The sequence below is a fragment of the Mixophyes fleayi genome, chromosome 1 (assembly GCF_038048845.1).
Source record: "Mixophyes fleayi isolate aMixFle1 chromosome 1, aMixFle1.hap1, whole genome shotgun sequence".
NCBI lineage: Eukaryota > Metazoa > Chordata > Amphibia > Anura > Limnodynastidae > Mixophyes > Mixophyes fleayi.
Window position 1 is genome coordinate 439,085,357 of NC_134402.1, and position 144,179 is coordinate 439,229,535.

Consider the following 144,179-nt stretch of genomic DNA (forward strand, 5'->3'; position numbering starts at 1 on the left):
CCATTTATTTATATAGTACCACTAATTCTGCAGCGCTGTACAGAGAACTCACTCACATCAGTCCCTGCCCCATTGGGGGTTACAGTCTAAATTCCTTAATATAGACACTCACAGACTGAGAGAGACTAAGGGCAGCCGATTAACCTACCAGTATGTTTTTGGAGTGTGGGAGGATACCGGAGCACCTGAAGGAAACCCACGCAAACACGGGGAGAACATACAAACTCCACACAGATAAGGCCATGGTCGGGAATTGAACTCATGACCCTAGTGCTGTGAGGCAGAAGTGCTAACCACTAAGCCACCGTGCTGCCCATGCAGAATGTAATTTAGATATAATATGCCCCTCCATAACTATCATCCCATTAGCAAACATACTGTATATCTAACATTGATGCTCTGCACTCATGAAATACACAATTAATGCTGTTCTAACTTCTTTCCTGTATTAAAAACAGGGAATGTTTGTTCCACATATTGCAGCATATGGTGAGCTGACCAACTCATGCCAAAAGCCTATGCTTTCTGGCCAGTCCTACACCAAATATAACCGTGTTTTTATTTTATTTTTAAATATGTTTTTATTTAAATGTTTTACAATAATAATTCGTAAAAATAAGTCAGGATGGTATATAATATACAAACAGCTATAAATACGTGACTAGATAGGATTGGATAGATACTTAGGGTTGCATTATTGAGATAATCAAAAAGAAGACCAGGAAGGGAGGGGGTGTTAGTGGAGGGGTGAGGGGTGGAAAGGAAAGGGGGGGAGGGGTGTTAAGAGCAAGTTGGAAGCATCATTCTCGGGATACGGAAGAAGAAGGAGCAGTAAAAGATAGAATAAAAAAAACAAATCATTAAGAGTCAATGGGACTGAGTCATTAAGGAGAGCAAAGCATAAAAATGAGTAACTTTGTACCTGGGCAAAACCATGTTGCATTGGAGGGAAGGTAAATTTAAAATATAGGGACAGATTTATAGTTGGGGTAGGGCATGTCCTAGATCAAGTCTAAATTTCAGTTTAAAAATAAAGCTATGAAGTATTTGTGTGCTAGATGAAAAGACAGCCAGCATTTTACTTTTGTGCAAAGTAATAAACAAATTTGCACCCCTTGCATTGTAACATGGTTTTGTCCAGGAGAAAACTTACTCATTTTTTTGCCTTACTGTCCTTAATGAATCAGACTCAAATAACTTAGTCCAAGCATTCCAAACAGATAGAAAGTGGATGACCCTATCACAAACCAGGATAAAGAGTTTAAACATCTGCCAAACACAATTGATGAGGTCTGCAATTATAGGGGGGGGGGGGAAGGGTCCAGTTCTGGATGCTCAGACATCTAACTGCTATGCTTTTTTACCCCATACAAACTGGGGTGCAAGAGGGGCGAGCCCACATTGTATATAAAAAACATATAAATATATATTGTGTTCACCCCTACTTTCCTTTACATTGTAGTTTTTCTGCTTTCTGCCAAGTGTCTTGGACAGTGCAATGTTATTAATGTGATGAAAAGCAAGATATTTTTATACAAGTGGACATATACTTGGTACATTAGAGTCACAATCTTGGCTAGACTGAAATCGGAGGGATTGCATTGTCTCAGAAGAATGCTCCCTTACCTGTTCAAGTAGAAATCTTCTCTTCATCTTCTGTAACCAAGACTGAGTCTGTATAACTTGTTTGTGTCAGTGTAACCACCTACTTCCATCCAATCACTGACACAGTCATTTCAGCCACGATGGACACACCTTCTACTGTAGACAGGACTTTATTTTATTCTTAGCTTTTGACGCCTGAAGACACACCAGGTAAGAGATCGTGGAATCAGATGTTTATGGTGGAATAGCAGACAGTAATGGGATGGAAGAAGGGACTATCTCAGGGGAAGTGTTTGTGGATGAGTGGATAGAATAAGAATGAGTACTCAGCTCATTAGACAATATAACCAGAGGCACCCAGATGTGATAAGAGTCAGATCAAAGTGGTTTAACTCGGGAGATAATATGTTGTGTTCTAATGTTACTAGAGATTGTCTTGTGTTCTGCAAAACAGTCAGGCAAGTTCAGGAGTCAACTTGTCACTTTAATGAGACAGGAAAGAGAGCACCTTGATCTCTGTCAAACCTATAAAATTGCAGACATAATTCATAGTTTATCCCATTAAAATGCTGCTGCTAATCTGAAAATTAACAGGAGAGATCCTATGAAATTACAGATAAAGTTATATAAATGGATTATGAACGCTGTATATATATATATATATATATATATATATATATATATATATATATATATATATACACATATATACACACACACATGTATATATATATATATATATATATATATATATATATATATATATATATATATATATATAGATATATAAATATATATATATACATACACATATATATAAATACATATGCATACACATATGTGTATATATATATATATATATATATATATATATATTCTCAAACCTTAATTTGTAAGTGAAAAAAGAAATGCTACCCAAAAAACTAATGCTGGGCGGATATTTATATTTAACGATTAAAGACAATGGGGACAAACGAGGTGCAGGACCTGTGTCTCTGTGATTTCTGGCACGAATGAAACCCTGATTTTCCTAATCAACGTTGACTATGAAGGTCCGGTTCCTGTGCCTTCCTGGCTGTAGTAGCCCAGCAGTCCTTGGTCAATCATTATACCGGATGCCTTTACTGCTTGGTTTATATATAGATTATAAGGCAATCAGCTATAGTACACCTGACTGTGTTTGTTTTCCTGTGTACAGTTAGTACACATTGATCTGCTAAGAAGCTGTATTCTTCTTCTCCTTGAGACATTTCTCTAGATGACTGTGTAAAAAGCAGAAAGGAGCGACAAGGGATCTGCACATAGGGGGTTACAACGTGCAAGAAAATGACAAAAATACAAAAGTGAAAAAATTAAATGAATGCAAACAACCAATTTACTTTATTAAAATTTAAACCTGCAAAATTACATAATTACATAAGGCAGCCACTAGAGAGGACCCTGCTTCTTAGAGCGTACAGTCCCTTTCAGTCATTGGCTTAAAGCTACATTTGCAATGACACTTTTTAAACCACTAGAATGTTTGCTGAATTTGTCTCCTCGCATTCTGCAAATTAAGGGAAACACATGTACCCCGTCTTAGAACTGCTTATCAACCTACAACTAAGGGGATTCGTTTTTGTTTTTCTTTTACCCGGTTACAAATTGATTACTACATGGCATGACCATTTTATTGCAAGACCCAACCCTCTTCCACTAGACTGTGTCTCTCTTGACAAAAATTGGGGGTTTTGAAATAAATTTTCCAAATTAAAGTATGCTTGTTGTCTACAATGTTCATGGGAATATTTATTCACCAGGGACTGAGGCACCTAATGACCAGGATTCACGAGGCTCTGATTCCGGGTCTATTGATAGATCTTCTTTTCATCAAAAGAGCTGCAGCTCTTAAAATAGCCGCCTCCGACCTTGTGCAGATGACGTGTTCAGTTCACAACTAATGTGACTCCTTAATGTCTGTATCATTATACTGCAGTAAAGAGACACAGTCAGTATGTAATCTAATAAATTATCTAATGAATTAGGCAGAATACAGAATTGTTTGCATTTAATGGGGCTCATGCCTAACCAACCAGTGATAAAAGTTTTAGGGGAAATTTAGGCGGATAAAACCACATTCCAGCATATGAAATATTACTACCAGAATAACAACTGTCATTGTAAGATCTATTTTTATTCACAATGGAAAAGTGACACATCTTAGAAAATCCTCTGTGCGGTTGTTTGTTTTGGATCAGTTTGAAATAACAAATGTCTATCTAAAACGTCAGCTATGTAGTTACATTCATTCACCGCATTCAGAGAAGCACTTGACCTTTACAGATGTAATTAAAAATCTATTTATTGAAGCAATATTAGGAGTATGATTCACATATGCCATGCTATATCACTACACTATATCACCATACTTGCCAACTTTTTGGATGTCCTCTTTGGGGGATCCCGGGGGTCAGGTCCAAGGAACAAGTACAGGGGTGTGTGACAATGTGATTTGCATAATCATGGCGGCCTGCTCCCTACTGCACAACAAAGCCTTTCACGTCAAAATGTTCCGCTCCTTTCAGAAGAAAGGGAAATGGTATCTAGGAGAGTCTAAGCTCCAGCCTAATTGAAAAACAAAAATATATGGTTATTGTAAAAAAGTCTAATACACTATGAACATTGGGAATGTTTTGCTTTTTATAACCACTAACCAGCTCAAGACAGCGCTGGATTAAGACCACAAGGGACCCTGGGTAAAATACTGGTTCTGCCCCCTCCTCCGATACGACCACAGACAAAGTTATACAGAGACAGATGCACAGTAATCATTGGGTATGACTACCATTGACCATTATGAGCTTACAGGTAAAATCGCCCAATGTTGCTATTTTCAGCGTAAGTGCTGACAGAGACCACCTAGGGGGAAGTGTATCAAGCTTCGGTTTTGAGAAATCAGGCGATATTTTGTGGTGGTTTGAAAAACCACCCATGTGAATGGGCGAACTGATACAAAACTGCATGAAAAGGGACAGTTCCACCAATACTTACAAATCAGACACTATCACCAACAGGTCAAGGCTCAGTTATCTGCTAGACCCCTCACTGTGTTTGAGAACTTATGCCTATCGGGACCATCCTCAAAAGGTCTGATCTCAACGCTATACAATGCCCTACTTCCTACCTCCACGGAGGCCAAGGACCGTTTTCAGACACAGTGGGAGGCAGATTTGGGAACATCCCTAGATCCAGAAGAATGGTCGGACATCTATGAGTGGACAGCACGTTGTTCCATAAATGTCCGTATCAAAGAAAACACTAATAAATTGCTGCATAGATGGTATTACGTCCCCTCTAGGCTCCATATTATATACCCTCAAACAAGCCCAGCGTGCTGGCCACTTTATGCACACTTGGTGGGACTGTCCCAAACTGCGCCCGTTCTGGACAGAAGTTCTCGCACTAGCAACAGCTATTCTCGATACTCCCGTACCCTCCAACCCTAAGCATGTATTACTGCCTCTACCTCTCCCAGACCTTCCAACACACACCCATAAGCTTCTTCGGCATATAATCAGTGCAGCTACCTGCCAAATAGCTGCTCACTGGAAGAACCCCGTTCCTCCAACGCTCCAAATGGTCTGTGGTCGAGTCTATCAGATGGAGCACATCACCAGCGTGCTTAGGGGCTCCTCCGTGTCCTTCAACAAAGTCTGGTCTCCATGGGCTTCATATTACAACCAACCCCTGCTTCAATTCTAGTCATTTCCGATTTGTTGCTTGAAACCCCAGATTACCCTCTGCAAAAAACATAAAAGCGTGAATTCCATCCCCCTTCCCCTAACCTTTCCAATCTGTTCTTTCCCCTCCCCCATTTTGCCCTATACCCCCCCTTCATCTTTTTCCTTTTATTTGCATAATTTATAACAAAATAATATTGTCATGTTATCATGCTCATATGAAGCTGAATTTGTTTTGTAAAATCACTGTGAGAGAGTGTCATATGCATTGTTAAATTTGTATCTGCATTTATCATCTCACTAATGTACCTTTCAAGAGTTTTATATTTTGTAATGCTGTTCAAGATCAGATGTTATTAATAAAACGTATTTAAAAAAAAAAAAAAATGCATGAAAAGGGACGTTTTCAAATCGCCATCCCGATAAGAATGCAGAGCGTTAGATGTATCAAGCTGGGAATCAGCTGAAAAAAACCACAAGAATAATGAGGTGTTTCTGCGCGGTGAAATTGCTCATACTGCCACTATTTGGGTTATCTTGCTTATTTATTAATTAAAAGGAAAAAATGAATTGATATTTAACTTATGGGGGAAGATTTAGTTTATCATTATATTAAGGGGCAAAATTATCAATCATTATATTAATAGGAAAATATTATTTAATTGCTAATGGGAGCAATAATTATTTATGCCACAATTGGGCAGTATATCTGATAACCCCCATCATTAAATAACAAGTGTCTCCCCATCATAAATAATATTGCCCCTTAATGTAATGAACAATAATTTTGCTGCCTAATATGATTATAAATCAATTTTACCCCAAAAGGTAGCTAAAAATTTATTTCCCCCCCTTAATAAGTAATTATTACCCCCATAATTCACAAGTCACTGGTGGCTCCTCTACTGTTTTGAATGGCAAGATTGCTCAATAAGCATTCTGTTTAATGGGGTGTAGTACCTATTAACGGTACTGACTACCCTGACACATAACAGAACAACATGAGGATTCCGAATAAATAGTACATCGACCTGTGAAAAAACCTACATATCGGAATGCAGATGACTTCAGAAAATGACGTCATCAGCAACCGCGACTTGGGTTAAAGCGGCGATGAACGGACCCGCCTGCCATTTATGTAATGTAAGTACTCTTTTAGGGGTTAGGGGTGTTAGGGATATTGGGGTTAGGAGTTAGGGTTAACTCTAATCCTAAACCTAACACTAACCTTAACCCCTAAAATAGTACTTACATTACATAAATGACAGGCGGGTCCGTCCATCGCCGCTTTAAGGCAAGTCGCGGTTGCTGATGACGTCACATTCTCCAGCTGGCAACACAGGGAGTCGTGATGTGAAGTCATCTGCATCATCCGGTAAGTAGGTTTTTTCACAGGTCGGTGTACGATTCATTCGGAATCCTCAAGTCGTTCTGTTCTGTGTCGGGGTAGTCAGTACCGTGAAACTAACTACCAGCGGTTTAATCAATGTCTCAGAACCACCGCTATTTTTTGGGCGTTTTTCCCAGGACATGCTTTGTATTGTTACCATGGCTATAAGTTTGGATGGCGATTCGGAATTTGGCGCTTTTGGCAATGGTGCATGAAGCAGGTCTAAAAAAAAAAAGCTGCCTTCTTTTCTGGCAGTTTTTCTGCCAAATGTGTCTAAACTGCCAACAGTTTAGTTGTTGTGAAACTGCCGCACATTGCCGACGAATTGAGTTTTGACCCTCCAGACCCCTGGATAATACATCCGGCAGTGTGGAGGTGAATACAATGGTTTAAAAATTTCTCCCAAAAAATCACAGCTTGATATATTGCCCCTTCCGTGCCTCTGAGGGAGATGCCGGGCTGCATAAGACTGCGCTTGTCTTATTCACTTATTGACCCCCGACACTCAATCAGTACACACTCGGTTTCATCTGGGCCAATCAGGACCAGCAGAGTCTGGGTTGCCTAATGGGTGATCTAGGTTTGGTTCATAAATATTAAGCAATCATTTTATTTAAGAGCAAAAGGATTGAACATTACTCTGACATAAGATATTTTGTATCATTGTTGCTAAAGCTTAAGTTTCATGTTTGATTATCTGCTGGAACTAAACATGTTATGGTACATTTATGTGGTTTTATAGCTGAAAACCCATTATTTGGAATGTTCTGATAAGCAAAAAGGCTAAAAAGTAAAAGTTGCTGAAGTCATACGCACATGTACGGACACCGAAAAAATTCTCCCACAGTCACTACGAGGCGCACTGCTAAAAATTTGTTGCATATTCTGCGTGAAAGAAAATGATTTGAAATGTGATGACAGAATTAGCCCTAGTATGTGCGTGTATGTCTGTGTATGTTAGGGAATTTAGACTGTAAGCTCCAATGGGGCTGGAACTGATGTGAGTGACAAATATTCTCCGTACAACGCTGCAGAATTGTTGGCGCTACATAAATAAATGATGATCATGGTGATATATAAACAGGTAAAAAAAAATAAAAAAATACAATAATCACTAGTATCTATTGATGTCACATTTTCCACAGTTAGACAAGTTACCACATTGTGCGGTAAACTTTTATGATAGTTTGTCACTATGACTTAAAATGCTGCAATAGCCTTTAGTCAATTTTAATAACCAGTATTTCTCGTTTTGCCTGTAAAGGCTGTGAGCAAAGTTCATTTTCTATAGATCTTGTGCAAAAATAACAAGTGTCTCAACCTGAAGTGCAAATAATGTGACAAATTATGACTCTGAATGTACGTACTAAGCAAACAATTCAGCTGTGGTTGGCTCACTTTGTTCCCAACATGGGCTATATACATATTATGTACTAGTACTGGATGCCTGCAGACATCTCCTCTCCGACTCACACCTGAGTACCAAGGTATTAATATTTGTTCACATCAGATCATTCCTCTGCAGAATGTGACGGCGATGGTCATGGTCTTTATTCAATAAAGGGTAAAGTACTTGGAAATCCCAACACAATATAGAAGACAGACCTTTACTGAATCTTGTAATAAAGTATCCATACTGGAATGTCGAGAACAGGACTTGTCGTAGAGTTCTAGAATTACATGGATACCTGTCCGCGTTATGGAATAACCATTTATCACTGAATGGTTAGATAGGAGTGATTTTTTAATGCGTATTGTGCATAACACAAGCAGGGTGTTTTCTTCAATGCTACCTAATTTAACATTCTCTGGTACTGAGTGGGTTTGGGCACCACCTTGATAGCAATGGATGTGCCCTCTTTGAAGGCATGTTCATACCGGTGACTTTTCATGGACTTGTAAACCTCACAGCTATTTTAGGGTCTGTATTGTAAAGCCAACTGATATATGGGGTCGAGTTGGGAGATATTTTGAGACTAGTGACTAGATGTAGGTTGGTGGTTATTAACAGTCTTGTATGTTAGTAGAAGTATTCTATATTGGATTTCATTAAATACGGTCCACCAATATGGGGAACGACAGAGCGAAGCAGAAGTAGAAGAACATTTGTAAGGAAAATTCGTCTAAGCGCTGCATTCCAATAGATCGTGGTGAATTGCTATAGTCAAGGCAGTAGATAATGAGTGAATGAATTAAAGATTTTGCAGTGTCTTGAGTAATATACAAAGTTCAGAGATGTCCCTTAGGTATATGTAACAGCACTGGGGTCATGAGTTCGATTCCCGACCATGGCCTTATGTGTGTGGAGTTTGTATGTTCTCCCTGTGTTTGCGCGGGTTTCCTCCAGGTGCTCTGGTTTCCTCCCACACTCCAAAAACATACTAGTAGGTTAATTGGCTGCTATCAAAAAAATTCACCCTAGTCTCTCCCTCTCTGTCTGTCTCCCTCTCTGTCTCTCTGTGTCTGTGTGAGTGTGTGTCTATATTAGGGAATATAGACTGTAAGCTCCAATGAGGCAAGTACTGGTGTGAATGAGTTCTCTGTACAGCGCTGTGGAACTAGTAGCGCTATATAAATAAATGATGATGATGATGATAGGGAACAAAGGACAGATCTAAGTCGAGAAAGACACCTCAGCAGAGCGTTTGAGGGGTAGATCTTATTGTTGTGTTGCCAACAGAAATTGAGATGTCTGGACTGAAGGAGCACTTTGATAAGTAGGATGAGAACCAGAATAGGACAACGTCCTAAAGACCTAGGGACTGAGTTGTTTGTACGAGAAGCGAGTGGTCCACAAGGGCAAATACAGCCGAGAGGTCAAGGAGAATTAGAAGTGAGTAGGAGTGTTGGGAACAATAGCCTAACTTACATATGTAAGGCAAGTGGGACGTTAAGTGATGGGGGGGTAATCTGAATGGGTTTTTCAGAATAGGAATAATACTGCAATTTTACTAAACTGCGGCTTTGAAAAAGTGGAGATGTTGTCTATAGCAACCAATCAAATTTAAGCTGTCATTTTGTAGAATGTACATGGGGTCTTCCCCAAGCAGCGACCTGCTCAATTACTGTTTCATATCAGATCTTGTGAGTCATATCAGATCTTGTGAGTCCTCTCCTGGAAGTAGACAGCAAGTTACTGGCCAGTACTGGTGGTCAGGGGGGTTCGTGTGGGAGGGTTTGAGAAGATATTTAAATGTATTAAATTGTTGTTCGGAGTTAAAGATCTGAGTAGAAAGGAGAGATTGGAAATATATTTGTTTGGCAGTGTCGACAGCATTTTAGTAGCAGCGCTATGTAATAGTATATGTGACTAAGTCATCAGAAATACGAGACTTTCACCAATGACGTTCTATATTACAGTTTTGGAAAGCAGTGTGTATTCTTTGTGTGTTGACCTGCAGTCGACACTGAGAAGAAACAGTATCTGGAACCTCTCGATCAAAGATTGTTGCTAGATTGTGATTAAGGTGTGGAGCTACCAGTCCAGGTTAGGTGAATTGGGCAGAGAAGATGTTGCCAAAAGGTGGGAAATAGATGGAAATTAACAGAACTGAGATTTCTGTGGCTATGAGGAGACTTGGTAGAGTAAGAGGGCAAAGAGTTGGCAGGTGATTCAATGATGGTTGGAGAGAGCGAAAGAAGTGTTAAAGAAATCTCTGCATGACAAAAATAATTTTCTTTTTCAAATTCACTCTAAAGGATTTTGATAAACACCTACAATATTTTCTTTTGCAAACTGTCAGCATGGCTAATACCTGGCCAGCATCAAATGAGGACGCAGAGAGGCCCAACGACGAGGAGCTGCCGTACGGGGATGACGAGACCGATGATGATCTGGACAGTTCTCAGTCTGACCCCGAAGAAGATGGAATTGACAACAGGGCAGAACCGCAGGTCCCCAAAGGTATTTGCAAACAGATATTTACATATAATTTTAATTAAATATGGGGCACTAAGAAAGGTAACGGTAAAAGGTGTACCCTGGACAAAATTGAAGCTAACTTTAATATATTGCAGTAGTTAGTTAATTATTTACAGAATAGCGTTATGATTATATTCAGTATATGATCAGTTTAGCGTAGCTCTAAAGATGTTTTTGTTATTTTACTGTAACTTTAAAGCATTTCCCTAAAATGCAACTGAATTTCTTGTATTCTACTTTTAGACTGCAACTGGCAAGTGAAAGCAAACGATCCGAATTTCTACAATCAGCAACAATTCATGAAGAAATCATATTTCTGTTTTAAGAAAAGCAAATATGCTGTATGTATTTTGTTTGTTCTTCCATAGAAAAAGCAATAGCCTTTCTTTTACAATCCCATTATAGATAGCACACGGGTAATAGTAGGAAAAAGTTACCTCCCTAAAATAGAAATTGCCACTGTGTGTGATCAGAAGAATAAATGGTTTATAAACTGCAAAGAGGGTCTATATATAATCTAATGAAACCAAAGAACAAAAGACTGTCGCTAGATAGATGTACTCAGAAATAAAACCTGCAAAACCCCAAACAAAATTGAGAATACAAAGCCAACGAAAAGCCGCTATCAGTCACTGTTACAAATAAATGAAAAGTCAATTAATTATAATTCACATTAAATAATAATTCGCCAATAGAATATTAATTCAGTGAGACACACAAGGTTCCTTCTAATATTCAAACCCTACAGGCGGGTGTTGCTTGATCTCTTATAGATAACTTATTGTCTAAATTTATTTCAATTAATGGTGCAGTGCGCCAATGTATATAATTGTCAATGTAACGGAAATGTATATATTTCTGATTCTGTATGCAATGTAGGAGGAAATTTGTTTTTGTAACTGAAGAAGGCAGGAAATGCCAATCCCGAGTCTTTTCATCAAGTTACCAAGACTTTTTTTAGCCTGATTACACAGCAGGGGGTCATTATCTGTTATCCTGTCTTGTTAAAAAGATAGACGAACTACGTGAATAATGTAACCAGTAAGTAATTTAGGAATTTTTGCTAAATATCTGAAGTAATATCTCAGACTTATGGTGCCAGCTAGGAAGGGGGCTGGGTTACCTCCTGCCAGGTTATGTGTCCAAAACTGTATAAAAAGAGCCCTGTTTGACCAGGGTATTGTACCATCTGAGCTTCTGGATTACTAGTGCCTCAAATTAGTGTGTAACTGTCCTTATTAGGACACTTGAGCTAATAAACTTCACTGCTTCAAGATCCTGCTTTGACGCCTATAGCTGCTGTAATTCCTGTGACCTACAGATTAGACCAATCTAATCCATTATCCAGCTGTTCTGAGTTTAGGATCCAACGTCTAATAACAACACTCTGCCCACTACCCTGCAGCTGTGGCCAATGTGATAGTCCAGGGGGTACCATCCACAGCAACCCTGATCTGAAGGGTTGCTCTGGATGGTACCAGCCTAGGTGCCCAGCAATGGGGTGCACTAGTAGCGAGAGTTACCTAGAAGGAAGTGGCTCTAGGTGCCGGTAAAGGAGCCTAGTGGTGGCAGCAGCAAGCCCTTCCCACTGCATTTAGAGGGGCGTAATTGGGATAACGAAAGGGGCAGTGGCAAGGCAAGCCCAGCCGGTCCCCAGCAACATGGTCAGGGTGGCATAGGAGGTCCATCCTGTCACAGCGGGCTTAAATAATTATGTTGTTTATAAAACATACTTCGTAGACATAATGCATGTGGAACTAGCAAGTACCCTTCTTTGCCTCCCAACTTAAATATCCCCGTGATAGTCCATTTAACAAAGTGGATATGCCAGTCGGCAATTTGAATGTTATAGTCAAACAATAACAAGGAATCACGTTTTTTTCCCTTAAGATGAAGCTGGAGTAAATAACTCAAGTTGAAACTTTCACAAGACACCCAATATGTTTGCAAAAACTACAGTAAATCGCAATACATTAACTATTGCTGCAGAATTATTCAAGGTACAATACAGAACACCATTGAAGATTTTGGCATAAGATGTTATATGTTGATGTGATGGACAAAGAAATAAAAATAAGTAGAACAAAACTGAAGATACTAGGAAACCACCGATTTGGATATCATAGAAGAATAGGAAGAAATTGTGAGTTAGAGGCATACATCGGTACATCCCCATTGTCATTAAGGGGGGTCCTAAAGTTGGCGTATGCAGGAGTTTGAAAGAAAATGTAGATGTAGGATGATTTTCTGGAGACAATTGCACAAATAGAAATGTTAGGACGCATTTCTCAAATTTGTAAAATACCTTTATTTTTAATTGGACTGTAAAATGCGTTGTTACCATTGGCCAAGCAAGTAGCATGTCAAATCTTATTCAAGTTCATAAATACATATAGATAGAGATTTGTGGTTGCAAAATTACTTCCAATTAATACATTCTCTTTTACGCCTATATATTACTAGTCGGTAGTGGAACATTATTACAAACCACCACTTTTATTACAGACATGTTTTGTTTAACTTTATACAGAAAAATGAAATCAAGACCTCCAAGTATAATGTGATTACCTTTCTACCTCTAAACTTATGGGAGCAATTTAGGAGAATTGCAAATGCCTACTTCCTGTTCCTGCTTATCATCCAGGTAAGAAACAAAATCTAAAGTTGTTGGCCAGGATCAAATAAATTTCCTGCCACAATGTAATTGCGCAAAATATTCAACGCATTTCACTTCAAAGACAATGTTCTTGTTTCTGTTTAATAAGGCGATCTTGGGTTCACTTGCAATCACAACTTGTTTGATCACTTCTAACAATTATTATATTTGATATTGTCTCCTTCCAGACAATCCCTGCTATATCCACGGTCTCATGGTACACCACCTTAATACCGCTGGTGATTGTTCTGGGCATCACTGCGATCAAAGACCTTGCGGATGACATTGTAAGATTTTTTTTTTTTTTTTTTTTTTAAAGGCAATTTTGAGTTGTAGGAATCATCTTGGCTGACGTTCAATGTGTTTTATTAATTTATTGTGTCATTTGTTTCATCAGAAGAGTATATTGCAAGAGTGAAAACTGGTCAAATGATACATAGCAATTTGCAACGTATGAAAACCAAGAAAATAACTAATTATTTAAATCACTGTTCTGCACTTAACTCCGCCCACTTCACGGTATTACTATGCCTTGGTCTTGAGAACAGGTCCTCTGTTTAGTAATCCGGTATGACAGATAACCCAAAACAATAGGTGGCAAGGACGGAGAGAGGGTCCAATTTTACTTTCTATATTCAGAGAGTGTTTACAAAGGTTTTCCTTAATTGAATATATACTTTTTTATTGATTTCAGTAAGCAGATCCTCTTCTTTTCCCATAAGATATGGTTAACAGAGGTCGTGGAAACTTGGTAACCTGCTCATGCCATGTTGATCACATGGCTAATATTGCCCTCTCCTCAATCACGCAGAACCCTGCCACTAGCGTTATATTGCAGACCTGCTTGTTACGAGCCGCGGTGGTGCCTCTAGCCGCCGAGACTAGCTGTACCCATCTGTTTGCATACCCTCCGTCTCCTTAACAACTGGGATGTCACTTCCGGTTTCGCCCCGGCCATTGACAGGGCAATAGTCAGGACGCTCAGCTCCTCAATCGCTGCATCCCGGCAGAAGGGGCAGCCGGGCAAGTGAGCAAATAGATTAAATTAATAATTTTTCTCCTAGGGCTGATTTCTCCCTGCTGAGATTCCTACTCTTTGATTGGCTCTTCCATGTATTTAAGGCAGGGAGGGCTTAGCCTCCCTGTCGGTTATAGCGATCACTGCCTGTGTAGATGTTGACCTGCTCTGTCTTCTGACTTTTTGATTGATCTCCTGTTGTGACCCTGTCTGAACCTTTGGACCTTTCCTGGTTGCCTGTGGCCCCGACCTTTTGCCTGAATATTGGACTTTGCCATTTTTGCTTGTGACCCTGACCTTTGCTAAGGTTCTGGACCTGCTTGTTTGCTGCCTACCCCGACCTCTGACCTGTATCCTGACCTTCCTGTTGCTACAGACCTGTGACCTAGACAAGTCTCTTGTTTCCCGCCACCAGTCTTCCAGTTTCTCTACCCGGTGCAGTGGTTAATCTGATAAGCCTCTACTACCATAGAAATAAGTCCTGGGGGCATCTGAGTACCTGCGAACATATAGTGTTCTATGAGAAAGGCGGCTGCTAAAGGTGAAGACCTCTACTAGTCCGGTTCTAAAGGCTTCTCAAAAACCGTGGTCCTAACACTGTTAATTGTATGGGAATTGTTACAATACTAACTTTGTTAGTGGGAATGTGGAGAAAGGGATGTTTTGACAATCTGAAACATTGAAAATGAACTAATTTTTAGAAACGAGGGACCAGTGACATCAATATATAGACAGTGGGCACAATTTAATGTTAATAGGATCTTTTACAATAACAAAGTATCAAATATACAAAGTAACAAAAATATGAGAGGTGTAACCCTAAAATCGGAAATCAAAACATATTTCTACATAATTTTAAAGTATTTGAAAATAACTGTATTTATAAACCACAATGATTCCCTTTTTCTTTTTCTAGTCCCGTCATAAAATGGACAATGAGATAAATAACCGGTCTTGTGAAGTTATAAGAGATGGAAGGTAATAATACATATTTTAATTGTTTTTCAGCTATAGATTTGGGATCTGTTATGAAATTATTATTGCTGCTCAGTGGTGTCAAACACTGAACATTATCACCCAGCATCTCCTAGAGTCCCTCAGAGGAGCACTGCTAGCAGAATACAAGTGGTAGCACATGGGAAGTGAAAGGTATTTTTTAAAATACCCTTCACTATATTTTAGGGTGCTCTAAATTATGGGGGGAGCACACTTGGAAACCCGAAGTTCATTATACAAAATAGAACCCTTACCATATTTTGCCAATATTTGTTAAACAAAGTATCAACATTACAAAAAGGAATTATTATAAAAAAAAAATAGTCCGGTGCTTTAAAGCAAACTATAAATCACTATGTGTCAGCATATACATAAGTAGGAGAATTTTGTGCACAACATAGCTATATTGGAATAAGCTCTCCTGCCAACATCAAGGCATCTCCTGAAGTAAGCTCACCTGTCAACGTCAAGACATCTCGTGGAATAAGCTCATCTGTCAACGTCAAGGCATCTCCTGGAATAAGCTCATCTGCCAACGTCATGGCATCTCCTGGAATAAGCTCACCTGCCAATGTCAAGGCATCTCCTGGAATAAGCTCACCTGCCAACGTCATGGCATCTCCTGGAATAAGCTCACCTGCCAACGTCAAGGCATCTCCTGTAATAAGCTCACCTACCAACGTCAAGGCATCTCCTGGAATAAGCTCATCTGCCAACGTCATGGCATCTCCTGGAATAAGCTCACCTGCCAATGTCAAGGCATCTCCTGGAATAAGCTCACCTGCCAACGTCATGGCATCTCCTGGAATAAGCTCACCTGCCAATGTCAAGGCATCTCCTGGAATAAGCTCACCTGCCAACGTCAAGGCATCTCTTGAGCTAAGCTCACCTGCCAACGTCAAGGCATCTCCTGTAATAAGCTCACCTACCAACATCAAGGCGCCTCCTGGGATAAGCTCACCACAGGGAACGTTTTAATTGTGACAACCTTAATATACAATATATTTGTTTCACATGCTAAGGACTCACCTACAGGAGGTGCCTCCATGTTGGCAGGTGAGCTTATCCCAATATAGCTATGTTGTGCTTTTTATATATTGCTTAATTTAGAACACCAGACTATCTTTTCGTTTGTTCTCATATACACAGTGGTCTTAATTGCCCTGGCTGCACTTTCTCAAATGATTTTATTCACTTTACACATTCCATTAATTTAAAGAAGCGCACCTTGGTTCCAGTAATTATTCAGAAATACACACTAGAAATGTTGTGATAAAATTGCAAAGATATTTTTTAAAAAAATGTATGTAACGCGTTTTATGGTGTTACTGAATTTCCCTAATTACTATGGGTGGGCAAAGTTGCTCATGTTTACAATGGGTTAGCACACCATCTCTATCCCCAATGTATATAACTGGTCCTAAATGATATTAGACACATGTTTTCATATGCGCATCTAGACTTGTGATCATTCTATCTCTTAACAAGTGCAATCACATGGCTTAACCCAGGGACCAATTGGAATGGTTCATGGCCACATGATCTCTGTGCCAGCCCTTCCAAAGTGATCACAACTCTTATCATTTATGGTTCCCCCCCCCCTAATATGAATCCCCATTCTCTCCCCATCCTCTATGCACAGCACAGCCAGATATTAGATGTACAGACAGACAACTTCACACCTTTACATTTTATGAAGCTGTTTAACTCAGATGAGGGTTGAGGCTCAGTTGTAGGGTAAACAATTTTTTAATATCAGCTGTTTATAGGTAAGAATCCCACATCCAGCAATGCAAATACCTATTTTGGGGGCTCAGAGCTCAAATATTGTTTTAGCAGTATTTACACTACATTAATCTGTCATTGCCATATATTCTGCAGTCGTGGCCAGGACAATACATGGACTGTTAATCATCGTTAGCAGCTATTTATTTAGCACCACTAATTCTGCAGCGCTGTACTCATTGACATTGGTTCCTACCCCAATGGAGCTTACAGTCTAAATTCCTTAACATACTGTCACAATTCAAAGTAAATCACAGCTATGGAGTCCAGGATGTGATGAAGCATAAGGTGTTTATTGCTAGAACATACAAATAAATAGTACGATCCATATATATAGTTGAAGCTGCACAGGGATTTCTGATAAAGCTGAATTCCGGTGGCAAGGAATACTGCAGACACAGGTAGCAAGGTAAGTGGAGAGAGATCTGAAGATGTGGCGTTAGCAGCAAAATGTGAGGGTCCGCAGGCATAGGAGAGGCACACTTAGGCTGGACAGCACTGGGAGAAGCCTCGGACCGGACAGCACTGGGAGAAGCCTTGGACCGGACAGAACTGGGAGAAGCTTCGGACCGGACAGCACTGGGAGAAGCCTCGGACAGGACAGCACTGGGAGAAGTCTCGGACCGGACAGCACCAAGTAATAACTTGGGCAGGACCATGTCAAGTGGCGACTTGGGCTGCACTGCCTTGAATGGCGACTCGGGCTGCACCACCTTGAATGGCGCCTCGGGATGCACCGCCTTGAAGGACGACTCAGGCTGTACGGCCATATATGACAACTCGGGCTCAACCGTATTGACAGGCAACTCGGGCTGAACCGTAATGACAGGCAACTCTGGCAGGACCATATTGACTGGCAACTCGGACTAGACTGTAATGACTGAAGCAGATTTGTGGGGCAGCGGAGACACGGCTGATGACTCAGATACGGAGACATCGGCTGACGACTCAGATACGGAGACAGCGGCTGGCAACTCGGAACCGGAGACAGTGGCTGGCTACTCAGATACGGAGACAGCGGCTGGCAACTCGGAACCGGAGACAGTGGCTGGCTACTCAGATACGGAGACAGCGGCTGGCAACTTGGAACCGGAGACAGCAGCTGGTGACTTGGAACCAGAGACAGAGGCTGACGACTCGGGACCGGAGACAGAGGCTGAGCACCTCCGTACAGGCGGCTGGATCTGGCATCCCTGGACTGGCAGTAGAGAATGGCAACTCAAGACAGGCGGCTGGAACTGGTGCCTCAGGACAGGCGGTTGGAACTGACGAGCTAGGCCTCATCCCAGGAAGCAGAACAGGCTGTAATGTAGGAACGGGAAGTGAAGTGCAAACAAATCCAGAATAAAGAGGGGAATAAACAGAAGACGGTTCTGAAGGCTGTCGTGGTCTGCGGAGAGGAGTCTTCATCATCATCTATTTATTTATATAGCACCACTAATTCTGCAGCGCTGTACAGAAAATTTACTCACATCAGTCCCTGCCCCATTGGAGCTTGCAATCTAAATCCCCTAACATACACACACAGACCGATAGAGACTAAGGGCAATTTAATAGCAGCCAATTAACCTACCAGTATGTTTTTGGAGTGTGGGAGGAAACCGGAGCACTCCGAGGAAACCCACGCAAACACGGGGAGAACATACAAACTTCACACAGATAAGGCCATGGTCGGGAATCAAACTCATGACCCCAGTGCTGTGAGGCAGAAGTGCTAGCCACTAAGCCAACGTGCTGCCCCAGTCTTGTAAAATTTGTATATTACTGGCACAGTAGATACATAATTTATTAGTTCTTCTGCACCGCCGCTCCTCTTCAGTCAGATGGGGGCATGGGCCACATGGGAACCTAGAGTTTGTTACACCATAATTCTTGGTAAACAGTAAATTTGTAGTAGCACTATTAAGAGATGATGTATGTACTGAGTCAGCAGCAGAGATGGTTGGATGAGACAAATAAACAGCATCAGAACTGGGATAGACAAAATCTGACAATCTCCGGAGTGGGTCCATAAGACTGGGAGCGTAGCAAAATTATGTCTGCTTGTAGAGTCTGTAACAATGTAACAATGTAACAATGTAACAATGGTAGTTCAGTAATTTGTAAGCCAGATATGTTGCAAGAGGAAACGAATGTAAAACAATTGCAAAAAGAGTTCCACGGGAAAATCTGAAACATGATCTTCACATGGCTCCAAAGCTGTCTTTTTGGCTGGTCAAACTGTCAGGCTTCAAAATTAATCACAGCTATGGAGTCCAAGATGTGATGAAGATTAAGGTGTTTATTGCTAGAAAATACAAATAAATAGTACGAACCAATATAGTTGAACCTGCAGAGGGATTTCTGATAAGGCTGAATTCTGGTTGCAAAGAATACTGCAGACACAGGTAGCAAGGTAAGTGGGGAGAAATCTGGAGAAGTGGTGTTAGCAGCAAAATCTAAGAGTCTGAGGGCACAGGAGCAGCAGGAGAACAAAACCATAGGAACTATGGGCAACATAACAACAATGACAAGCACAGGAGAGGGAGAGAGGCAGGTATAAGTAGGGAACACCCAGGTGCAGGAGATAATTAGTGACACAGGTTAACCCCTAGTACTAACAAATGAAAAGCACAAAAGCAGCACCTCTGGTGGATTAGAAGTACTGCCATAATATATATAATGAACACAATAATAAAGTCCAATAGTCCTGGAGGCAGGAGCTGCCAATACAAAGCAGCAAGCAGATCGTGACACAATACACAAATACCAATATAGACTAAGATCAATTTGATAGCAGCCAATTAACCTACTAGTATGTTTTTGCTGTGTGGGAGGAAACCCACGTAAAGACGGGAGAACATAAAAACTCCATACAGATAAGGCTATGGTTAGGCATTGAACTCATGAACCCAGTGCTAACCACTGAGCCACCGTGCTGCTCAGACTGTTAACGCTTTATTTGCCCACCAATAAGTAACCAATGACGTGACTGCCTATATGAACCTAGATCCCTTCTGCCAAATTTACAGGGATTTACACTTCCTCAAATATATCTCAGTTGCTGAATCTGTCATTTATATTATTCTCTGTAATAATCATAATCATTTTAGTTATAGAAACCTTAAGCCTGAAATGAAGTTAGTCCATGAAATAAATTTTGCATAACTAAGTGTCATTTGGCATTTTCATTGTTTTTCAGTTTTCTATCAATTATCACCTCTTTCCTCTCACAGATTGAGTTTATTCATACACAAACATTATACATTGTAAACACTTTATTCTAGTGATAGAAAGTCTCTCTGCTGTCCTCTTGCTTGTCAAAAAAGATGATACAATGTTTCCATGTACAAACCCAACCTAAGACTCATTATTTTCTTTTATATGAAGGTTTAAGAAAAGCAGATGGAAAAACATTTGTGTTGGGGATGTCGTACGAATTAACAGGGATGAATTTGTTCCGGTTAGTACAATTTAATTGTTGTAATAGAAATAAATATGAAACATCCATTGTTGTACACAACGTTGACATTTACTATTAACCTTTTACTCGTATCTGGTCTACAAGTACCATAACCTTGTGCAATCATGGAAAACAATTCAAACATATTATGATTAACAAAACAGTAATTAAGAAACAGAAGGGGACAGGAAACACAAACAATTCTCTCAATGGCCCATCCAGTTTTATTTTTAACCACAACTGTTCAGGGTGTATTTGGAGACCATAGTGTCATTTATATTGGCATGGTCATGATGTAACATCAATGTGGATCTCTTGATGCATGACCAAAATGCTTTTCCTTCTCTTGGAGCATCTAGAACTCTACGGAAAAAAAAATCCAGTCTTGTATAATCTTCAGAAATCACCAAGATGGGGTTTTTTTTTGTCAAAACACATAAAACCTAAAAATACTATCTTTATAGGGTACCCAAAATAGACATTTTGTGGTGGATTCAATTCAGCGCGAGGTGCTGATATACATTGCCTCGATGTTCAGCTGCGCCTATAGCCGGCATTTTTCTGCGCACCTCTATGGGTTGCGGGAGAAAACGAGCGGAGATTCCTGCCATAACATTGGCACGATGTGTCTGCACGGACGTTCCGGAGACACCTCGCGCCAAATTGAATCCTTTGAGTGGGTCTAGAAGTGTATGGGAGATTGAATAATGGTGTTTGACTCATTTTGGATCCTCATTCTCGATTCAGCGCAGCCGACACATTAGAGATAAATGTTCATGTGGGCACAAGCTAAGGGTCCATGCCTCCGGTATTGTGCCCAATGCTGCGCTTACCAGGGTTCAACAGTCCTCAAAGTAGTTATATATTTAGCTACTGTTACAATATCGCATTTAAATGCTAGACAACCCATAGACATATTAGGCTTTTATTTTCCTTTTTAAAATGAGAACCATAAGTACTGACAATGCCCTCCTCATACTGGTCATACTGGTCAATAGATCATTATTTTGAGGATCGCTATAGAGCATTCTCCTCTGGCACAAGGTAACTTGCCATCACATGACAGCGACTGGATGATACACTTTTTCAGAATTCCGATGGAACATAGCTGGATAAACACTGAGCTCATGTGTAGAAGGATTTTTAGAACAACGTACCAGTTGTCTGATGGGTTTTATGTCCTACCATGTTTCAGGCGGATGTCCTGCTGCTATCTACTTCTGAACCAAACAGCCTGTGCTACGTGGAAACAGCGGAACTCGATGGGTACGACTTGTCATTGTAATGTTTTATTATTAACCTTGCTAACACATTCTATTGTCTGCTAGAAAGCAAGCAAAGCCTGTAAACTAAAGCTAATATAAGCACCGTGCCTAGTCATAAAGAATGTGCTGCTATCATAAGACGTATGAAACATTTTCATATGTTACAGTGGTAAGAAGAGCCCACTTAGTGTAACTAATCACTAATATATATCAGAAGAAGATTCTATGGACAACAAATTGCGGCTGGATAAGCAACTTGCTTAGGACTTCGTCAAAATGATAAATGTGAATATCTCCTCTTTTAGAATCTATTTAAAACCTATTGTGCACCGTATGTCTAAACCTAATCATTCTTTTTTGAACTAAAAAAGTAAACAATAAATAAATAGATAGAAAGAGTATAATACAATTACTAGTAATATCCAAAAGAGCTAATTAGCAGATTAAATTGAGTCAAAACATCTGCTGTTAGGGGCTGTGTGAGCCACTTTATTGGTGCAGGAACAAAAGAAGAAAAAAACAGCGCTGAAGATGGCTCAAAATATAGATAAATACCAACACAGTGAGCTCAAGATCAACAAAACAATACAATTTATTAATACATATACCTAAAATATACTATATATAAAAGCAAGTCATACTAAAACCGAGGCATATAGATGGTAATAAAATTATACAAAATTGCAAATGTTTACTTGGGAACTATCATATGTCTCAGTGGGATTTTCAGACAGCCACTGAGGATTAATGTATCACTAGAATCATGCATGTGATAAGATTCCACTGGATTAATTCCAATGTCTTGACTTAGCATTTGGAGTCAAATGTTTAAATGAATGGCTCATAAATAAGCATCCAATATATTTGCAGCGAATTCCGCTTTAAACTAAACGTGAGAACGAATGAGCCAATATATGATGCGATGGAACTTGAAACAACAGTGTTTGAATGCTAGCTGTTGAACTTCCTGGATAAAACTTAATATGTTTGGCAGACATACAGTTCAATGTTTAGCTGTCATGCAAGAACCCGTCAAACCTCAGATCATGGCAAGCAGGGTTCAAGTGTGCTGACCGCAGATGGCAAGAAAATTACGACTGTCTGCCTGGATCCAGAGAGTCCTCCTGATATAATATCACCATGTGGGCTCATGAGGCTCCATAATGTTCTCACATAGGGGTCTATTTATGACCCTTCGTTTTTTTTCACTTGATACTTTTCAATCCTTATCTCCATGATAAGTACATTAACATTATTGAAAAGTTTCACTGCCGGCAGCTCTGCTCCGAAGAGCAGAGCTGGACAGCGCATGTGTGTAGGGATCATGTGATCCCACCCTATCACATGACTCACCTTCTTGAAGTCCAGGATGTTAGTGCGCATGCCCGAGGTTTTCAGTCTGCGCATGCGCACTAACAAAAAAAAAGAGGAGAAGTTCAGCGCAGCCTTCTTCGGCTGAGAAGAGTCTGCGTTGAAGAGGTGAGTCACTTCTCAGGGACAGCAGGTTATCGGCACTGCTGTCCCTGAGATCTTTTTTGATACATTGCTGGAAACTTTCAATCCTTATCAAGGAGATAAGGATTGAAAAGTTTCAACCAAAAAAACTGAAGCATGATAAATAGACCCCCTAGACGTAAAATTTGCATTTTTGTATGGTCAGACTGTTGAAGATCTGTACAAGGATGGACTACCAGGGTGTATAAGTGCAGACAATTAATACATACTTTAGCTATGCCCCTTGAGATGTGGCTGTATTTTTAGTGTCCACGTATCTTCAAAAACTGTACTTAGGAAGAAAAGTTCTGCACTTGCACAAGACGGGTGCAAAGTATGCTACTTGCAATTTTGCTGGGTGCATATATTTAAGGTTGCATGCATTATGTAGTGTGTATTACTAACTAACTAACTAACTAACTAACCCAAATTGTGTAAGAAAAACAAGGGTTTGTAAAGTTGTGTATTAAACACGCTGACATGAAGTACGACCTCTTGAAGCACTTACATGTCACAGGCATATTGATCTGCAATACTGTCCATCTGGGCCTATGACTGCGGATACATTTATCATCTAGGGGACTATTTATCATGCTTCGGTTTTTTGGGTTGAAACTTTTGAATCCTTATCTCCTTGATAAGGATCTCAGGGACAGCGCTGCCAATAACCTTCTGTCCCTGAGAAGTGACTCACCTCTTCATCGCAGTCTCTTCTCGTCCTCTTCTACTCCGAAGAAAGCTGAGCTGAACTTCTCCTTTTTTTGCTAGTGCGCATGCGCACTAACATCCTGGATGGCAAGAAGGTGAGTCATGTGACAGGGAGGGATCACATGATCCCTCACCACATGCGCTGCCCCAGCTCTGCTCTTCGGAGCAGAGCTGACAGAAGAGAAAGTTTTCAGTTAGGTAAATGTACGCAAGCTTGAGCTTTTATTATTATAGTATCGTTCCCATTCCTACTTCTTGTCTAATCATCTATCCATAGATACACATTGCTATTTGAGGTTCTTTCACTCTATCATAATTTGTGCCACCTACATTACTTTTACATCTATTGTTACATTCATTTGACTCTTCCTCTCCGTTTGTAGTCTAAAGGCAGATACGACTTTCACAGCCTGTATTTTCCATATCTCTAGTGTGTGACCTGCACTAGCTAAATCTTTGTTCAATACATCTCAAAAAGCACTTGGTGGTCACCTCCCGTCACCATAGCAGTATCGCCTCCACCTCTCTGGTCTAACTTTACTTTTCCCTTTATATCCATCTGATCTGCCTCTAAACTAATCTCTTCTCCTCTTTACCATGTTCATCAGGAGCAGTGTATAAGGCAGGGATAAGTTAGGGTGGGAGAGTTTGTCTTGTGTTTATGTGTTGGAGTCATGTCCACAACGCTTGTCTATGAAACCAGACTTTCCTGTCCCTGTTTAGTATTATGAATTTTTCAATTCTTTACTAGTACATTGTAAAACTATTCCATTGTTAAATATCTGGCACAGTTCAGGAATTGGAATGATTCCAGGTGACCACATTTAAGAGGTCCCCTTTCTGGCATTTAGGTGCTCATTTATTACTACTCACCTTCCTTACAAAGCCCTCAGTAACACCACCCCTGCATACATCTCAAATGTCACCTCAAATTACTCTACCTCCTGCCCTCTTAGATCTACCTCTGACGTGCGCCTTGTCTCGGCTCTGATAACCACGTCTCACTCATGCCTACAAGACTTCTCCTGTGCTGCTCCCCACTTGTGGAATTCCTTACCATGCCTAATCAGACTCTCCCACAGCCTTCAAATCTTTAGACGGCATCTGCAAACCCATCTCTTTATTGGAGATTATCTTATCCCCGGTGATACTACTCACACTAATACACCCTCACATGTCCCAAGCTACACTCTGAGCCACACTCGCTCTTCTTGTTTCAGCTGCGCCCTCTTCCAAATAGAATGTAAGCTCTCTCATGAGCAGGGCCTTTGTTTTCATGTCTGCATTTATATTGTCTACCTTAAGTGTCCCTGTTTTATGTATGTCCTGTTTTCCCCACTGTCCGGCACTGCGGAGAGCTGTGGCACCTTACAAATCTATGAAGATAATAATAATAATAATAATGATAATAATATGCAGGAAACGTTTTTGCCAATATCTCTGGACTTAGCATTTCCCCATGTTTTGGAAGGCAGCAGAGCCCTCCCATCTCCACCTCTGTCTCGACATGGGAGCCCTTTCCCTCTGTAGTAAGAAGACAGACAAGACGTCTGCTAGAGACCTTTTATCGGCATCTGTGACTATATCTATGTTCCAGCACTTTACCAGTTCTGTCCTGCATTTTACATAGGTGCTAAATTCTTTCTAACGTCATGAGCATTTTATGTTAACACTGATGTTTATTGTATTATTTTGTTTCAGTGAAACAAACTTGAAGTTCAAAATGTCCCTTGAAATAACTGACAAGTATCTGAAAGAAGAACAGGAGCTCTCAGAATTTGATGGTGAGATTGTTTTCCTTTCCTGAAAGAGACTAGTGACTCAGAATAATGAAGACAAAGAGGTAACTTTTGTTAGACAGAATGAGGCTAAGAAGGTAATTAGTTGTGCAACGGCACAGGCTGAAGAGACAATGGCCCAGTCAGTAGGTAAGGGGGGCAAAACTCTTTTAGGTATATAAGTTAAAGGAGAAAAACAAAAGGAGGAATAATAAGTGTGACAGACCCAGGCCTTACATTGAGATTATCGTGCCAGCCCGGTCTGTCATCTGTGGGCCAAATGAACAAACATGGCCCACTCTGCCCGGTGGCCAGATCTGCTATTGCTGTGGTGTCCGGAGAGAGAGGGGGGAGGCAGCTCACAGGAAATGTGAAACAGCTGTGTAACCTCTGACATCAAAAAAGAGTGGAAGGGGTTAAAAACAGGAGGGTCAGGACTCTATCTAAAATCAGGAGGTGGACTCTGTATGTTTGCTAACTATTGTTCCAGCAACTCTTCAACTCAGTCTGAATGGCACCAATCACAGCAGGTGGAAGACCACTGATGTCATGCTATACCTCCACTCTTATTACCTCCCAAACTCTTCACACACCAAACACAAGGGGATAATGAGTGGGGGGTTGACCCAGGGAGGGGGCCAGGATTGGGTATCTTGTGAGAATGGACAAAAAGGGATGCCTGGGGAGAGAGAGGGGTTGGAGAATCTTGGAAGAGCAAGGACTTGGACTGATTGAGAGTAACCGTATTCTCTCAGGGCCAGAAAGTATTGATATAGCAGGAGTTTCTTATGTCACCACTCCATTGGAAGACATTCACAGATTCTGAGGAATTAATGAGCCTACATCGGTAGGGAGACTAATACCCAGGGTCCCGCCAAGCTGGGCAGAGTTGGCCGAGCGGCTGGGATCCTCAAGTTACACGGACCTACCTACAGACCAGAACCTCTGGCTCACTTGGACTATCTTCTGTGGACTGTTATTGCCGAGACTTTGTGCTTGCTAGGACTGAGAATAGGACGAGACATGGGGATAGATTTATCAAACCACCTGAAAAGGAAAAGTGGAGGTGTTGCCCATAGCAACCAATCAGATTCTACCTATTATTTATCTAGTACATTCTAGAAAATGATAGCTAGCATTGGTTGCTATGGACCACACATCCAGTGTTCCTTTTTAGAAGGTTTGATAAATTTACCTCTTAATCTCTGCCAGCTTTGAGCTGATACATAATTCATGTCCTTTTGCAGAGGTGGAATTTTCATGGCCAGCAAAAGATGCACCTAAAAATGTCCCCACTCCTTCCCACACTACAATAATGTCGCTCCACAAAATGAAACCTTGTTTCTGCACTGTTCCACACACAGGCTCCTACCCTGCACCCCGCCAGGAACGCCTTCTCTACACTCAAATCCTCCGCCATGCTCCTCCACAAACCTATGCACTCTGGTGGAAATTTATTTATTACTATATTTGTGCTGTTCTAGATGACTTCCTCTTTTATCATAAATAACATATTTCACATAATCATTCATTATAGCATTACATTTTGTGTGTTTAATATGTAAATTACATACAGGCTGCCATTTCTTTTTACGGAGTTAAAACTCTTATATTTTGTTTTTTTCCAGGACTGATTGAATGCGAGGAACCTAATAATCGTTTGGATAAGTTTGTGGGCACATTATTCTGGAGAGGATCAAGCTCCGGGGTGGACAATGATAAAATCTTGCTCCGTGGCTGCACAATCCGCAATACGCTCTACTGCCACGGGATGGTCCTTTACGCAGGTAACAAAATGAAGCATTTTGGTTTTGATTAGAAAAAGAGATAATGTAAATGTACGTAAGAAGACACAGTGAAACGTTAAAGCAGAAGAATCAGTTTTCACGTGAGTTCCAACAGAGGTAGAACTCGCGAGCCATGGTGCAGGGAAGAGGGGAGGAGGGAATTGGGGGCCCATAGCTCACTAGTTATTCATGCTGCGGGCCCCATTATCTCCATCGGTATTTTTTGATTGAAAAGGTATTTCTATTTTGTATAAAGGTACAAAAGATATACAATACATTACATTCAAGTGTACTGCGTCGCAGCGCAGCTGTAAGGGCAATACACTGTGAAACATAATCATAATCATTCATACTTTTTAGTACAATACATGACACAAGGTACAAGATATGACATTCAAGGATGAAGGCTACGTCATTACACAAGGGTGTCACATTATCGCAAAAGGAAATGTCACTTCAAACTGCAAAGTGCAAAGAAGCGGTTAACAATACAAAGCAGGAGCAGGATACTGTATGAACTGCATCCATATGTCACATCAACGACTAAGGCATAGGAACCCCAAAACATCTGTAGAAGTGGAAGTACAGATATATAATCAATAATGCAGGGTATTCTAGAGAGGGGAAAGGAAAATAAGAGGTCCAGGAGGGGTAGGCGGGAAGTAAGAAAATAGGGGGGCAAAAAAGCCCATATTTAGTGTACTAGAGTTAGGATTTTCCCAGAATTCAGCAGTTGTGGAAGCTGAACCGAGCATCCCAAGTCCTATAGAACACAGGCAGTGTAATGTTGAGTAAACCGGTAATGTATTATATGTAGGAAATGTGCCAGAGTATTGCTGATCCTAGGATCTCTCTTCCAAGCCTCCTTCGTGGGATTCCCGTAGATTAGGTGTCCAAATTGAATGTTATATAATGGAAATTACAGCCAACAGATTAGATGCATTGTCTTTCAAAGGGAATGTGAGCGTGTTTGAGATTGAATGAATCTGCACATTTGTAGATACTGAAGGTGATGGGAGAGAGGGAAGTGACATTTTTTTGTGGATGTCATGGTAAGAGGTCTTAGCAAATTCTATTCATTGTGTAAGAATCTATCAAAGTTTGTACTTCTCCAATGGTCAGCTATTCTATCGAGATATCCTGGTGGGAATAGTATGTGTTTCCATAATAGGGACAGGGGTGGTCGCTTTGTCCCATAGGGTAAGAGTACAGTCATGGGCAAAAGTTTTGAGAATGACACAAGGATTGGTTTTCATAAAATTTGCTGCTTCAGTGTTTTTAGACCTTTTTGTCAGATGTTGCTATGGTATACTGAAGTAAACTTAGAAGCATTTCATAAGTGTCAAAGGCTTTTATTGACAATTACAGTAAGTTTATGCAAAGAGTCAATATTTGCAGTGTTGACCCTTCTTTTTAAAGACCTCTGCAATTCGCCCTGGCATGCTGTCAATCAACTTCCGGGCCACATACTGACTGATGGCCGCCCATTCTTGCCTAATCAATGCTTGGAGTTTGTCAGAATTTGTGGGTTTTTGTTTGTCCACCCGCCTCTTGAGGATTGACCACAAGTTCTCAATAGGATTAAGGCCTGGGGAGTTTCCTGGCCATGAACCCAAAATTTCTATGTTTTGATCCCCAAACCACATAGTTATATATTTTGCCTTATGGCAAGGTAATCCATCATGCTAGAAAAGGCATTGTTCGTCACCAAACTGTTCTTGGATGGTTGGGAGAAGTTGCTCTTGGAGGATGTTTTGGTACCATTCTTTATTCATGGCTGTGTTATTAGGCAAATTTGCGAGTGAGCTCACTCCCTTGGCTGAGAATCAACCCCACACATGAATGGTCTCAGAATGCTTTACTGTTGGCATGACACAGGACTGATGGAAGTGCTCACCTTTCCTTCACCGGCCAAGCGTTTTTCCAGATGCCCCAAACAATCTGAAAGGGGATTCATCAGAGAAAATTACCTTACCCCAGTCCTCAACAGTCCAATCCCTGTACCTTTTGCAGAATATCAGTCTGTCCCTGATGTTTTTCCTGGAGAGAAGTGGCTTCTTTACTGACCTTCTTGACACCAGGAAATCTTCCAAAAGTCTTCGCCTCACTGTGCGTGCAGATGCACCCACACCTGTCTGCTGCCATTCCTGAGCAAGCTCTGCACTGGTGGTGCCCCGATTCTGCAGCTGAATCAACTTTAGGAGATGGTCCTGGCGCTTGCTGGACGTTCTTGGGCGCCCTGAAGCCTTTTTCACAACTATTGAACCTCTCTCCTTGAAGTTCTTAATGATCCAATAAATGGTTGATGTAGGTGCAATTTTACTAGCAGCAATATCCTTGCCTGTGAAGCCCTTTTTGAGCAAAGCAATGATGACTGCATGTGTTTTCTTGCAGATAACTGTGGTTAACAGAGGAAGAACAATGGTTTCAAGCACCGCCCTCCTTTTAAACCTTCCAGTCTGTTATTCTAACTCAATCAGCATGACAGAGTGATCTCCAGCCTTGTCCTTGTCAACACTCTCACCAGTGTTAATGAGAGAATCATTTATCTGATGTCAGCTGGTCATTTTGTGGCAGGGCTGAAATGAAGTGGAAATGTTATTTGGGGGAAAAAGTTCATTGTCATGGCAAAGAGGGACTTTGAAATTAAGTGCAATTCATCTGATCACTCTTCATGACATTCTGGAGTATATGCAAATTGCCATCATAAAAACTGAGTCGGCAGACTTTGTGAATAATAATATTTGTGTCATTCTCAAAACTTTTGGCCATACAAGCGGCATGAAATCGGCCTCTGCATTCAACCCTATTTTACCCTACGGGCAGGGGCATAGGAATGAAAATTTTCATGGGGGGACAAAAGGCCAATTACTACTATAGGGCTTGGAGCTCCTTTTCTCATGTTTGATATCTCATTTTACGACAGCTGTAACAAAAACTGTAGATATAAAAGGACTCCAAATCCTATGTTAATATTTGTCAGGGTTTCAGGGGTTGGCCAAAATTGTATTTATATGTTAATACATATTATGATTATTATTATTATTATTATTATTATTATTAATAATAATAATAATAATAATAATAATAATAATAATAATTACCACTCAGTACAATAGTTGTTAGAAAGATAAATTCAATTGTTCAGCTTAAAATTTACAATTTTTATTCAGATTTCATTGACAGCCTAATCTCATTTGATTGGGAGTATTTTTAAATGTATAGTTACTACCTCACTGGTTATGGTCTGTGCTATAAATTTAAATTGCTATATCTCATGTTTGTTACTGGACGCACCGCACGAACTTCAGAGTAAAAGTAAAGTGAATAGTTGTTCATCATCAATACAGGTTATTTATTAAATGTTTATGAATGGAACACTTGGAGTTTTTTAAATAAACAAATCAAACAATCTGTATTAAATCTATACTAAAGCAATCTATATAAAAGAACATTTGGTAGTTCTAATAAGACAATCTATCATGTAAAAAAAGTTTGGAATCGATACCATGACTTCAGAAAGTAGCATGAAGGCTTTTGTGTTGAAGTTCATGGGGGGGGGGGGGGGGGGCACGGTCTTTGGCCACCCAATAGAAATATAGAAATCATGGTGGGGCAAACACCCACTCTACTGTCCCCCCCCCCCCCCCCCCCCCGGTTCCTACAACCCAGATTTATCAAACCTTTGAAAAAGAAAAGGTGGAGGTGTTGCACATACCATCCAGTCAGATTCTAGCTCTCATTTATCTAGTACAATAGCTAGAATCTGATTGGTTGCTGGGGGCGATGCTGTCACCAGACCAAACTAATCAGTTAGTAGACATAACTCCGCCCCAGCCTTATTACTAGAACATTATGAGGAATAGATACTTATCCTGTATCTACAAAGCTCCAAATTTCCATGTCATTGTCTTTCCTAGGTGCTGACACTAAAATTATGAGAAACAGTGGAAAAACTACATTGAAAAGAACAACAATTGATTATCTCATGAACAACATGGTGTATCTGGTAAATAGCTGTCTATAATAGAGAACGCGTTCAAATGTCAATCTAATTATTGGATCAAATGATTTTTATCTGTTAGAGAAACACCACAAATTCCAAATGTTTACTTGTTGCCCTCCAGATCTTTCTCCTGCTGATTCTATCCGCAACCGGTCTTGCCATCGGACAGACTTTTTGGGAAAGCAATACAAACAGCGCTAATACATCTTGGTATCTTTACGATGGGAAGGATTATACACCAAACTATCGAGGCTTCCTTGGCTTTTGGGGTTATATAATTGTTCTGAACACTATGGTGCCAATATCTCTCTACGTAAGGTAATATATATATATTTATGTACTATATTATTATAGGAAAAACTTTATTTGTGGTGTCATTATTTCTGTAAACCATTATCAAAGCTTTTTGGCCCTCTTTATTAGCTAACTGACAAAGAGTCTTAAGTAGTCTTTTACATTTGCAGTTTAAATCTATTCAATTAGCCGATAAAGATTATGCCTTTAAAATGACACAAACCTCATCTTTATTTCTTATTCGTGTTGTGTGCAGCAAAATAAATGTGAAAATATGGTATGTTTGGAAAAAAACATTGTGGGGGGACAGCGAGTCCTACTAACAACGTTAATATGTTATTCATAGTGTTGAAATGATTCGTTTGGGACAAAGTTACCTTATTGACTGGGATTTACACATGTATTATCCCAAGAAAGACACAGCGGCCAAAGCCAGAACAACATCACTGAACGAGCAGCTGGGACAAATCGAATATATATTCACCGACAAGACCGGAACATTGACACAGAATATAATGACGTTTAAGAAGTGTACTATCACTGGGAAGACCTATGGTAAGTAGATATTATCATTCCTTTACAAAACATCAGACATATAGGGATGATTTGGACCACAATTTGGTGCCTAATAATCTGTCTTTAGTTGTGCACATATGCTCTCGACGAGAGGTAATGTGAGTTTGGGTTGAAGGGCTCGTATGTTCAAATGAACTTTGGGAATTTGTTGTGCTGTGTATATTAATAGATTTGGGCTTATTGTGCGTGATAAAGAAAATTTAAGCTCAAAAGTGGCCCAGAGTGGTTATTAAATGATTATGAGACCTTTGTTGTATTATGAGCCAAGAAAAAACACACATAGGTGCACATAGGTCTGTTAGTTGAACACCACTCTGAGCTGCAGGAAGTTTTAATATACAATGAGGTACAATTGACTCTGGGTGCAGGCTTAAATGTTTTGATCAAAATATGAACCAATACCTCATGTTTTCATTTTGCTAGATACACACAGATATCCAGTGTTAAGAATAAACGCTGACAGCAATTGTCTTTTAGGTTTATTATAAAAATGCACATAAGATGGACTGACGATTTGTTTTCTAAATGTATTTGGTACAGTTACTGATTTTATTCATCATTCATTTAAAATATCTATGAGTTTTTCAACTTGTGGTTTTTTTCTATTGCTGGTTTTGGACGAAGGATAATTTTTACTGTTATTGGGATCAAAATTGATAAACCAATACTAATGAGCCCTTGTACATGGACATAACCAGGCACAGTTGTTATAACAGGTGAACATTCTCATGTCATAGTTAATGGGCATCTGATTATGCAAAGTAATGTTACATTCACATGACCTAGTAAACGTAGGATTTGGGCACTTGCTATTTCGGATTGAAAGAATGTGCAATGCGTTTTAAGTATGAGTGTTAGCCAATCACACCTACTGTACTTGTATTTCTAACACCAAATATAGGCAAAAAACCACTTTTTGTATGTGGGTGTGAATGAGCCCTAACATCACGCCGTGGAAACCGCCCTTTGGTAACCCACTGTCTATTGTAAACTGAGGGAATTTGTACACTAGATAGAAAATATAGAAACATATCTCTCCCGCTATATAAGAGATCCCCCATATATTTAGCTTTTCTGTTAAAATATTTGCCTTTTGCTTTTTTATCACTTTATACTACTTTCATGTACAGAACAAAGTTACCTGACAAATAGTATAGACAGTGGAGTTTAAAAGGTCAGAACCATCATTGCCCATATATATATATATATATATATATATATATATATATATATATATATATATATATATATATATATATATATATATATTTATAGTCAGTGTCTTGTGGTTTGGTGCACCCAGCAAACTCCGAGTTTGAACATGAAGTTGCTTTCTAATAGAGAGTCTGAAATTAACAAGCATCTAGCCCCCATTCTGGATACTACCTCACTGATTGGCTTTTCTCTGACCTGTGGGGCCACTTATCACTTTCCTTAGTGGCAGCACACAGGGACACAAAGTTTATTGGTTAGTTCTTGATTCCCTCCAGAGTCAGTCACTGTAGTCTCTCTATTTCTGTAGGGCAGTATTCTCCTTAGTCAACTACATAAACTAATTAATAAAGCGCTCTATAAAGTCTATTGTATTAGTAAAACACATAGGGCAGAAAAAGGAAACCAATACAAATATTCTCAATCAAAAAAATATTTAATATATTAAGTCATAAAATTCCACTTTTTTAAAAAAAACATCATCTTAAACATATGCATATACAAAATATATTTTGGGTGCCTAAAATTATGTTTACAAAAAAGTACCACTTTGCACTCTTCAGATAGCTGCGTAGTTTGTATAACCACATAAACAGTTTTGAAAGTTCTTTCCACATTCAGATTTTTTTCCCAATCGCCTGAAACTCGGGATATTATCTCCAGCTAAGATGATTAAGTTCAGCTATCCATGAGTAGTAGCATCCTCCTGCATAGAACAAACACTCTCTTTATCACCAAAGGTATATGCGTTCTCCTATATGAATCAATCACTTTTTAATATACCGGAGTATATAACAGGGTGTGTATTCATCACATAGTATAAAACAGTTTTCTGGTCAAATGAAATCATCAACTGCTCACTCATTACCCAAGTCCTGGGACGACAGTCTCAAAATGAAGCAGCAATCCCCCATTTTAAGGGGTGGATGCAGTACGTTATTTTTTATCTCAGGACACTGGAGTCTCGGAGGGGCTACACAAATTTATATTGGATTCTATTATATTTATGTTGACTCACAATTATTGTTTGTTTGACACTTGCTAATGCTAGGGACGGCCATCGGCACTAGGTTTGCCCCGATATTCGCCAATTTATACATAGGCTTATTCGAGGAAGGGTTCATTTGGAATGGTCCATTCGGGGCGAATCTGGTGCTGTATGGCCTTTATACAATAATCTGTTTATTGTTTGCCATGGGGACTCACTTTCAGCTCAGGAGGTTGTTTCTTTTCTAGTCAATAATAATTATAATTTGAAGTTTACTCACAAATATAATATTTTTGGTGTTAATTTTCTGGATCTCAGGGCACTGAGATAATATCTAAGAATTATAATACACTCATCACTAAGCCTATATGTGGTCCAGTCTACTGGGACAGCTCTCCTGTCTGTCTCCAGCTAGTCCCTTCAGCTTTCCTGCAGATCACACAGCCTATACTGAGCTCTCTAAGCTGCAGACAGGTGTGGTCACACAGTGTGTTAATCATGTACGGGAGGAGCCGAAACTCCAGGGTCTGAGCAGGGTCAAGGCGCTGTATTATACCCACCAATGATTGTATTATTTAATGCATAAGTTTTTCTCTGTCGCATAAGAGATAAAATGCTGAAATGATTCTTCCAGGTGATCAAAAGAAACCGACTGGAAAGCAACTTAGTGAGGTCAGTATGCTGTTGACTTAAATGTGAAGTTACTAGACATTAGATGATAATCAAAGTTTTACAGAAATATAAGAAAATTATGATTGCTTTCATAACTGCTCACTGTGTGTTGTAGTACAGTGGGAATGTATTAGCAGAAAAATGTGTGTTTTTCTAGCAATAGGGTTTTTTTTACACTTTACCCTATATATGAACGAGAATACGAGCGGCAATAACTCTGCCAATATTAATTATTGCTGGTAAAGTCTTCCCCCTTACTTCTGAACAAGGAGGTATTTGTACAGCAGCGATGCCTGACCTGTTAAATACAACTCAGAACATTGTTAAGTGGATAAAAATAATTGAATAAATACATTTTTTTTCCAGCGCAGGTCTATTTGAAATGGATCAGATTATTTCCCTACCTTCCAGAAAATACATTTTATTTTCTTGTGGTGGTTGATATTATTTAACTTATATATTATATTTTTATGAGATTTTCTATAAAGTAGTTTTTGTTTTTTAATGTAATGGTACTGGAACTGAAACATGTGCTAAGCAGCTGCTTGGAGAGCCATGCTGCAGGACTTCCTGGTATAGTGTGACCAGCCCAGGCCTGGCATAGTGGAGGCACCCAAGCGAACTAGAACAAAGCAGAACTTAATGCCTGAGATTTACGACTAACCCTAAATTAGGGCCACATAGATTATAATAACTGACAGGACTGTGTGCTGCTAACCGGCTGTACTGCTCTTATCCTACTGGCTGTAATTTATTGATTGACGCCGCCCACACACACATAGGTAGAGCCAATCATGTGGCCTAATTGCCCGACAGCTAGATCTGCGCCAGCTCAACCACAAGCTCAGGTGGCTAAATTGTATGAATCAGGTGGTTTGGTTTTCACGCTGGACAGCTGGATTACATGGGGGTCCAATTACTGCTGTCAACTAATGAAACACTTGCACACCGATTGCGGTTGTTGTCCAATCAGATTTTTCAGCCAGACCAAAATCAGTCTTGGTCATTTGTCCAATAACCCCATTTACTGCTACATGATTTGTATGTATGTGGCCCATAGTGCCTGGAAACCCCCCTCCAAGCCTGGGGCACTGTGTAATTGAGGTGGCTGGACCCTGCCCCCGCTTCTCACGGCTCTGCTTGAAATGGGAGAGCTGCGTGCACCTAACAGTAGTGCATGCATCATTGCCCATGTATATTATGGGGATAGGAAGAATTGGAGTCCAGCCAAGCACTGTCTAAAATTATAGCCATAACCCCATGCATGCTGGTCACGCCCACTGGGGGCATGGCGTGGAAACCCCCCTCTACAAATCCTGCATTTGCCCCTGTGGCCTGTTCATCAAGCTTCTGAGTTAATGACTATAAAATGAAAAACAGAATGGTCACTCTCTTATCAGACAAGGGATGAGGATATTTTATGTTTTAAAACATATTTTTGGGTGCGATTGTTGTTGAGTTTATCTTTTCGTTGTCTGATTTCTTATTTTCAGCAAGTGAACTTCAGCTGGAACCCTTTGGCTGACCCGAACTTTACCTACAATGACAAGAACTTGATTGAACAAGTCCGGTCTGGAATTGATCCAAATGTTCGCCAGTTTTTTAAGTTAATCGCTCTGTGCCACACTGTGATGGTGGATAAGACAGAGGGTAAGTACTATGGAGCATCTTGGTATTTATACATAAAATATCAAGATACAAGCTGCTTAAGCATGGGATGAATTTAAAGGATAATCCCAGAAAGGGATGATCGGGATGATACTGTGTATTTAAGCATTTCATAACAGGGTGCGGGGCCAAAAAGACGCAATTCATCGAGTCCCCCTCCAGCCCAACGTTTCCCCCAGAGCTCCTGGACACCAACTTCAAAAAGTTGGCAAGTAAGTAATATCCATATCATTTACAGCATGAAGTACATTATCCCATATATATTTAAATATACACGAGGAGTCTGTGTATGTCTGTTCCAGGCATATTATAATAAAGGAGTATATCTAACCTTATCTGTTTATATAACATTTCTTAGGGTATAATATTACACTGTAGTCATGTGAGGATACCGGGTTTATCTGGCCCAAATCTACACCCTTCACTCTGGCTGGCCACCCACAGGTGCCTTCCTATGTCAGGGAAGTCTACCCAGTACCTTATAAGGTTCGCATAATATTATACACATGCAGTAAGTAAATGTCAGGCATGTTTACCACATCATCAGTCCCTTACCCCACTAGCTTAAGGAGTTACAGTCACCTGGCTGTCCTGAATTGAAGACCCATGGATCTGCAGATATGTAGTCCACTGGTAAATAACGGCAACTCCAAACTAGCCACCCTGCAGCTTCCAGTTATCAATCCTGAGAATGAACACCACCTCCCCCCCTGCAGTCGCTCCTTATATCTAGGGTCAAATTTCCACAGTGTTTTCCCATCCCTGGGAAAACCCCTGGGTCTATTCTTCTTAAACATTGGTGAGTGCTGGACTAGGGAGTTGGAGGAGAAGTGGAGATGAGCCGTACTTCCACAGAAGCTTCCCTGCTGGGTTCCAGACAAAATGTCTGGACTAGTCCTGTAGAAAACAATGGATACTAATTAGCCTTCCCCCACCTGTATCTTGCATCCTGATTCTTACGCATAACTCACCTGGCTTCACTTTAAGGACAATGAATAACAGCTTCACTGCTATATCAAAAATATACAATAAACAATATACAATGTTCCCTTAGCCACATGTAATTATACACTGCTGTCAGACGCCGTCCCTGCGCCTCCTCCTCGAGCAGGGACGGACGTCTGTCTCCAGAGCGCCTCTTCCGGCGACGAGGTGCGCAGGCGCGCCCGTCGCCATAGCAACGGGACGCGTCTCTCTAGTTCCTAGATTCCCTGCCCACCAATGAGGAAGCTTCACTTCCTATTTAAAGCCTGCTCTGACACCATTAGGGTGCCAGAGCAACTGGTTTACTTAGTCTCCAGCATTCCTGTATAGTTACATCTGGTTTCCTGTGTTTTGACCCGGCTTCCTGACCTCGCTTTCGGATTCTCCATTTGTTCCATCCTGATATTCTGGTTTGACCTCGGCCTGCTGACCATTCTCTGTCTTCTGATTCGGTACCTCATCTGCCCGGTTGGTTCCTGACTCTGCCTGTTTCACTACGTCTTTCTCTATATCTCGCAAGTAGCTACCTGGGAGGGCCGCGACCTGCACGTCGTTGCCGCTAAGTCCAAACTTCCTTGCGGGGGTCCCTGGTGAACACCAGCGGCGTGTTAGACTCCGCGCCTCCTGGTGTAGTAGTGCCAATACTTGCAGGTACTAAGGTCACGTCTGTGACAGTTTGCTCTGGCCATGTCAACCGACTCAGCTAATGAACCCTCTGCACGTGACCTTCTACTCCACTTGGCTCATAGGGTGGAGAAGCAAGAAGCAGAGCAGGCACAGTTACTTCACTGTATCCAAGGAGTCGCAACTCGTCTTGAGACCCTCCAGGTCTCCATGGCTTCTGCTCAAAATGTTCCCGTGACTACCGCGGTAGTCGCCGCCACCTCCTCCTCTCCTGCAGTGGTTTCCTCTACAGCCCTGAGACTCTCTCCACCGGACAAGTTTGATGGCGAGCCTAAAAGATGCAGAGGATTCCTTAATCAGTGTCTGATCCACTTCGAGTGTAGTCCTGCATCTTTTCCCTCTGAACGCATTAAGGTGGCATTTATTATGTCCTTATTATCCGGACAGGCCCTTGCTTGGGCCTCCCCCCTGTGGGAGCGAGATGACCCTATGCTGTCCAACATCACCACCTTCATTGAAACCTTCCGCAAGGTTTTTGATGAGCCCGGACGCATCTCCTCGGCTGCCTCCAGTCTCCTGAACCTCCGCCAGGGATCCCTGACCGTCGGGCAGTATGCTATACAATTCCGCACGCTGTCCTCTGAGCTCAGTTGGAATAATGAAGCTTTGGTAGCAACCTTTTGGCAAGGACTCTCAGACCGAATTAAGGATGAGTTAACTTCCCGTGAGCTTCCCGCTGATTTGGATTCCCTGATTTCTTTATGCAATCGCATTGATCTACGTTTCCGTGAGCGGACTCAGGAACGTGCCACTTCCAGACGGTCCTCTACTCGCCTTGCTCCCATGTTTCAAAACCCGGTCCTTCCTGAAGAACCGATGCAAATCGGCCGTTCCCGGCTGTCCGCCGAGGAACGTCAACGTCGCTTCTAGCAAAACCTATGTTTGATTGTGGAGATCCTGGTCATACCATCTCATCTTGTACCAAGAGACCGGGAAACGCCCCCTCCTAATCGGTGGAAGGGAGGCCGATTTAGGAGTTGGAGTTATTACTCCCTACACCATTGCTAGCAACGACTGCCTCATGCCCATCTCCTTGCATACCTCTGTCGGCCCCTTTGAGACCTTAGCCTTTGTGGATTCCGGCTCTGCCGGAAATTTCATCTCTGCCACTCTGGCATCGCAACTCCAATTAACTACTATCAAATTGCCTCAGCCGTTATTCCTCACCGCGGTAGATGGGAATCGGATCTCCAACGGGTCTGTTTCTCACGCCTGCGCCCCAGTTCGGCTGACGGTAGGGGTGCTACATTCTGAAGTCATCGAGTTCCTGGTTCTTCCTCGTTCTGTCAACACCGTCATTCTAGGATTACCTTGGCTCAAGCTTCATTCACCCCAATTTGATTGGAATCGTGCGATGGTTACTTCTTGGGGCCCACAATGTTTTAAGTCCTGTTTGTCTGGTCTAAAACCCAGCCAGACCTCTCTTCCTTGTCTTCTGATATCTCCACACGTTGAACTGCCACTTCCATATATTGCTTATCAGGATGTGTTTTGCAAAGCTGCGGCCGAGGTCCTGCCCCCCCCATCGGCCCTGGGACTGCTCCATCGAATTACTACCTGATAAACCTCTTCCTAAGGGCAGAATCTATCCCCTATCTCTCCCTGAGAATACTGCTATGACCACCTATATTTCTGAGAATCTTCAACGTGGCTTTATCAGGAAATCTTCCTCTCCCGCGGGCGCGGGATTTTTCTTCGTCAAGAAGAAAGACGGTTCCCTACGGCCGTGTATTGACTACCGGCGATTGAACGCCATCACTATAAAGAACAGATACCCGTTACCTCTCATCTCTGAGCTCTTTGATAGAATCGCGGGATCCAAGGTCTTTACTAAGCTAGACCTGCGGGGGGCGTATAACCTCATCCGTATACGCTCAGGAGACGAGTGGAAGACTGCATTCTGCACTAAAGAAGGCCACTTCGAATACCTAGTCATGCCCTTCGGGTTGTGCAATGCCCCCGCTGTTTTCCAATCTTTTATTAATGAGATTTTCCAAGACCTTCTCTACATCTCCGTAGTAGCTTATCTGGATGACATCTTAATCTTTTCTTCAGACTTGACCAGCCATCGTGTTCATGTAAGAGAGGTCCTGTCTCGTCTACGAGCCAATAAGTTGTATTGTAAGCTGGAGAAATGTGTATTTGAGAAGCCACAGATTCCCTTCCTGGGCTACATCGTGTCAGGCTCCGGTCTACAGATGGATCCAGTCAAGCTATCTGCCATCCTCAAATGGCCTAGACCTATGGGTCTGAAAGCTACCCAGAGATTCATTGGCTTCGCCAACTATTACCGGCAGTTCATTCCACGGTTTTCTTCTATCATCGCACCAATTACCGCTCTGACTAAGAAAACTGCTAATCCTCATGTTTGGCCCACGGAGGCCATCGACGCCTTCGAAGCACTCAAGAAAGCCTTTTCTTCCGCCTCTGTGCTTGTTCAACCGGATCAAGATAAACCATTCCTGGTAGAAGTGGACGCATCTGCAGTAGGAGTCGGGGCAGTTCTTTCACAAGAATCCATTTCAGGGGGACTACTGCCATGTGGGTTCTTTTCGAGGAGATTCACTTCCTCTGAATCTAACTACGGTATAGGGGATAAAGAGTTATTGGCGGTGAAGTCTGCGCTCGAAGAATGGCGCCATCTTCTAGAAGGGGCACGTCATCCTGTTACGGTATTCACCGACCACAAGAACCTCATCTATCTCCGGGATGCTCGGTGTCTCAACCCCCGGCAAGCCAGATGGTCCTCATTCTTCGCCCGCTTTAATCTCATTCTTACTTATCGTGCTGGTTATCTCAATTCCAAAGCTGATGCCCTCTCTCGCTCTTTCGATGTCTCCGATTCTTCACCCACTACTGTACCCCCACCAGTGTTTGAACCCTCCTGTATTGTAGCCATCACCCGTACTCCTCCTGTGGGTTGTTCTTTCCTAGTACCACATCTACGCTTAAAGGCGTTACGTTGGGCTCATGCCTCTAGATTTGCCGGTCATGCTGGTACTGAGAAGACTCTCTTGCTGTTATCACGACATTACTGGTGGCCAACTGCCCGTACGGATGTCCAAGAGTTTGTAGCCTCATGCTCTATTTGTGCCCAGAACAAAGTGCCTAGACAATCCCCCGCTGGATTGTTACAACCTCTTCCGATTCCTGATCGCCCATGGTCCAGCATCTCGATGGATTTTATTACTGATTTGCCACCCAGCAGCGGCTTTGACACCATTTGGGTCACAGTAGACCGGTTCTCTAAAATGGCTCATTTCGTTCCTCTAAAAGGCCTTCCATCTGCATCCAAATTGGCACAAGTCTTCATCAAAGAAATCTTTCGTCTCCACGGGTGTCCTCTGGAAATAATCTCTGACCGAGGTGTCCAGTTCGTGTCTCGCTTCTGGAGAGCCTTCTGCAAAGATATAGGTATTACTCTCAAGTTCTCCTCTGGATATCATCCCCAGACGAACGGCCAGACGGAGCGAGTAAACCAAGACCTGGAGGCGTTCCTTCGTTGTTTCTCATCTCTTAACCAATCTAATTGGAGTCTTCTGCTACCTTGGGCCGAGTTCACACACAACAATCATGTCCATTGTTCTTCTGGGTTTTCACCCTTCTTCACTGTGTATGGGACTCATCCTACCCTCCCCACGTTCTCTTCCACCTCCTCCACGGTTCCTGCCGCCCATGCCATGACTCAAGATATGGCTAAATTATGGGCTACCACCAAAGAGAACCTCCTGAAATCCGGACGGCATTATAAATCTTCTGCCGATCATCATAGAAGAGTTGTGCCAGCTCTCCAAGTGGGGGACAAAGTGTGGCTGTCCACCAGGAATCTAAAATTACGGGTTCCTTCCATGAAACTTGCACCTCGTTTCATTGGTCCTTTCCCAGTAACTCAAGTAATTAATCCAGTTACGGTTCGACTTCAACTCCCTCCACAGATGAAGATTCATAACACCTTCCATATTTCCCTCTTCAAACCGCTGGTCCTAAACAAATTTGTTCATACCTCCACTGTTCCTCAGGCCATTTCCACTACTATGGGCAATGAATATGAGATTAGCCAAATTCTTGCTGAACGCAAAGTTCGAGGTCGGTTCCAATACCTAGTACACTGGAAAGGCTTCGGCCTAGAGGAGAGATCTTGGGTCTTTAAAGAAGATTTGCATGCCCCTAGACTACTGGCAGACTTCCTGAAACATCGTTCTGTACCCAGTGATTCCCCCAATTGTAAGGAGAGGGGTACTGTCAGACGCCGTCCCTGCGCCTCCTCCTCGAACAGGGACGGACGTCTGTCTCCAGAGCGCCCCGTTGCCAAGCAACGGGGACGCCTCTTCCGGCGACGAGGTGCGCAGGCGCACCCGTCGCCATAGCAACGGGACGCGTCTCTCTAGTTCCTGTCGGCGGTCAGAACAGCTGACCGCCGATTCCCTGCCCACCAATGAGGAAGCTTCACTTCCTATTTAAAGCCTGCTCTGAGCAACTGGTTTACTTAGTCTCCAGCGTTCCTGTATAGTTACATCTGGTTTCCTGTGTTTTGACCCGGCTTCCTGACCTCGCTTTCGGATTCTCCATTTGTTCCATCCTGATATTCTGGTTTGACCTCGGCCTGCTGACCATTCTCTGTCTTCTGATTCGGTACCTCATCTGCCCGGTTGGTTCCTGACTCTGCCTGTTTCACTACGTCTTTCTCTATATCTCGCAAGTAGCTACCTGGGAGGGCCGCGACCTGCACGTCGTTGCCGCTAAGTCCAAACTTCCTTGTGGGGGTCCCTGGTGAACACCAGCGGCGTGTTAGACTCCGCGCCTCCTGGTGTAGTAGTGCCAATACTTGCAGGTACTAAGGTCACGTCTGTGACAACTGCAGTTGTACTCTGGTGAGTTGGGGAACAAACACAGGGCTATATAAACTGTACTTGTGATGCTCCACATTTTGTGAGAAACGAGGGACAGGCTGGTTAAGGTTTTATCGAACTCATTTTGTCACAAGTCATATGTTCTTTATTGTAAATTGTATAAAAACATTTTTTTTATTAACGTGGGACGATGGTGTCTTAAGCATAGATATGTACACCTGGGAGTGTTTTCTATTATGTTTCCAGCGGGAAGATGGCTATATGTTTTTTTTAGAAAACACACCACTGTGTAGATATTTATGCTTAAAACGCCATCATCCTGCATAAATAAAAATAAAATATTCCCACTGGAAACGCATATAATAGAGTCAGTTGTGTATATCTACACTTACAAGGCCTTCATCCCACATAAATAAAAATGATAGTGCTGTTTTGCTAAAATAAATCAATGCATGTAGATTTATATGTAATTGCTACTTTTTTATTTATTAATTTTATTCTGTTATTGTTTAACTACGGGTATGTATATTAAAATTTAATTTACTCGTTCTGCATTTCTAAAATATGAAACATTTTGTAGACATAAAACATTACTTTATTTTAAATACAGCTACTGTAATACAAATTGCTTTTCCTCTATTGAATGCACTGTGTGAAAGAAAAAGTGCCATCTAATGGCAGAAAACGTAACTGCAGGCAGTCATCCCGATCACCTTTTTCTGTGGTCATCCGTTTCCCCTTAAACATGTCCATATTTGTCTTACTTCTAGATGGTGATATACGCTACGAAGCGGCCTCTCCAGATGAAGGCGCACTGATAACAGCCGCCAGGAACTTTGGCTATGTGTTCCTTTCAAGAACCCAGAGTACGATAACCATTAGTGAGCTCGGGAACGAAGTGACTTACGAACGTCTCGCTATTCTTGACTTTAACAGCGATAGAAAACGCATGTCTGTTTTAGGTGAGCCACGTATTGTACATTAACGCACTGGGACCTGCTCATTATGGGCCTGTTTATGAAGACCTAAACCATGCGGAAACAGCTTTTCCCGCGTGGTTTAGACATTTTTAAGTAAAATCTTCATTTAAGAAAAGCCTCCTGCAGTTGGCAAATTTCCACATTAATCGCGGTCCCCATAATACTCAATGGGGATTGCGGTCTGGGCAATTTTATCAAGTTCCGAACGTATCTGCAATAGCTAACGTCATTGAATCCTATAGGGAGAGGACTGCAGTAGAAGGATCTTTGGATTTCCTCACCACCAGGGACTGGCAAATCGGGGAGCAAGATTCGACTCAGCAGCCTACTTTAAACGGAAAAAATGCATGTGGCCCAGTGACCCAGACCAAGGTAGCCCACTATGGAACCAGCCCAGGCAGATGACCCCCTGACCACCAGCAGAGCCAGCCCCTGTGCACCACAGTTTACCTGTCATGCATGCTGAAACCCACTTTTACTGTTAATTAGTAAATGGGCCCCTGTGATGACAGCATGTGTAAAAGTCTTTCTCTGCTAATTGAAGTTAATTTAAAAAAAATCGTATCCTACAAGAGTCTTCAGCCAGCCTAATTCCAACATGGAACATTCTAATTCTCCCACCAGAGGGCGCTAAATTCTTCACCTTCGCCAGTGGCATTGCCATCTTGGCACAGAGACGCAAATAGGTGTGTAACCTCACAACAGAAGAAAGAGTTTTTGCTCTGTGCCCTCATCAGTGACCTTTTCTGATGGAAAACAGCGGAGATACCATAAATCACTCTAAAATAGAAATATAAAGCTAGCGCTAATTCAAATTTTATTTACTTATTTTCAATGAATCTGTTTTTGTGAAATGAGCCATCGTGTGGCATCTAGATTCCTAACAATGTATATGTTTACTTACAGTGCGAGAACCGGACGGGAACCTAAAACTGTACTGCAAGGGAGCGGACACCGTCATTTATGCCCGTTTGCACCCAGACAATCCGATGAAGGAGCAAACGCAGGAGGCGTTAGATGTAAGTTTGTATGTTCTTCCATAAAGCTTTGGGGACCGGAGTTTTAGGACTGTGGTACATGGGTGTTTTGGTATGCCGGGTCACCAGTAATAACACCAAGAGGTCTATTTGTGAAGCTGCGATGAGCCAAAAAGCTCCTGTGTTTTTATTAAGGTTTTGTAGCAATAAGATAGAAATTAAGTTGATGCTCAGGTATCTGTGTATTTCCATTCATCATTAATGGTTGCTGCTAAGTGCCCTGAACTTTAGGTTCCTCTGGCCCTTCACAATGGTGTCATACATCAGGACCTTGGCAGTGGAAAACTACATGCAAAGAGGCATTTTTTGACATAGGGGACACTGATATTATTTGTATAATCACCAGATAAAAATATAGTGGAGTAATTACTGTGAACGGGGACTTTACGAAACAAAGTGAGTTATGGGGCTATATTTACTAAACTGTGGGTATGAAAAAGTGGAGATGTTGCCTATAGCAACCAATCGGAGTCTTGCTGTCATTTTGTAGAATATACTAAATAACTAGAATCTGATTGGCTGCTATAGGCAGCATCTCCACTTTTTCAAACCTGCAGTTTAGTAAATATACCCCACTTCTTTAAATGCAAATGTAAACTAAACCCCAGAAGTGCCCATTGTATAGGCTAGATGTGGAAGTCTTGGCAAACTGTCAACTTGGATGAATGATCCTGCTCTATATCAAGCATGTCAGTCTCAATTTGAATGACAGCTATGGTAATTCCAAACAGGGACCAACACATTGGACTTGGTTTACCAAGCACACTAGTGCACTGACTGGTGACAAATTCTCGTGTTTATGGAAGTGAAAATGGCTGTGCTCCTTTCTGCAGAGCAATGGCCAACTCTTAAAGTGCACCCTCTTCAGCCTTTAATCTCATTACAATAATCTAAGTCCACAAAATGAAATATTGACCAGCAAAACTAGATGCAGATACTAACCTGTACTTAGAAACGCCCAACTGGTCCCATCGTCCAGGGAAAGCATCTGCTCCTCTCAAACCGGTGCACTTTGGTGGCAATCTGGACGCACCACTTGAGGTGCGAGCAGGCCCGGCGCTCCCATTAGGCAAGGTTAGCCACTTGCCTAGGGCGCCGGGCTCTGGAGGGCGCCACAGAATTAAAATTACTTTAAAACTGTGCGGCGACCGCTGACCATACCTTCCACGGCCTCCGCACAGCTTCAGATAAATCCACGGGAAGGGGGAAGGGGCTATTGATCACCACCGCCGCCTCTCTGCTCCATCTCCTCCCCTCCACTCACTGACTGTCGGGCGTGACATCATCAGAGCAGAGAGGAGCAGCTTTATGGAGGCAAGTTAAGGTAAGAAAAGACGTGGGGAGGGGGGGCGCCGATTTTGACAGTGTGCCGGGTGGGGGCGCTGATTTTGTGAGTGTGCTTGGCCGATTTTGACAGTGTGCCGGGTGGGGGCACCGATTTTGTAAGTGTGCCTTGCCGATTTTGACAGTGTGCCGGGTGGGGGCGCTGATTTTGTGAGTGTGCTTGGCCGATTTTGACAGTGTGCCAGGTGGGGGCGCCGATTTTGAAAATCTGCTGGGTGGGGGCGCCGATTTTGAAAGTGTGTCTAGGGCGCCAAGGACGCTAGCACCGGCCCTCGGTGTGAGACATCAACAAGTAGGATTTTGCTCTATGCCTTTTTCTGATTATTGAGGCCCACTGGGTGAGCAATGCTGCATGCTATGAATACCACACCCCACTGGTAACCATACCCCCAACAGCAAAACAATAGCGTGAGGAATATAACATATACATTCTTTTGATAGGAAGCTGTTTCAGAGGACAAAGGGATTATGGGACAAACATTAAGAAATGGCTTTCTAGTGCATGGTAAACTATGCAGGATTATTTGGCAATATGTATACATATTTATAGTCTGTGTGCCTACAATGAGTTGTACTTTTTATTGGTTCTTTTATTGATTTCATTAGAGGGTCAATTTTATAATTTAATGACTGAAGATAGATTAGTACAATTATCTGCATTTCCAGACACAATTTAAAAGAAAACCACCAATATTGGTGCAGCCAACCCGCCTGCTAAATAACAGAGCAGCTCCCTAGTTTAATAGAAATTTGCAGAAATGGCTGAGGGCCACAAACTGGGTGGGAGAGGGCCACGTCTGACTTGCCTGCACTATACCATTTGATTGCAGCCTTCAGCATTAGTCCCTTGTTGGTAATAATTCTACAGTACAGTGGAAGGTTGATCTATGATTGCTCACTAGTGACACCATGTTGTATACTGTACTGTATGTGTATACCTTGCACCCGCTCTGCATTATAACAATGACTTTATGTCAGGTGTTCGCCAATGAGACCCTAAGGACTCTCTGCCTCTGCTACAAGGACATCAGCCCGGAGGAGTATGAGATATGGAATAAGAAATACAAGGCAGCCAGCATAGCCATAGCCAACCGTGATGAAGCCCTGGATGAAGTGTACGAAGAGATTGAAACAAACTTAGTGGTAAGTGACCCAAGCAAACATTAATGTCATACTATCGCCTTCACCATTTCTTCTATGCAATATATATTTTATCCTCTAGGAAGTGCATATGTCTATCGTCTTCATAGGATATCTTAAAAAAAAATATATATTTGTATGTATGTGCCCAAACAACACTTAGGAAGCCCCCCCCCCCCCCCTGTTGAATGTTGGTCCCTCTTTTCACACAGGATCTCTTGGAGTTCTGGTTTTACCGGTAATTATGGAATTTTCTTTTTTCATATTTTATTAGTTATTGGGAGCTACAGCTATTGAGGATAAGTTACAGGACGGAGTGCCCCAGACTATCTCCACACTATCTAAAGCAGACATAAAGATCTGGGTCCTAACTGGAGACAAAAAAGGTAAGTGCATAAAGTAAGAGTCTAATTGGTGGTAGTATTTCCAAGTGCTATATGGTATTTACATGACACTGTGCTAATCGTTCAAAATTATAAATCATTAATAGCAGCCTGAAGAAAAAACCAAGGAAAATGTTTATTACCAAGCTTCTTCTTATAGCCAGCCACATTGCTTTATGTTATAAAACACACTTCATTTCTTTATGGGATTTCCACATATACCAGTCTGGTGGGCGTATCTCACTTCCTTGCTTAGGATACCTGCACTAACAACCAGCGCTAAAATTGTACACTTCCGAATTATTTGTGTTAAATGTGTCTTTCTGTGCACAAATAATTGGCAGCGCATCAATTGAACAAACACCCGTGTGATACCTGAGAGCTGCTGTCCATGGAGTAGCCCCAATCTCCTATACAACAACGCTAAAAAATAATAAAGAACTGACAGCGCTCAGTCAGGATCTCCAGACGATTGTTCCAAACACTGATTGGGCTATAAAACAATCCATGTTTTGTCCATGTCCCAGTGACCAACTACCCAGTGACTAAGCGGGACATTTAGAACTACAAGAGATCGAGTGGAGTTTGATTATCACCACAAGCCACATTTATCAGAATTATTGATTGTACTCCTTGCTTCCATTGATTAATACACGTATGTCCTTGTGGCGTTATAGCATCATTATGCATGTTTACAATATATGATTTATGTTTTTAGCCTGGAGATCCTGATTAAATGTGTCTTTAAAAATTATTTTGTGTCTTCATGTTGAAACAGATTTCCTCACATACACATATGCCTTTATATTCCTCTCTGGCTTAGTTTCCATTCTTTGACAATCCCAAAATATTGTAATTAATGATCCACGGCATAACCATCTATTTATGCATTTGGAAGTGATACATGGTCATGTTATACTGAATTACACTATTAAATTACATTTTAAATTGTATCTCTTGCCTAATGTCTAATAAGAAGTATTGAAAATATTGTTGTGTCTTTTTAGAAACCGCAGAAAACATTGGCTTTGCTTGTAAGCTTTTAACAAACGAATCTATTATCACCTACGGAGAAGAACTGAAGTAAGTACTTCTCAATATATACATTATAAATAATCATAATCATAACTGCCTGCGGATTCCAAGCAGTTGTTCAAGCATAAGATCTATGCATTATATTTATCTTCAAGAAATAGAGCCTAATTCATCATCGAACACAATGAGAACGCAACTTGCGTTTAAAAAAAAAATACGCATAACTAGTACGCACGTATGACCGTATTCTATGACAAGCGGATCCCAAGATACGTTTCCATTTGCATCTGGGTATAAATACGCCTAATGTAGACAGACAGAACACAGTGCAGGAAACACACATGTATATGTGCAATATAAAGTCCTATCAGACTGCTAGGCAAAAAAATATATTCTAAAATAAATGAACAACTTTTAATACTATAATCATTAATAAAAATATGTTTTTAAAAAAAAATCTTTTGTACTTTGTTTTTACATTGTACATATTAATCAGGATGTTCTTAATACGTACTGTATCTTACTTGCAAACACTTGTTCTGTGTTACCCAGTGGCATGCATACTTGTAGTCATCACTATCAGTCGGCACTTACATCTGCCCGTAGCTGGTGCAAATGGTTAAAAAAGAAACTGGGGACTTGAATTGACCGCATCTGTGTCAGAACGCGCTTCATGTTCATGGCCTACGTCCGCCCACCTCTTCCGACCCTTTATCATTATCATCAGTTATTTATATAGCGCCACTAATTCCGCAGAGCTGTACAGAGAACTCACTCACATCAGTTCCTGTCCCATTGGAGCTTACAGTCTAAATTCCCTAACACACACACACACACACACACACACACACAGACAGAGAGAGAGACTAGGGTCACTTTTGATAGCAGCCAATTCACCTACTAGTATGTTTTTGGAGTGTGGGAGGAAACCGGAGCACCCGGAGGAAACCCATGCAAACACGGGGAGAACATACAAACTCCTCACAGATAAGGACATTGTCGGGAATTGAACTCATGACCACAGTGCTGTGAGGCAGAAGTGCTAACCACTAAGCCACTGTGCCAGTTGTAAGTGACAGTTGCGTTCGGACAAGTATCGCATGTAATTTCCTTCATTGGCGTAAGTCGAGTTCTGGCGCATGCGCAGAGCTATTTCACACAACATACAGCACACAAATGGGCTTATGTCCGAAGATTAATTGGGCCCATAATCTCTACACAATGTCAGGTAGGTGTCAATAATGTAGTTTTCCATAGTCTTAAGACCAAGGACAAGAAGATTTCTGTAACATGGAGATTTGTCAGTTTATAGTTGCTCATTGTCCAGGCTATTTATGAGTTGTTTTGCTCAGTATTAATTATAATATTCTCTCTGTGACAATGATTTACTGCTGTAAGCAAATAAGCGCTGACATAGTGATCATACTTCAACCCAAACCTATCCGACCTGTGTTTGTTCTTACAGCACCTTAATACAGAGGAGGATAGATCTCCAGAAGAGAGAAGGGAATCCTGTGGATCTAAATAACGAGCGGAATTCTCAGTCAAACAAAAATCGAACACTGATCATAACAGGTTCATGGCTGGTAAGTAAATACTACCAGCGGACATCTACAAAAACAACTGTCATAAGTAGATATTTATATGGGCCTTTTTTTAGCCATTTACACAGTGATTTTCAAATTGGCAAATCTATGTCAGAGAAGTGGCTACATAAATCACATCATTTTTCAATCTTTCAAAAAGTAAACCGCCTCCCAGGGCCGTCTTTCTGACTGGGCACGATGGGCAGTTGCCCGCGGGCTCAGCGGACAAGGGGGCCCGAGGCAGGACTCCTATTTAAAACAAAAACAAAAGAAAACAAAACTTATCTTGTCCGGTCATCTGACCGTCCAGGTCAGGTGACGATCCGGCTCACTCCCTGGTCCCCTCTTCCGTGATGCGTTCGCAGTGAATGTCGGGCGTGATGACATCATCACGCCCGACATTCACTGCGAGCACAGCATGGAGAAGCGCAGAACAGTGACGAAGAACAGAAGAGGATTCGACTCCAAGGGGAATTGAAAAAAAAAAGTTTGTATATATATATATATATATATATTATATATATATACAATCACTTTTTTTTTTACACACACACACATATTATATATATATATATATTTATCACTTTCTTTTCACATATGACCCACCCATCTCCCTTTGTATTATATAATAGCTGATAATGAGAGGGAGAGTGTGATGGCTATAAGAGACAATGGAAAAGCACGGGTATATGTGACAACACCGATCTAATGTAATAGGGAAAAAATCTGTAGACTAATAATGCATTATGAATTTTAAAATTCACATCAAGTGCCTACTGAATCACAATAAAATACTGCCTGGAACAATCTATGTAAGTGTCATTTGCAATAGAGACAAATCTGTTGGCTTTTTCAGAGGGTGAATACTTTTGCAAGTCATTGTATTTATAGTGTGGTAAAATGCTCTGGTTTTCGCCTACGCTTGTATTCTTAACTCTCCAATAACCATCATTTACGAAGCCACAAAAAGGCATGTTGGACCCACATAATGTTTTGACTCAATGTGCCTATTGTCTGCCATATGCATACAAAAACATTTCATTGCAGCCGGTATTGTCCCACAAATCCATAGACGGTTTCATGGTCAGTCTAGGAATTGTGCTTCTGTGGCCGTTATGTCCTTATGATTACCTTCTATTTGGGTAAGGCTTTTACTGAATTAATTGCAGTTGTGTACTCTTAAAATGATACATGGAAGTGACCACTTTTATATCGTTCAAAGCAAGTCGCTGTTAGTCCTCTTATATGGAAACAGTATCTTTATTAGCACGGATAAGTGGAGGTGTTGCCCATAGCAACCAATCAGATTCTAGCTATCATTTATATAGTACATTGTAGATAGATGAGATCTGATTGGTTGCTATGGGCAACACCTCCACTTATCCGTTTTAGTAGCTCTACGCCTTAGGTTCGTCAACCTGACATAACCTAAAATAATGCAGTTTTTGCATACTCTCTATGTCTGATGCCACACATTCTATTGCTCCACATTTTGTACCGATGAGATCAGACAAGGTCAAAACAGTTGTTTTCAAGTTGGATTCATGACTCTGTTTCTGTGGCTGTTTCTATGCCGTGGAAAGGGCGGCTGCATTTGCACTAGGGGCAACTAAGATGCAATTTACAGGATTCCCAGGGTGAAGGTTATACCCTTTCTTCTTTGGTTCTGGCGTAAAAAAAATCTTTCATTAAATCTTGATGAGAAATATAACTTAGTGTATGCTTGATGCTGACATTTGATAAATTGTAATATACGCTATAGAGAACAACATGAAAAGTGAAAGCTTGTTATGTTGTCCACACATGTACAAATTGATGATTTCAACTCCCCCAACATTGATCCTTGTGTGGAGCCATAACAATAATTTGAAACATTAAAATTCCAATCAGGATCAGCCGGATTTTTATTAGAGATGATGTTGATTCTCACCGCGCTGTATGATTGGATCTGTGCAAATTACCACCAGATCTGGTCATTCCGCAACTATTGTCTCTGTTACATTAAATATATATTTCAAACACTGTGAGCTCTTATCTGAATGATTACCCAAACAGAATGAAATCTTGCTTGAAAAGAAGAAAAAGAAAAGAAGGAGGTTACGGCTGAGATTTCCCAAGACCGAATACCAAAAGCAGAAGGACCTGCAACAGAAAAACCAAACGCATCTCCTGAAAAAGGAGAGACAGCGACACTTTGTGGACCTGGCCAGCGAGTGCAACTCCGCCATCTGCTGTAGAGTCACTCCGAAACAGAAAGCCATGGTCGTAGACTTAGTAAAGAAATACAAGAAAGCCATCACCTTGTCCATCGGAGACGGCGCTAATGATGTCAGCATGATAAAAAGTAAGAGAGTAACTGGGTTATCTGCAAAATATTACTTGTTAATTCTTGTAAAATTTCAGATCAAATTCTGGAAACAATAGTGACAGTTGTCTTAAATTACACACATTGGATATCTTTAATCTTCTATAATTCAACAGCAATTTAGTTATAGTAAAAAAAAAAAGACACAATCAAATACATTTCTATTAAAAGCTATACAGACATAGGACATTACACTCCAACATGACCTGACCACTGGACATGATCATAATACAATTCTATTACACTGTATACAGACATAGGACACTACACCCCCAACATGACCTGACCACTGGACATGATCATAATACAATTCTATTACACTGTATACAGACATATGACACTACACCCCCAACATGACCTGACCACTGGACATGATCATAATACAATTCTATTACACTCTATACAGACATAGGACACTACACCCCCAACATGACCTGACCACTGGACATGATCATAATACAATTCTATTACACTGTATACAGACATAGGACACTACACCCCCAACATGACCTGATCACTGGACATGATCATAATACAATTCTATTACACTATATACAGACATATGACACTACACCCCCAACATGACCTGACCACTGGACATGATCATAATACAATTCTATTACACTATATACAGACATATGACACTACACCCCCAACATGACCTGACCACTGAACATGATCATAATACAATTCTATTACACTATATACAGACATAGGACACTACACCTCCAACATGACCTGACCACTGGACATGATCATAATACAATTCTATTACACTATATACAGACATATGACACTACACCCCCAACATGACCTGACCACTGAACATGATCATAATACAATTCTATTACACTATATACAGACATAGGACACTACACCTCCAACATGACCTGACCACTGGACATGATCATAATACAATTCTATTACACTATATACAGACATATGACACTACACCCCCAACATGACCTGACCACTGAACATGATCATAATACAATTCTATTACACTATATACAGACATAGGACACTACACCTCCAACATGACCTGACCACTGGACATGATCATAATGCAATTCTATTACACTATATACAGACATAGGACACTACACCTCCAACATGACCTGACCACTGGACATGATCATAATGCAGTGCTTTCATGTTACATGTTACTTTCAGCAGAGTTTAAGAGGTGGCTTTATTCCTATACAGCATGTTTGTCAAATTAATTTTCTATCATCTGTGAAGAAAAGTTAACTGAGTGAATGAGGGAAAAAAACAACTAATGTAAGTTTAACAGAGGTGGGGGTGAATTGTGTAGGTTTGTGGCACTATGTTCTGTTTGTAGTGCAACTGTCAAGGCCAATGGATTGGGTTGGGCTAGGGGGTGGTATGGTTGTGTGCTTACATTAGGCCTGGCCTTCCTGTGGCTCTTCAGGTGTTGTGAAACTACAAGTCCCAGCATGCTCTGCCAACAGATAGCGAGCCGATAGTTGTCAGTGAATGCTGGGACTTGTAGTTTCACAATAACTAGCGAGCCACAGGAAGGCCTGGCCTACAGGCTTCAATTATGTAATGCGGGACTTGATAAGGTATTTAACTGTACGTATCCATGCTTGCTCTGACTGTATGTAAATAAAGCTTAAATCTGCAGCTTCTGACTGGCCATTTCCTGGTGTAGCCAAACAGTCCAGGCTTGGAGTAGCAGGAATTGATGATGAGCAAGTTTATGCTTCCAGCATGTGGAAAGGTGGAATCCTTTGTTCTTTCATGTTTGCTTTGCCCAGTAGTGAAATTGTCTTTATGTATTTTGCAGCCGCCCATATAGGCGTCGGTATAAGTGGACAAGAAGGGATGCAGGCGGTGATGTCCAGTGACTACTCCTTTGCTCAGTTCAGATTCCTCCAAAGACTGATTCTGGTCCACGGCCGCTGGTCGTACATCCGCATGTGCAAGTTCCTCAGTTATTTCTTCTACAAAAACTTTGCTTATACGCTAGTGCACTTCTGGTACGCCTTCTTCAATGGATTCTCAGGTCAGGTACTGTAGAGATTGGATTTCTACTAAACCACATCAAATATTGATTATATCAAGCATTATTATTAAACGTCAATTAATATAAATTAAATATTTATTAAGACAATAATGAAGGTTTCCAACACAAGAAAGGAGTTCGTATTCTATATGGGAACTCTGAGTAATATGGCCTCTAATCGTACTAAAATCAAGTAGCAATTTTGGGCACCAAACGTCACAGTGCCGTGCAGGGCAATGTAATAAGGACCTATCACAGTTTATTAAAGGTGTGAAATTAGCACCAGCATATTTACATGGAAATGAGATAATGTTATCTTTATTAATTATTAAACTCGTCAAATTTTAAAAAAAAACATCATCTAATGTTTGGGCAAATATACAGTATAATTTACCTAATGGACATTATCATCATCATCATCATCACCACAATTTATTTGTATAGCGCCACTGATTCCGCAGCGTTGTACAGAGAACTCATTAACATCAGTCCCTGCCCCATTGGGGCTTACAGTCTAAATTCCCTAACATACACACAGACACACACACACACACACACACAGACTAGGATCAATGTTTGATAGCAGACAATTAACCTACCAGTATGTTTTTGGAGTGTGGGAGGGAACTGAAGCACCCGGAGGAAACCCACGCAAACACAGGGAGAACATACAAACTCCACACAGATAAGGCCATGGTCGGGAATTTAACTCATGACCCCAGCGCTGTGAGGCAGAAGTGCTAACCACTTAGCCACCGTGCTGCCCATTATTTTATTCCTTATTATTATTAACTTAAAAAAAACAGCCAAAGCAAGAAGATACCTATATTCTGATGTCATAAAACCTTTAATATACTCTGAAACAAAACCAGAGAAAAAGCAAGCCCGCGCTCAGTATATCCGATATTGTATGTGGTTCCAGCTGCGTAGCAATATAAATGTATACAAAACAAAAAGACAGTTATCAGCGCTTATCCTTTAAACTGCATATCTGTGTGTGTCTAGCAAAATGAAAACATGAGGTATTAGTTCATATTTTGATCAAAAGACTTAAGCCTGCATCCCAACGTCAAGGGTACCTCATTATATGCAGGTCCTACACTGACCTATATGCTTTAAACACCATTAAAATGCAGTTAAAATCAGATGCACTCACCTCCCAGGTATAGGGGTTTACATCTAGCAAGGGCTGGCTTGTGAGCCACACCCAAATGTGCCTTAAATAGGCTTAATGGACAGCTGCTATGGCAATAAGGCAATATTATGAAACAAAACCAGAGAAAAAACAATCCCGCGCTCGGTATATCCCACATTATATATGGTACCAGCTGCTTGGCAATAAGCCCACGCTCGGTATATCCCATATTGTATGTGGTACCAGCTGCGTGGCAATATAAATGCCCATATATGTATACAAAACAAAAAGACAGTTGTCAGCACTGACAACTGTCTTTTTGCTTTAATATACTCTACTTTATTGTTTACAGTGGATACAGTGGCTCATGTTGAGTTGAACGCAAATTGCGTTTGTGGCGTATAATAAGCTGTTTATTCACTTCAGAGGATGCACACAAGCCACTAGGTTAGGTAATAATGCTTTATGCACTTGTGCAGAAGTTAAAAAGCGTATTATACTCCATAAACCCAAATTGCGTTCGAATCAACAATGAGCAATACTGTGACCCCTCAGTTTCTATTGATTTGGGCTGATTGGATCTTACTTGTCTTGTCAGTACTGCAGTCTTGGTAAGTCATTTAGATTCCCATTTAAGGTGTGTTTGACTAGGGTCTGAGCACCTTATTTTATTCAGTCTTCATCTCCTGCTCATCCACGTATTTATTAGCCAATCAGATCATCAGAATGTTCACAGTACTCATGTTAATATGTTAGTGATGACCTGGTGTTATTGGAACCATGTTTAATTTCCAAACTTATCTTCTATTGTCAGACGGTATATGACACAACGTTCATTTCTCTCTACAACCTTCTATACTCCAGTCTTCCTGTAATTGTTGTGGGACTAATGGATCAGGTATAGTATACAACAAAATTACTACACTTTACAATGCAGATTATGATTTTTTTTCTGGTATTAGTTGTATAGTGCATTTTACAAGAATATTAAATGATATAGTGAATGGGATATGCCCATTACACAATGCACAGCGCACTCTATTATCTCCATTACACAATGCACAGCGCACTCTATTATCTCCATTACACAATGCACAGTGCACTTTATGATGTCCATTACACAATACACAGCACACTCTATGATGTCCATTACACAATGCACAGCGTACTCTATGATTTCCATTACACAATGCACAGAGTACTCTATGATGTCCATTACACAATGCACCGGGCACTCTATGATTTCCATTACACAATACACAGCACACTCTAGGATGTCCATTACACAATGCATCGGGCACTCTATGATTTCCATTACACAATGCACAGCGCACTCTATTATCTTCATTACACAATACACAGCACACTCTATGATGTCCATTACACAATGCGCAACGCACTCTATGATTTCCATTTCACAATGCACAGAGCACTCTATTATTTCCATTACACAATACACAGCGCACTCTATGATGTCAGTTACACAATACACAGCGCATTCTGTGGTGTCCATTACACAATGCGCAGCGCACATTATTATTTCCATTATACAATGCGGAGCACACTCTATTATCTCCATTACACAATGCACTCTATTATCTCCATTACACAGTGCGCAGCGCACTCTGTGATGCCCATTAAACAATGCACAGCGCACTCTATTATCTCCATTACACAATGCACAGTGCACTCTATTATCTCCATTACACAATACACAGCGCACTTTATGATGTCCATTACACAATACACAGCATACTCTATGATGTCCATTACACAATGCACAGCGCACTCTATGATTTCCATTACACACTGCACAGCACACTCTATTATCTTCATTACACAATGCACAGCGCACTCTATGATGTCAATTACACAATACACAGCGCACTCTGTGATGTCCATTACACAATGCACTCTATTATCTCCATTACACAATGCACATCGCACTCTATTATCTCCATTACACAATGCACAGCGCACTCTGTGATGTCCATTAAACAATGCACAGCGCACTCTATTATCTCCATTACACAATGCACAGTGCACTCTATTATCTCCATTGCACAATGCACACTGCACTCTATTATCTCCATTACACACTACACAGTTCACTCTATGATGTCCATTACACAATGCACAGCGCACTCTATTATCTCCATTACACAATGCTCGCGCACTCTATTGTCTCCATTACACAATGCACAGCGCACTCTATGATATCAATTACACAATACACAGCGCACTCTGTGATGTAAATTACACCGTGCACAGCGCACTCTATTATCTCCATTACACAATGCCCATCGCACTCTATTATCTCCATTGCACAATGCACACTGCACTCTATTATCTCCATTACACAATGCCCATCGCACTCTATTATCTCCATTGCACAATGCACACTGCACTCTATTATCTCCATTACACAATGCACAGCGCACTCTGTGATGTCCATTAAACAATGCACAGCACACTCTATTATCTCCATTGCACAATGCACAGCGCACTCTATTATCTCCATTACACAATGCACAGGGCTTTAAGGCAATGCAGCCAATGACAGCAACAAACTCTAGCAGCTTTTTGGAACTCAAGTAAGCTCACATTGGCTATCCATGAAGTACTGCAGCTGATGAATCTGCCCTAGGTGTTGCCCCCCATGGGAAGCAATGCCCACCTCCCCTCCAATCCTCAACCAGCCCCAGTGCTAGGCAGCCTGGGTTGTTTTCCACTTTTACAGTGGGGCCACAAGTGGGGGTACACATTGTTATAGCGAGAACCAGCTACAGACTATTCAGTGCCAGGTTGGTGCCTCTATGGGGGGTGAGGGAGGCCCTCAAAAACAGTATCCCCACCCCCAGAAGCTGCAAGCCCTGCTTTTAAAAGCTCTGGATCTCTTCCTGACCTCCCTGGGATGTGGTGGCCAGGGTAATTAACAAGACTGGGCCCCTAGTGTTGCAAATTTGCCCCCACCCAGTGGTCCCAGTAATGAACAGGTGTCCTTAAGAGACTTGCCCATTATATTAAACAGGTAAAGGAAGACAATTACATGATTTTGAAATACATTTTAATCTAATAGAAGGCTCCCCAAAGCCCTCATTCACCACTTTATTCATTATAAACAAAATGTTTTTACTTACTTAATCCAGCAAATGGGGGGGAAAAACACTACGGATGACAGGCACAGAATCCTGGATTCCACTATACATTTTCCAATACTGGCTGGTGGTGAAGATCCTTTATGTGTCTTTATTTTTTTACTCTTTAGTTATAATGGGCAGGAGTCTTAGTGACCCTGTCTGTTATCCTGGGACTACTGGGATGACAGAGTTAATTGTTACTATACCCTGGCTCTCCCAGCGCAGTGGAAAAGGAAGATACACAGTGCTTTAAAAAGGGTTGGCAGTCTCTGCAAGGGGCTGCCCATAGAGGCACCGACCAGCCTGAAGCTAGCTGACACTATAGCAGGGGTGCTCCACACCCCTGTTATAACGGAGACCAGCCCAGGCTATCTCTTGGGTTGGTTGGTGATTTGAGGGGAAGGGGTGTGCTGGATGTGTTTTGTCTCATTCAGTTTAAGGACCAGACACGACTCTCGCCCTCTCTGAGTTGGTGCAGAACTCAAATCATTGTGCTGCGGGTGAACGGCTGGGCACAGTAAGCTCTTACTCTGCAAAATGAAATCTTGTTTCTGCACGGTAGAGTGGAACTTTATTTAGCATGCTTTTTTTCCCTTGTTGAACAAAGATTATAAAAGCGATATAAACTCTTTGGACAGAGGATCGTAGGATCATTTCAAAGATGGTCTGGTGGAAGTTTGTTACTTTCTTCTGATGAGACTTAATTAGATTTTTGGACAATATGGAAAAAAAATAATTGGTCATAGAATACTTTTGACAAAGATCTAAAAATGACTTTGGAATTTAGAAACCCCATGAGACATCATATATGATTTTTGCATGTTGCATCCATTGACACATTTTGCTATTCAACCTGCCCCTTCTAGCCATGCCCCCCTGGCAGATTTCATAGCAACATAGTAACATAGTTGATGAGGTTGAAAAAAGACACCAGTCCATCAATTCAACCTATTTTGGATCTCCTGCGATCCTGCACTTATATTTGAAATTAATCCAGAGTAAGCAACCGCCAATCTGTTTCAATTGTGAAAATCCCCCCAGACTCAATATTGTAGTCCGGTGTGTGTGGGGAAGGGGGAGCAGCAGGGGCAAACGCAGGATTTGTAGAGGGGGTTTCCACACCACACCGCCAGTGGGCGTGACCAGCATGCATGGGGGCGTAGCTATAATTTTACACAGTGCTTAGCTGCTCTCCAACTCTTCCTATCCCCATAATATACATGGGCAATGCTGCATGCACTACTGTTAGGTGCACACAGCTCTCCTTTTTCAAGCAGAGCTGTGTGAAGCGGGGGCAAGGGTCCAGCCACCTCAATTATACAGTGCCCCAGGCTTGGAGGGAGGTTTCCAGGCACTAGGAAATCCCCCTCAGTTTGCCTATGGGGAGGGTGCATCATAGGATGCACTTGCTCAGGGCTTCATGCTACACATCTTGCTGAGTTTGGGCCATCATCATGTGTGAATGTCCAGTGTGTAGATGTCACTGCATACCTGGGGACCCCTGTACAACTTTGCTAGGACTAGTTATGCCCTTGCTCATAAGAATGAGGGTACAACAGGACTGTCTTTATTAAATGCATCACAAAACAGGCTCATTACATCACAAATCATGTTTGCATGCAGATATTTAGGGCATGTATTTCCACTTACAATATATCTCCTTTTTCCTACAACAGGACGTCAGTGACAAGCTGAGCATGCAGTGTCCAAGCCTCTATATTCCTGGGCAGACAGGTCAATTGTTCAACTTCAAGAAATTCTTCCTGAGTCTCTTACACGGCACGCTGTCCTCCCTCGTCGTCTTCTTCATACCGTACGGGGCTTTCTGGCAAATGACCACGCAGGATGGGATAGTAAATTCAGATTATCAGACATTTGCTTTCACAACAGCTACAGCACTTATTATTATTGTCAATTTCCAGGTGAGTCCATTTCAAAAGTATTTTTTTCCCTGATTATTACAGCAAACCTCACAGGTACATATAACTGTATTGGTATAGTACTCTGAACAAATGCACCTTCTGCACAGTTATCTCAGAAACTCAAAAGTTGTTTGTCTCCCGGTGCGGCCAGACTGGCAGACTGCAGAGCAGACAGCAGTCGGTGTGGTTGGATGGGAAGACACTGGTTCGGTGACTATATACTTTACGCGGCAGTCACCCCCATATAGCTACTTGAATAGCTATGACGGGTTTAGGCCGCCAGACCTGAGAGCTTTCCAATGCACGCTGTCAGATATGGTGGACAGGCGTTTGTCCAAACTTTCGGCTTCCACCTCATCAGGAGAAGGAGTGCTCCCCCACAAATAGGGGTGTGGCCAAGTCATGCTGTTGGCGTGCTCATGCCATCTGGGGCCATGCTAAGCCCCTCTTCTGAAATCTCCTCTGAATTGCCGTACACACAAGGGGCAGGTGCCCGCATCACCTGCTCACCATGGTGAGCGGGAACATACCTCCAACTTCCCAGAAGTCAGGACAAACGTGCCGACCACCAGGACAGCAGTGCAGTCAGCGCCGTAACTAGACATGTTGGTGCCCTGGGCGAGACAGGGCACCGGCGCCCCTCATCTAAGTGGGAGTGGCATTTGACAAGTGGGTGTGGCCAACCTAATGTTTGGGTGTGGCTAGCACTTTACTGAAAGAATTCATATATATATATATATACACACACACACACACACACACACACACACACACACATAAAACCCATTAAACCCTGTCATTGTGTGTTATATAAAAGAATTTGACCTACTGCTCCTCTTTTTTCGTCTGTTCCAGCGGTGGAACTAGTTAGGTCATGTTTTGTAGCTCACATATGTTCTACGATAAAATAAATACAATTAAATATAAATAAAAATAATAAATTTTATATATATATATTGATGAAAATAAATAAAAAAGAAAATCCATACATAAAAATAACAAGATATATTAGAGTGGTGGTATATAAGTGGGCTTTCCACTGACAGGAAGTTCGGAATTTGGAACGCATTTGCGTTCCAAATGCTAATGCAGGATGCCGCTCGGCCGCAGCTACAGCGCCGTTCAAGCTTCCGATGCCAGGAACAAATTGTTTCTGGTGGGGGAAGCTGTGTGTGATTGAGCCAGGGCACAGAGGCAGGTAGCGGGCGGCTGCTGCGCCCCGCACCACCCTAGTTACGGCTCTGAGGACAGTCTCCTACATCGGGAAAGTTGGAAGGTTATGGGCTGGGTGCCAATTGCAGGTAACAAATGTATTCCATAGTTGACAACTCTCCCGGAATGTCTGGAAGACTCCCAGATTCTGGGTAGGTCTCCTGGACTTCCGGGAGAGTATGTCAGCGTCCAGCATCTGCCCACTTCCTAGTGAAGTCCAAAATGCCGTGATTCTTCGGGACTAGTGGTGTGAAATGTTTGTGTCATTCCGCCACGGGACCAAAATGACAGTATTTGCTGAGTGCCGCCTCCTGCCCCCCCACCTCCCCCCGGTAGCTCCCGAACGCTGACTTCGAGAACTTGGCAAGTATGATGTATTCCCCCTATGAGCGAGGGCTGCCCCAAATAGCAGGCGCCCAAAAGTGGACAAGCCCTTTCATTTGAGACACCTAAATCACTCCAATTCCAATGAAGCACGGCCATTTCTAGCTATAATCTAAGAACTGATAATTCACCACTGACTTTTATCTTATAGTTGTGATTTTGCTTTAAAACAAGTTCATGCTAACTTACATTTATTTATTTATTCTTACATGCAGATTGGGATAAACATGTCGTATTGGACCTTCTTATTCGCCTTTTCAGTGTTTGGAACCATTGTGGTTTACTTTTCTATTACATATGACTTACACAGTAGCGGAATGCATATCCTCTTCCCCTCCTTGTTAACCATGACAGGTATGTATCATGAGCAGGGGGTTATGGGACAGTGGAAGGGGGGGGGGGGTGATGAACACAGGACCAGGTGTGACCATAGAGGTACAAGCTTATTCATGCAGATATATCATTCTAGGACAAAGACGTACACGGGCGCTGCTTTGGAATAAAGTTCTTTGAAATTCTTGTGATTATGTACAAACAGATTCTGTCAACTGAAAGTTGAAAAGAAACATTATGAGACACAATCCCTTTTGTGCATAGCAAGGTCAAACAAGCAATTAAACAACAGTAGTTGCTTTCATGTGCATTAAAGAAAAACTCCAGATCCAAAATAGTTTCTTCTCCTGAACTAGCGGAATGGGGGAAACCCTGTGTCCCCTGTAATTCTCCACAAACAGCAACTTCAAAGCCAAACATCTCAATGTAAGGTGTGAGCTAGAAGTGATTGGACAAGGCACCGCTTGCTCTTCCTTGAATGTCAGAAGTTCACTCAGAAAATCATTCAGAAGTGGCACGCTGCATTCTACCATATTTTCAACAAAACACATCCCATATCCAAGAAAGCATCTCCCTAGTTAGAATTTTTTTATGCTCTCGACATATATAGTACAGTAACATGCACATTGAGAGACAACTTTGCGTCAGGCCCAAGTCAGCATTGTAGCAATAATACGATATTCATTGAAAAATATCTATTTATCACTGTCACTCGAGTAGCTTGTTCATGAAGTTTTTCCATGTATTTTTATTTCATAGGCTAGGTTCCCATAGTGTCCGATTTAGGGTTAATCCTAAAATTGCAACTTTTGCAAAAAATGCGTCCCTACACTTATGCTTCTGCGACTGTATTTTGATTTGCACATTTCTTAAGATACGGGCAAATTTAAATAGAGTGTATAGATACGTCTGCCACAAAAATGAGGCCATCTGCATCAATCAACAATAAATATAAGTGTGAGTTAAAATCGGACGCATCTCTAAGGGGCGCGGTTGACGTGTGTTTCCATGCTTTGATTGTACTAAACTAACACATTAACGCCCTAATCCGCCTCTCCAAGTGGGTACAAGTATGAGATACACTCAATTTGGGTGCCAGTTTTGTACGTGCGCAGTGCAACAAATTTTATGCAAGTTGCGTTTTTACATGGTGCAAAGACGTCCAAATCCAAACCAGGCCCAAAATGTTTCTTTTCCCTTTATATTTGTCTAGTTTAATTAATAAGTTCTTGTAAGTAGGTTTCAGAGAACTTAAAAACACATTTTTCTTTATTACAAACCAGGAACTGTTACAAATGACTTAAGACAACCATATATCTGGTTGACCATCATTTTAACCACTGCCGTGTGTCTGCTTCCGGATGTGGCAGTGAAATTCTTGTTAAAGACAGTCCGGCCTTCCGAAAGTGACAAAGTAAGTACAGTAGCCATTTATTGCTAACATTATCAGCAATCAATGAAATGGATTAAATATATGATTGAACATATTTTAACAGAATCACCAATATTTTGCTATTTTCTCTATTGAAAGAGACAATGTTCAACCTGGAAATGAGGGGGGGGGGGGGGGGGTGGAGGGGTATTAAGTGGTGTCATGGGTGACGTCTGACAGCTTCAAATGCCATATGTGCTTGTACACCTGAAAGGTCAATAGCTGGTAGGACACTTGTGTCTCTCACACCTAATACAGTCTCCTGGGGATGGTGAAAGTATTATGAGATAATACAGTAGTGGGAACATTGGCAAACCGAGGGGGGGGGGGTGTTCCTAGTGCCTGGAAACCCCCCTCTAAGCCTGTGGCACTGTATAATTGAGGTGGCTGGACCCTGCTCCAGCTTTACACAGCTCTGCTTGAAATTATAGCCACGACCCCATGCATGCTGCTCACGCCCACTGGCGGTGTGGTTTGGAAACACCCCTCTACAAATCCTGCGTTTGCCCCTGAGGAACATCATGTAGCAAACCGTTAAGCAGGAGTGATGTCAGAGACTCCTGCCAGGGGTATGCAGCAAGTAGGCCCGATGTCAGAAACAGGCTGTGAATAGGATAATCCATTCATTAGAGCCTTGGTCAGGGTGAGGAACAGTACAACCATTTTGCCCCATAGCAAAATTTTGGTAAGGAAACTGCAATGCCTTTCTAGCTTCTGGGGCCCCATGACATTGTCGGGCCCCCAGAGTGATGTGAACATGACATGGTCACTGCTTCCCAGGCAGCACTTTTTCTATGTATTTTACATTTTTAAGCTAGTTCAATTTTGATTGTGCTCCTTTCAATTAATACAGTCTCCCATTTTGGGACTCAAAAAAAAAAGGTTGTGCACCTCCATAGCCCACCATCTTGGAGTAATTTACTAAAACTTCTAACAAGGAAATGTTGCCCATAGCAGCCAATCAGATTTTAGCTATCATTTATCAAGTGCATTGTAAAAAATTATAGCTAGAATCTGATTGGTTGCTATGGGTAACATAGGAATTCTGGAATTTCTCTTCACTCTCTTTTCTTTCTATCTCTTATCCGTCACTGAGGTCTTTCTTTAATGGTGAATGCATCAAAAGAGTATTATTTGCTTTACTCCTGATTGTCCGTTGCTATTTTAAATTATAGTGAGATGACAAAAACTGTGTAACATAAAGAGATTTGGGAATTAGACACAATGGGGCTCATTCACATTAAGGTGTAACATTTTGTCCAGATGCATGCTGCACACACATACACTTTTTTCCACCGCTGAATTGTAAAGTAGGGCTAGGCCCCGCCCCCTCAAAACTCTATAAATAAGATCACGCATTTCACATTTTTCTCCCTCCAGAACAAAATGGTTTTTTTTATCCAGGTACGCATTTCGCACTGGATTTGTTTCTAATTCTAAATCAGCCCTAAATAGTGAACTGTCATCAAACAGGACTTTTTCTCGTGCTTTAACGTGACCTCTTATTCTTCTATTAAGGTCCAGAAAAATCCACAAAAGTACATACATAAAGAACCTCCAGAACGAGACGAAGTCAGCGCCATCCAACGGGGTATATCTATTCGTCGTTCTGCGTATGCCTTCTCCCACCAAAAAGGATACGGTGATCTTATCTCCACCGGACGGAGCATACGGAATAAGAAGACAACACTGAATGGCGTTTCGGACAAAAATACTACAGGGAATCCTGGATCTGTTGAGAATAGTTGATTAAAAGAATAAGAGAGAATATCAGTGACTTTTTTTTTCTTTAGGCGTATTTTGAATGGGTGGAAAATAGTAAGCAGGACAGGTACTCATGTTTACAAGGAATTCGAGGAACACAATATTTAAATATACCTGTTACTATGCTTCTTTTATGACCTTAATAAATTAAATATAGGTATATTTTATTTTGGGGCTTGACATGAAATCCAATTTGCAATTTAAAATCCATTTCATGCAGTCTCCTAATTTGTTTTATCCTCTATTGATGTCTATAGCCCCGGAAATACTGATAAGCGATAAGAGTGATGACGAATTACAAGTTAAGAGAGCTGTAGAATTTCATGTGTACTGATCTTACATAGGAGAGAGCACAAGTAACTCATAACTTAATGTAGCATCAATTAATAATGAAATTAATAAATCAAGGTAGTGGGGTGTGGCCTAGTGGACCATGGGAGTGGAAGCTGAGAGCTTAAAGACCAATTATCTTGAAACACAAAGTTGGACTGACCCTGGTAAGGGTCCCAGGAGGTCTTCGGACTACAAGATGAGCAAAACAGAGGTCAACTCCACAGCTGGCAGGACTGACAAAAATGCCCATACTTAGACCAAGATAGAGCAAGTGGACCCACAAATTCATCACTCCCACCCAGGAGTGTTTCAGCTGCCACTGGAGATCCTACGGCAAGGCGGGAGACACAGAGAAAGTGGGAGAGGCTGAGCAAAGACTCTCTACAAAGTAGATCACTGATCTACTCACAGGGGCAATGGAACAATTTTCTATACAATTGGTGGGTCTGTCTTTGTGAGTAGACGATAATAACCTGGAAGATTTCCTGTAGAAATGGCTCTTAAGACACTTTGAAAAAGAGGCATTCACTGACCATTTTTTGGTGGAATAAGCCAATCATCTTCCCTACCCAAGGGTAATCCTCCAAGCACCTTTATAACCAAACCCTTTCATTCCAGAGACAGAGATACTATACTGCTAGAGGATCCCAAGATAATGATATTGCCTAATATTTAAGCACATGCACGTTGCAAAATTCCTCCAAGTGAAAAGGAAGCTCCATGTGTTTCAGCTGTCGTACTCCATTCTATATCCGGCCAGATTGCAAACTGTGGTGGATAACCATTCGAGAGGTTTCACCAGTCTGATGGGTGCAGAGGACTGGTTGCACCATAATTATACTGAAAGAAGAGAGGATTGTTTCCTAACATTATTCCTATCTCCAATGCAACTATACTGTGTCTGGATGGAGAGCTTCCTCCATAAGTATCACCCCAATAACTTGTATGTACTGTAATTATGTTTGAATTTTGTAGATTTTGCAATGCCATATTTTGGAAATATTACTCATGTCTTTTGAATTGTCTTAAAATGCAAAGCGCCTTATGCTGGGATGGTAATATTTGCTGACATATTCGATGTGTTTCCTTTCATCTATAGTTGTTTGAAGGACAAATTGGTTTGCCGATATCTGCCTGTTAAATTGGCTGCTGGGACCTTTAAGCCCCTTTAAATCCTGTAATTACTTTCTTCAGTGGACAAAATGTGTCTCTTTTGAATTGCCTTAAATGTGCCTATGCCAGTTTCTAATAGAGGCCATTGTTCTCTGTCTCCAAAGTCTAGGACTCTTCCTAGCATTCGTCATTTCTCTTCAGTATAAGTGAGTTAGGTAAGTTTTGGGATAGAAACGTGCCTAGTTTGGATAAGGGTATGCTGGGTAGGAGAGTGAGAGCTTGGGGTGTTGTCGGTTGGACGGTACAGGGTTCACTTAGAGGTGGACACATAAGTGCCTTTATCATACATAGAAAATAGCGCACTTGCGTCCTTATGTAGAGGCGGACGCATCTTGTTATGTGAACATTTCAAAAGGAGCACTTACGCCAAGCTGCCAGTATGTGTATGTACGCTTGACAGAATCGTAGGATAGGCAATTGTATAATGGTAGGATAGGCAAGTGTATAATGGTAGGATAGGCAAGTGTATAATGGTAGGATAGGCGAGTATATGTTAGATCTTAATTCATAGTGGCATTACACTATTTACAAGAGACAATAATATCTTATTTAAAAAAAAGTGAAAGTTGCATTTGCCATATTTATCCCGCTGTTTATCCCTTTAAAAATGAAAATGGGATTCAGCTTTCCTGCAGCAGTCCGTATGGTAATAACAAGCAATATGAATAGATGACCGCGACTTGAAATAAAATAGGTGCAATGCTAATGTTTTCAGTGCTGGTCAATCCGCAATCAGCCAATCGGAACTGATAGTCATCAGCATCATCACATATATTTGCACCTGTCCTCCAACACTCGCCTCTTGAAAGGTATATATGCATCAATGTGTAATTGTTCTGCAATTATGTGCACACACCCTTACAGTCCTCAGCTTATCTCCACCTTCTCTCCACCAATCTCCCTCTCCAGGCAAAAGGAGTTGTAAGAAGTCGCAGATACAATGTATAGTACTTTGAATCCTATTGGAAGAAAGGTGTCATAAAAATAATAATAATAATTATTATTATTAAACATTTGTTCCTGACATAATTTGCCTAGTAAAGGAGGGAAGTATATTTTTAGCCGTGAAACAAGCTGTGCATAGTGTGGAGATTTTATAGTGCTCAACACACAAGATCCTAGTATGGAGGTCAGGTTGTGTTTATTAAGGCTATGGTAAACAATTTACCTTTCATTATTATCGCAGTCTCTAAACCTCCTCCTTACAGCAGTGAAATCCTTAAACAGTGCGTGTCCTTTCTAGATGTGTCTCCTCATAGCCCGTTGGTGGACCTTGATATATGGAGGCTTAAACATCCTTTAGCTCTCCAGCCACTCCATCATGCATAACACCTTATACAGAAACGGTTTTGGAGATATTTCGGACCCCTTCACTTTTTTGGTTACAGTAAATTTAAGCAGGGGCGGACCTAGATTTTTTTTTTACAGGGGCAATTTAGTGCCCCTCCCCTTTTTTTTTTGCTAATAGCATTAGTGGCAACCCTCTACTGCTAGGGAGGGCAATTGCCCCGATCAACCCCCCCTCCTGGATCCACCACTGGATTTAAGCATACCAGGCAATTGTTAGGACTCTGCAATATATGGAATCTGGCCTGTAGTACCTCTGTACTACCAGAGGTGCTGCTGTTGTACTCGGACCATTCTCCTATCTTGCAGGAGTTAATCTCATTTACTTCTGGATGCTAATCACCTATGGCTGGCCTTTAAGAGACTGCCTTTCCCTGCAACCTGTGCAGTTCATCAATTGTCCTTGCTGCTGCTGGTTGTTTGTTAAACCCTGAGTTTGATCATGACCTGCTGCTTGGTTTTTACTCCTGTCTGTTCCTACATTTTTTGCACGACTGCTTGTGACCCTGACCCCTGGCTTCGATTTGACCTTCCTCTTGCCTACTCCCTGGTACATTTCTGGACCTCCTGACTTCTAAACCTTTGGCTTGCCTGACCCTCCTTTGCTTGTATCCCCTGTGCATTAACCGGTGCCTTATGCCTCCTGGCTACCATGAATCCTGATACCTGTGTCCATCATCTGGTGCCTTGTACCTCCTGGCTATCTGGAATCCTGATACCTGCCTCCATCATCTAGTGCCTAGTGTCTCCTGGCAATTGGGTAACTCTGTCTCCTGGTCCCTGCATCTGAACTTTATAGTGTCATAAGAATTATACCTGGTAAACCTGTTACCCTGTGCTGCAGTTTACCCTTTATACCTTGGAACCTGCTGCTTGCATTGACTTGCCTTGCCATTCCCTGCATCTATACCTATCTATGTTATCGGAGTATACCTACCATTTCTGTTATTGAAACCTGCAAGGAAGTGAGTTGCCTTGATAAAGACCCCAGGAGGGTCGAAACACGTTGGCTGATTTGCTGCCCCCCACTGTGATTTGATGTGTGATACTAACACTGGGAGCCTGCGGTGATCTGGATGAATCCACAGCATATCATCTTGATACACTCAGAACAACAGTTTGCTCTGAGAACTTACATATTGTATATACTTCTATCTGTGTGGAAAGTGGAGAAATGACATTTGCAAGAAAATCTAACTTTTTAATGTGGACTCTTTTGGGACTCATGTTACCATAATGTGTATGATTTGAGTATTATTTGCAGCACCAAGGGTAATAGGTATCATATTTTATTGCATATTTGCTCTTTACAACTGTCTGCAGCAATTGGCTCCCCGTGTATCTCTGCCTTAAAAAAGACACTGTGTTTTTTTCAAACATTATTGCCTCTCCCTGGAGTTTGCACTAGGAGTCATAACAGCAGTGGTAAATTTTGGAAGCACAAACACTTTTTGGTTGACCCAGATGAGGACAGACTCAGAGTTTTTGATGGAATGGGAGGGATACTTTACACAAAATGCTCAGACGGTGCATTCGGCACCATTGTAGGATGCTTTTAAAAAGTTCCTGAGTGGTTCCTTTATATCTGGGGTAAAGACAAGAAAAAAATCTCTAGATCAGGAATGTGGCAGATGGGAGCCGGAAACATCTTCTGCCTCAACTCCTGTGCTTCTGAAAGGGTGTACTGTCCAAAGGTGAGGACATAGCTGGAATTCTTCAAAGGCACTACCCGGCCCTGTATATTTCTACAGCTAAATCCCACCTTAATAATTCCTTAGATTATATAAACATTCCGGGCAGACTGGATTTATGCCAGATAACTCCAGTCAGTATTAATTTAGGGAAGAAAATGACTTGCCTACAAATTAAACATGATAACAGAAACAAAAGCTTTACTGATATCCTTAGTAAAAGATTACTGGTGAAAGAGCAGATCTGATCTATATGGACGGAATCCAAACGGGCCATTAATAACTAGGGACTGAAAATCATGCTGATAAATTAAACTTTCATGTGTTGTTTGCAATGTTGATGTGTCTATACTACAAAGTTCTACCTAACTATTCTCCTTATGATCAGTGTCATGATGTGTGTAATATATATTTGACAACTGGATGCATAACTGCACTTACAAATCTGTATAGCAAGTCGGTGAGTCGGGGGGAAATGATTTCATTATATATAATGCATTGGAAAAGTCAATAAAAGATTAAATTACAATTTAAGAAGCTGTCCCTTGGATCATGTTGGGTCAAAAAAAAGAAAGGAGATTTTATTTTATAATACAGTGGTTAACACAGGGTATTTGTGAGTGAAATTAATGAATGAATGAATTAAATAATTAAACTTATTTTACATACAGAAACTAAAATGTCCCAGATTAATATGAGGTTTCAGTTGAAAACATAGGTATAATAACTACCCATATTAGCACAGAGGTGTAATAATTACCTAATACAAATATTAATACTGTAACTATTTAGCTTGATCAGCTGCACATAATATATTTAGATAACTAAGGGTTACACTGGATTAGTCCAATAACAGCATACTTCCCAAAAGGTCTGTGCCCGACAGCAGGACAGGGGGCGTGGCCATGTCCCAAATGGGGGGTGGCCATAACACAACTAGGGTGTGGTCACTACTCCCCCCAGAGTAAAGCACTAGGCTGCCCGTTACATACATCCCTTCCCCCAACTGTGACGAAACGAGTGTGATAACACTGTAACCATCCTGTTCTCGTTTCTCATATAATGTGGATTATAACAAGTACATTTTATAGCCATTGCTTTTGTTCCCCAGCTCACCAGACTACAACTGCATTCCCTAATTACATGTGGCTAAGGGGACATTGTAGCTCAGTGTAAATATGTATATTGTGTATTGTATATTGATGATGTGGCAGTGTGGTTGTTATTCATTGTCTTGAAAGTGAAGCCAGGGGGTTATGGGTAGGGATCAGGTTGAAAAATACTGGCGGGGCTAAACCAATTAGTGTCCATTGTTCTCACCAGACTAGTCCAGACCGGTCACCTAGCAGGGGGGGTTCTGTGGAAGGACAGCTCATATTCACTCCCCTCTCCAACCCCCCTTAGTCCAGCACTGACCAATGGTTAAGAAGAATAGGCCCAGGGGTTTGCTTAGGGAGGGGAAAACACTGTGAAAATTTGACCCTCGATATAAGGAGCCACTCCAGGGGGGGAGGTGGTGTTAATTCTGGGATTTCATTCATTGAAGGTGCAAGATCTGGTTTTGAGTTGTCGTTCTCTACTAGAGTCTAGATATGAAGCTGAGAGAGAGCCATGAGTCATCAAGTCTGGACAGCCAGGTAACTGTAACTCCTTCAGCTAGTGGGGTAAGGGACAGATGATGTGTTAAACCTGCCTGCCATTTATTTACTGTGTGTACATAATATCTAGTGATTGTTTTTATTACAATAAATGTATTGCTTAACTTTCTAACTGCATTTGCCTGAGTGACTATACGAATCCTAGAAGGTACTGGGTAGACTTCACTGGCATAGGAAAGCACCCGTGTGTGGCCAGCCAGAGTGAAGTGGGTAGAATTGGGCCAGAAAACCCGGTATCCTCATACCAACATTCTCATCCACGGAACAAACATGTCCCCGTATGGGACAGCAGGACAGAGCCCTAAAATCGGGACTGTCCCGCTGAAATCAGGATATTTGAGAGACATGTAATAGGAAACTGATATGTAATGTTATCCATATATTATACTAAGTGAATAGGACATGTCACAAGTCAAATCATTTGCTGTTAATAACAGGTTCACATTGGAGCTACAATTTTTAGAAATAAATTGTCACTTCCTGCCCTGACCTGGTCAGTCTGAATGATCGGAAGAATCAGTATAAGTGGCAGTAGCAGTACAGATATAAGTCATACCTACCAACTCTCCCGGATTCCGAGTAGGTCTCCCGGACTCCTGGGAGAGAATGGCAGCCTCCCGCATCTGCCCACTTCCTAGTGAATTAGATAAAAACCGCAACATTTGGGAGGCTGGGTCAAAACCAATAGGATAGGTAACAAGGAACGCTGGAGGAAACAGGGAGACCAAAATAAAGACCTGATACTCTGGCACCCTAATGGTGCCAGAGTGAGGCTTAAATAGAGACTGGTTGCAACTGATAGAATGACCTACAGGGAGCAGGAAGAACATAGCATCCCGTTGCCTAGCAATGGGACGAGGCGCGCATGCGCCCGACAGCAGGCCGAAGAAGTCAGGTGACCGTCCCCGCTTCGAGGAAGAACAGCGGGGACGGTGCCTGACAGTACCCCCTCTCTCTCTCCCTTAAAGAAGGATTGCCCTTGTCCAGAAATTTAGCAAGGAGACGAGGAGCATGGAGATCGTCTTCATCCACCCAAGATCTGTCCTCTGGGCCATAGCCCTTCCAGTGAACACGGTACTGAGTTTAACCACGAAGAGAACGGGTCTCCAGAATTCTCTCAACCTCAAACTAATTTCCATGGGAAGTCCTAATGGGCGGTGGTGTGACAGGCTCCTTGAAAAACTTGTTGAAGACATGTTGACAAGTTGAAGACTTGTTTCAATAATGAGATGTGAAAGGTGTTATGGATCTTGAGGGAGGAGGGTAGAGAAAGTTTATAAGAGATGGGGTTAATGATTTGAGAAATAGCAAAGGGACCGATAAAGCGTGGAGCTAGCTTCATCGAAGGAACACGAAGTTTAAGGTTGCGAGTGGATAGCCATACCCGATCTCCAACCTTTAATAAAGGAAAACTCCTCCGTTCAGCAGCATTCTTATAGCGCAGAGAGAAAGTCTAGTTTGAGTCTGAGACCAGATCTGGGAGAGATTGCGCGTGAAAAAGTCTGCAGCAGGAATGGATGAAACAGGAATCTCTTGTAATAAAGGGGGTACCGGATGTCTGCCATAGACAGAGAAGAACGGAAAAAACCCAGTAGAGGAATGTACTTGATTATTGTGTGCGACCTCTGCCCAGCAAAGAAGGTCACTCCAAGAGGATTGATATTCAGAGGTGAAGCACTGCAGAAAACACTCCAGGGGGTAAATGCATCATGCTAAGAGTTATCCGGCGATTTTGAAAAGTGGAGATGTTGCCTTTAGCAACCAATCAGATTCCAGCTATCATTTTATAGAATGTACTAAATAAATAATAGCTAGAATCTGATTTTTCAAACCTGACGGAAAACTTTCAGCTTGATACATTTACCCCCAGGTCTTGAGTGACACGTTCAGTTTGACCCTTAGTCTGGGGATGATATCCGGAGAATTTGAGATTGACACCCAAGTTTCTACAAAAGGCTCTCCAAAACTTAGCTACGAATTGAACTCCTCTATCGGAGATAAATTCTTAAGAACAGCCATGGAGACGGAACATGTTTCTCAGAAAAAGCTGTGCAAGATCAGGGGCCGAGAGTAGACCTTTACATCTACTTGTTACGGCTCACGCCCCCAGGCATCAGCTCCTAGAACCGCTTCAGAGGTGTTCGCCTATAGGAACCGCTTTTACCGTAGAGATAGATGCGCTCACAGGTATTCTGATGCCCCCAGGTCTTGTACTCTAGTAGTAGGAGCTGATACCTGAGAACGTAGCGCAGGTGTTCACACAGAGGTGGAGTGAAGATCCCGGCAAAGGTATAGAGGGTAGCCGGCAAACAGTAGCGTCTAGGTCCAGGTCAGAGGTCTAAAGGTCAGGCAATGCGGCAGTGTCGAAGTCCAAGCAAAGGGGTCAGGGTCACAGGAAAATCAGCAGCGTCTAATTCAAGCAGGGGGTCAAGGTCACAGGAAATCAATCAGAGTCAAAATCCAGGCAAAGGTCGGCAACAGAAGAGAGGAATATCAGAAACAGCAACACAGCAGGAAAGTTTGCTAAGTAGCAGGGACTATAACCGGCAGGGAGGCTTTGCCCCTTCCTGCCTAAAATACTAATGTGGGCCAATGGGAAGCGTTTAGGCACAGCAGGGGAGAATTAAATCAGCTGAGGCTTAATACCAATTGGCGCAAGCGCCCGGCTGCCCTAGATGCCGGGACGCGGCGCTGCAGCTAGAGAGTGCCCCGACCGTTGCCTCGGCAACGGCCGGGACAAACCGGAAGTGAAGTCCCGGTCGTCATGACGCCGGCCGGGACGCTGGGGTAGAGAGTCGCGGTGGTGCCTGGAGCCGCCACGACTCTCTGCCCCAACGTCCCGGCCGCCGCTCGTTACACTACATAAATCTATCAACAACAACCCAGATAGTATTGTTACCAATGCTTTGAGGGAGCTCAGTAATGAAGTCCATGGTACCACTGGTCCAGGGGGAATCTGGAACGGGAAGAGGAAGCAGAAGACCCGAAGGACTGCATCTAGGAACCCTGTGATGAACACAAATGCTGAACATATTTGCGAACATCCGAGCCAAGAGAGGGCCACCAGTAGTATCTGGATAGAAGAGCAATGGTTTTCTTGTACCCCAAATGGCCAGCGAATCTAGAGTCGTGAGCCCGACATAACAGCTTGGGACGGAGATGCGGACTCACGAAAGAGCGGCCAGGAGGGGGAGATTTCACTGAAGAGTTGGTTAAAGCCACTACCTGAAGAGGACTGATGATAGGTTTGGTATCAGGAGGACCCAAGGAGTCAGAATTGTCGAAGGCTCTGGATAAGGCATCAGCTAGGGTATTCTTGGAACCAGAGCGGTAGGTAAGTACTAACTGGAACCGAGAAAAGAACAGGGACCAACGGCCTGGCGGGGATTAAGGCAATGAGCCTCCTGCAGGTAAGGTTCTTATGGTCCTTCATTACTGTCACAGGATGTTGAGTCCCCTCTTAATTGCTAGCAGCTCCTTATCACCAATCCCATAATTCTACTCACATGAAGAGAATTTCTTAGAGAGAAAACAACAGGGTTCCAGGACTCCGGAACAGCTCCAATCCCAACAGAAGAGGGGTCTACCTGCAGAAAGAAAGGTCTCTCCTGGTCAGGATGCCTAAGTACGGGTGCAGAAATAAAGGCCTCTTTAAGAGATTTAAAGGCCGATACGGCCTTCTGAGGCCGAATCTTACAGCAGGCTCCCTTGCGGGTTAATGCAGTAATAGGAGCAATGAGGGAGGAGAATTCTTTGATAAACTGACGATAATAGTTAGAAAACCCAATGAACCACTGGGTAGCTTTAAGGCCGCAGGGTTGTGGCCAGTTGAGAATGGATTCTACCTTTACCGGATCCAATTGAAGACCTCTTCCAGAAACGAGGTAGCCGAGGAGAGGGACCTGTGAGCATTCAAAAAGACATTTCTCCAAATTGCAAAATAGAAATTGTGCCTGGAGGCGGGAGAGGACTACTTTAATAGGGTTGCGGTGAGAAGGTAAATCGGGAGAAAACACTAGAATGTCATCAAGATAGACAATGACTGATTGGTAGAGAAGGTCTCTGAAAATCTCGTTAACAAACTCTTGAAACACTGCGGATGCGGTCAAACAATTCTGGAATGAGTGGAAGAGGAGAGTGATTTTTTATGGTTATGGCACTCAGGTGGTGGTAGTCAATACAGGGTCTTAAGGAACCGTCCTTTTTTTTTACGAAGAAAAAAACAGCCCCTGCTGGAGGGAAAGATTTATGAATAAAACCCTGCTGTAGGTTCTTAGAAATGTATTGGGACATGGCGTTAGTCTCTGGTAAAGATAAGGGGTATACCCTACCCTTACGAATAGTTTTGCCAGGAACAAGCTCAATGGGACAGTCCCACGGACGGTGTGGAGGAAGTTACTCAGAAGCAGATTTACTGAAGACATTGAGGAAATCCAAGTAAAATTCAGGACGCATCGCTTCAGAGGACAGTGAACTGCAGGGCAATTGTCTCACGAGACGAGGAATCTTAGAAAGGCATCTCAGGAGACAGGAAGTAACTTGAGCACGGTGCCAATCAAATTGAGGAGAGTGCGTCCTCAGCCAGGGTAAACCCATTATGATGGAATTATTGGATTGCGGAATAATCAGGAACTTAATCCACTCGTGATGAAGAGCTCCTACCAGCAACTGGACTGAAGATACAGGAGATAGAACCGCTGCTGACGCGATTGCCATCCACAGCAGTCAGAACCAAAGGTTGTGGAAAAGAATGAAATTGCATATGTAGTCTTGACACGAGATTAGAAGAAATGAAGTTCCCCGCGGATCCAGAATCCACAAAGGCGGTACATACCAGAGATTCGGCAGAAGTCTTCAGGGTAACTGGCATCAAGAAGTTGGCCTTTCTGTGGTAGCAGGGAGTGTGAGAACTGGATGCTAGGATGTCCTCCCTCTTCCCGCCTAGGAGGTGGCGATTCCCGGTCTCTTGGTACAGGCGGATAGTAAATGCCCGGCCTCTACACAATAAAGAAAAAGTAAAATAAATAAAAAAGACATCCCTTGAAAAAGTCAATGTATGACGAAACCGGACGGGGCCACAATACACTTTACCTAACAGGAAATAGGAAGTAGCTGGAACGCACGCCACCGCCGTATTAGACCAGCTACCTCTTTGTGCACTGTTTACTACCGCCGATTCATCCATTCACTGATAACCAACAAGAGGACTTTAACATCCTTACCAATTGCAAGTATTGTGGTGGACAGTGCGCCCAGCTCCTTCAATATATACCAGACATTAAATACAGACTATGTTTATTCTTTTTCCATTTTTTTCATCTTCTTATTTATTTTTAATTTTCCTGGCATGCACAGGCAATTTAATGTGGATTCTCTTTTAATCTTTATCCAAAGATACTATTTAAGGGAAACCTTGAACTTTATATTTTCATTTATTGCACCAGTCTGTTTGTACGGTGTACGGCGGCGCGGAAATCTTGTGGCGCCTAACAAATAAATGATAAATAATAATAATTTATGATCCTTTATTGTCCATATGTAGCTATTGCATTCTTGTGTTTTTTGCTCTCTATGCTGACAATTTGTTGTTGTAATGTGCTACACCCATTGTGACATTTATATCTTCTATTTTAGATTAAAATTATATTTTTAATTCCATTTACCTATTTTCAATGGTTATTTGTTTTTTTTTACATTTATCTGCTTTCATTGTCCGTGTATATTTAGATATCTATCATTAATTTTCATTTATTGTGCTAATCTGCCCATAATTTGCCATTTATGATTGTAAGCTTGTGAGCAGGGCCTTCTCACCTCTTTGTCTGTTTTACCCAGTTTGTTTATTAGTTTACCGTGTTTATCCCCAATTGTAAAGTGCTACGGAATATGTTGGCGCTATATAAATAAATGATGATGATGATGATGTTATCCCCCTTTATTTCACCAACACTTTATGAGACATTTATCTGTGTTTAGAGCTGGTGTTTTTGATTTTATTTATGTTGTTTGGGCAAGTTAGGATCACCATGCCAATTTACCTAGCTGCTCCATAGATATCAGAATCCAGTTAGTGTGCAGTCCTTTCTTGTTTTTAATTACTTATATTTTAAGATTCATTTCAATTTATACCTCCTCCTGTCCCAAATTTACACCCCGCCCCCCTTCTCCAAATAAAAGCCTGGTGCACTGGGCTGCAGCCTATTGGATAATCATGTCCTGTGTGTTAAACGCAGTCTCACTGCACTAAGCTGCACTCTGTGGTGTTTCAGACAGATGCTCTGTCACTAGACTGCTCTCTATATTATATATGGGTCACTGAAACGTCTCTGACATACGGCTGCCAGATCTTCCATGCCGGCTGTATCGTAGATGTAGGTTTATACTCCAATAAAATGGCCGAACACGCCGCAATAAAGCGACATTATGTGGACGGCAACCATAGAGTGTAGGGCAGCGATAGAGCGGCTCCTGTCAGGGAGTGACGTCAGATCTAGGCTTGCGCCTGCGCACTGAACGGGAGGAAACCTATCTGATGCAACCGGCTGCCAGTGTGTGAGCCATGGAGGAGATCACTGCAGGGACAGCGCAGCTCCGGACCGGTGAGGGGTTGGGGGGTCTGTTCAGAGCACCATCAGCCCATAGCCATCTATAAGAAACATAAAGAGCATTAATATTACTGGTTTCAGTGTCTGTAGTCAGCCCAGTGACATATTGCAGCATAGCTGTCATCATACTGAGGCTGCTGTATAATATATATATATATATATATATATATATATATATATACTTGTCCCAGCCTGGCCACTAATAGCCATTGTATATATCAATACATAATATTTTTATATATTTTATTTTGTATAAGTCAGTGCAGTGCCTCAGTCCTGACTATAGAGCCATGTGCTTGTTCAGCTGGATCATCCAGACCTGCTCCTATCATAAATTCTGCCCATGAATTCCAGGGTCATCACCGATCCTTCAAAGATTTAAACCTGGGTTATAATATTGACCAATTGTGCAATGACCCCGCCCTTGTATTGTCCCCCATACCTATATCTCTCTATATTGTCTTTGACTTCTATACAATCCACCTTGTGAAGTCTGCAGATGGGCTTGCAAAAGAAAATAGATCTGCAGATCTGCTTCCTTCTTTTTTAGTTCTTAGGGACCATTGCAACATGGCAATCTGCCATTTTCTCTTGCAGGGCAATGCAAATCTGGCTCCTAGGTCTGGAAAGTAGCATAGTCTATATAAAGAATGAAACTGGTAATTGCAACATGCAGGGCACCGGGCTTGCAGCAAAGGAACAAGTATTTTGTTTTGCGGTCGTTTAAATTTTTCACCTTCTACATACTGATGTCGCCCATATTGTATCAGGGTTTGTTGGCCATATTACTTCTGTATAGTTTGCTTGTGTTTAGCCATAATGAAAGTGTAGGACCAACAACTTGCTTATTTGGCAACTGTAGTGTATGGGGCAGATTCAGTTAGCCGCAAGGTGTCGTCATGGGTCTCTGGAACAGTTTACTAAAATCTCTGCTCGATTTCCCTTGCTTCCCAAAGACATGAGAAGGACAATGACCGGAGATTTCTGTACCATATTAGCCGTCAATGTGTGCAGCGGGACATGGAGGTGGCACCTCACAGCTTATTTAATCTGCCCCTGTACCTGTAGTTCTTCTTTTACCAAATACTTTGATACGATCAACATCTGATCAACTATAATTCTGATTAGTATAAGGTAATGATCATAATACATGTTGTTGTGAGTACTATGGGAGCTGCAGGTATGAGGAAGTGAGCTATAGATTGTATACCCCACTGATAACCTTTTTGTGTGTTGTTTCTGTTTAACTTTCTGTGCGTTACCACATATATGTTTATAGACCAGCAGTGACCAAGGCTACGCTGATATGGCCATGAGTGTGTCAAGAGTTTTGTGTTTATTAAATGGGTGATAATCTCAGGATTTTACCATAAACAATGCTTTGTAAAATGAAGTATAGGTTTCACTATGTATCCTTTGTATGCTGTCATGCTCTATTTTACTCTTACTTTCAGATCACAATAGGTCATATAGTTATTATTGGTAAATACACCTTGGTAGACAGATGCTGAACCTAGTGATGTCTCTGGTGCTTTTTACTCCACTTTTAAAGTGCAGTTTCTAAAAATTAAAATCACTCATTTTGATGGGTAAAATGGAGCGCATGTCACAAAGTGATTTAATCGCTTCAGCGGTTTCTAAAATGCTGACAGCAGTATTGTGGACCAAGTGTTCAAAGCGCTCGGTAAATCAATATTGAAAAACCTTACACTTGAGCAGACACAGAGCGTTTTAATCATTCAATATAAACTGTGAGTGAGATTACAGCTCTCCGGTTTCCAGCTGCTTTAAAAATTCGGTATGTGCGCTTCTGAAGCTGGAAAAATGCTGCTTGTGTGACACCACCCAGAGTGAGCAAAGAAATAACACAATCTGTACATAATCTCTCTGAATGCGGATAGTATTGTGCTACATGTACTGGAAATAAGAAAAATATCCATGATTATGGTTCTGTTTTGCTCTCCTTTTTTATTCTTTCCCTTGATATGTAAACCTGTGAATAAAATCCTTCTCTGGCTGACACTGACTTAACCGTTTATTGATCCCAATTTGTGCCTATGGATGTGAGACAGATTAACAATATTTCAGGGTAACCTGTAAATGATTTTCTATAAGAATGTTGATCTGACATACAAGGCAAGGTCAATTCAACCTGGTCTACAACATAAGTAAAATATGTGAGGTCATCATCACCATTTATTTATATAGCGCCACTAATTCCGCAGCGCTGTACAGAGAACTCACATCAGTCCCTGCCCCATTGGGGCTTACAGTCTAAATTCTCTAACACACACACACACACACACACACACACACACACACACTAGGGTCATTTTTAATAGCAGCCAATTAGCCTACCAGTATGTTTTTGGAGTGTGGGAGGAAACCGGAGCACCCGGAGGAAACCCACACAAACACAGGGAGAACATACAAACTCCACACAGATAAGGCCATGGTTGGGAATCGAACTCATGACCCCAGTGCTGTGAGGCAGAAGTGCTAACCACTAGATAGACTTTGTAATTTGTTTTCACTATTTCAATTACTGTCAGGATTTGCCCAAAAAAGTAACAACTTGGAGAAACAGAATAAAGCAGTGAGGGATGTGTAATGGACAGGGTGTGTTTCTCCACCTTACATTGTTATAGCTAATTAATAGACAATGACAAATCGGTTTGATGCACAAATATAACTATATAATAGACAAGTGGCGTGAATCCCTATATAAACAGTTGTGAAGGTTATCATTATCTTTGTCAACTTCTTACATCATCAAATGTAATACCATTCACTATGGTCTCCATGCGCGCCAGAAAGTATATATACTTCACATTTGTTCACACATCATCATCACCATTTATATATATAGCGCCACTGATTCCACAGCGCTGTACAGAGAACTCATTGACATCCCCTGCGTTGTTCTCAAGAACTACCTTTACTACTGTAATTTTAATACAGATTTTGAGCTGCCAGCAAAAATCAGTGTTGAAATTACCGTAATAACGGTAATGGTGCGCGCCCCGCGTTGTTGTTTAGAATTTAAACTGCCCCACTGTGTTTAAACAATACTTACAGCTTCTCTGCTTCATTCATATCTGCCGCCAGAAAATTTTTGTCAGCCAGATGCTTTTTGCCACAAAACACCAGCATCCGCTTCTCCCATAACCTGTCATGGAATCTTCTCATAGGGCACGGCTGTGTGACTGGCAAGCCATTTTCCTTTATTTCATAAGAGAAAAAAAAAAAAAAAAAGATAATATAAGAACACAATAAAACACCAAGTAAACTAATAAACTTTTAGTTTCTGAATTCAGTACATAGACGTCATAACCATTGGAGGTATATTATAGACTTTTCCTGCCCAGTAACGGTAATAATGCGCTGCTATTACCGTAGTAATTTAGAATAATGCGGCTCATTGAATCTACCCCATGGAGTGTATAGTGCCCTGTGATTTTTGTGGGCCACATCGCTGCCTAAACTATATAAACCATTTATTTAATATAAGTATCTTCGGAAACAAATCGCTGTTAGAATTAGTTAATATGTAGCCAGGCAGAGGAGACCTTACTAGATGCATAAGTTTAGTAGTAATTGATTGTAGAAAATCTATTCCTCCCCACTCCGAAAATAACACTTTCATTTAGTTGTGAATTATCGTAACCTGTCAATAACTGCAAAATATTGTTTTACTTCCACAGAAGAAATGTACGTTTCTGATAAAGAGGGCGATGATACCGCTGGTGATGGAACCAAGGAAAAACCATTTAAAACTGTTCTCAAGGTAATTTACTAATGGCCCAATTGTTAGTTCTGCAATGAAAGGATTAGTATTAGTAGAATTTTGTCCGGCAGTTTTGTAAGAGTGTTTATATTACATGGAATGTATGTTATGTATTTGTGGAATCTGTAAGATACAGAAAGGAATCGGAGCGCAGCATTTACCCCCACGACCTGCCAGTCTGACAACTCTGATGCAAATTTTCCTGCTTTCGATTTAAAGCCTCTCACTTTGACCAGCGGCTTTAGTAACCAATAAACCAATAAATACCCTTGGATTTTCTACAGAACGTTCTGTATGGATTCACTGCTTAGGGCGATGTCATGCAATGTTTTGTAACAGTGTCTTTAAGGTGAACTGAAATAAATTACAACTTTACTTACCCGCGCTCGATGTATCTGGCGATACGGTCGGTGTCCTGATGCCTAATAGTTTGGTGGGCCTTGTTCAGTCACTGTCAAAGCCCTACCTCTGTGAATGAATGTTCCAATCATGAACAAGACAACAGGGGGAGGGGCTTTGACAATTTGAACAAGTCTCGCCAGAGCAGAAGGGAGGAGCTTGTTCTCAAACCACATCATGCGATGTAGAACTGGCTGAAAGCAGAGTGCCAGGATGAAAAGAGTTGTATAGGCTTAGTGGACCTTTGGGTCTGAGAGTAAGAATCACAAAAAAATGGTTCATGCTTGAACTGAGTATATGTATGTGTATGTATGTATGTATGTGTGTATGTGTATATATATATATATATATATATATATATATATATATATATATATATATATATTATATATATATTTTTATTTTTTTTAATTACTTTATTGTTTGTATATTTTGAATAAGTGTACAAGCACCACGTGGTTGCACATGGCCTTGCTTAGGTCGTGCAGTGTGACTAATTTTGTGTCATCAAGTCTCCCTACCACTAAAGGGCAGTATTAGCATCATGGTCCCCTACCACTAGGGGGCAGTATTGCCATTATTCTCATGATCTGTCTCTAGTATAGAACACAACCTTTTGTCTCTTCCTCATTTTAGGCTATGCTGACCGTAGGAAAAGAGCCGTTTCCAGTCTTCTATGTGGATTCACAGAAAGAGAACGAGGTTGTATGCCATGTAGTAATTGCAGAGCTATGTGTATTTCTATTTCGCAGAATCAAAACTGACTAACGATTATTGCGTTTGCCTATTCTCACTGCACCTAAACTATTTACTTACATTGAACTGAACTTATGCACTTGATTATTTTTTCCAAACGCCATCGGATTTAGTTGTTTCAAGGGTCAGCCTCGCACTCGTGAATTTTTATAATTTGGCTCACTAGAGAAATGCTGTGTATAGCTGTGAGTGGGAGAAAACGCTGCCTAACCAGTGTCATTATTACTCGCTGGAAGAATGTTACACTGAATCTAGCCACAAACGCTGCGATATCTGCAGCAATATCAGGCAGCTGGCCAGAAATCACTAACTACCCCTCTGCCTGGTAATAAAGTGATTGAAAATGATTGAATTAATATCCGGTGTGTTGGTAAATGGGATCTGAAGATATCGGTCTATTTTGACTGGACCGGTAAAGCCGGAAAAGATCGAACTACTTGGCCCATGTGGCAAATGTTACCACAAAAAATAATAAATAATGACAGTGCAGAGGAGAGGCACGTAAGAGGTGGAACATTAAGCAAGGGTACCTGGGTGAAGAAGTAACATGGATATTATATCCACAACGATTGCAAAAAATAAAAATATTTATTCCATAAAATTAATATTTAAAAATAAAATGGCATGCACAAAAACGTAAATGTACAGTATACCTTGATTAGACACCATTCAATATTAAATATAGAAATAACGGACATATTTAATTAGTTGCTTTCAGAACTAGTGGATCCGGGTAGAAGTAGTAATGGTCCATATGATGTAATATTATTGCGATGTTACTAATGTTCCATGTATCGCTACCATTCAAAAGGCTTGATATCTAACAATAGGATAAGTTTAAACATCCAATTCCATTTAGTATCAGCTAGACAGGAGTATCAACATATACAGTCACCGAGATTATATCATCTCCTTCACTCCCATATGGTTAATACAGATATCCGTGGATTTTAGCAAAATACTTGCATTTGTAGATTCCACGCTCTGAACTTTGAGCAGCGGATTCAGCCAATGCACTGGTTTTACTGCAGTCTCAGTTACCAGAGGTCTAAAACTTATCATCATAATAACTACTCTATGATAGACTGTGACCATGACAATAACCTCCCCACTACTGGGAAAAATGGTATTAAGTGTCTTTAAAAGATGTACAATTAAATGGTAAATGCTGGAGGCAGTGATATGTAGAATTCATTTTGTGACATTTCGTTCACACTCAATAAGCTCTCAGGAAACGGGAAAACCTACAGTATTTGTGAACATTGTTAGAGAAATATTACTGTACATATAAGAAATATCCAAGAAATGTTTTTGAGCTGAACGTGAAGAATACACAGCTTGATAAAGAACACTTTGCTGGTATGTTATGAATAGTACAGAGAAGCTTTACTTGATGTAACTGCTCTTATTGAACACGTCTTGTTTATCTTTGTAGAGGTGGGATGTGATCTCCAAGACCCAGCTGAAGAACGTCAAGAAGGTCTGGAACCGGGAACAGATGAAGAACGAGGCCAAAGAAAAGAGAGAGGTCAGAGGAGCATTCACTGGGTGGGAGAAACTCTATAATCGTTGTATTTTCCTGACTCGCTGACTTTATTCTGCTCCTTACAGGCTGAGGACAACCTTAGACGGGAGAAGAATCTGGAGGAGGCCAAGAGAGTCGTCATCCAGAATGACCCCGACCTTCCAGGGCCAATAACTGTAAGATCTATAGATATTAAATGAAACACCATAAGCTTCATCTATCATAGACCAGGTGCACCTCTCCTTCATCATTGGGGGCAGTTGGTGGTAAAAGCTAAATGCAATGTGTTACACTTTTAGTAATCTTAGATGGCATCAGTCCTACACACAGTGCAGAATAACCAATATATTCATGAGAATCAACCTATCAAGTCACCAGAAACCAGTGACATCATTAAGGGATGTTTTGTCACAGTGATTTGATTGGTTGCTGGTAGATTGATGGGCTGCTTTCTGACAAATATTGGCTGTCTCCGCTGTGTGCAGGACATGGGGGGGGGGGGGGGGGCACTTCTCTGTACATTGTCTTCTGTGGGCAGGTATAGTCATATTATCATTATACATGCATGGATGAATGTCCTACCATCAGCTTGTGTACAAGCGGGTTCTATGCTTATGGTGGACATGGCATTTCTATACTAAAGTCAAGTAGAATATTCTACTGTTGTAAAATAAATCTTGAAATCATGGCCTGCTATTCGTCCCTGTTTCTTTGTTTTAAAGACTGTTATTTATATAGTCTGTGGCTTGGCTCGTGGCATCCAGTATGGCGGTTTCCATACCCTTAGCCACACTTTCAATGTGCAGTTAGTTGATTGCTTATTGAACATGTTTAGATTTTGGGTGCAGTTTATTTAATCCTACAAAGGGTATTGTGTGTATTAGTAAACCAGAAGACGTTCAGGCAGGTGCTCTTCTATTATCTGTAATATGGTTTATGTTTGTGGGAATATTTTATTCTTGCTTGATCCAGAGTTTAGTTGGGACCAACATTGGTTTGTAGAAATGTTGTGTTTTTTTTTCATAGAACAGGCAGATTTGTATTATTATTATTATTATTATTATTATTTTATTTTATTATATTATGTATCTATTTATAGCTCTGTTTCAATATTTGTTTCAAAACCTGTGATGACACTTCTTTCTCTTCTGCTCATAAAAGGCAAAGATTCGGGATTTGGAAGCCTATCGCGGTCAGAGAGTGAAAGTGTTTGGCTGGGTCCACAGGCTGCGCAGACAAGGTATGGACGCCCATTTAAATGACCTAATGCTACAACATTTTCTGGGAGAGGGGACGGGGGTGGGTAGAAGCAGACTTCAGTATTACAATTGTGTCCGGAGCATTTGACTCTATTTACATCTGACTAGCTTTAACACCTTGTGAAGTGGACTTTATTTTTAGTTTATCGGATAAATATCATGTGTTTTTTATTTAATAACTCATTCTCAATTTGTTATGATCAATTTTCTATGGTTCTATACATTGGGCAGTTCCTGAACATTGCCCTGCTCTCTGCATTAGAAAACAGATTCCCCATTGGAAGGGTGTAGCACCAATCACCAGACCGATACTGACATGTAATGGGAGCTGACAATATACATGCAGTATCTCAGGAGGTCCTCACTGATCTTCTGAGCAGACGCAGTTGGGTCCCTGTTTGGGATTTCAGCTTTGGAATTAATTCATGAGTTATCAATAGAAATAAAGGTCTACTATAAAATATGGTACATGTTACATTTTCATTTATGAAGACAAATTTACAATACCATATACATACTGTATAGTATAATAAAATGGAATCTACAATCATTGTGTGAAGGATCTACATTGAAGTTGAGTCGTCTTGATTCCTAGATAATTGTCAATCGCCCCCCCCCCTCCCCTAGCAGGGGCTTGCTGCCGGCGGCTGCACACTATGTGCAAGTCCGTTTGGCAGAGAGAGTTAGGGAGAGAGTCCTGCCCAACTGCTCTGATAGACACAATCGGAGCAGCCAGGCAGGACTCTCTCCCTAACTCTCTCTGCCGAACGGACCTGCACATAGTGTGCAGCCTTAGGTGTCAAAAAGGGGGCGGGGCTAAATCGCCCCCGGTACAATTAAGTTCTGGATCCGCCCCTGAGTTACAGACCAGCCCACCTCCTTAGGGTCTATTAACCGTACAATCTGGACAAATCTCAAAAGCCTTTCTTCAGGTACTACCAGTTGTGCTAACGCAATGATACTATATAGTGATGGGTACAGGTGCCATTAGTTAACACATTCATAAGAAAAATACAAATAAACATGAGTTACATGGAATTAAGGAACCTTCATATTAACATAAACCAGTTACACACTTTATAACTCATTCTTTATGATTAATTTGTATTATACTATACATTATAATATAAATGCTTAGTGGCGTGTGTTAGTCTGTCTGTGTGTGTGTGTGTGGAAAAAATAAAACCAAGCTGCAGCGCCACCTGCTGGGCGGAGTTATACACTGACCTACTAAATTCTTAGTGTGTGTGGGAAATTTTTTTTAGAAAGGGCTGAAATTTGGTATACTAAGATGTTTTTAATTTGTTAATTTAATTTGTTAATTGTTAAAAGTGTTTATAAAGATTTAAAAAAAATATATATATATTTCGTGAAGGAGAAGTGACAGTTGGGAGTGGTTGGTGGTTGCCGGGGGTGACAGTGGGGAGTGGTTGGTGGTTGCCGGGGGTGACAGTGGGGAGTGGTTGGTGGTTGCCGGGGGTGACAGTGGGGAGTGGTTGGTGGTTGCCGGGGGTGACAGTGGGGAGTGGTTGGTGGTTGAGGCCTGGGCTATGGCCCAAATGCATGACAAGAACCTTTATAACACCTTAAGTAGCTTGATTTGACTAGAATGTATGAGTATCATGCACGGGTTAACTTGTATTGTATATTTGTGTTCGTCGAAAATGTAACTTACAAAATGTTAATGAAACGTGCGCCGCTTTCAAAGAAACAGACTTGTTTATAAAAGAGCAAAGCATGACGCTAAGATCATGTGATGGGACGTGCATGCTGGGACTTGTAGTTCCACAACAGCTGGAAGTATACGGGTTACCCTAGAGTTTCCTCATCTGTAGCAAGTGATTATTGTGCATTTGTTTTTGGTCTCTCCTTATGGTTATAATATGTATTTATGGCTGTTACTGAATCTCTGGGACTGAAGAAGTTGTTGTTTGGTTTTGTTTTTTTTACACAGTTCTTTCTATCTAGGGTTGTAACTGGCTGAATAATAAAGTACTAACAAGGGAGAACAAGTCTGGTACATTTTTGGGGCTCCACTAATTGCAGAAGATAAGAATAGAGCAGTTGTAGACTAATTGCCCTGATGTGAGATTCTGTTCTAATGGATACAAAAGAGTAAAATGTCGACTGGACTTAGACAACGATCACATCTTTCAGTACTCAGTATATTGACAATAGCTGACTTTTAACTCAGAGAAGCACCTAGGTAAAATTAAGAAAGGCATTCGGGTTTTAGTGTGTTCCCGAAGTCATTCCTTCGCCTGTAACGTGGAATTTCCTGTTTTGAAATAAGACCTTGTAACATCTGAGTTTTAATTATCCCATCGTTAGAAAGACAATGATACATGAATTATTTATGCTGAATCCATCAATGTATTGTGTATAATGGTGCTAGTTAATCCAGGGTATATATAATATAGTTTATAGATTTGGTAATGCACACGAGGTTAGCAGGTTAGACAGACAGTGGAAGGGGAACCTTATACAGTAATGTGTGTAATATAGAAGAGGAAGCAGGGACTGTGTATGTGATGGGAATACAGTGTAACTGTGTCTTACTGGTCTTTATATATTTTGTTTTTCAGGAAAAACCTTAATGTTCATAGTACTGAGAGACGGGACTGGATACCTTCAGTGTGTCCTCAACGATAAGTTGGTGAGTCTTCTGCTGATTTACACATTACTGGCATATTAAGGTGTGAATACACTCCCTGTGCTTCCTAGGTCATTGTATACAATGTGTCTCACTGTGTTTATTATCTCTATTAACAGTGCCAGTGTTACAATGGACTTGTCCTCTCTACTGAAAGCACTGTTGCTGTCTATGGGACCCTAGACCTGGTGCCAGAAGGAAAACAGGTACAGATTAAATCTTCTTATCATCTGCTTGTATAGGAGTGTAACAGGCGTTTAGAAACTGCGCTCAGTCCTAGAGCCCACTTCTTCAGGAGGACATAAATAAACTATAAATTGTACGAAGGAGGGCTGTTGAAATGGTCCAGGGTCTACATCACAACACGTACCAGGAAGGCTAAATAATACGTATAGATTGGAGGAGAGACGGGAGAAGGGAGACATGATAGAAGCTTCCAGATATATCAAGGGTTTTAACAAAGAAGAGAAGGAGAAGTATTAGAACAAGAGGACATGCTCTGAAACTGGAGGGCAGCAGGTTAAGGAGAGAGTTGAGAAAGAATTACATTACAGAAGGGTAGTAGGTAGGTGGTGTAGCCTCCCAGCAGAGGTGGTAGAGGATAATAAGGGGATTTAAACATGTTTTGGGTAGATTGAAAACTATCCTAAATGTAAAACAACTGAGACTCTAATTCAGTTTGTTAGGAATAAATACAGGAAGACTAGATGGCCGTGTGGTTCTTATCTGCCTTCAAATTCTATGTTTCTATGACCCAGTTACTTGATCTATCCAAAGCAAACTTGCCACAGGATTATCTCTGGTCTAATGTATAAACAAACTCAAGTTTACCCATCTATTGCTTCCAACCGATAAACATATTATACATTTGTTTGCATTGAATCAGGTCCAGTATGTGAATTGAAAAACTGGGCCGTGTTCTGTCTCCAGTGCTCTAGACAAGTAAAGGTCTCTGACGGTGGGAGTGGGAGGAGACACTAAAGAGACGCATCTCTGCCCAGTAATAAGACGTACCACCTACCAGAGCTGTGTCTTTATAGCTTCTACGTAACAGACAAGAAACAAAACCCCTAGAGCAATACACACAACCAGTCACTGTTGTAACACAAGCGAATTGAACCACTTGGATCAGATACAGTGATTTAAACAAAACCTCGGTCTCTTCCGCCGTTTTACCCTCGACGTTTCTAGTGAAAGTAATGCTTGAATTTATGCTGCCGGCCCCAGCCCTGTAAGTCTATATTTAAGCTCCTCTTGATCTGTACAGGCCCCGGGTGGACACGAGCTGTGCTGCGATTACTGGGAACTTATTGGCCTGGCCCCTGCCGGCGGTGCGGATAACGTCATCAATGAAGAATCGGATGTGGACGTTCAGCTGAACAACCGTCACCTGATGCTCAGGGGAGAGAACATGTCCAAGATCTTCAAAGTCCGCTCCGCTGTGGTCAACTGCTTCCGTAACCATTTCTTTGACCGTGGCTACTATGAGGTAAGCTGAATTCATCGCCCGCAAACTCGTCTCTTGTGCAACTAGTGACATCGCTGAGGCATGATGCAAAGGCTGCCTCCTTGTTTATGGGACAAGTGAAATTTAAAGGATCGTTCCACCCAAAACTGAAAATATAGTGTTTGTTTGTCTCTAAAATATATTTCCAGGTGACTCCACCAACCTTGGTTCAGACGCAAGTAGAAGGAGGATCCACTCTCTTCAAGCTGGACTACTTTGGGGAAGAGGCGTATTTAACGCAGTCCTCTCAGCTCTACCTAGAGACCTGTATTCCAGCTCTGGGAGACACGTTCACCATTGCACAGTCCTATCGGGCCGAGCAGTCGAGAACACGGCGACATTTAGCGGAGTAAGGAAGCTGTTGAGTTAAGAGAATGAATTATGTTCTCCAGCTCTTTTACGTTATGATCCAGCGTAGTCTTAGATGTTTTTTTTTTTTTTTGTGATCTGGATAGGTTTAATCTCATTCTGTTGTCTTTGTCCTCTTACATTTTAGATATACTCACATAGAGGCAGAATGTCCTTTCATCGCCTATGAGGATTTGCTGAACCGCCTTGAAGACTTGGTCTGCGATGTTGTGGACAGAGTGTTACAGTCTCCGGCAGCCGCAATGGTGAAGGAACTGCACCCGGTATGTGGCTCTTGTCTGATAAAACCCTTCCCCTCACTTACACAAGTAATCGCCCAATCCTGATGAGTGCGGCTGTTCGGGCCACGGAAACCCAGTTGTGAAGCACCTGGTGAACGATTCTTGTGCTGGTGTTGGGTTCAGAGACCTTGTCTGTCACATCCACTTAGGGACTGAGCTGGTCTTGCTCCTAGATGTTTCCACTTCACAATAACAGCAATTGACCGGGAACCTCTAGCAGGGCAGAAATTTGATGAACTTGTTGGGAAGGTGGCATTCTATGACCTGGCCATGTTGAAAGTCTCTGAGCTTTGCAGTACGACCCATTCTGCTGCTTACGTTCGACTACGGAGGTTGCATGACTGTATGCTTGATTTTATGAATCTGTTAGCAATGGGTGAGGCTGGAATGGCCAACCACACTAATAAAGAGTGTCCCTATACTTTTGCCCGTGTAGTAATTTAATCACTGTTGGAGTACGGATACTCGGTACTGCTGGGGGATGGGTGTGTAGCTAGTGGTGAGTGTATACCACTGGAGTTGATGATCTATGGCAGCACAGGTATAAATTGCGTGCACACTGGTGCTGGTACACTGAGGGGGGATATTGGTGCTAGTCTGTTTTACTAGCTGGGTATATTATGCAGGTTTCTTTGTGTTTTGCAAAATACCGTTATTTTTTATTGGTGCCCGTAAATTTTTACTTATAAGGTTGTTGAATTCTGACTTCTGGCCCTGGCTCCAGCTTTCCGAGAGATTTGTCAGAGCCGTACTCTGTAAAAGAGGCTGACTGCAGTGTCCGCAGGATTACAGGAAGTCTGTGGTGTGCAGGAAAATGTGTCCCCTCCACAATCACACCTTCATCTCAGATCAGTTCCTAAACCTTTTACTTAACTATGTTGTTGTTATCTCTTTTGTATAAGTCAGCTTGTATTATAGGTTTATTGGTTTTATACACCATAGTAACACAGAACATGGAGATGGAATGTTCAGTTTCCAATGTTCTGCCAAGAAGTGATCAGATGTAGATACTATTATAGGCATAGTCCAAGCAACGCTTAGGTTTAGGGTTGTGCTACCAGCAGTTCACATCATCGCAGTCCTGCTGTCTAATAAAAAGAGGTCGTAGGCGCGATGAATGGTAATACACGTTTTTCTGGTCTCTAACCAGCAACATCTTCCTGCAGGAGTTCCAGCCGCCTAAACGTCCCTTCAGAAGGATGAACTACTCTGATGCCATCATCTGGTTAAAGGAACATGATATCAAGAAGGATAATGGGACTTACTATGAGTTTGGGGAGGTAAGATCTTGAGTATAAGTAACGTCATAACTAGCGAGTACTATAGGTTCAGGGGAAAGCTCCATCAACAACGTGCTTGAACCTTGATCGCTTGCCAGGGTCCTATATTGACACTTCTGGACATAAAGCACAATTCCCAAATATCTTCCTTAAAAAAAAATCTAACATTTCTTCTTAGAAACTAAATAACGTGATGCTCAGTTATTGACAATGACAAATGTTTCTGCCACTGAAATGTCATTTTGTTGTTCTCAACCAATAAATTTAGTTTCCTGTATTGTAGCATATTGATATTACAATGTTGAAAGAAACACTTTTAACTACTTTTGGAACTAAATTAAGACTATTACAGCAAGCTATGTCAAAAATAACTTTTCACAAGTGTTTGTATTTTGAATTTTGTGTCCGTGTTATTTGCTTGTGGATTCTTTGTTTGTAGGAAAAAAAATCTTTATCTGTGTTTTCACGTAGGTGTTAATGTCCTTCTTTTGTGAATTCCACTCTCCTTTCATTGTCATGGCTTTCATTGGACTGTATATATGGGGCAGAGGTTTTGTCATTGTTTAATTTTATTCCGCCAGGGAAATAAAACAAGATTAACATGACCAGTTCCGATCATTGGTTGTGTCCTAGAACATCTATGAATGACAAATATGAGGAGACACAAAACATTTAATTTTGCACAAATGCGCACAACGAAGAATACACTCACATTCCATTTTTCTGCAACGTCCCTACTTTCCAATCTGTGCTCTTCCTCTATATAAATGGGCACGCTTGTATAAAAATATGATGAGGTCACACAATAGCGTCTTTGCAGTTACAATAATGACTCTTATTGAGTAGTTATTTGTAGCAAAGGTTAGACCCTTAGTATTGGTTGTTGCAGTTCTCATTTCTTGCCACAAGATGGAGCCAGGACAATCCATGTCTCACTCTGGTAGCCTACATAGAAATAATTTGTAGTTGTCGGAGTTCCTCATGCACTTAACATTTTGCAAACACAGCTACAAATAAATGATAACAAAGTCAAAACTTTCACAGGAAATTGATGCCGAAGCTTTTGATCTTGTGCATGAGTAAGGCACTTAGTCTGAGAGTTCTATATCCAGGCAGATCTGCAGTGTATGTACAATTGCAGCCAGTGCACGAGTGTGAGCTTTTCTGTTGTGGTAGCGAATAAACTGTTTTGTGTGGACATTAAAAGATCTCTTAAGGTGTATAACTGTCTGCAGATGGGTATAATGATACTAATACGGTCCTTTAATGGGATTTCTGTTGCCTCTTTTATCAGGATATCCCAGAAGCCCCGGAGAGACTGATGACTGACTCCATCAATGAACCAATCTTGCTCTGCCGATTCCCAGCTGAGATCAAGTCTTTCTACATGCAGCGCTGTGCCGAGGACAGACGTCTCACCGAATCTGTGAGTCCAGCCTGCTCTTCTTAAAGGGCTTTTCTACTTTGCATGAATGCTTTGGGATGGACCAACTTGATTATCAGTGGAGGAGGGAGGGGGGATCTCGGGACATCTGCATTTCAGCAGGACTCGCTGCTTGCAGATACTAAGGATATCTGCTGGTCGTCCTGTGTATTTCTGGGTGTTGGAAAAGAGAGCTATCCAATGCACGGCCAAAAATGTTAGTCCGTTCCTGATTGGACGGCCTCGGGGCTCTTCCAATCGGGAGCCATCTATCGTTTCTAGCCCTGCGTCAGATCCTGAGATTGGCCAGCGGAGCTCCCCTTTGATTTTAAGTATTGGGACCTTGCTGAAATGAGCAAATGGCCCCCAGCCCCCAGTGTGGGGGAGGAAAAGGTGTCAAAGCAACTTACCACTCTCTTGTCCCTCATTCCAGTCCGGAGGTGATCACCAGTTTCATCTTCGTCGTTTTGCTCCGTGTCATTGTTGCCGGGAATTATTCTTGCAATATTGTGATTTTGGAATATATAGGAATTTGCTTTGGTAATACATTTTTACTTTACACCAATTAGCTAGGAAAAGCCTGAGTAAAACCACAAAAAAACCTATTTTATTTGTTTTCCATCCTTTTTTTTTTTTTTTTTTTTAATGGCGTTTTACATACTTTTAATTAAGGCCATGGATGTATTTTTCTTCCCCCTGATTTAATTTATTTCCTTATTGTTTATTGAATACAGTGTCTTAGTGGTTAGCACTTCTGCCTCACAGCACTGGGTCATGAGTTTGATTCCCGACCAAGGCCTTATCTGTGTGGAGCTTGTATGTTCTCCCAGTGTTTGCGTGGGTTTCATCCAGGTGCTCTGGTTTCCTCCCACACTCCAAAAACAAACTAGTAGGTTAATTTTCCCTAGTCTGTCTCTGTGTGTGTGTTAGGGAATTTAGACTGTAAGCTCCTATGGGGCAGGAACTGATGTGAATGAGTTCTCTGTACAGCGCTGCGGAATTAGTGGCGCTATATAAATGAAATGATGATGAATACACATGGACATCATGCTCCGATATCTACCTGTATTACATTCTACAATAGATACAAATGTGATTCATGAATATGCTGGGAGACCTCTGAGTTTCAGACACAAATAGGTCTCTTCATTGATGCCAAGAAGATAATCCCAGTGACGTCAGATGAGCTAGATCTCCTCTGACAGAAAGTGCTCCAGTGCTTTTATATTTCATAAACAGTTGGTTTTGAACACTGTGACTGACGGCCACAGTTAGAAGATGGAGGTGAGGGGGTCTCTGGCAGAATCGTGACCCTCCCTGTCTCGGTGATGACATTTAGAAACATCATTCTGCAGTAGGCGAACATCAAATATGACTTTTAAATTAATTTTGTGTGAAAGGGTTAATCAGTCACTTTATAGAAAATTTGTTTTATAATCTGAAATCTTTCTGCCCCAACAGTCATTTTATTTAACGTAGGGACCTATTTCACTTCCTTAAGCTTACGTTTCCTGGAAGTGAATATTGCCTTTAATGTGGATGTTCCCTGATCTCTCCTCCTCTTACTTCTAGATATTTCATTAGAATTCCTCATTTTGTCTGGTTATTTTGACAGGTGGACGTACTGATGCCCAACGTGGGTGAGATTGTTGGAGGTTCCATGCGTATCTGGGATAGTGAGGAACTGTTGGAAGGATACAAGAGAGAGGATATAGATTCTACCCCCTATTACTGGTATACAGATCAGGTACGAAACATTTATGTGACCTGGGAAAATTATACGTTGAAGTGTCTGAGGGTGCGATTACTGTAGAGGAGAACATGACATTAAAAGACATTGTAAGTAATCTCTCGCCGCAATAGTGCCAGGTGATTTAGCATCTGGCAGGAGGACGATGACACCATCACTCTCAAACCAGGCGTCTGATGTTTAATGTTGAAATGTTAAGTTTAAATATAATGTCTCTATTTAAATTAAAAAAACCTGTTTAGAGATGGTTATGTATGTATAGTTTGAAATAATGACTACTACTCTATTGTGCTGTTACTACCATACAAATGTGGGACACATTGGGTTATTGTATAAAACAAGGTTTGCCTTGTGCTGTCCAGTTCTCAGACATTAATCCTTCCAACCACGTGAGTAGGTGAAATGTTCAGTCATTAAGGGGATTATGATCACCAGTTAATCCTCTATTTATTTATTTATTTTTAAATCTCCAACTTTTTATAAAAGTTATAAACTCCGGGAACTAGTGTTATAATAACCTTCTTTTATTTCTTGCACCACAGCGTAAATTTGGCACGTGTCCTCACGGGGGCTACGGTTTAGGTTTGGAGAGATTCCTCACCTGGATCCTGAACCGGCACCACATCCGAGACGTCTGTCTGTACCCGCGATTTGTCCAGCGCTGTAAACCTTAACCCACCCCTTCTGCCCCCCAATACCACAGTCCTCAATCAATAATCAATAAGAATGATGTGGTAAAGGGAATCTCACCCTGTGGGGATGGCCACCTACCTGTCTATTGCTGCTGCTTTTATAAAATCATTGTGTTCATCATTTTGGAATTTCATCGTTCATTCAGTATCGCGTGATGCGGTTAGACCTTCATCCATCTAACGTGTTCTACTCTCGAATTCCATTCATACATAGGAGACACATTCTTATTCCGTAAATACAAATGTGTACTTGTTCTGTTAACAGCAAACGTCAATGATCAGATCAATAACTGACCACAAGGCTTGTTTTACTCTTACATCTGTATATGGTGGGATAGCCAATAAAAAAAAAAAATCAACATGTTTAAGGGGCTTATTTACCACTTTATAATTCTTAAACCATCCTCATGTTTTCTGTTTCAAACCCAGCCGTAGTCGCTGTCGTTTCAGAATTCAAATTGTGTTCAACGGACATTCTGAGCTTGTTCTAGATGAACTAAATGTTATTCATAGTAAATGAGAATTCCGAGCAACACGGAGACCTCCCGAAGGAAATCTGTGCCCACCGCTTATGTGTATATGCTGCCTGGGACCCATAATAAACTTGTGAAACTGGACCTTAATTATTTCTTTGTCATTTTGTACCATCTGTTGTTTTTGGGTATCGCTACAGTATGTAGTGTATACACAATGTAAGGAGTTGGGGGAGTCTATTAACTGCCCACTGACTGTGTTTTATTCCATTGTAACAAACCTTTAGGGGGTCTAATCTATCCCTTTCTTTATTGTTGAAGGTATAGGCCTGAATGTTAAATACAAAAAAAATGCTACCAAAAAACTCCCTTTGTATTGCGGCTTTGTAACATTTAAATTTTGCCATTTAAACAGTACAGACACTGGCGAGAAAGACTTCAGTCCATACTGTGGTTTTTCCCCAGTTATCCTATTGCGTGAATGAATTTCATCTTAACATTAAATACATTTGTCCTATATTTTAGTAAAGAGAACTATAATCTCTTGTAACACTGTAGAGTTTATATTCACTAATGGTTTTACGGATTAGAAAATACTTCAGTAACTTGACAAAAGATTAATGTCCACTAAATGAATTTATAGTACGGATGAACTCCCCTCTCTCCAACTAGTGGTTCCATTTTCTGGACCCCCAAAGTTTTGCTGTGTCCTGTGAATTAGTCTGGTCCACAGTTGTGCAGTGTGACCACCGAGCTGGGTGTGACACCATCTACCACAACATCACACACTGGACGGTATTTTTTTTGCCTTTTCAGCATGTATTTTTAGCTGAGTCTTCCATATACAATCTAACTGGTAGTTTATCTGCTTCCAAGCAGAGAGTAATTGTGGGAAAAGTCTGACAACATCTTTGTCACCGTTCCATGACCTGATGAAATGTTTGATGTACACGATGTCTGGTGCGTGCACCCAGGAGAGAGAACTTTATTCATATCAAGACTTGTCCTTATATGACTGCATTGCTGCCAGTCACGATCAACATCTGATCAATGCTGGGCGGTTGTTGATTGGGGATCGGTGGTCACTTTGGCCTGATACAAATTCTGGAAAGTCCAATTAGTCAGAGCTTCACACACATAGGACAATGGGAGACCACTTGGGACAACCTAGCAGGTAGCATGGGTGAAGGAACAATGTTCCTTACCACCACACATGCACAGAATTATTACCATACTAAGACCGTCTAATTGCCAGATCACCCGTCTTCCGTGGCCAAGTGTGACAAAAGTTTCCTGTTTGTGGCTTTACAGCCAGCACTGGTTACAATGGTAAATTATGATGGCCACACTGCAATATGTTAGCTCAATATTGCACTGTGTGGCTCAAGAACCGCCATGATGCCTGATAATCTGATTAAAGTCAGAGATCACCCCCTTGCCCCCCCCCCCCCCCCTATATTTGGAAACGCCTGCTTTGAGAAACCTATAAATTTGCCTATTCTTGGAATCGGGCAGCTGTTCTGAGATTCTCGCACATAGTAGGAGAATTTGCTCCTAGTTCAGCTTTTCTCCTCACATCCCTATGGGACGCAAGGGGATATGAGCGAAGATTTGAAAAAAAGAGGATTTTTATACTTGTGATAAATCCGTTTCTCTACCATGGAGCTGTATGAGGGGAGCGTGTAGTTGGCACTTAACTAGTTGTTTAAATGTATCACTGCTGACAGACCCCTACACTCTGCAACCCCCTTACTGTTCATGGTGACCGCTGCTGGAAAATGAATGACCTTTCAGAAAAATATTTCATGTGATTATTTGTTGGGGACATGAACTGTAATGGTACCCCAAACAAATATTTATCAGGTTTGCACACACATTTATTCCTGTACTCTGTTAATATAATAAAGTAGTTGTTCTCACCTATAGTCTGTACAATGCATTATTATTATAATTATATGACTAATTGCTCACCTATACTTACCTATGTAGCACTGGCTGTGATGCGAATGAGGACTTTGTCTCAGATGCTGCCCAGTTTTTCAGTTGTTCCTGTCTCAATGTTAGGTTATTATAACAACATGCTCGATAATAATCCATATATTTTTCTTATTTTGTTAATCAAATATTCATTTATATGCCTGACATTGATAGTTCACACAATAACTCAATATTGTAATGGTTTCAATCAGTACAAATAAGGGGGAATTCAATTAGCCACGTGGCCTCAATGGGTTTTTCTCTTTCATCCTATCTGGGGGACACTGCTACCATGGGATTGTATGAGGGGAGCGTGGAGTTGGCACTTAACTAGTTAACTTGTTAAATGTATCATTGCTGACGGACTGCTCCCATCTGCAACCCCCCCCCCCCCCCCCCCCCTGTAGCTTCCAAGTTTAATTATAAAACCCCAAGGAAGAAAGACCATACAGCAGAAGGGAGGGAACGCAGTGTCCCCCAGATGGAATCAGAGAAACGGATTTATTGTAAGTATAAAAATCCTCTTCTCTTTCATCCTATCTGGGGGACACTGCTACCATGGAGACGTTTTAAAGCAGCCCCCTAAGTAGGGACCTCTCTGACAGCCTGCCCCGTAGAGCACTTCGGGCAAAACTGACGTCCGTGGACGCAAAGATATGAAATTGATAAAATTTGGCGAAAGTATGGGCCGAGAACCAGGTGTCTGCTCTGCAAAGCTGGTCCGCTAAGGCTCCATATCGCGCTGCCCAAGACGCCCCTACCGAGAGGGTGGAATGGGCAGCTATTCGGTCTGGCACAGATTGATTAGCACTGACCTAAGCCTGCTTAATGGTTGATTTAATCCATCTGGCAATGCACTGATTTGATGCTGGCCATCCTCGTTTATGGGAATCGAAACAAAATAAATAAAAAATCTGTGCGCCGAATGCGGGAGGTCCTCCGTACATAAATCCGGAGACCACATCCAGGTATTCCATAGAATTTGGTCCGGATAATGTCCTTTCTTTGAATACTGGAACCACAATTTCTTTGTTCATATAAAAAGCCGAAACTACCTTCGGAACAAACTAAGGAATTGTACAGAGAACTGCTCTGTCATTGTGAAATGGTCTGCAACAGGCTAGAACCCGTGAAGTTAAGTCCCGTAATGAACGTGTCTTGTCTTCCAGGAGGAATACTTTTTGTTTGCTGGTGTGCATGATGATAAAAGGTCATCCGCTGGCACGGAATCAACTGTGATTTTTGTAGGTTTATTAACCAGCCATTGTGCTCCAGGATCTTGATGATAAGGGTCCGGTGCTGTTGTAACAGATGAGCTTTGATAAGGAGGTCATCCAGGTATGGTATCATATTTACCCCTCTGGAACGAAGACAAGCTGCCATTACCGACATGATTTTTGTGAACACCCTTGGCGCTGTGGAGAGGCCGAAGGGTAGGGCTCGGAATTGGTAGTGCGCCAATCCCACCGTAAATCTGAGAAGGAACTGATATCCCTCCCAAATGGGGAAGTGAAGGTAGGTGTCTTTGATATCTGTTGATGCCAAAAATTTGTCTGCTTCCAATCCATTTATTACCGACCTAAGGGATTCCATGCAAAACCTGTCTACCAGCAGGTGTAGGTTCAACATTTTTAAATTTAGAATTGGTCGGAATGAGCCATCCGGCTTCAGGATCAGAAAGAGGTTTGAGTAAAAACCCTGTCCTTTCTGGTTGGCTGAAACCAGGCAGATGAATCCGGCAGAAAGAAGAGAGGCGACACAGAGCCGCATCGCCTGTCTGCTTTCCGACATGAGGCTGGACCTGACAGGTCTATCGTTTACCCCCTCGTCATGATCCAGCGAAACCAGAGGTCTTCGGAGGATGCTGTCTACTGTTCCTTGAACAGACGCAATCGTCCCCCCACTCCTGCTGAAGCGAGGAGGGGTAGATGACAGTCAGGCTGCTGTTTTTTTTCCAAAGCTTGGGTGAAGGGCGCCTCGTGGAGTAGGAAAACCTACCTCTGTGAGTGTGTTCCCTGTTGGTCTGCTTCTATTTGCCTGGCCTCCGTCGGTGAAGCCACCCCAAAAGGGCTGCTTAAATTAATCAAATCTAGGTGTTTTTGGTTATGGTACATTTACTGGAAGGAAATAACTTCTGCCGCCAGTGGCCTGGCAAATAATATTGCCCAATTCAGGACCCAATAACACTATGTCTCAATAAGGCAATGTTTTTAGAGATTTCTTATAAACTGTATCTGCATCCCAGGACCTCAGTCATAGGCTCCTTCTGGCTGCCGCCCTGCAGAGCAGCTGTTCCTGGCATCGGATGTGTAGTGTGGTGCGCTACGCGTGCCACCGGAGTATCGACCTTTTGGGATCTGTTCTCAACGGGCCATATCCTCTTCCTGTAACGGGTACAGGGCCAGGAATCTCTGTGGAATAGTAATCTTACGATCCGGCTGTTTCCAAGCCGCTTCCGCAATTTCCGTTAGCTCCATAGACGGTGGAAAACGGATAGTGCGTCTTCTCATTTTTTGGAAAAGACCCCGATCCGAAGATTTTGGCTCGTTCAAATCCATGAGGTCCAAGGCTTGATGCACTGCCAATACCAGGTTGTCAATGCTCTGATATCTAGGGGATTCTTCCAGGTCAGTGACATGCGCAGATTCAGGATCAGGAAAGGGCTCCAGCGCCTCTTCTGATGATCTCTCAGAATCCGAGAGGGACAGGATAGGATAAGCGGACCTGAGACGTTTATTTTTGGACAGTATAGGTCTTGGTGAGTCCAAGAAATGGTTTAACCGATCTAGGCCTCATACCATGGATGAGGACCTGGCCGGTTCTCCCGATGGAGGGCCTGGGTTAGCGAGAGAGCATGATGGACTAGCCAGTGCCAATTCTGCTGTCTCAGTTGTCACTGGTATCACTGTTGACTGTGACAGTCACTGGTGACTCTCCTGGGAGGGGCAACTTCTACTGAAGTGGAGGGGAGAATAGCGGTAGCCGCTGGTAACTCTGCAGGCTTAGTAAGCAGCTGTACCAGTGTGACAACCGATTGTGCCAGAGAAGATGCCCACTCCGGTTGCTCCGGTAGTGGTAGTACATTAATCTGGGTCTGCGTGGTCTGTGCCCCCACGTCACAGTCAATACAAAGCGCCCCCCGGGTCCTGTTGTCCAATTGGTAATTTAACTTTACACTTTGAACAAGTGAAATATTTTGCACATGGTACCTTTCAGACATATTCAGAATGGGGAAGTGTCACAATAATTGGCAATATAGACAGTCACACAAGATACAGGCTTGATATAACTACATTAGTTAGTATACTAACTAATCTATGACAGGCAAAAGTAGTATCTTTTAACAAGCCTATGTGAAAAAAAGGATTTTTAAGTAGAATACTATAATTATACTACTTGCATCCCAGCTACTAATATACCCCTATTTGCTAGCAATGAGTATAGTAATATTTTGGTACTTAGCCTTCCAGTTATGACAGGTATGCAGGATAGCTGAGTCTGTTAGCAGCATCTCCAGTATCAGGCTGAGGAGAGTCTGTTGTCTTCCCGGGCAATCTTTTGGCGCGCATCTGGGAGAGTCCAAAAATCCAAGCTGAGGTGGGGGGAGCTCTATAAACATTAGTTCCGCACCCTGAGCTTTCCTGCTCCTGTAGATAGAATCGAAAGCTGTGGCTTCTTATTTTAGACAGCCCACAGCCATTTCCCAATTCTCCGTTCATATCCTGATGATTTTATGCAGCTATACAAGATTTCCCCCCTCCTTTTTCTGAGGGAGGAACTTGGTAACTCCCAGCAAGATGGCGCCCGCCATCGCTCCGATTACCAGATCTCGCTCAAAAAAGAGAACAAAAAAACCTATTTTAAAAAGAAATTAAAAATATAAATTAAAGTTAAAACTAAGCTAGTAAAAAAAAGTAAGGCCAGCTCCCTTGGGCACTTAATCTAAACTGGGGAGCTACATGGGGTTGCAGAGTGGAGGGGTCTGTCAGCAGTAATACATTTAACAAGTTAACTAGTTAAGTGCCAACTCCACGCTCCCCGCATACAACCCCACGGTAGCAGTGTCCCCGTGATAGGATGAAAGAGAAAAGCCCATTGAGGTCACGTGTCTCCACGGAGTCACCATGCGGCCAATTGACTTCCTATTTATTTGTACTGATTGAAACCATTAAAATATTGAGCTATTGTGTGAACTATCAATGTCATGCATATAAAAGAATATTGGATTAACAAAATAAGAAAAAAATATGGATTATTATTGAGCATGTTGCTATAATAACCTAACATTGAGAGAAAAACAACTGAAAAACTGGGCAGCATCTGAGAGATACAAAGTCCTCTTTCGCATCACAGCCAGTGCTACATAGGTAAGTATAGGTGAGCGATTAGTCATATAATTATAATAATAATAATATAATAATAACAATAATAATGCATTATACAGACTATAGGTGAGAACAACTATTTTATTATGTTAAGAGTACAGGAATAAATGGGTGTGCAAACCTGATAAATATTTGTTTGGTTTACAGTTCATGTCCCTAACAAATAATCACATGAAATATTGGGTCTGATTCATTAAGGATCTTAACTTGAGAAACTTCTTATTTCAGTCTCCTGGACAAAACCATGTTACAATGCAAGGGGTGCAAATTAGTATTCTGTTTTGCACATAAGTTAAATACTGACTGACATGAAAAAACAGTCAGTATTTAACTTATGTGCAAAACAGAATACTAATTTGCACCCCTTGCATTGTAACATGGTTTTGTCCAGGAGACTGAAATAAGAAGTTTCTCAAGTTAAGATCCTTAATGAATCAGGCCCATTGTTCTGAAAGAAGGTCATTCATTTTTCAGCAGCGGTCACCATGGACAGTAATCATTAATCAGTAGTGTGAGAACTACCTATGACATTTAGGGGTAGATTTACGAAAGATTCTAAAAAAGGAAAAAGTGGAGGTGTTGCCCATAGCAACCAATCAGATTATAGCTATCATTTATTTACTACATCCCAGAAAATGAGATCTAGAATCTGATTGGCTGCTATGGGCAACGGCTCCACCTCTCCTATTTAGAAGCTTTAGTAAATCGAGCCCTTAGATTACATAACAATTTAAAACCCGAGAGTATTTATTAGCAAATCATCCAGCATTGTGACCAATAGCGTATGTGCTATTCCTGATGTTCACTAATATTACATGACCACTAAACCTCCTTGTGTCAGGATATTGTATAAAACTTAAATTAAAAACAATATATTAATGTGACTGTTTTCAGCATGTTCAGCAATAAATAGTTTTTTTTTTATAGGTACTACCAAATGTGTACAATGATTAAGTGACACCATTTAATTACATAATATAAGACTGACATGCTCAAATAAGTAGAAATTCTTATCAAACAGAAATTAAATAAGAAAATAATAAGTACATTTAAAAATATATTTTATAAGAAGAATTCATATTTCATTTCCCCGTTGAGCACATATTTAAAATGTACTCCTAGAAAGTTGTACCAGCCACATAAATTCACAGTAAATACGACAACATTCGTACTCCCGGACATTCATTTTACTATTAAATGTGTGTTGACACTGAGAAGCAGGGCGAGTGAATGAGCCGGTACGCACACTTTATGACAAGTGTATGCTTTGCGATGATTTTGACATTGCCTGCAGCAAAGATTAATGGCGGTCTATGGGAACGCTCATTAAGTACATAGTACACTATGCTGCAGGGACGCTTTGGGAACATGCCACACTATATCTTACTCCTACCTGATACTACTATCTCTGGGTGTATTACCAAATAGCATGCTAAGGGTCTGTTTTTTTACAGGTTGAAAAGACCAAAATTTAGGCATACTTGCTAACTTTTCCTCGTTGGCTTCAGGGAGATTACGGGAGAGGTGGGCGTACAGGGGCGGGTCTTGATGAATCGCATCCTTTTGGCCCCACCCCCTAAACGATTGTCACAATTTTGGCCAATTACAGCAGGGGACGGGGCAAAAATTTCACAATATTTGCATCATTAAGCCCCGCCCCAATAATCTATTGCGGGGCCGAGAACCGGGAGGCTGTCCTGCTCTCCCGGGAGGTCTCCCAGAAATGCAGGAGTCTCCCAGTAGGCAACTATGCATTAAAGATAAACAGCTAATGAATTTCTAGAGACTGAAGTGTCTTTTACATTTCTGTCTCCAGTACTGAAGTCATGTTGTCTTACCTGTCAGTCTTTGATTAAATCTTGGTCTCCATGAAAATGGCCACCTCCATAGGCATCAATACAGGGACATAGGACACAATTTCTGAACTGTGTCATCATGCCATAGATGGCGAAGCCAACCACGTCTTGTACTGGCTCAGCATCAGGGAGAATGCCAGACTCTTCAGGGAGTGAGGGAGATCACCCCTATTTCAGGGAGTCTCCCTGACATTCAGGGAGAGTTGGCAAGTATGGATTTAGGGCTTTAATTTATTTAGCAATACCAAAGGTGGGAGGTAGCTATCGACGGTAATAGTCCTTGCTAGGGGGCCTACGGTGAAGCCCATTTAACAAGCTTCATTGTCAATCTCATATGCACTTGTTCTGTCTGATTTGTTTTTAGGAACGATTCCTCACACCCACTGTCCAGAGTTTTAGTGCACCTTACAAATAATGATTATGGTGACGAGTAACAAAAATGTCTCACTCTATTTTTAGCTCTAAGTGAAGCTAAAATATCAGTTAAAAACGTATAAAAATAAATAAAAGTTAAACACACACAACCTGACCTATAGCCCCAATAACTTTCACCAAACTAGACATTGAAGGTAACAAAATAAAGAAATAAAATAGTGGCCCACATATATATAATATATATCGATTTCCGACCATGGCCTTATCTGTGTGGAGTTTGTATGATCTCCTCGTGTTTGCGTGGGTTTCCTCTGGGTGCTCCGGTTTCCTCCCTCAATCCAAAAACATACTAGTAGGTTAATTGGCTGCTATAAAATTTGACCCTAGTCTGTGTTTCTGTCTGTGTGTGTGTATGTTAGGTAATTTAGATTGTAAGCTCCAATGGGGCAGGGACTGATGTGAGTGAGTTCTCTGTACAGCGCTGCGGAATTAGTGGCGCTATATAAATAAATAATGATGATGATAATCTGGGGGGGGGGGGGTACACTAAGTAAAGGTAAATATTAGTGAAATCACAAATGTGTTACAATTGTGTATATTTTAGTCTATATAATGCTAAAAAAATAAAATAAAAGACAATTTAGTTAAAAACAAAAGCTAAAGAAAGTCAGATTTGTCTTAAAAAAAAGCAATGTAGTCTTCTCTTAGATACCCTAACAAATAAGAAAAGTTCTTATCCATCTTTTAGCACAGTGTCTGGTCAGTAACCATATATAGAGATGTAAACAAAAGATGTTTCTTTTAACAATGTCACTTCCTCATTACACAATATATCAGTTTTTGTATCTTGTATAATAACCCTGTGGATAGCAGGACACTTCCACCTAGTGGGAGTGGACGTGCACTGTGATGGCTTTGGAGGTGACAGAGGGGGGAGCACGTGCTGCGTGGGTGTGTGGTGGATGCGTCCTGAGTGGGAGGCTCCCAGCACTGAGCCAGCCCTCTATGTACATATATGTGTGAGCTGGGCTGGGGTTACGGTACAGAGACTGAGGGAATGCTGCTACTCCTGACCAACATGGCTGCTCTGAGATGTGCACACCGGCTGCTGGGTCACAGTAAGTGCTTCCTGCTCACCCCGGGTGTGGTTACTGTGAGTGGGGATGTCCTGCGTGGGCTGCTGCATCCCTCTTTCCCCTGATAGCTGTCAGTCAGTCTGCTCTCCCAGTAACTCAGGGATCCTGCAGCCCTCCCCCCATGTACCACTAGTCCCCCCATAACATGCATGCACACTGTCACACAGGAACATGTCAGTCACCTGCAGCCCTCCCCCCATGTACCACTAGTCCCCCCCTATAACGTGCATGCACACTGTCACACAGGAACATGTCAGTCACCTGCATGGTGCTGCAGAATAAGATGTCACCTCCTCATACATATATATGATATATAGTTGTACTCTTTATATCTGCATATTGAGCCTAAATGTGCAGTGACAGGTGGTGCTTGAAAAGTGGATTCTGCATATTGTTTACTAAACTGTAACAGTAACTTGCACAAGACATCTTCTGAGTAGTTCTTTAGATCATTCAGAGGATTCCTGGCACTACCAGCTGGTCATCTTGGTCCATGGTGTATAGAGAGGTGCTGTCTGTTACACAATGTACAGGGACCTTGCATAATGATTATACCATGTGATCTGCTAGGAGCCTGGGGACTGCAAGTGGAAAGACTGATGAGAAGGGAAGGGAAATTTAAACAGGTTTAGTTTGGCGTGCATTTTACTTTATTTGCTTTATAGATCCAGTGTTTGTGATTGATAGATGTATATATTATATATATAGATGTGTGTGTAAAAAAAATATATATATATATATATTACACAAATTTTGCCACTGTGATCAGTCTCTCAGTGCCCCTTATCTTGGGCACTGTTCTGGGTGCAGCTGTTGTGTTGTGTCTATAACATATGTGTCTAGAGATATAGGTGGGTGAACAGCTATTGAATAATCTACTAATTATAGCATAACTCCACCAGAAAAAAATAGTTTTGGTTGGAGTTAGTAACTTAAAATTTTGAAACAAAAAAATTTATTTTTTTTGCACGTTCTATGGTTGTTGCAGGTTAAATTGAACTGTTTTTTTTTTTTTTTTTTTATTATTATAATTATTATTATTATTATAGGTATTTATGTACTATTAACACAAGGTTTTTTTTTTTCCCTCACGCCCCAGGGAGGTGATGTCAGCGGTACATTGAAGGCAATTGACCCTCCCCTCCACAAATTTGTTTTCTGGTTATAATTAATACTGCACTTCCTTTGTACAAAATAATAATATTACAACATAATTAATAATTTTAATGAAAATAGACTATTGGTAGCACTCCATATGTTTACAGAGAAAGTCGTACAGACTCCCCATGAATGACAATGACCTGTATTTCAGGTCTAGACCAATTAGTTACTATATGTGTGAATTTGACTGTCCTCTGTACATATTGGTACACAAAATGGCTGCCTCCACTGTGCGCACTGTAAACCGGTGTCAGAGAACAAATGTTTTAAAATATTTTTTTAACTATAGTGTTTTGAAGCAATTGGTGGGGGTGAGTCAACAGCACTCTATTATCGTTCGTCTTTGCCTATTAACGTTCGTTTTTGTGTATTTTGAAAGAATAAAATATATATATATATATATTATATATTTATTTATTTCAAGGCCACACTCAACAACTCGTACCTCTGCTTTTGTTTTGTATTTATATATTTATAGATATTTATTTATAATTTATCCATTGCAGGTGTTGCCTGTCAGTTCATTGGAGCCCATAAAGTGCCTCACTGACCCTACTAGTTGTAGTGAATTTACAGACACTATTCTTCTGTATATTGTTTCCGCCCACAAAATATCTGCCTACATTATAGGACCGTGGTGGGCAACAGGCGGCCCACCGAGCCTTGACCACTTCTTAAATAGCTGAAATGAGCTAGTTATAAGTACATAATATAAGATAATAGCGGAATCTCCACTTTTTTTACTCTTAGAAAATAGATTCATACTTGCCAACTCTCCTGGAATGTCCGGGAGACTCCCGAAATTCGGGTAGGTCTCCCGGACTCCCGGGAGAGCAGGCAAATATCCCGCTAACGGTATATTGCTGTCAAAATGACGCGATTTGCGGTGAATCGCGTCATTTTGGCCCCCGCAACAAAAACGGCATTTTGTCGTGGGGGCCGGGCCAAAATGACTCAATTCACTGCCCTCCAACCACGCCCTCCTTCCTGGGATCTCCCGGAAAGAAGTTTAAAAAGGTTGGCAAGTATGAATAGACTCCACAACATATACAGTGCGGATATTTGCTTTTACTTTATTTTAGTCTGCAGCTGTCTATAAAGGGGATTTTGCCCCCCATTTTTTTTTTCTATTTGAACAGCAATTTCAGCACTGACCACTGCAGGAGGGAAGAAGTGACTGCAGAGCATTGAATATCATATTACAGAAAAGAACAAAAGTAGTAAACAGATTTTTTTATTTTTTTTGCATATACTTTGAAAGTATGTTTAAAGTGGTGGCATTTTAAAAGGCTCACTGAACTTTCATGGAGTTTTGTTTTTTTTTTCTGATTAAACATGCACAGTTGAACCGAAGGGATAGATTTATCAAACGTTCTAAAAAGGAAAAATGGAGCTGTTGCCCATAGCAACTAATCAGATTCTAGCTCTCATTTATCTTGTACATTCTGGAAAATGACAGCTAGAATCTGATTGGTTGCTATGAGCAACACCTTCATCTGGTCAGTGCCACAAAAACGAAACCGTGAGCAGTTCCGAATCTCACCAATTAATGGTCTAGTGGTTTTTATTTGTGCAGCTATGAAGACTGAGACAGCGGCATCGATTTGCTGGCACTCGACGGCGGCGCCCGCTGCTACACAGGGCAGGGAAGTCCAAGCTCGTGTCCATCCAGATAAGAGGTATTTATCCATGTGTATGTGTCATGGGTGGGGAGCCTGTTGCAGACATATCTCAGCTTGCTTGTCTGCCTTACACATCCTGTAAGTGCTTAGCGCATATTGGGGCAGATTCAATTGACTGTGGTGTTCTTGAGATCTAACAGAGTAGACCTGGAGTGACTGACAAGCTTGTAGACTTGCTCTGCCGAGATTCACTGTGTTTTTTTTCCACTATGTTGGTTCATTAAGGGGCTCTAATCTCTTTATTTTCCGTCTGTATTTGTCTAATGCACATATTACGGTATTACTATATAAAAATGGTCTTGTAATAGGACTTGGACTAGTCTCTATGATGCCGTTTCTTGCTGTAAACAAGGAATCCAGACCACCGCCACAGAATATGTAATCGCAGGGAACCAGTCTGGTCCAGTAACTGTGTAGGATAAAATAATTTCTTTGTTGGAACATTAGTAAAAACATTTATCGAAAGCTCCTAGGTTTGACATTCGGATGCCATTCTTGAGTATAAAACAAACCGTCTTATTTAAAATGTATATCCACTATGTTGAAAACAATCTATTTGATTTATTTCTTAATGTGAAACAATTTATATTGCAATAAATGCAGCTATATAATGAAAGTGTATAGAATGTTCTTCAGAAAGTACTAATAATAAAGTAATCTGTTTATATCTCCCTCTTTAATCCATATTCATAGGTTGCTACCAATTTAGAAATCCACTTTGTCTTAAGGGTAATGTTGAACGTGTGTTTAGAACACTGGCCTTTAAATACAGTACTTAAAGCACCTATACATAGTACTGACGTGATACTAGGATCTAGTGGTTCTAAAGTGTACAAGTATCTGTTCATTACTGTATAACGGTGCTCGGTAATTATACCTAAAAGCCGGTGTTTTAATCTCTCGTGTGACATTACCCAAATGATGCAGTTTGTTCCCTTACAGCACTAAGCACGCTATCAATATTAGATGATTAGGTCCAGCAGTTTGTGCGGAATGAACCGATGTACAATAACTCTTTAATAGCACCTTATATATATTATTTTGTAGCAGTGAGCTGCTAATTCTGTTCTTAAGGTGGCATGATCTGCACCCCACATAATAATGGGGAACATATGGGCGAATGTAGACTTGTGGGGTTGATTCATTAAGGAACGTAAATCCTGATACTTGCCGTATTTTGCGTTAATTGCGCTGCGCATACGCAAAAGAACTACACACAAGTGTATGCAATTCATCTTCAAGTGCAAAGGATGCTAATGACGGGATACAATTTCATGGGTGGACCAGGGACAGGAATGGGTGTATGCACATAGTCAATGTACATAGTTTTGAAAAAAACGCACATTGCGCTCGTTTTGTGTTCCTTTATAAGTGAGGCCTCATGTACACAAACTTTGTATGCAGGTCATGTCTGAGTGAGACCTTATACTTTATATGGGGTGATGGGATTCGGATGCTGCAGGGTGTTCTATGTTTTAGGTTTCTGATCTAGCAAGCGTGGCTCGTTAAAGGAGCCCGCAGAGCGTTGAAATTAAGTGGCGTACGCCTTTCCTATAGGCGAGCCCGAGGAACTGACGCGTTTTTCTTGTGGCTGCAGCTTGTCGTGTTTCGCCACTGTACAGTAAGAAGCCCCAGGTTCGTATTTAGGCTACAAACTGCCCCAGGCAGACATCGTAGATGCAGTAACCGTACATAAAAACTACACCCTGAATACAGTGGGCAGTATATGGATTATGTATAATATAGGCATTAAGAAAAAATACTTTGTGCTTGAGGTCACTGTCATTATAGAGTCTTATTTTGTGTCTTATGGATAACTGTGGTAGAACCCCCGGTCATTATCAGGATGACCTATCCAATGTCTGTTTCTGCAGGCGCAGGAGTATAGCACATAGGTGGTCATATGGGTTATGAGCGATCTTGTGCATGATACTGAATCGGTGACTGACTTTCTAAGTGTCCTGCATGACATATAATGTGATCCTTAGTTAATACTTATTGCTCCACTGTTCTATTATTACACTATAGGCAACTTCCACTTTCTGTGATTGGTACAACTTTAAGGTTCATGATGTTTAACCATTCATGTGCCATGCTAATTATTGTATGAATACGTTTGTGGTATTGGTGCAGCAACAATCGGGAGCAGCTTTCATTGATCTGCGGGGTCACATCCCCCGTGGGAGATCTGTTCTTCTGGCTAACACTGATAACTATCCGAATATGTCCGGGGAGGAGTTGTAGAAGCCCATCGATATATGCCCCAATAGGACTATTCGACTTATATTGTAGTGTCCCTGTTTAATCAGTCTTGGTCACTTTCCTATGTAAGTACATTCTCTGTTCTGTGATGTTGGGGTCAGTTTTAGGGGTTAACGTTTAGAATGGGGGGAAAAAAAATCTGCACATCTAAACCAAGCAGATAACTGGCAAAAAGTCTGCTTGCAGGGTACAGTTCCGTTATTTGCTTTTGCTTCCTCTGGACCCTTGTATCTTCTCCCAGACCTCTCCTGTCGGTCTAGTAGCAATCCTCCCACAGTAAAGTAGCTTAATGTATGCCATAATAGCAAGGGTTGTATGATGTCATTGCAGGTAGGCTATGACGTCGCTGGAGGTGTGGCCAGACACTGTTTTCATAAATTAAACTTCAATATTTTTGATTAGTGACCTATAATCAAAACTTTGCAATTTAATATTTCCATAAAGTAAAATGAATACATGTTACAGATGGGGCATAGATATCAAAGGTGATTATTTATACACTGGGTTTTTTTTTTTTTTCTTCTGTGAACTAACAATTGGACTCTTCCCAGGAAACCAAAAACTGGGATCCTTATGCTCAACATGGGAGGTCCTGAGACTCTTTCGGACGTCCACGATTTCCTTCTCAGGCTGTTCTTAGACAAAGATCTCATGACTCTTCCGGCACAGAGGTATGAAGGGATAATATCGCCCATGCACCTACATTTTTGACTTTGCATTTACTATGGGAAATTATCGCGTATTGAGATGACCTATTTGACCACCTTGCTCCACGCTTGTTCAGTGTAGACCTGAGGGTTGCGGAAGCGACTGACATAAGACCCTCCCTTTTAACTGGTCTCTTCAAAATCGTCTCTTCAGAACGAATATCTCCTTGCAATTGTTGTTGCTGGAATAGCTTCTGTAGAGCTAAAGGCTGCAGGAATGTTTTGACCTTGACATGTCCTAATGGCATGTGGAAGCTTACATGCCACAAATAATCCATCGCATGACAACAGAACCAGCTGGCATCAGTCAGGATATGCTAACTCCTGCCACTCTCTCCATAACCTGTCCTGTCATCATCCTGAATAACCAGGAATATTCTGTCTTAATTTACCACATTCTAGGAACAGTTTATCACCTCCTTCTGCTACGATGTTCTTATATCTGACATTGGGATCTCTGTGTCCTGATTGTTCCTTCTTTCGTTCTAAGATGCTCTTAAATGTGTTTAACCTGTAATATTTGTGTGTTTTATGAAGCTTTGTATAAGGCTAGACGTGTTACAGGCCACAAAGGGGGACTTTGTGTGGTACGTTTATGTATTTGTTATTTGTCATCCTTTTGAAGAGCCCAAAAACTTTTTGTGGATAACTAAAATATGTTCATCCCTAGTAAACTTGGGCCTTTTATTGCCAAACGTCGTACGCCCAAAATTCAAGAACAGTACAGTAAAATAGGTGGTGGATCCCCTATAAAGAAGTGGACGGCACAGCAAGGGGACGGCATGGTGAAGGTTTTGGATGAACTATCCCCGGCTACAGGTACCGTGTATAATATGGATATCGATCCCTTTCTTCTACATTGTATCGCTGATATATGTACAATATTTGGTTTTAAGAGTTATCGCAATGCAGGGAACTTACTGGCTGTCTTTGTACCACACAGGGCCATCTTAACAACATTATGGGCCCCCGGGTAAAGCAGTGCACCGGGGCCCCTTGATATAGATATATAAATGTATAGAGATACAGATATAGATATATAGAGATAGATGTACTTGCTCAGTGACCCTTGCAGGTTTTTTTTCTTTTGCAGGATTATTTTTTCTCATTAAGAGCCGTGCCTATGGGGCCCCCTTGCCTGTGGGGCCCCCGGGCAGCTGCCCAATGGAAAAGATGGCCCTGGTACCACACACATACTGGGCAGTGTTGGTTATACTGGTATTTAGACTTTGGGAAGAACATCCCTGAGCCCCCCCCACCCCCCTTTCTCCCCAGCTTTAATTTAACATTTAAATTTGTCACATAACTGCTGTGCCAAGGTGCAAAATTATACCATCTATCTGGATTTACGGCTAACTCTAGATGAATAATTGTTAGTATTAATTATGTATCATTGTTTATATTGCACCAGCCTATTGTGCAGCTCTGTACACAGAATATCTCATCCTCATCTCTGCTTTGCTGAATGTATGGGATATGTTTCAATTGGTTTAATAATCAAATGGTGTTTTGTAGTAAAAGTGACACAAACCAGTTGTTGTATCAAAGTTGCAAAACGGTGGAAAATCCCTTTGGAGCCAAACAAGTGTTTTTAGTCTCTTCTTTTAATGTAGTTATTCCCACCCTTGATGTAGCTTGGCTGCATATGTGAATGGCTTTATTCTCCTTTTAAATTTGTGTCCCATATGCTACTGAAACAATTGTTGGGAAAAACTTATTCTATTTAAAAAATGAAATAAAATAAAGTTTCACAAATAGAATAACATCTTTATGAATAGTTTTTAATCCCCCTTAAAAGAAAACTTGCATACAGCATGCTGTATTTTTCCGTGCAAAGAAGAATGTGCCTTTTGTAAATGACAATTAAGCCTGTAGCAGGTTATACTTTAAGCTCTGTCTGCTTTGAAGGCTCTTTTTTTTTTTTTTTTTTTTTTTTTTTTTCCCAATAAAAAACCCCCAAAAAACCCCAACTATCATCCAAAGGACTCGCGACTTTGTCTTAATGCAGCAATAACGGTTCCCTCTAATCAGTAGTCTTCCCAGCTGTATATCCAGTCCTCTCTGTGTGTAATCTATAAAGCTGTGGGACGAGATACCGGAGGTCAGGGTGGGTTTTGGTTCCCACTACTGTGCAGTATAAGGGAGGGATCGCTGCAGACACCTTCTGTGAAGATTAGATAGACCAGAAACATGAACGTTTCGCTGGATCTGTACTTTTTTGCTGATTGAGTATATTCTGTGTAGCACTAACTGGAAGTTGCTCAGTACTGTGTGTGTATTGTGATAAGTTTTAATGTCGCTGCTTGTATGAAATTTATACAAAACCGTACATTAGTGGAGCATTACTACTCCATTTAAAGGACGATATAAAGTTCCTTTTCGTGTATGTATAATTCTTCATGTGAATAATAGTATATAAATAGGTCCTATTTTATAATTGGAGTTGTGTTTTGTAATATATCTACGAGTTAGGAGCTGTTTATGTAACGTTTCCTCTTCTAACAGCACCTCACAAATATTATATTGGTTTCCGGTACGTCCATCCGCTTACTGAAGCCGCAATCGAGGAAATGGAAAGGGACGGTGTAGAGAGAGCCATCGCCTTCACGCAGTACCCTCAGTATAGCTGTTCCACCACCGGTAAGTGCGCGGTATGAAGGCCCAGCTGGCAGTAATAGACTATTATTTATTGTTATGTCCGCAGGAAGTGTAGGACTGGTGTCATCATGACGGTGTGGACTGGGGACAGTCCCTTTAAGAGGACCTCTAGTCTACTCTCCCAGTTGGCCAAAATCAAATTCATACCAGGGGCAAAAGCAGGATTTGCTGAGGGGGTTTCCACACCACGCCGCCAGTGGGCGTGACCAGCATGCATGAGGGCGTGGCTATAATATTAGACAGTGCTTGGCTGCTCTCCAACTCTTCCTATCCCCATAATATACATGGGCAATGCTGGGTGCACTACTGTTAGGGGCACACAGCTCTCCATTTTCAAGCAGAGCTGTGTGCAGCGGGGGCAGGGTCCAGCCACCTCAATTATACAGTGCCCCTGGCTTGGAGGGGGGTTTCCAGGCACTAGGAAAGCCCCCCTCGGTTTCCGCATGTGAACTTTGTCTTTTGTCCTGATCGCTGTTCTAAATTTTAGTTTTTCCTCTGGTCAGGAAGCAGCTTGAATGCAATTTATCGATACTATAAAGCTAAAGGCGTTCAACCCAATATGAAGTGGAGCGTTATTGACCGTTGGCCAACACACCCTCTCCTTATTCAGGTAACAAGGATCCAACCATGTATGGATTTCCCATTTGCTGTATTGCTCATATTCTAGTATTGTCTTCTTTTTTTTTTTTTTTTTTTTTTTTTTTTTCCCCCTTAATTGATTTTGCGTTCGGTTTTTGATAACTTGCTTTCAGTTTATATTGATACGTGTATCTTTCATTGGATTTCAGTGTTTTGCCGATCACATCCAGAAAGAGCTGAATATGTTTCCGGTAGACAAGAGAGGAGATGTGGTTATTCTGTTCTCTGCCCATTCCTTGCCCATGGCTGTAAGTGTTACATTTTATTGATGTTCCAAAAATGTCGCCAATGCACAACTGTGCTATGTGTTTGTTAAACCTTTGCATACCCTAGTACACAATTTGTTATTTATTTTTTCAGGACAATTAGCACGGTCTTTTGATATGTTATCTTTTATTTATATAGCCCCAAAATATTACACAGCGCCATGCAGAGAACTTTATTCATGCCCGCTAGTCACTGACCCAGGGAAAAGTATAATTTCCCTACCCAAGACACACATGCACACGGGGCGGTTTAGTTGGAAGGCTGTTAACCTAACAATGTGTTTTTGGGCTGTTGATGGAAACTGGAGCATTTGGAGGAAACCGCTTTGCATAACATACAGGGCCCGAGTCATTAAGGAGAGCAAAGCAAAAGGACTAAGTTTGCTCCTGGACAAACCATGTTACAATGCAAGGGGGTGCAAATTAGTGTATTATTTTGCACATAAGATAAATACTGGCTGTTTTTTCATGTAGCACACACATACTTGATAGCTTATTTGTACACTGAAATGTAAAGTTGGATCTATGACATGCCCTACCCAGCTATAAATCTGTCCCCACATTTTAAATTTACATCCCCCTCCAATGCAACATGGGTTTGCCAAGGTGCAAAGTTAATCCTTTTTTTTTTTTTTATGCTTTGCTCTCCTTAATGACTCGGATATGTATGTAATATTTATAATATAATATATTCCACTTTCAAGAGTGTCGCATGCATACATGTGTCCAGAATTGAAGTTCAAGATAATATTACATCCCCTATGTGCGCTAATATCTTGCCTTCTGTTAGGTTTTTAAGAATTAAGTATGAATACACCATATGCTGCAGGGGGTTCTGTTTGTTTTAATATGAAAAGCCAGTAAGGACTGTTTTGACGTGTTTTATTTTTGTCCCGTAAAACCCAGGCAAAGCAACTTTTTTGAGTTACAAATATAATAAAACAATTCTGGGCACCTGTTTCCATCCACCCTTTATTCAGTTTGTATTAGTGATCTGATTCTGTTATAATAATGGTCATTTAAATTGCGACAACTACAGGAACTGTATGTATTTTAAATTGTGAAAGCGGCGTTACCACCCAGGAAAATTAGTTTCCTAAGGTGGGTGTTACCCTGGCTGGTGTTTCGGGCAGAAGGGGTTGGGTAGGGAGTTGTATGCAGCGGGTATTCCCTGGGCTGTGCTGGTTCTGTAATACAGAACTATAAACGTTTTAAGTTTTGTATGAATGAATAATGAATCTTGTACTGCCACCTTGTGGTGGTGCTTTATTGTGTTTCTATAGATTTTCTCTTTAGTCTGGACCTGTCACCAGGATAATATAGGTGTTTTATTGAAATGTGTAGTGGCTGTAAAAAGTGTTTTTGAGGTTGTTTGTTTTTTTGTTTTTTTTTATGTTTTCCCAACAACAAAAAATCTGGTGTTTATGTTCATGCAATAGACTTCAGCTGGGTACACATCTATCCCATTATCGTACAGACCCCACAATAATCGACCGTTTGTTCAGATATTGCACTGGTGTGTACACTCCCAGGATAGTGATACAATGTGCTTTGGTACGATAAAACGTTTAGGTTTGGTTTTATAACTTTTTATAACAAAATCACTATCAACAATTTAACAATGTCGGACAAATGTGATCTGAAGGTAAATCTTGTAGGTGTGTACACATAAATCGTACTACTCAACAGGACTTTTAGTCGTTGGTGAAATCGTTACAAAAATCGCATCTACAGTAACTTCCTGTAGTGTGTACCCAGCTTTACCCTGTATATCTCTGCAAGGTGTATGATCGTTTTTGTTGCTTTGTTACAATCGGGTCAGACTTTACCTCTGACCTTGTTCCAGCTTTTATATCCGTGTGATCATCACAGTGTGTGGCTAGACTGAGCAGTGATCCCGGCAATGGAGATTGTCAGTGGGATGGGACCATGTAGTGAGACGGCTGATCTGTCCTATTATCGAGGAGGATTGTGCCATTTACCCATTACCGTTTCTGTGCCAGCGTTTAACTTTTTTTTTTTTTTTTTATGGGTGTTTTACAGGTGGTAAACCGAGGAGATCCGTACCCACAGGAAGTCGGAGCCACGGTGCAAAAAGTCATGGAGAAACTTAACTTTTCCAACCCCTACAGACTTGTTTGGCAATCCAAGGTACGTGGCCTGTCCTACACAAGGGGTCTGACGGCATCATCCCTTCAGTGGTTATTGGTGAAGCCTGTGTCATATTGGGAATAACACTTTTTTTATATTATTTTTTTGTTTTTAAGGGGGGGGGGGGGTGGTTGTGCCAAACAGTATTGTGTTTTTTTTTTTTTTTTTTAAAAGCAAAATCGTTTGCTCCCCACTCTATTTAGTCTTCGCCCTAGTGCTGGCAGGCTATTGATGTGTGAAAAATTTGACGTAGGGTTCCCCCTAATTTAATTGAACCAGCACTAGGCAAACCAGCCGGGGTGATAGGCACTATACCGGGGGGGGAAACGCAGTTTGGGTCCCACGGCCATAATGACTAAACACCCACAGACTGTTCAGCGCTGGCCTGGATTCCCTAGGGATTGTGGTCAGCTGAAAAATGTAAGCGGGACACCCAGGCCAGTGCCGATAGCACTAGGACTCTTCCTACTACCCCTGGGCTGTGGGTAGTAGGGTAATAAATGGGGATTTTGTATGAAAAAAAAAATAAAAATTTTTTTGCTTGTGGAACTACATGTCCCAGCCAGCCATGTTGTCCTAAATAGTGTGGGCATGCTGCTACTTGTCTAACTACAAGCACCAGCGTACCCATAGCGCCCAGGGCATGTTTGCACTTGTAGTAGAACCACAAGTGCCAACATGCTCTTACACCCACGGCTGGCTGTGGTCTGTAGTTCCACAAAGCAAAATGTTAAAAAAAAAAAAAAAAACACCCTCATTCCAACCACAAATCTTTATTAAAAATAATAAAACCCCAAGAAATACAGTAAACACCCTCATGTACAGATTTTAATAAAAAAAAAAAAAAACTCACCATGGACGAAATCCTCAGTTTTATGATGCTTTAGTTACACACACTCATTTACGCAAAGTCCCAACAAATATTTTTACCTTTGAAGAAAGGTCCGGCTTGCCCACTGTCCCACAAATATTTGTACCTTACAAATGTCCATGCTTGGCCAGTGTTCAAATGTAAATTTAAAAAAATGTACCTCCTTGTAAAATCTCTAATTCTGCTGTACAGGGGGGGGGGGGCATTGTTGCTTGCAGTGCTGGGGCCCTTCTTCATTGCAGTGTGGGGGCCCATTCTCTTGTGCAGTGCTGGGGCCCTTCTTGATTGGGCCCCTACACTGCAATCAAGAATGCCCCCAGCACTGCAAAGGAGATTGGGCCCCTACACTGCAATCAAGAATGCCCCCAGCACTGCAAAGGAGATTGGGCCCCTACACTGCAATCTCCTTTGCAGTGCTGGGGCCATTCTTGATTGCAATAATTTACTTTTATTTTTTTATAGTAAAAGGAGTTCCTTAACCACTCCTCATTTCAAACTCGCTAGGACCAATAATAGAGCGCGAGGGGGTGAATGCAAAAAAACAACTGAATTGAGCGTTTTTGTTTTTTTTTTTTAAAACGCACGCTCGAACAGGAAAAAACGAGCGCGTTTTTTTTTTTCGAGCGCGAAATTTTAACGCATCTCGCTAACAATTGAATACCCCCCCATATAGTGATGGGGCAATATTCTAAATTTAAGAACAAAAACAGAATCATTTGGGTCCCAATCAGTGGCTGAATTGGAAATATTGAAGTGGTGGTATGAAAAAAAGTAATTAATGGAATGTGATAGTGTTACAATGAAGGCAGTTGGAGAAGTGTCGGTATGACATACCACCGTATATACCCCCCCCCTTCCACTGTCACCACCATATACCCCCCTCCACCCCCCTCTATCACCACTGGAGAAGCTTATTGAAATCGGGGAACATGGGGTTGTATGTAGGTCTAGCAGGTGAATAATTGGAAGGTTCAGTCCGCTGCATTAGGTTTTGGGTTCCAGAATCTGACATGGGGGCAGAGCCAATAGAAAATTTGCAGATTAAAGGTTAAACCAGTACAAATAAATCTAGTAAGTGTAGCGGACCTCTCATCATTCTGGACAATACCCGGAGCTCTCTGCTGCTAACTGATTAGAAAGATAAGCATTCAAGCATTCAACGCGGATGGGACACCCATACGTGATACACTTTTGCATAGAAACAATGAAGCAAGAAAAGCCAAACTACACTCACAGTTTATATCTTATGTTTGTTTTTTTATTATTTATTTCATTTAATAGTTGAGCTCACACTGCCACCTTGTGGTTGTGTCGTAGTGTGTTTGTGTTTTTTTTGTTTGCTTTTTTTTTTTACATGGGCTTGTCACTAGGTCGAGCAGATTCTGGCAGTAAATACAAGTAGTCACTATCTGAGTGACATAACATCAGCCTGTCACATGACATAGTTGTCCAATAAGAAACTGCTGGGCTACCGCAGTCTGTAACATGGGGGTCGGCACACGGCATGTAGGTATGTTATTACAGTTGTATACCCCCGGGTCACTTTAACAGCTGTGGCCCCCTATGAAAGTGTCCCTTGTACCCCCACCCTGATGGTGGCCTTGTACTGTGTATATACTAAATATGGGCTCCTTGTGTGAGTCTGTTGGTGCCCTGTAGTTTCCAGCAGTGGAGTCACATGAGATTCTGACTTACAAAGCTCAACACTTTCACACAGAGTTCTATTCATACTGAGCGGCTTAGTGTCACTTGCACTAAGACCGTACAGCTAATTATTTCTGTGCTCTCCAGGCGTACAGGTATTTAGTAAACAAAATAACAAAAGGGATTCATGTGCTCAAATTAACACAGACCTAGTTAGTATGAAGCATTGTCTAAGTGTCCATAAAAAGGAAGTAGAAGTCTGTAAAGTGTGCTGGTGAAGGACGAGAGCTGAATATGGGATAAAACAAATCAGAATTTAATGATCAATGCACAATATATAAAGCCGCACATATAAATCATTATGCAAGTAAAGATAAAATCAATACTGCTGGTGCAATCAATTTTTTTAAAGTATTTTAAACAGTAATGGTAGATTTTGAATGAGGAACTCTGTCCCAATACTTGCGGTACCCTCCAGTGGGTATGGAATCAGTACCGCAAGTATTGGGACATTCATTCAAAATATACCATTACTGTTTTAATACACCGAAGGTGTATGGCCAATATTAAAAATCAGTTCTAGGAGATTAATCTATATAAGAGATGCTGCCTGGCCTTCTAGCTAAACAAAAATGGCAAAGTTCCTGCAGTAACACGTGTGGCCAGCAGGTGTCCTTCCGTTCTTCCACTGCTAGATGTTTCAATACTCTACTCAAGGATTCGGTTTTATACGAACTGAAAACTATCTATGTATGTGACAGGAGGTGCTTTATTAAAAAGAAAAAAAGACTTTGTGAGACGAACAATGGCCCAGTGCTCATTTCTACAGCCAAATGGTTGATCTCCCATGCTAAATCTTACTAGCCCCAAAGCCTATGACTGTGTCTTGTAACACCTCTCCTTAAAGATTGGACTCCTGTTGTAATGTCTCACCTGATGATTGATGCAACATTGCCGTATTGAGACACCTTACTTCATAAACCTTCCTGGTTACCTGCCCCACTGTACAATTAACAGTTAACGCTGATTTTTCTCCTGGGAGCTTTTAGCAGATGAGTCTCAGGGCTGTGTTTTATGATGCCTTTATAATCTGAGTTACACACAGGGGGTCCTCTGAGCTGTCAACTACGGACCCCCAGCTCCTTCCTGCTTTGTCAGATGTTTGTTATAGCTGTAACACTTGTTTAATATGCAGTTGATATGTTATTACAGATAAGGGTCTTTCTATGATTAAATGTTTTGTTTTAGCTTATTAATTATATTAAGGGTAATATGTGGCCCTTTTGAAACTTAGAGGGTAACCCATGTGGCCCTTGTGTATCATGTTGCCGACCCCTGGCCTAAACCAATAGGTTTATTTAAACAAACTCAACAGGAGGCTCCACCCCAATGGCAGAGAATTTCTGACTCTAAAATAAATTATTCCTTACTTGGATAAGATAATAAATACAAACTAGAACTGGTCAATAAATAAAACTGTCACCATACCCCAAAACCTTATAATAAAGTTTTGTCTCTGCATATAGAATGATTAGAAATGTGTACCTTACATTAGGAGACTTTTACTTAATATATTATATGTGAGACAACAGACCGTTATAATGGGCACAAATATTCCGTTTGTTCATCTTGCGCATTTATAAATGCCCGTTGGGGGAAGTACCTTTGTGTCGGCGGTCTGCACAGATGTTCTTGGAATTGCAGGTTTGGTTGAAAATGCACATGGTGGAAATTCCTGCCTGTTGGTACCACCATCTTCAATAATTACGTTGTTCTCCTAAAACACAGCCAATACAAGCCTCTCTATGCCTTAAATCGAGAATCTGGGACATAAACCCTGTCTTTATTTCATATGTCACTATTTTTAATTTATTGTTCATTCAGCACCCCATTAAACTAGGACCTGACTCTTTTGAAAGCATATTCTTCACCTTTTAAAGCTTGCTTAAATCTGTCGTCCTAATGCATAATATATATTTTTGCGTGTGGAAACCGCATGAGTGTATGAAGCCTTGATTTAGCCCCTATCCTCTCTGCTCCGATCACAAGATGCAAGGGCATGCCATCGTGACCTGCAGCTCCTTCTGCTTATCAACTGGGAGCATCTGGACAAGACTAGGTGACTAATGTCACAAACTGGCATCTACGCTGCAGACCTGCATGTTCACACTTTTCTAATTTAATGACCCTAGATGACTCTTTCACGAATTGGGCAGCTCGGTGGCTTAGTGGTTAGTACTTCTGCCTCACAGCACTGAGGTCATGAGTTCAATTCCCAACCATGGCCTTATCTGTGTGGAGTTTGTATGTTCTCCCCGTGTTTGCATGGGTTTCCTCCGGGTGCTCTGGTTTCCTCCCACACTCCAAAAACATACTGGTAGATTAATTGGCTGCTATTAAAATTAACCGTAGTCTCTATCTCTCTGTCTGTGTGTGTGTGTGTATGTTCGATAATTTAGACTGTAAGCTCCAATGGGGCAGGGACTGATGTGAGTGAGTTCTCTTTATACCGCTGCAGAATTAGTGGCGCTATATAAATAAATGTTGATGATGATTCCTCAACGAGTGCCTTTGTCTCATCAAGACTGCGTTGATACAGCCCTAGTTTATTTTGCCATTGTAACGACGCACTCCTTCCCTTCTCCATTTCAGGTCGGGCCTATGCCCTGGTTGGGTCCTCAGACTAATGATACGATTAAAGGTCTCTCCGAGCGAGGGAAGAAGAATATTTTACTGGTTCCCATCGCCTTCACCAGTGATCATATTGAAACTCTCTACGAGCTGGATATAGAATACGCCCAACATCTTGCCAAAGAGGTAACGTTCACTCTCTGAGCCGGCTGTCCAAGTCCGTCTTCTCCCGAATTGCAGATCTTCAGTCTGGACTTGTGGCTTTAGTTCGGAGAGAGTTTGGTCTCCTATGTAAATAAATAAATACAAAATCTATTGTGATGCTGTTGTAGCTTATTTGAAGTGTCTGCAATGATGACCAACAGCGTTGTATCTCTGTATACAGCACCTGTGTTTATCTGACTCGGCTTGGAGAAGATCTTTGCTTCAATGAGCCCTAGGGTTTCAAATTCTTATGTAGAAGTTGGAATTGTTCTACAAAGCACAAGTCCAATAGCTCTACAGATAATCCCATGTAATGCTCTAAGAGGAGGAACCTGCCACATTGATTTCTGTGAATACGTAGTGATCTATAGGCTTAAGCGATTCCAAGGAGAGCTATAGGGAACATCGTAACAGTGTTGTAATGTCTCTAAGATTAGTAGTTACCCTGTCTCCCACCAATGTTATATTTCGGGAATATATTTGTCACTATAGGGATATTCTGTTGAAAGTTACTTCCTTTTTAAAATAATATACTGTCACCAAGTTCTAAATTGGCTTTTTATTTGGGGGTTACATAGTGTCCCGTGACCCCTCTTTTCCCCCTAGCACTTCCTGTAGCGTACTCTTCATTGCATAGCTGGACTCCAAAGCCTATATAAGATTTATTCACACCCCCCTTTCTCCAAAAGTTTATGACAAGTTTTGTATTGTAAAATGGAAAGCCCAAAAGAGTTGGCCTGGGAAATTGATTGCATTTGAAAATTTAGATATACACTTCCTATGCATTGTTATAACATTTTACATAATTAATAATCCATTTAATAAGTGTTCAGCAGTATATGAAACGATCGCCGAGAGAGTCATTCCTCCTTTCTCTCTCTCTCTCTCTGTTTTTCAGTGCGGAGTGGAGAACATCAGAAGATCTGAATCGCTTAATGGAAATCCATTGTTCTCCAAGGTATCAGTATTGTTAAACTAGGTTTTAATGTTATTGACTGCTGGCCGGTGATTATTGGTTCTTAGTTCCAGCCGCTGTTAGAAAGGCAAAAATCCATTCTTTTTAAGTGGGGAGAAGTCTGGCCAGGATAAACACTGCCGGATTTGCATGGAGGCTATATACACCTTGAAGAATTAGAAGAGGCAGCCCGTGTTTAAAGGTCGTAAGGTTTCCTTTGTACAGTGGCTTCCCAATGGTGCTTGGGATGAAGGATGCAAAACAGCACGGTGGAAATCGATGGGGGAAAAGTTAGAAATTTGCCTTAGTTTTGCTATATGTTTGATCGCCAACAATATCTTTTTCATGTACACCAATGTTTGTTTGTTATTGGTTTTCTTTTGTTCAATACGGGCTTTTTATTTTTTATTTATTTTTCTCTATTTTCATCCTCTAGGCTCTCGCTGACTTGGTCCACTCCCATATGAAATCCAATGAGATCTGTTCGAAACAGTTAACGCTACAGTGCCCAATGTGCGTCAATCCCGTCTGTGGAAAAGCAAAAGCATTTTTTACGAATCGGGAACTGTGAACAAGTTTCGCAGGTCTACCGAGAGAGGCACAAACTTCAAGGATTTATCATTTTCACAATCTCTTCTTTTGTTTAGTTTTTTATTTACATAATTCATGCATTGTTTTTTATTTAAGATGAATGCCTTTTTTTTTTAGTTTTGTTTTTTTGTTTTTTTTGGTTTTTTAAATGTCACTGAATAAGCCTGTTTTTTGGCTGTTTTTGTTTTTCTGAAGACTAATATGCTGCCATAAGTGTAGGTATTACTGACCGTATCTCTGCTTGCCTTGTCCTTCCTCCTTAACCATAAAGGATCATATAATGGCACTTTAGGAAAAGACTCTCTTTAAGTTTGGTTACGCTGGCTCCCTTAAAGTGGTGACATAAGGTCAGGGCTATCTATCGTAATGACATGGCAAGCATCAATAGATGGCTCGGGGTCCAACGTTTGTTGCACGGGCAAGAAGGTAATGGGAAAGGATGCAGAAGTAGCAAACCAGCAATTATGTCTTCCTGCAGGATAAATCTTTTACCCTGTGACCTAAAGAGGCCCAAGTGCTTCCGCTTGTCTGATGGTCGTCCCCTGACGAGACTGATCTAGAAAACATCTGTCCAATCTGCCTGCGATAAAAACACTCTACATCCGCACAGAAGGATCCTTCTGGATGAAGCCATATAGATATGGTGTTCTCAGTCTAGTTCTTGAAGCAGGATGCACTGCTGGCTTAGCAGTCTGGGAATTATAGTCCAACAACCAGTTTATGACAGATGTAAAGTCCTTCTTGTGCATTGATTTAAAATGCAGCAGTTCTGTCTTTCAGTCTGTTCTGTCTTCACCCATGTATCCTACAACTACTATGCTGGCAGAGAACAAGTCCGGGGGAGCAGTGTAACCCGTTACACAGAACAATATATAATATTTGAATGATTGCTGTATTGTACGTTGATACCTCTTTATTAAATACTATATGATTTCATTGCTTGGCTGTAAAAGATTCGGGTAGATACCTCATCTCCTCCGCAGAACCACTCGGACAATGTTTCAATGAGATGTCAAAATATCTTAAACCCCTTTTGAGATGTTAAAGTAACACTAGAATCTCTCCGTATTCTGGCGCTGGGCCAAAGGTTTACCATAGAGAAGACCCAGCGTAAGGTTTACTGATACCAAGGCTGCCTATGTCTGCGTCACTATATGAGTCTGCTGATCTGAGACAACAGAATTGTGTCCTCTGGATAGTTTAATGCACACTAACCTCGTTGCCGTTTATAATTTATATTTCTTTAAACATGGATTTAAGAATAGACTTATTTTTTTAGTTAATGTCTTTTTAATTTTGTACAAAAATTGACATTTCAAACTGTTACTCTAACACAAAACTTTTTCCTATGTGGGGAACAAGTTATCTCTGTAGCTGTTCTCTCACGGTGGCAGTGCTAGGGGACTGCAGCAGTTATTGGTACCGTGTGGGGCTGACTGATGTGTGAGGCCCTTTTTGCTTTCATTTAATTCCATGACCCAGAAAGAAAATGAACACTCTCCAAAAAAAATTAATATTGAATATTTTGTCACATTGCTTTTTAATATGGCTTCTTGTAAACCTAGACCCCAATCTGGTTGTATGATGGTTATTTATGATAACCTGTCTGGACAGTCTGTAATTACAACACTGTGGTAACTTCAACCTTATATACATCCAATCGGATTGGTTAACAATAACTGATGCTTAATTGGTTGCTGTGGTGCAAAGAGCAATGATGAGCTGTGACCATGTTAAATCAGCTTTTTGCCTATTCTGGGCTTTCTTTTTTCTTAGTTTACGGTGCTGACTTCGTTCTTCTCTTTGTGGCTGCTGGACCTATCAGAAGACCAGAACTCTCCATGTAATCTATAGTCTAATATGAGTAACCGTCAGTGCTGACCTGGATATGTAAATTTAATTTGATTTATATTCATTTTTCATTTCATAGTCTAAAATCAAAATACATATATTCGATTGTGAGGAAGATGTGAGAATGATCGGTCCAGAGTTAAGCTGGGTTCACGCCTATGGAGTCATATTTCAGATGCAATTTCTGTTACTATTTGACCAACGAGTGAACGCATGATAATCATGCAGATTCATGTGTACACACCTACATGGTTTATTGTCAGTCTGTGATCTTCATCTCTCATAACCATCTGCTGAATAGATGGTGACTCTGTACACTGTACAGATATCTACCTACACCGCTGGTGGTGACTGTGTACACACTGCCACATTTGCCCAGCATCATTGATTTTTTGGAAAAGATTTTTCAAAAGATGCGATGTGTATTGAAATGATAAAACATGATCGTGGGAGTGTATACACTAATGTGATATCTGAACAAATGCTTGTGAATCGTGTGATCTGCATGAAAATTGCATAGATGTGTACCCAGCTTAACTCCTCATTGCAAACAAGCGTTATGAAGGGAAGCTTCATACATCTGATCATCTCGCTAAAAAGGGTGTAAACTACCAGGCTTCAATTTGGTGACCCCCTGAGGGTAGGAAGATATATGCTGACGCATCGCCTCACCAGCTTTCTGTTTTTAGTTTTATGCACCTTTTATTGTCTTTGTGCTAATGGTGTTTGTGTGTGTGTGTTTCTTAAGCTGGGTACACACTACACGGTTTTCGTTCAATAATCGGCTCAATCAGCCGACATACGACCGCTCGTTCAAAAGTCGGGTCAGTGTGTGCAGTGACACGATGGTCGAAAGTCTGCTCAAATGGACGATTATCGCCTCATTTGGTTGGTCGTACCGTTTAATATTTTCGTTCCAATCTTGTTTCCGTTGTGTAGTGTGTATAAACTTCCGACCGATCCACAACGGTGAGTACGAAATTACAGTCATTGCTCACGACAACATGGCTGTAAAAAGTCGCTAAAGGGACGTCCGCTCTTCCCTTTATCGTCCTAAACAAGGCTAGTGTGTATGCAGTCCATGGACCGAGCGATCGGAACATCGATCGCATGTAAAATCGCTCGGCATAAAAAGTTGGTCGAAATTTCTGTAGTGTGTACCCAGCTTTAGTGTTTGCCTCTTCACTCTAAACCCCCCCCCCCCCCTCCCCCCATCTCTGTTTTAGCACTGGATGGGTGTGCTGCCGATTCTCTATATGATTATGTATTTTGCATTACAACATAGAGAAGCATCTTTAAAGTATGTTTAAACGCACATTATGCAATTTTCCAATATATCTGTATGTAACATTTGCATCAAACTAACAGGTACTCTGGAATACATGTGACAAAGGTATCCGTTGTCTATTCACGCAGATCTATGCACGTGTGTCTAAATAATTGTAACTTTTATAAAGCAAAGAGACTCTCTGGCTGCTGTAGGACTACATGTACCAGCCCGCGCTGAGAGCCAAAGCCTTGCTGAGCCCTTTAGTTCCAGAAGGTGCCGAAGTCTGCTGTAGACAGAGTAACTGGTAATGAAGTCTGGTGTTTTGAAGCTCTGTTAAGTGAAGCGGGTTTCACTATAAGTGGTCTGATCCTAATACTCGAGATTTGCCAGAATCTGTGGACCTTTAAGGGGGGGAATTCAATTAGCTACGAAGTGTCTCTGGAATGTCTGTGAGACACCTTGAGGCGGAGATTTCCGCTCATTTTTGGGGTGCGAGGAAAAATGAGCAGAGATTTGTACCGTAATTGCTGACTATGTCCACGTGCCCCATCACCGCCAGTTGCATACTCTTCCCCCTAAGACTTGGTGTAGAGTACATTGACTGTTCAATGCTTACATACATGAGTAACTGATTCTCAGCCACCAATCGAATACTTGCTTTCTTCAGCCTAACATGCAATTGGTTGATCACCTTTTGATTGCTATGAATGATAGGTTAGCACTAAAGTGATCTTACATGTACATAAGAAGACTTTTTAGCCAGACGTTGTGTAGAAATGTAAAGTAGAATTAAAATCCTTTGTGTTTTGATTGGAGGGCGAGTTCGAACTTATGGAGATCAGACCAAATCCTATACGTTTAATGAGAAGCATTAAACACTGCCCAAAGTAAACAAAAACAAATAAAAATGATTTAAGCCACAGATTAGCCTGAATCCAGCAGTATTTCTGGAGAAGAATTAATGAAGCGGGGGGGGGGTTTCCAAAGATGGAGGAGGTTGGTCTGTGAGCACTGCTGGCTGAGCATTCTGGGAGTTGTAGTCCAACAACCATTTTATCAGAGATGTGAAGTCTTCTGCATTGATTTAAAATGCAGCCATTCTGTTTTTCAGTCTGTTGTATTTTAACTCCTGTATGTGTCCTACAACTACTAGGCTGCCAGTAAACAGGACCGCGGGAGCAGTATAACCTATTACACCGAACAATATAGAATATTTGAATTATTCCTGTATTGTATGTCTTACTGTCAATTGATTTCATTCCTGGCGGTAAAACATTCGGTAGATACTTTATCCCACAGGTCCAGTCAGATGAAGCTTTCAATTAGATATTTTAAATGTCTTTAAAACCCTTTGAAATGTTAAAGTAACAATATAATCTCTCCGTATTCTGTCGCTGGTCCAAAGGTTTTCCAGAGAGAAGACCCAGCACAAGGTTTATTGATACCAAGGCTGCCTATGTCTGTGTTACTATAATAAGGGTTCAGCTCACATGTCTAAATTCCTCCTGACATTGGGGCAGGGGATGTGTTCACATGATGGGGGTGTGGCTACACACCCCTAAACTCCTTCCCTCCAAACACCTTCATTGCCGTGAGCACCTGGCCCGTGCAGAGCGGCAGGGAATGGGGCGTACCACCCCAAACTTCCCACCCGTGGGGACAGATCTGTCCTGGTTGGGATGTCGGAACAGAATCCTCAAATTGGGACTGCTAAGAAAATGAACTTTAACTCTTAAAATGCATAATTAAAAAACCTGAGAGAAAGGTGGTTTATCTAATGGTGACCATGACCTATTGCATACTCTCCATATTAAAAGTCTATTAGTTGTGGAGTTTGGGTAATACTTGCAGACAGGGCCGGACTGAGACTAAAAATCAGCCCTGGCATTTAAAGCACACGGGCCCACCTCTGTTGATGAACAGGGAAAAAAAATGTGTGCCGCAGCGCATTTACGGCGCCGCCAAGAGAGTGGCTACATTATGTTGGGGGCGTGGTCAAAATTGTGCGCTGACACATACATTATAATAAAACATTACATTTATCAGGCCCTCCCCATCCACATTACACCACCCCCCCAGACACATTATGACACCCCTAGCCCACTGTACTTATCTATGCTTCTAATGCTGCTGACATTCCTGTAGAGTGAGCAGGGAAGATCTTAGTCTCACGAGATTAATAAATCTCATGAAACTTAGAGCTCCTCGACTTGCTCTGCAGTCTGTGTCCTGCCCTGGACTGAGAGCACAGATTCCTCCTGTTGACCAGAACTGGATTAAGGCTCGTGGGGGCCCGGGCACTTAAGTCAGGGGGGCTCCTATGATGTAATTTGGCTATTAGACAAATTTTTGACAATTACACAGGCAATACTGTGTGCACTACTGTTAGGTGCACGCAGTTCTGCCTTAACAAGCAGTACAGTGTGAAGCAGGACATATCTCCAAACTGTTCTTGTAGTCAGACCAAATCCTGACTAAGCGGGACAGTCACCCACCAAATTCAGAGCAGTTGGCAGACTGTCCTGGTCTCTCCTACCTGTCTTGTCATGGTCACCACTTGTGGCTGCTGGTGTCTTTAGATCAGTTGCTGCTTGTCTGGATCCTGGAATGTTGGATGCCCTATTTGGGGAAAAAAAAAATGAGTACATGAAATTTAAAATTAGGCTTCACTCCAGCCCCAACAATAAAATACTAGTACATCGAAAAGACAGGGGCGCTTCCATAGTGTAAAATCCAAGTAAAATGTTTATTCCCAAACAATAATATTGCACGTACCAGAACTGAAAAGTTTTCAGGCATAAAACAGTAGGTATCTAGCATCCAAGTGGGGATATCATATCAGTGCGATCCTCACAGATATTCCACAATCACCTCTACGTGTTTCATCCTTGAGGACTTCACACACACACACACACACACACTATAGTCATACACTGGCACACACACACACACACACCCACACACACACTATAGTCATACACTGGCCCACACACACACATACACTATAGTCATACACTGGCCCACACACACACATACACTATAGTCATACACTGGCCCACACACATACACTATAGTCATACACTGGCCCACACACACACACTATAGTCATACACTGGCTCACACACACATACTATAGTTACACTGTCACACACATACACACTATAATCATACCCTGTCACACACATAATATAGTTACACTGTCACACACAAACAGGGCCGCCAAGAGGGGGGGGGGGGAGCGGGTACTAATTACCCGGGCCCAGGCATGTGAGGGGGCCCGGCCCCTTGCGCTGCTGCATTTTTCGGTCATTGGTGGGGGGATCAGGCTAGTTTAAATAAAAACCAAAACATACTCACCTGATCGCGGAGCCGGCATCCCTCCTCTCTGCTGCTCTGTGCTCCATTCAGACTGTCTGAATGCCGGGTGTGATGTCATCATGTCATGCCCAGCATTCAGTCAGTCTGGAGCAATGGAGCACAGAGCAGCAGAGAGGACCAAGAAAGGAGAAAAGGTAAGTGCAGGGAGGAAAACGAGGAGGGGGCACGGAGGAGTTAAAAAATGAGTGAGGGGCAGCATGACAGGGGTTAAAAAATGAGGGGGGCATAGATGGGTTAAAAACGGGGGGGGGGGGGGCAGCATGACAGAGAAGTTAAAAAATGAGGGAGGGGGCAGCATGACGGGTTAAAAAACGAGGGGGGGCATAGAGGGTTTAAAAACGGGGAGAGGGGCAGCATGACAGAGAAGTTAAAAAATGAGGGAGGGGGCAGCATGATGGGTTAAAAAACGAGGGGGGCATAGAGGGTTTAAAAACGGGGAGGGGGCACAGAGGGGTTAAAAAACGGGGCAGCATGGCACAGTGGGATAAAAAAATGGGTCAGCATGGCACAGTGGGGTTAAAAAATGGTGGGCAGCATGGCACAGTGGGATTGAAAAAGGGGGGGTAGCAGCATAGTATAGTGTGATGAAGGGGAGCCAGATGAAGGGGGCAAAAGCAGCATGGAGGGCGCAGTGTGATCATAAGGCATGGCGATGATGAAGGGGCACATTATTGTAATATTGGAGCTGGAGGAAGGCCTAATTATTAATCGTGGATGGTATTGATTTAACGCCAGGGTTGTTTGGAATTATCTAAATGTAGTTTTTTTTTTCCAAATAGGGCCCCCAGCATTCCAGGATCCAGACAAGCCGCAACTAAAGAAACATGCAGCCACAGGTGGTGAAAGTGAGAAGAACAGGTAGGAGAGAGCAGGACAGTATGTGAAATGTTGTGATTCTAGTAGGGACAATGTCAATTTTTGGTAAGTATTGTGCCCAATGTAAGGTGCAGGCCAAGACTGAACTCTTTGTGTACACACTGCATTTTTTCTATACTACACTTTGGTGGTAGATGTCCTGAAAGCCAGGAGTGCTTGGACATATGTGACGCTCGTGCGAATTGAGAGCCTAGTGATTTTGATGTGTTAGCCATGCCCCAATGGCGAATTTGCCACGCCCCCAAATGCACGGCCACAACGGGGGAAATTTTCACGGCGGTGCAATTTTTTTTTACCATGCTCAGCTATGAGGGGGGTCCCATGAATTTGTTGTACCGGGGCCCTGAATTCCTCTTGGCAGCCCTGCACACAAACCATAGTATAGTTACACTGTCACACACAAACCATAGTATAGTTACACTGTCACACACAAACCATAGTATAGATACCCTGTGTCACTCACCGTACCGTGAGTGCCTCTTCCCGGACATTTAGGAACCGTGGCCGTCCTCCATCCTGAGGGTCTGCGCATGCGCAGCCCTTTCCTATACTTCTGTGTATGTCCCTTTAACTCAATTGGCAGATCAGGCAACACTCCCTATATTAAGCACCTGTGGTCAACACCACGTTGCCTGATCTTGGAGTCTCATTCCCTATGAGTCTCTGAAGGTGTTCCTGTATTCCTCGTGTTCTCAGCGCTGCTGATTCCTGTGGTTTCCAAACCACTTCTACTACTGTGGTTCCCATACCACTTCTACCATCAACTATATCATCGTGACTGTTAGCTGATTCCTATCCGCTGCCTCCGTGCACTACAGTCTTCCAAACCACTTCAACGCTATTACTTATTATTGTGACTGTTTGCTGATTCCTATCCGCTGCCTCCGTGCACTTCAGTCCTCTGTTCCACATCATCGCTATTATATTTCACTGTGACTGTTTGCTGGTTCCTACCCGCTGCCTCTGTGCACTCCAACCGTTACTTCACATCCACTCACCTGTTCCTCATCAAGTCAGTGAGCTGATTCCTATCCGCTGCCTCCGTGCACTACAAGCCTTCAGCCTGCAACTCGCCTGTGTTCATTATCGTGACTGTTAGCTGTTGTCTATCCGCTGCTTCCGTGCACTACAGCCTCCAGCCTACAACTCGCCTGTGTTCATCATCGGGATTGTTAGCTGATGTCTACCCGCTGCTTCCGTGCACTACAGCCTCCAGCCTACAACTCGCCTGTGTTCATCATCGTGACAAGTTAGCTGATTCCTATCCGCTGCTCCTGTGCACTGCAGTCTCTTCTCAGCTCTTCTGTGTTTCCTCGAGACTGCTGCTCTCATTGCCATTTGCTACTCTCCGTGATCAACAGCTCCTGGTCTGCTCTGCTATCCCGTGTGCCATCGCTATTGACAACTATTGGTTGCTACTGGTTACCTCCGTGTACCGCAGAGTACTGCTGCTGCTGACCGCGCTATCATCCATCTACTGCTGATCCGCTCTCCACGCCTTCACGTGTCCCGCAGGTCTACCCTCCTGTCTGCATTGGATTTATATTTCATCTACTACTCCTCTGCTGGATCATCTCCACTCTCCTGGGTTCTGCGTGAGTCCAGTTCCACGTGTTATTGATTCCTGTGGATTCGTGTCCCTGTTGGTCTACTTATCTGTGCGCTGCACCTACTGACCGCTGCCTCAGGTATCCTGGGACTTCTCATCCAGCCGGCCTCCTGCCGCTCAGGTATCCCTGCACTCCTATTTGACTACCTGCTTCTGAACCACGGTATGCATACTTCTCATTGACTGTGCTGGTGTATTGCATATCTTGCTGGACTGTGTTGGTTCTCCTCTGGAGTCTGCTATACGCTGAGTCTATTGCCATCATTGACTGTGTTAACTTGTGCTGGACTGTTTCAAGAGACTTCCTATATTTGCAGACCTGTTCAGTCATTTATATATATATTGTGCACGTTACTGTGGATCGTATATAAGGTGCCTGTGTGTATCCTGTGTTGCAGTCTCTCCCCGTGCACCTCCTCACATGTATCTTCAGTGGTGCGGCTTGCTGGTGGCAGACCACTGATCCCTGTTTCCGGTGTCACCTGTTCCAGTATCCTCTCACATAGCAGTGGTACAACTTGCTATCGCAGACCACTGACTCCCCGGATACCTCCACTTGGATTCCATTCCTTCACTCAGACAGCGGTACAACTTGCTATCCGCAGACCGCTGACTCTCATCACCTCCTCGTTTCTGTTGGACATTCCTCCTCACTATAGCAGTGGTACAACTTGCTATCGCAGACCACTGACTACCTACACGTGTCCTTGTCCTACAGTTCCTCGTGTACTATCACCTCCATATTACCAGTGCTGCTAGTCATAGACTTTCCTGAGCATCTCATCATCCGCTGTTTCCTGTTCCGTGATCACCCCGCTACCAGAGTACCCTGTTACCATCTACATTGCTCTGGTAAGCCTACCACCTGGTGATCCCTGGGTAAAGACTCCTAGTGCCCGTGACACCCTGTCACACACAAAACATACTATAGATACACTGTCACACAAACTACCCTCCCCCCATACCTTGTTCGCTCCGCGGCACGATGTGTAGTCTCTCCTATCACATGGGACGGCACCTATCACATGGTGCACGTCCCATGTGACACTCATCGCCAGAGCCATTCAGCTGAGGGGAGGAGGAGGGGACGCGCGGCCACACCAGGAAGTAAGTGTAGTGAAGATCCCATCGCTCAGTGCACAGACTGTCAGGCCGAATTCTGGCATGACAGTCTGAGCGATGGGGCCGGCCAGCTAGTAACTGGCCCATCTGGCCATCGGCCCTTCAGGCATTTGCCAGAACTGCCAGATGCCCAGTCCGGCCCTGCTTGCAGATTATATAAATAGAAAGTTAATAAACGGGAAGTTATTAACGTAAACTGCTCAATACCTGGTGCCTACAGCCTGACATAGCAGGAAAAGCCTCATTCAGGTTTTCGTTCTGTTTTAACGTTCATATGTTTACATATTGTGATAGGAACAATCAATTCTGATTCATAAAGGCCTCTAGTACAACAATCCTATACCTGCTTGTAGATCTTTAGACATTGGTGCACTGACCACATGGGGGAGCAATTCTACTGTGCATCAGGAAGTGAGCTGTGCAACAGGAATGGTTTCCCCTCAGAGAAAATAATACATTTCATTTCAATGGTCTGCTAATTTATATATGCAGGTCCATATCTTTGTTTTGTGGTTTTAAGAGGGACCCAGAAGCTGCATGTCAAACTAATAAAATACTATTATTATTTTTTTCCCTGTGAATCTTACTCCTATTCCACAGTAACATCACGTTAAGTTTAAAATACAGTGTAAGGACATTTGCTCAAAATAAATGCTTTACTGAAAATAAAAGCAAGTTCTGTCTTATGCGTTTTCTATAGTAATTGAAATAGTCATGAACGGGCATGCTGCCTACACGTCTAGTCTAAAAAGACTGCATTAAAAGTTTTTGGTTTTTTTTAAAGTAAAAAATGCAGTTATATGGTTATTTTTATTTGGATATTAAAAACCCTCAGTGACAGTGGGAGCCCCATCCTTGTGTTAGTTTCTGAGTAACTCACCACTGCCAGTGTTGGTACCTTGGATAAGTTTACGTGCAGGGTTGTGATACCACTGAATGAACAGCTGCAGTTATCTAAACACGGCATTAAGCGCTATATTCATTTAGCGGGGTTGAGCCTCTTTGCAGGCTGCTACCAAAGGCCTCGAGTATGCCGCCCAGCAGTGCACGGCCTCCGTTACTGTTAATGTGACTGTAGTGTGTAGTGGGCTATAGTCATTGATGGCAGTGGTGGACGGGCTGGGAGACCACAAATGTGCATTATGTCAGCTGCCATGAGTTTTGTGGGTGCCCCTTTTAATTTTTCACCTACTGCCCCACAAAGCCTTGGGCTGCCTCTGTTCAGCCCTGGAGCAGAGACCATTACCCACACAATATATGGCGAGAGGGGTTTAATCCCTAAAATAAAACATTTAATTGGCTCTCCTAAATAAAATGCCTACATGCATAGCAGTCACACAGATGGTGGGATTGCACAGATCTGGCCAATCTGTCATTGGACTAAATGCTAATGTGGTACCCCAAAGCCCTGTTGAACAGCACAGAGGAGTGCATAAACGCTTTTAAAATGCAGGGCTACAAGGGGTTAATTGTGCTACTGAAAACTTGTGCCCAGGAGTGATTGACAGGAGGAGGATGAAGGCCCTGATTGGCTGGGGGAGTAACAGGAAGAGGTTGTACAGGAAGGAGGAGAGAGAGAGAGAGCAGCATGGTAGAAGGAACAAGGGGGAGGATGTGCAGCCGAGCAGAGAGAAGATAAGCTGCTGCCAGAACTGTGACATTGCCAGCAAAGCGGACGGAGAACAGCTGGGGACACGCAGCGGGGTGCCAAAGACAATCTCCACTAACTGCAGAACCGTCTCCAGGTAAAACCCTAGCCTGCAGTGTATTGCACACACCCCAGTGTCAGAGGGAAGAGTGATGAGAGAATCTATCCAAAACTGACATTGCATTCTTGTACAAGGAAGGATTGTGAGCGCTTTTCCGCCAGATCATACCTATACACAGGCTGCAGGGAACAATTAAGACGGTCGTTTCAGCTATATCCTGTGTGTGTGTGTGTGTGCTGATATCTGGACATTATACCCTGCTGCAGAGCACATGTGCTGATATTCATTGACTGTTGAGAGAACCGCGCCATCTTGTGGCTGAAATGAGCAACAGCCCTGCTTTCTACTATAATACTTAACCTTTGATGGAAACCTCTGCAGGACATTGGAACACTACCCAAATTCCTGTGCACAGGTCAGCCCAGGACTGAGTGGAAAATATGGTAACGTTACCGGAGATAATATTGGTGCACCAAATGTTTTAGATGATGTTAATGCTATGTGATTTACCTAAGAATTGATTTATTAATATTGAAGGTGTGACATTCAGTGTTAGTGGTACCGCTGCAATTCAAGTTAACTCAGCAGTAGATGCTAAAAGTGGGGCGCCTGACCCATAGGGAATAGCACGGTACCCCAAACACCTGAATAAGAAGTAGCCCTCTAGTGGGCGCGGTAGTGACCGTAAGAGTCTTGATGGGTTATTATTGATGGTTATTGCATCATCACCAGTCAGATATTGTTAACGTGAAAGTAGTAACTGTGATTACCAGTGTGCCTTATTAGACAATGTGTATTGAAGATGTTATCGTTATTCTGCCTTATACTCACCAGGTATATGTTATATGTTAAATGCTATTGTGCTCTATGCTGATCAGACGCATTATTTTGTCATTACTATTGAGCTGAAGGGGTCAGTGGTGCGGTGGCTTACCAAAACTATCCTTACTGCATTCTCAATAAAATCAAGTTGTTTGACCAATCTTTGTCCCTTTCATTGAAGTATTTATCTCCTGACCACCGGATATCCAAAAGAGAAAAGAACCTGACTCGTATCTGGGAGATAAGGTAAGGGAAGGATTTCCCATCGGTACTCGACCACCACACTTAGATGGAAATAAATGACTGACCGCACTTGTGTTCCTGAGCCTTCCAGGTTAACTTTTGACCTCCATGACTGACAGATGTCTTGTATGAAGGGTCTATGTCTTGTACAATGTTTGGCTAATTTGGATGGCAATATCTACATCTCCCTGCACTTCACAATAAAGTATGGATAATTTAGCTGGTGTCTGTGTATCGTCGTTGCCATTCTTTAGTATAAAGTCAAATGTGTGTATGTCTCTAACTAAAGAAATACAACCATGTAAAATACAAAACTGCTCCTGCCCACAATACTACAATAGAAGCTGCACAACTGTTATTTGTGGACTGTGAAGGGTGTAAGCCACTCGATACACGTGTAAGTAAACTTTGGTTGGCAGAGTAAACTGTTGATTGTAGTTAACAAACTGAATTTCCAGTGCCCCCCAACACATCAACTCCCATTATTCTGTACCCAGGGCTGCCAAGAGGAATTTTGGGCACTGCTACAGCAACCTCATGGGGCCCCCTATAGGTGATTAGCAAGTAAACTCCTGCGCTGCTGCTGGGTAGTGGTGTGCCGTCAAAGGGGGTGTGGTTATACCATTGGGGGTGTGGCTGTGCCTCATTGGGGGTGTGTCTAGCAGGTGAAAAGCACTAGGCCCCACTCCTACAGAAAAATGCATTAATCACACGTGCCCTCTCTGCCCAGCAGCTTTCTTCACACTTGTCCCCTCTGCCCACTTGCTTTAATCACACATGCCCCCCTCTCTGCTCAGCACCTCTAGTCACACATGCCCCATCTCTGGATCTCAGGTCTAGAGCTGGCCATACTCTCCGCTGGTACCTGGTCTGTATCTGCACACAGCCCTCTGTACTCACAGGTGAACTCGCAAACAGAAAATAATTTGATTTTGTTTGTTTTTTTAACTATAGAGCTCCAGTGTGGACCCCCAGGCAAGTCTGGGCCCGGGTAATTTGTACCCGCTTCCCTCCCTCTCGGCACTCCTGTCTACCAGGCACTGACTTGCCTGGAAGAATAAGAGATGTAGTTTGAATTACCCATTATAGGTTTCAGTCCATTGTAGGTACACTATATAGACAAAAGTATTTGGCCACATCTGTTAATTATTAAATTAAGGTGTTTCAATCAGACCCGTTGCCAGAGGTGTATAAAATCAAGCGCCTAGCCCTGCAGTCGCCATTTGCAAACATTTCTTATACAAAATGGGTCTTTCTGAAGAGCTCAGTCACTTCAAGCGTGGTACTGTGATAGGATGCCAACTTTATTATAAGAAGGTTCGTGAAATTTCATCCCTGCTGAATATTCCACGGTCAACTGTAAGTGATATTATTAGAAAGTGGAAAGTTTAGGAACAACAGCCACAAAGTGGCAGACCACGTAAAATCACAGCGCGGGGTCAACGACTGCTAAGGCGCATGCTGCGTAAAAGTCACCAATGCTCTGCTGATTCCATAGCTGAAGTGTTCCAAATTTCCACTGGCATTAATGTAACAACAAAATCTGTGCAGCAGGAGCTTAATGGAATGGGTTTCCATGGCCGAGCAGCTGCATGCAAGCCTCACATCACCAAGACCAATGCCAAGCATTGGATGGAGTGGTGTAAAGCCCACCGACACTGGACTGTGGAGCAGTGGAAACGTGTTCTGTGGAGTGACGAGTCACGCTTCTCTGTTTAACTGAGAACGTTACCTGCCTGACTGCATTATGCAAACTGTGAAGTTTGGTGGAGGAGAGATAATGGTATGGAGCTGTTTTTCAGGGTTTGGGTTAGGCCCCTTATACCAAGTCATTTTGGACAATGCTATACTTCCAACTTTGTGGCAACAGTTTGGGGAAGGCCCTTTTCTATTCCAACATGACTGTGCACCAGTACACAAAGCAAGGACTACAAAGACATGGTTTGATTAGTTGGGTATGGAAGAACTTGACTTCCCCGCACAGAGCCCTGACCTCAACCCCATCGAACACCTTTCTGATGAACTGGAACGGAGATTGCAGACAAGGCCTTCTCATCCAACATCAGTATCCGACGTCATAAATGCTCTACAGCATAGAAGAGTGGAAGCTGTTATCGCTGCAAAAGGGGGGCCAACTCCATATTAAAGTATATGTATTTGAATACATATTCTTTATAGTCCCTGTTGGTGTAAAGGTCAAGCGTCCGAATACTTTTGTCCATAAAGTGTACCTGTTTGCAATGGTTTTGGTCCCCTTTTTCACTTTTGGCTTTTGCAGCTGCAAAACATCTTTAGTTTTTGGGGAATATTCTTTTACCGGGCATTATTAGTAGGGCATGGATCAAAGGGAGAGAGACTGGTTATTAACCGTAGCAATTGGGGATCATCTCAGAACTCCTAACTGCAAAACTATTCAGGCACTTACAGTGGATATAAAAAGTCTACACCCCCATATATTGAAGTTGCAGGTGTTTGTGATGTAAAGGTTGAAATCAAGATGTCAGACCTTTTTCCAACTTAAATGTGACCTTACAACCAGGATAATTCAAGTGAAAAACATTTTTTTTTAAAAAAAAAAGTGAAGATAAAAAACCTACATTACCCTGGTTGCATAAGTGTGCACCCCTTTTCGTAATGGTGCTGTGTTTAGAGTCGCATTCAAAATCATGTTGAAAGGTAATTAGCATACACCTGTCATTAATGAAAGTGATTGTGATTAACCGCAAATAAAGATTAGCTGTTCCTATAGGATTTCCTTGTAGTTGTCTCGGTTGCATCCTACTTGGACAGCCATGGTCCTGCAAGGAGCTTTCAAATCTTCTATGGGATCTCATTATTGTAAGGTACCAATCAGGAGAGGGGCATAAAAGAACTACAAAGGCATTGTGGGTACCATGGAACACTGAAGACTGTCATCAATAAGAGGAGAAAATGTGGCACAACAGGTACATAGCCAAGGTCAGGACTTCCCTCCCTGCATGTGACAACAATCTCCAGGATTCTGCACCTGTCTGGACTATGGGGTAGGAAGGATGAAGTCATTTCTCAACAAAAAGAATATCCAAGCCCGTGTAAATTTTGCAAAACAAAAATATATTCAATCACCCCAAACTTTGAAGTTGCTGTTGAACTTTCTGGCCTTCTTTCTAAAAGATACACAGCTCATCACCCAAAGTACACCATACCTCCTGTGAAGCCCCGTGGTGGCAGCATCATGATTTGGGCTGCTTCTCTTCAGCTTGGACGGGGACTCTAGTCAGGTCAGAAACTGAATATGAAGAGGAAATTCACCTTCCAACATGATATGGATCCAAAGCACACATCCAAGACATCCAAGTAATGGCTTCAGGAAAGGAGGATCAAAATTTTGGAATAGCCCAGTCAGTAGGGGCAGGTTGACCTGGGGGCATCCCAGTCCCATAGTGGGCAATCTTGGGCTGGGTCAATAAGCTGCTGAGTTGAGTTTTGCCCCCTTGGGTTAGAATTTGCCAGCCCTCCCTGTGCCAGTCTGAGCCCAGAGCTCAATCCCATTGAAAACCTGTGGAATATGGACTAGACACCCCCTTGCAATTAATTGATGGACTTTGAACGTTTTTGCAGGAAAGAGTGGGATAGAATTGTAAAGTCCAGACTTGCAAATTTATAGAAACTTATTCAAAAAGACTAAGTGCCTGTTAAGGGCCACGGCGACCTGCGGCTTGTCTCTTCTAGTCACGTCCTGGCTGTCATGGCAACAGTCGGGACGTCACTTCCAGTTTTCGGTTCCCGGCCATCACCGTGGCAACGGCCGGGATGCTCTGCCTGACAGCACTGCGCTCCGGCATTAGACACACCCAGGTGCGTGCACTAATTAATTAACAGCCTCAGGTGGCTGATTAAATCCTCTGTGCTTCCCCATTTCTGATTGGGCGCTCTAGGTAGTTAGGACAGGGAGGGCTTAGCCTCCTGCCGGTTATATCCTTCACTAACTGTGTTTTTGCTGACCTGCTTTGTCTTCTGACTTTTTGATTGATCTCCTGTTGTGACCTTTGCCTAAACTTTTGGACCTTGCCTGATTGCCTGTAGCCTCAACATTTTTGCCTGAATATTGGACTTCGTCATTTTGTTTGTAACCTTGACCTTTGCTTGAATACTGGACCTGCTAGTTTGCTGTCAGCCCTGACCCTTTGGCCTGTACCTGACTACTCTGAATGCTTCGGACCCTTGACCCCAGCCTGTTTTGACAATCCGCTCCTATTTTGGTTACCGCCTCCAATTCACAAGCTGCGGTATAGTATATAAACTTCCACTACGCATGAGCTTAAGACCTGGGGGCATTCAAGTATCTGTGAGCATATAGAGCTCTATGGGAAAGGGGACTGCTATAGGTTAAGACCTTTGTCTCCTGTTCTGGAAGTTCATATCTGTAGCCCTAACCATAACACTGGTATAATAAAATCAAAAAGTGCTTCCGTAGTTTAGGGAAGCGAACAATTATGCAACCAGCGTATTTCTTCACTTCTTTTCCCTACCAGTTGTTTTCTATTTGTTTTTTACTTGAATTTTCTTGGTTGCACAGTCACATTAAAGGTGGAAAACAGTCTGACATGGTCTATCTTGATTTCAGCCTATACATCACAAACATCTGCAATTTCAGTAAGGATGTGTAGACATTTTATATCCGCTGTACATGTAATAGGATGCGTTATTCTCTATCACTTAACAAGTCATGTTATAGCTTCACTTTTGGCACCAAAAAATATTGTGGTGGAGCTGCTGGGGGTTTTCTTGTTCTTCTGAGACATAGTGGTAGGAAAAAGATTCTTGAGGGTACAAAACAAAAAGAAGTAAGGAGGGGGGGGGCAGTGAAGTTGCAGGGACAAGGGGAATACTGCCCAATCGGAGGTGAAGAGTTTAGAAGGGACCTGTCAGGACCCGGACGGTGTGTAAGAGATCACATCAGCATGGACCCAAGGTTCTTGCAGGCAGAAGGATCAGATCAGTTGAGGCAACCGCGTGGGATTCGGTGTAGAGGAGCCCAGGCCGGGCTCTTTGTTGTGATGGAGGCAGTAGAGGGGATTAAACTGGTGTAGTGTTAGGTAATGACCACGGGAGGGCAGCACTGAAACAGCTTGGAGTGTGAAACAGTTGTCGCCAAAGTGGGGTATGGATGTAAGGAACGTGTTGTAGTATTAGGCAGGGACCAACGAAGGGCAGGACAAAGTCAGTAGGAAATATGTGAAGGCAGACAATAAGGTGACCCAGGTGATCGGTTGGGACTAGGTTTTGTCCATAGAAGATAAGGTTACCGAGACAGGTATCAAGTCTGGAGGCACCGCCTTGTAGAGAGGGACTGGTCTGCACCAAGGTGAGGGCTGTCACTGGTCTAAGATAATGGTACAGTTTAACAATGAGCGGTTGCTTCAATCAGCGCTTAAATAGCAGGGAGTAAAAGAGCGCAGTAACAGACATCAACCACTACGTGGCA

At 41.8% G+C, this 144,179-nt stretch overlaps 3 protein-coding genes across 3 annotated transcripts; all 3 read left to right on the plus strand.

Moving 5' to 3' along the window:
• Positions 1-1,703: 1,703 nt before the first annotated feature.
• LOC142100955 (phospholipid-transporting ATPase IC-like) lies at positions 1,704-71,801 on the plus strand. Its single transcript, XM_075184894.1, has 28 exons — positions 1,704-1,815; positions 10,458-10,618; positions 10,880-10,977; positions 13,167-13,280; positions 13,481-13,579; positions 15,227-15,288; positions 20,461-20,533; positions 21,729-21,799; positions 25,702-25,784; positions 27,407-27,565; positions 31,486-31,574; positions 31,693-31,889; positions 32,212-32,420; positions 35,276-35,313; positions 36,807-36,963; positions 44,270-44,461; positions 45,386-45,498; positions 47,839-48,003; positions 48,275-48,386; positions 49,391-49,466; positions 50,884-51,004; positions 53,060-53,348; positions 55,180-55,403; positions 57,348-57,431; positions 61,350-61,595; positions 63,407-63,545; positions 64,808-64,938; positions 66,475-71,801. The coding sequence occupies exons 2-28, from the start codon at positions 10,459-10,461 to the stop codon at positions 66,703-66,705; spliced, it is 3,732 nt and encodes a 1,243-aa protein (XP_075040995.1). The 5' UTR covers positions 1,704-1,815; position 10,458; the 3' UTR covers positions 66,706-71,801.
• Positions 71,802-79,407: 7,606 nt separating this feature from the next.
• NARS1 (asparaginyl-tRNA synthetase 1) lies at positions 79,408-97,831 on the plus strand. Its single transcript, XM_075184910.1, has 15 exons — positions 79,408-79,521; positions 83,232-83,314; positions 84,350-84,415; positions 85,905-85,997; positions 86,081-86,170; positions 87,156-87,234; positions 89,839-89,909; positions 90,026-90,112; positions 91,174-91,395; positions 91,563-91,762; positions 91,910-92,045; positions 93,230-93,343; positions 94,638-94,769; positions 96,382-96,513; positions 97,059-97,831. The coding sequence occupies exons 1-15, from the start codon at positions 79,482-79,484 to the stop codon at positions 97,188-97,190; spliced, it is 1,677 nt and encodes a 558-aa protein (XP_075041011.1). The 5' UTR covers positions 79,408-79,481; the 3' UTR covers positions 97,191-97,831.
• Positions 97,832-107,238: 9,407 nt separating this feature from the next.
• On the plus strand, positions 107,239-126,768 carry FECH (ferrochelatase). Its single transcript, XM_075184924.1, has 11 exons — positions 107,239-107,392; positions 110,148-110,250; positions 113,067-113,186; positions 113,893-114,041; positions 115,728-115,862; positions 116,384-116,490; positions 116,669-116,767; positions 118,829-118,936; positions 124,104-124,268; positions 125,185-125,244; positions 125,678-126,768. Exons 1-11 carry the CDS (start codon positions 107,290-107,292, stop codon positions 125,810-125,812), a joined length of 1,284 nt encoding a protein of 427 aa, XP_075041025.1. The 5' UTR covers positions 107,239-107,289; the 3' UTR covers positions 125,813-126,768.
• The last annotated feature ends 17,411 nt before the right edge of the window (positions 126,769-144,179 follow it).

What these genes read in the sequence shown, in the direction of transcription:
- LOC142100955 (XM_075184894.1), top strand. Translation starts at nt 10,459, where the DNA reads ATGGCTAATACCTGGCCAGCATCAAATGAGGACGCAGAGAGGCCCAAC. An exon ending in AAAACGCATGTCTGTTTTAG is followed by an intron (nt 44,462 to 45,385) that starts GTGAGCCACGTA and finishes GTTTACTTACAG; the next exon opens with TGCGAGAACCGGACGGGAAC. An exon ending in CCTAACTGGAGACAAAAAAG is followed by an intron (nt 48,387 to 49,390) that starts GTAAGTGCATAA and finishes GTGTCTTTTTAG; the next exon opens with AAACCGCAGAAAACATTGGC.
- NARS1 (XM_075184910.1), top strand. Translation starts at nt 79,482, where the DNA reads ATGGAGGAGATCACTGCAGGGACAGCGCAGCTCCGGACCG. An exon ending in GACAGCGCAGCTCCGGACCG is followed by an intron (nt 79,522 to 83,231) that starts GTGAGGGGTTGG and finishes TTACTTCCACAG; the next exon opens with AAGAAATGTACGTTTCTGAT. An exon ending in AGGCCAAAGAAAAGAGAGAG is followed by an intron (nt 85,998 to 86,080) that starts GTCAGAGGAGCA and finishes TGCTCCTTACAG; the next exon opens with GCTGAGGACAACCTTAGACG.
- FECH (XM_075184924.1), top strand. Translation starts at nt 107,290, where the DNA reads ATGTGTGAGCTGGGCTGGGGTTACGGTACAGAGACTGAGGGAATGCTG. An exon ending in CCCATTCCTTGCCCATGGCT is followed by an intron (nt 116,768 to 118,828) that starts GTAAGTGTTACA and finishes GGTGTTTTACAG; the next exon opens with GTGGTAAACCGAGGAGATCC. An exon ending in GACTTGTTTGGCAATCCAAG is followed by an intron (nt 118,937 to 124,103) that starts GTACGTGGCCTG and finishes TCTCCATTTCAG; the next exon opens with GTCGGGCCTATGCCCTGGTT.